General features: G+C 42.3%; 2 protein-coding genes and 1 long non-coding RNA gene across 9 annotated transcripts in view; 2 read left to right on the top strand and 1 right to left on the bottom strand.

Annotated features, from left to right (window-relative positions):
• The first annotated feature begins 636 nt into the window (after nucleotides 1-636).
• Nucleotides 637-72,149, top strand: ANO6 (anoctamin 6). 2 transcript variants are annotated; one of them, XM_060279623.2, is made up of 20 exons: nucleotides 637-1,026; nucleotides 27,122-27,201; nucleotides 31,689-31,814; nucleotides 37,369-37,434; nucleotides 39,779-40,057; nucleotides 41,299-41,412; nucleotides 44,171-44,286; nucleotides 45,528-45,662; nucleotides 47,501-47,606; nucleotides 49,066-49,126; nucleotides 51,791-51,936; nucleotides 57,454-57,531; nucleotides 59,459-59,684; nucleotides 60,503-60,672; nucleotides 62,290-62,387; nucleotides 63,115-63,245; nucleotides 63,929-64,134; nucleotides 66,375-66,577; nucleotides 68,329-68,434; nucleotides 70,294-72,149. In XM_060279623.2, exons 1-20 carry the CDS (start codon nucleotides 903-905, stop codon nucleotides 70,498-70,500), a joined length of 2,778 nt encoding a protein of 925 aa, XP_060135606.2. In that variant the 5' UTR covers nucleotides 637-902; the 3' UTR covers nucleotides 70,501-72,149. The 2 variants fall into 2 exon arrangements, with proteins under 2 accessions (XP_060135606.2, XP_034982418.3); XM_035126527.3 differs by lacking the exon at nucleotides 637-1,026 and adding an exon at nucleotides 19,502-19,630 and having other exon boundaries at nucleotides 70,294-70,952.
• A 49,597-nt stretch (nucleotides 72,150-121,746) lies between these two features.
• LOC148684569 (uncharacterized) lies at nucleotides 121,747-123,466 on the bottom strand. 2 transcript variants are annotated; one of them, XR_015951757.1, is made up of 2 exons: nucleotides 123,335-123,466; nucleotides 121,747-122,316 (listed from the first exon to the last, which is right to left on the bottom strand). It is a non-coding gene; the product is annotated as an uncharacterized LOC148684569 (long non-coding RNA). The 2 variants fall into 2 exon arrangements; XR_015951756.1 differs by lacking the exon at nucleotides 123,335-123,466 and adding an exon at nucleotides 122,886-123,313.
• A 2,713-nt stretch (nucleotides 123,467-126,179) lies between these two features.
• ARID2 (AT-rich interaction domain 2) overlaps nucleotides 126,180-144,179 on the top strand; it is a 99,186-nt gene continuing 81,186 nt past the window's right edge. Inside the window, exons 1-4 of one of the 5 annotated variants that reach the window (XM_060279624.2) lie at nucleotides 126,239-126,368; nucleotides 126,725-126,988; nucleotides 127,168-127,261; nucleotides 128,373-128,470. In XM_060279624.2, the coding sequence (XP_060135607.2) occupies nucleotides 126,897-126,988; nucleotides 127,168-127,261; nucleotides 128,373-128,470 (284 nt within the window). In that variant the 5' untranslated portion in view covers nucleotides 126,239-126,368; nucleotides 126,725-126,896. The other 4 variants (XM_088676834.1, XM_035128571.3, XM_088676832.1 and 1 more) reach the window with 4 other exon arrangements.

Raw genomic sequence — 144,179 nt, forward strand, 5'->3', positions numbered from 1 at the left:
AGGCATGTGTGCAGCCATCCTGTGCCTGTTTTTTGTAGACAACTCCCTGCACTTCTGGTATCCTCCTTATAAAGCATTTCTTCAGAAATGGCTCTTCTTTAGAAGGCAGCCGGTTGGGAGCAAAGCAGAACAGCGCATTTTGTGTACCGGTAATAGTGGGGCGGAAGTTCAAATGGTGATCCTGATGACAGTGTTGGTCTGACATAGTGGAAACAAAATTTAAAAATTCCTTCTGGTAGCACAGGCAAAAAAAATTCTAATTAGTGACCCTGAGATAAATTTTGAGGGGACGGTTGCCTTTTCCTGCACTGCAGGGGGTTGGACTAGAATCCAGGGGTTTCCCGACCTTGGGTCTCCAGCTGCTGTTGGACTACAACTCCCATCATCCCTAGCTAGCGGGGACCCGCGGTCAGGGGTGATGGGAACTGTAGTCCAAAACAAAAACAGCTGGAGACCCAAGGTTGGGAAACCCTGACTCTCATCCTATGAAAGGTCCTATTGGGAAGAGAGCGAGAGCCACCCCTTTCCAGCAGGGTTGTTGTTGGCTGCTGGTTCGAGCTCGACGAGCCCCCTGGCTGAGGTAAATTGCTGGGACCCACGCGCCCCTGAAAGAAAAAGCGGGACGTGGGGGGGGGAGAGAGAGAGAGACGCTATGGCAACGGGAGAAAACTCCCCTCTCGCTTTCCCGCCTCTTTCTCTCAGTCAGGGCAGGCTGCCAAGAGGGCGGCGCCTTCAGCGCAGCCCGCTTCTCTTGCTCGGGCCGCCCCGCCTTTCTCCTTCCCCCGCGGCGCTCGGAGAGGGGAAGGCGGGCTCTCTGGTCGCGGGAGCCCCGGGGCTGCCTTCACCTCTGTCAGCCAGACTCCTCCCGGAGATTATTCCGCATTATCTGCAGAAAAGGAGGAATGCAGCAGCAGCAGCAGCGACGGACTTCTAGGGAGATGAATGCGGAGAAGGAGGGTGTGTTGCTGGAGCTGGAGGAAGATGACGAGGAAGAAGAGGGGGAGGAAGAAGAAGATGGGGAGATGGGTGAGTAAGGAGGATCAGATTCTGGGGTGGCGTTTGTGTGTGTGTGTGTGTGTGTACACGTGTACATGCCGTACATTTAAAGCACGCACACCCCGAAAAAGAATGTTGGGAACTGTGGTTTTACCCCCACGCAGAGTTACGATTCCCAGCAAACTACAGATCCCAGGGGAGGGGCGTGCTTGAAATATGCTTGAGATGAGACGGTGGAGGAAGCGCATCTAAACTACTTTTGAGCTAAGGCGACAGAGCTTGCTTTGCAACAGGGAGAACTGAATCATGTCTTAAAAGTCTCTTCCCAGAGAGAGGGGGGAGGGGGGTTGTCCCCCCCCCGGCCGGTTTATTGGCTGCCCTTTGATTCACCCTTTTTTTTTTTTTAAAGCGGTGTGTCAACAGCTTGGACAGTCGCGCAGGCAGCACAAAGTTAACTCGGAAAGTTCGGCTTCGCTATTCTTTCCAGCTCCTTTCCGCGGAGTTATTTGGCTTTCACCATTCAGCTGGGTCTGAAAGTGTCCTGTGCCGGGGGGGGGGGGGGAGGTCCTTCTTTCTAATCCTGAGTTGAAAGACCTCGCCGTTGTCTCTCCCCAGTGCTCGCCTCGCTCCCCTCCCTGCTTCCAAAACGCTGATCTAAGATTTGAACAGAACATTCGCAAAGAAAACTGACGGCAATGGGCGTTTTGACGGGCTTGGGAAAGAATGCAGTGTTGTTGTTCCGAGATCTTTGGTTGTTGCTTTTTTATTTTCGTCTGGGAGTTTAAAGTTCAGTGATTATTTGTCACTTTTCCAGATAAATGTGAGTCAGAAAAGACGAAAGAATAAGCTGGGAGGATAAATGAGACCTAAAGGCATGGTGGTGGTTGTTGTTTGTTTGGGTTTTTTTTTGCAACAGATGATCTGGAAATACTGTACTCAATAGCGCCACCTTTCTCCCTGTGCTAAAGGAAATTCTTTAAAATACTGCTAGGATATATAAGTTGAGGGTAACAATCCAGCAAAAGTCTCGACCAAGGCTGTAGTCCTCCTAACTCCACATACTTGGGAGTAAGCCCCACTGAATCCAACGGGATTTACTTCTGAGTAGATGGGCTGCAGACCTGACTATGGCTCCATTTAAACCACACCTCCCACCCCCTAGAATCCAGGAAACTGTAGTTTACCCCTCACAGAGCTATAATTCCCAGCACCCTTAGCTACAGTTTCCAGGATTTTTGGAGGAAAACATGCTCTAAATGTATAGTGTATACACAGGCTGCAAGTCCGTTTGAAATAAAGAAGATTTAGGTTAGTCACATGGGGTCACGAAGAGTCGGAAACGACTAAACAACAACAAAGGTTAGTCACAAACCCTCTGCTGCTGTTTTAAATAACTACCGTATATCAGTAAATAAAGCAATAAAATGTGTACTTTATTAAATCTAAGCTGTCCTGGAAAAGGACATGGAAGTAAGTTTAACAAAGAAGTATAACATACAGGAACTGACAGTAGGAGAAAGATGCAGTTCGCTGTAGTGATGGAGCCAGCATTCTACCGTAGGTCCAGCAGGGAACACAATCTCTTTGGTTGCTGCGTTAAAAGCCACCCCCTGTGTCTAGCTTGGTCCTCAGTGCTGACATCAACATCAAGAAGAAGCGGTTTCTTCTTTCCCAGTTTTGCCATGCCTTTATTTGACTGCCAAAGCAGCTTTGCTTGGCAGGGAGAAAAGGCATGATGAGTAGGGGGGGGAATGTATTCTCTGTCTGTAAGCGTTAGTAGTTAACTGTCTCTCACAGATAAAACATGAGAGGACTGTTTGCTTATTTCTTAAGTTACATTTTTTAAATTCATCGACTGTCTTTTCAAACAACCTGTGAGTTGGATTGCAGCCTAAGTCATGCTTAAGAGTGAACCCATTGAAACCAAAGGGACTAACTTAGGCCCCACTGATTTCAAAGGGACTGGTTTAAGGATTACCAAGTGTGAAGTCCATTTCAATGGGCTTGTTCTAAGCATGACTTAGGCTGCAGTCCCAACCCTTATATGCCAGGCTAATGCCATTTGGGCATTGGGTCTGATCTGGGCCCTGTCACTGTGCCAGCCTAGCACTGCCTACCCTCCCCACAACCTGCATTCCCACCCCACTTTTCTTTGCTGTCAACCATGAGTGGCAAGACTGCTGGAACTAGGATTGCTCTGCCCGTGTGGATTCAATCCTTGTTGCAGCAGGTGAGGTATGATTAATGAAGAGCAAATGAACAGAACAATGGAAAAAACCAGTCTACTAAAGCTGCGTAAAACTATGACTCACCAAAGAGACCGTACCAACTGAAGGTCGCATCGGTCAACCATAACAAATTATACTCCGTGTTAAAATGCCATTTTCTTCCATCAAAAGTGATACAAAGAGGGACTCCTCCAGGTGCCACAAAAGAGAAACTAGCAGAGTACAACTCCAAAACAACCTCTGAGGCACATTCAGCATACCCTCATAAATAGGCAGAGGCCACATTCAGATGTACGGCTAAATCCTTGTTTAACATTACATAAATGAGCCTAGCCTCTTCCTGTGCTTGTAAACTACAGTATTCCTTCTCCTCTTGTGGCTTCCCTCATGCCTGAGAAGAGGAAGCTTTTGCTTTCCCTTAACTGTGGTTTGTAACTTTCCAGCCTTAGTTACAAATGTTTCTTTCCCATAAAATTGTCACAAAAGTTGCTTTTTGTAATTTAGTACGAAAAAGAAATGTTACTCCAATCTTCTCCTTTCACTTTGTAAAATGAATCTGGCATTTAGCTCTTCTAAATTATAGTGCAGGTCTGTCTATGTAATTGACACGAGTCCTCCTTGCAATCATGAAACCGTTTACTTCTGCCTAAGTTGTCAACGGAAATAAAACGAAGCAGAGACAACAAACAACTGATGTGTGTGATATTTGCCAGTGATGCATGGAATCAGAAGAGACCGGGTATTAGGAGTTGTTCAGATTTATCAAAGGGATAGTGTGTGAATTATTTATCATTTTTGTTTCAAATTCTAACAAGGCAAAAGTCAATAGACATGTGAATGTATCTATTGTCATTTGTATTATGCTTAGGTCAAGTACCGTTATTTGTTGAAAGGTAGCAAAGTTATATAGACAACTGTCATCGGTGTTCAGGAAATCTTGTAGTTTATCTGCATCAAATGTCAATGTTAAGTCTTGGAAAATGTCAACACAATTTTTTAAAAGTGAGGTTGAATGTGCAAGCAATCAAGCCAGTTTTAAAAATACTTCAGGTACTTGGAAGTTCACATGAGTTTTTCCATACCCTCTGAAATAAATTTATTGCCTTTGTATGTTCATTACAGTTCTGCTCATTCTGATCATTGACCCTAATCCAACTGAAGCTGATTAATAGGGTGGGAGTTAGGTTTTAGTGTGTGTTCAGTTCAGACTCTATAGAGAGATCAGGGAAATGTAAAAATAATCAAACAGAGCTATGTTTCAGCTGCAGCAATATACAGGAACTAAGTTGGCATGGCACCACTTCCTTCTTTGTGGGTTGAGTCAGTCTTCTGGTTTTATAATCGAATCAAGCTGTCTTCTTAAAAACTGTCCATAGAGAGAAAGTGAACTCATGGACATTTTGTTACTTGTTTATTTCTAAAATGTCTATGCTACCCTTCTGCATTGCATTCTCAGTTGCTGTTGTTGTTGAATCTATAACCTCAACCTATGCTGGAGGTTGTACTCTGGGATGTAATCCAGAAAGAAAGTGTCCCATTAAAATCAGTGTCTTTGAATGCATGGTTTGCAACCAGGCAAATTGATACTTTCTTTCCCTCAACTTGTCATGGACTGGTTGGAGACAAAGGAATGGTGGGAGGAACCAGCTGTGGAACCACCAAGGCAAGAAAGCTCAGAGCCCAGGGAATGGTGGTGGGACAATGATGAGAGGTCAGAGGGAGAAGATTGGAAGGAAGAGGTGTCAGAAGCTGAAGGGGTAAGCAGGGCTTAGTGAGCAGGGAGAGTATGTGGCAGAGAGGGCAAGAATTGGAAGCTGAAGTTAGTGAGGTCAAGAGTCAGAGATAGGTCAGGCTGGTGAAAAGTCATGGTTGTTTCCTCCTCCTACTGTGACACGCTCCCTCCCTGCTGCCTGCCAGAACCAGGAGAGACGTGAAAAGGTCAAGGAGAGTTTGGCTGTACACAGACACGCAGTCTCCAATTGCTTGGGGAAAGCCCTGGAGAGGAGGAGACATAGACAGCTGTGGGAAGGTAGGGACCTGTAGTCTTGGCAACTGATTTTCTGGAGGAAGACCCACTGGGAATAAGTTGCTGCTCGTTAGGACCGACGACACTCAGAAAAGTCTGTGAAGATCGTGTTTTTGCTCATCAAGTGTTAACTCCAACTTTGGACCATGTGATTACTGACCACCACACCCTGTGACATAACTGTAGCTGTTGTTGCTCAAGAAAAGTTTTGTGCCTTGTCATGGAAGGCTTAGTGCACATACCAGAAAGAAGAAAAACTGGGCAAGTTTTGTCTCCCTCCAAAAAGAATGGCAACAGAAAACTTCTGGCTCCATGTGTGTGTGTGTGTGTGTGTGTGTCCAGTTGCCACTGTCCACTTGCACTGCAGTAACACAAGTAGGGCCTAGATTAAGCTAGATCTCTAGCTTTCATGTGGTTTACTGTAAGGGGAACCCCCTCACTACTGCTCTTGGCACAAGGCTGCCTGGCAATAAAACTCAGAGCCACAAAACTGCATGGCAGGTACTTCATTAGGATGGAACATTGCCCCATTCTCCATGCCTCTTATTCCCTAATATAGCCATTGAGCCGTGTCTCTATGATGCTATTGTGTGCAATGCTGATCAGTACTCCTGCTTGGCAAATGCACAGGGACTGATGAAATGAGTGAAACGGTAGAATTATTCCTTTATTCCCAAGGGGAAATGTCAAATAATTGTGGCTCATGTGGAAAGGAAAATGGAAAAGTTATGGAACAACAGCAAAAAAATCAATAATGATGTGATGTCTATCATTCTGAAATTTGTGTAAAAATGTATATAAGACTTACCCCTTACCATCTTAGGACCCAACCAGATGAGATGATGGAGATCAGTGATGCTTTCTTCAAAGCAGCCATTGGTTGGAGAAGCGATTGAATTGGGCCTGTGGTACTACCATAGTTAATTGAAGTTGCTGTTAGTTCTGCAGGGCAGGAGTGGGAGACAGAGATACCTCTAATAGGGGATGTTACGAGTATTTGAGCAGTACTTAAGCGAGTACAAGTGGCTCCCCCCCCCCCGGCCCCAAGGCTCAAAATTTATCTTGCTGATCATATTTTTAAAATTCTTACTATAGTTTAACAAGTACCTGGTTGTACAGTATTTTTTTCCTAGACAAGTTCCAGTGAAATAGATAGTTCCTAGATATTTCCAGTGAAATAAAAATCTTCACTTGTTGAGGTTCTGGTTGAATGAGGAATGCCACATTTTCAACAAGTGGGAAAAGATTTACTGGTATGTCTAAAAACTTATTTTAATTTCCCAAGCTTCTAGGCCCCAGAATTCTGTGTTACTTGACAAAATACATTCTAGCTAGCTTCTCTGGGATAGAAATCTAATAATTTGCCGCCCTCCTAAATTATTTATTCAGCGACTGTACAGGTGCAATAAAAAAAATGATCCATTATCCCTTAACATAAATTTATTTTACAAGCAATTGCTAACTTCTTTAGTGTACTCCTAGGAGTTTGTGTGTGTGAAATATGACACCCATAGCATTAGGATGCAGCAGAGCATCTTCTTCAGTTACCTAGGATAGTTTAAGACGTGTTGTTTTCCTGGTTTTGCTCTCTCTCTTGGATATTTTTATGGACGCGCCTTCTTCAAGAAAACACCCATTTAGAATTCCTTTCTCCATGACTTTTCTGAAACTACTCAGTGTGTTGTTTCACATGCTAAAACTAAACCAGTCCAAACTGTATTCTCTTCCAGTTATTTGTTTTCTTCATGTTCATACTAAAGAAAGTTATTTCTTCTACTATCTAACTGTCAAGGATGTGGCTAAGCAACTAGTCAGCTAGAGAGTAAAAATAAGATATTTCTAGAATTGTTGCCTTCCTTACAAGCAGAAAGTGGGACATCAAACTTTCCACACACACAAAAGGCAAAAAGTGCCACATTTTGAAGTACTGCACATGTTATCCTATATATGATTGCACTTCCCACCTTTCTTCCAAGGAGTTCAGGGTAATGTACATGGTTCTTATCCTTTCCAATCCTGTGAGGTAAGTTAGGATGAGACAGAAATAGCCAACATATGCCTTCCAGATGTTGTCAGATTAAACTCCCTTCAACCCCAACCATTGGTTATCCTGGCTGGAGCTTGATAACACCTGGAGGAACAATACTGGCTACCTTTGGACTGAGACATAGTGGCTGGCCCAAGTTCTCCCAGCAAGCAGCAGTCTCAGGACCAATTCATGAACTGTTTTTCTGCATGGTTTGGTCCATTTTAATACCTGAATCCAAGAAGTAGTGCTATGCCAAAACCTAGCCTGCTTTTTGCCTCATCCCCAGCATACTTTAGAATCACTTTAGTACCGGGTATATAGATGAGTACAAAATCAAGCTTACTATATCATTGCAAGGTGGCCAAGGGTGTTGTGTGTGTGTCCCACCATCCCATTAAATATTTCTCCAACACTCTGTAACTTCCCTGCCTCTCCAAACTCCATGGTATGAAAAAGCCCCATGGTAGTCTTTACCTACTGATGGGCTTTAACTAAAGTGCAGGGAACTTAGTAGGCTGTCAGGGTGCATACCAGACAGGAAGCCAAGGATTCAGGAAGGCTGCAGATTGAAGGCCATCAAAGAGATGATGTATAGAATGAGAGAGAGAGGATACTCACAACCTCTGAGTCTGTGTCGATAGTAAGGTAAATGTGGATGACAAATCCACTGAGTTTTACCTCTCCTTTGATAATTTTAAAATGCAATTTCTTTTCTCAGTAATTGATGGAGAGTAGTCACAAAAAAACATTGGAAGAAATATTTGACACACACTATTGGGCTGTACCTCAACAACACCTGGAGGACCACAGGTTAGCCTTTCCTGGTCTACACCTAAACTCCCTATTCTTACTAGTGTTCAGATAATTGAGGTCCAGGTTATATTTGAATTGATGTAATCCAAATCAAGAGAGAAGGGCTGGTCAGCTTCTGTGGCCAATTCTCCATTCTGCATTTGCTCTCTGCCTTACTTCTTTTGTTTAATCAAATTCAACATTTCTCCAGAACCAGCACAGGGACATTTTGAAGATAACTACATTAGAGGCTCTGGTTACTATAGTGATTGCGGGGGGCAATAAGAAATAAATTGTACTAATGATCCAAATTGTCTTTATTACCCATCTCCCTCTCTAAGACCAGACCTTCCTTATATGCCCCACTGGCAAAATCTAATATGTATTTTGGCAAGCAGCCGCATCTGACTATAGTTCTCAAGCAACTTATCTCATACTAATTAAGATTCTGAATAGAAGATTCATCTTTTTCCTCTAGCCTATAGTTTTATGATAATATATTTATATCCTGCACATAGGCCTGCATGATAGCTTACAGCAATTCTAAATGCTAATAAAATAATTAATAATACAATAAAGTAAAATAAAAAATTAGTGTCACAATAAAACAGTGAAGCAGTATAGAGAAAGCAAAGTGGGAATGAAAAACAGAACCATAACTAATATTAAACTTCCTGTTCTCTCCCAAGGCATAGTGGAACAGGAAAGTTTTAATTTGTTTTTCAAAGACAAATAAAGAGTCCTGTGGCCTTTCTGATAAAAGAAACTCTGAAGTGAAAGTGCCACCAGAAAGAATATTTCACACCTAATTGCTTTCAAACTAATTTCTGATAAAGATGGCATTGGGAGTAGGCTCTAGTCTAACCAAATAACTTAATGTTCAGGGAAGAAAATCATGGGAAAAGCCAGCCTCTGGTATATCCTAGCCAGGTTGGACAGGAAGGTCTATAGCAGACTTTGAAGATTGTATCTAAACTCACCATTAATCAGTGGAACTCTTTCAGCACTGGTGTAATGTGTTCTAAGGGGCCAACACTGGTTAACAGCAGTCCTGCTACATTCTGCACTACAGCGGTACCTCGGTTTACAAACACAATTGGTTCCGGAAGTCTGTACTTAACCTGAAGCGTACTTAACCTGAAGTGAACTTTCCCATTGAAAGTAATGGAAAGTGGATTAATCCATTCCAAACGGTCCGTGGAGTACTTAAACTGAAGCGTACTTAACCTGAAGCGAACTTTCCCATTGAAAGTAAAGGAAAGTGGATTAATCTGTTCCAGACTGGTCCGTGGAGTACTCAAACCGAAGCGTACTTAACCCGAGGTATGAGTGTAATTGGTTCTGGAAGTCCGTACTTAACCTGAAGAGTACTTAACCTGAAGCGAACTTTCCCATTGAAAGTAATGGAAAGTGGATTAATCCGTTCCAGACAGGTCCGCGGAGTACTTAAACTGAAAAAACTCAAACCGAGGCATACTTAAACCAAGGTATGACTGTAGTTTCCAAAGGGTGTTTGGAGAAGTCATTTTGTAGGATTTGATTTATTTACAATGTATGTGTATGTAGGGTTATTTAATGTGGGGTCATCTGATGTCCTGTTAAAAGTGTTGTGGGAGGCGGGAATTATTGGTTTGTTGTTGTTGTTGTTGTTGTTGTTGTTGTTGTTGTTGTTGTTGTTTTACTATATATTTTGTGGTTTTATATTATGATTTTATTTTGTGAACCACCCTGAGATCTGTGGATGAAGGGCGTTATACAAATTCAATAAATAATACTAAAAATAATAATAATGCAATGGTTGATTTTGAAAATTCTAAGTACCTGTTAATGGCTGGTCATTGGCTGTTATGTAAGTACCTGAGGCTGGTCTGAAAACAAAGAGTGAGGTTACCATAACTTCCATCACAGAGTTTTGGTGTGCTGATGACAATGTAGTGTGTGCACACTCAGAGGATGACTTCCAAGCCATCCTAAATATCTTCGAAGAAGCTTATGAAAAGCTTGGCCTATCGCTCAACATCCAAAAAACCAAAGTGCTGCACCAACAAGTACAAAATAACCCCTCTGCAGTGCCACAAATCTAATTCAATTGTGTAATGTTGGAAAGTGCCGCTCACTTCTCCTACCTGGGCAGTTATATTTCCATAAGAGTCAACATTGATGGTGAAATCCAGCATTGCCTGAGCTCTGCGAGTGCAGTTTTCTTGTGATTGAAGTGCAGAGTGTTTGAGAACCAGGACATTTGCAGGGAAACCAAAATGCTTGTTTACAAAGCTATTGTACTACGAACCTTACTGTATGCTTGTGTAACATGGACCACTTATGAACGCCATCTCCAACTCCTTGAAAGATTCCATCAATGGTGTCTCCGAAAATTTTTACACATCACTTGGGAAGATAGGCGAACTAAGCAACAATTCTTCAACATCAACTTTGTTGGACTGGTTATGTTGCTCGGATCCCTGATTATCGTCTTCCAAAGCAACTACAGTACTTTATTCCGGACTTAAAAATGGAAAGTATAATGCCAGTGGTCAACAAAAGAGGTTTAAAGTCTCTCTCGAGGCAAATCTAAAAAAAGTAGTATAAACACCGACAATTGGGAAACACTGGCCTGCAAGCACTCCAACTGGAGAACAGCCTTTATCAAAGGTGTCATGGTCTTTGAAGATGTTCAAACTCAGGACAAAAAGGAGAAATGTGCTAAGAGGAAGGCACATTTGGCAAAGCGTCACCATGATCAACTCCCACTTGGAAACCTATGTGCCCACTGTGGAAGGACGTGTGGATGCAGAATCGTTAAGACCATGTTCATGGAAAACCATCTTACTCGGCTACGAGTGAGAAGAAGAAGAAGAAGAAGAAGAAGAAGAAGAAGAAGAAGAAGAAGAAGAAGAAGAAGAAGAAGAAGAAGAAGAAGAAGAAGAAGAAGACAGGCTGCTATGTAAGTACCTGAGACTGGTCTGTTGGAAAGTGGTTGGTTAGTAGGTTTATTTGTTTGTTTGTATTGCAATATTGAGAGTACAGTGGTACCTCTAGTTACAAACTTAATTCGTTCCAGAGGTCCGTTCTTAACCTGAAACTGTTCTTAACTAGAAGCATGCTTTCGCTGCACCACTGGCACACGATTTCCATTCTCATCCTGGTGCAAAGTTCTCAACTCGAGGTAAGTCTTCCAGGTTAGCGGAGTTTGTAACCTGAAGTGTTTGTAACCTAAGGCGTTTGTAACTCGAGGTACCACTGTATTGTAAATTATGCTTCTGATTGGCTTATTGGGCAGAAATTATTAATTATGCAGTGGCCTGATTGGCGGGGAGGACTCTATGCCTCTCAAATCTGATTGGTTGCTTGACAGACAGGCTGGGACATAAATAGGCCTAATTTGCTAATATTGAGAGAGACTGCTGACCAGATATGAAGAAGACTGGCTGAGAATGGCTGAGAAGAAGCAGCTGGAGGCTAAAGGTGAAGCTGAAGCAGGTGGGAAAGAGACTATCCAGGCTGGAGGAAGCTGAAAATAATACTGTAGTCTGCCTTAAAAGAGCAAAATCATTGACCTTAAGCTGAAGATGGGCAGTGAGGTCATATAACACAGTAAGAAGAATTCAGGAAGGAGCTGACCAGAACTGCCTGCAAGCCTGGCTCAAAGAATCCACAGTGGTCCACAGTAGCTAGTGGCAGGACTGACTGGGGAAGAGGGGCTAAGGGTAATGGCTATTAAGTTAAAAATGGTTAGGGAATAAAGTGTATCAGCCAGGTTCAAGGAAGCATCTGTAACACAGTCAGTTTTTAGATACAGCAGCTTTATTACAGCACTAGTGTAATTCAGCCCGTTGAGTAAACGGGCGCTAGAACATCCCGGGGTTCGGAGAAGCGCTTGCGCAGCGCTTCTCCAAACCCCGGGACCTACGCTGGGGAGGAGAGGCTCCTTTCCCGCCCTGGCCTGGCCTGGCCTGGCCTGGCCTGGCTGGAGGCGGCACCGGGGCCGGCCGCGAGCCCTGCGTTGGCAAGGTGGGAAGCCCCGTTTCTCCGCGGGACACAAATGCTTACCTCGCCACCGCTGCTTCACGGCCTTCCGCCACAGCCGCCGCTGCCGCGGCCCCGCCACTCCTCTCATGGGCCAGGGAGGGTTGTGAGGAGGAGGCGGAGGAGGACCAAGATGACGGCACCGGGCTCCGGGGCTGCGGCGGCTGCGGGAGCCGGACCGGGCTCCTCAAAGGCGCCCTTCCTCCCCCCATTCACCTCCACCGGCCTCCTCCCTCGCTTCCCCGATGTGCCCTGCAGTGAGGCAGTGTCCGGCCGGGAGCGGCGGTTGGAGGAGGCAGAGGGGGGGAGAGAGAGCGCGTGCAGTCTCTTTGTCCAGTCCCTGTGTCCGTGGGGCACATGCGCAGTAGCGCGGACACAGGGACACAGGGACTGAACACAGAGACACTTGTATATTATTATATAGGATATATGAGTAACCCTTAAAGAAGCAGCAACAAATTGAAGCATGGCATTCACCTTATCATATCAGATCTTCTATTACGCCATACTTCTATCAGAAAGGGTTAATAGAAAAGTAAGCTATATGCAGCTCAAGAAAGATATCTTAAATGCAGTTTCTTGCCCTTAGGAAATATATTGCCCCCCTCCCAAAGACATAAGTGAGGAAACCTTGTCTTATCTGTGTTCAGTTTAGTTCTTGGACATGATGAGTGCATCAGGCCTTTAAACTATGTTGGCATCTTTTTCTGTTTTATTTCCATGCCGATATATTTTCCATCTGTGTTTTATGGACATGTGCAGGACTCAAGTTCCCTGAAACTGCCAGTTTTATCTCAGTAATGTCACTGTTTTTCTTCATTTCTGTCCTTATGTTTAGTAACCAGCTACATATTAATTAAGGAACATTTCAGTCAACCCTTGTCTTCAGCAGCGAATGCAAAATGAATGTCTGTTGAAGAGTAATTGCAGATGGGCAAGAGGGCGATTCAATTGCAGTTCAAGCAAAACATATTAAGCCACAGCATATGCACAGGAGAAGGGTTAATATGCAACTTCCTCTGCCACACTATTAAAGTACCAAGCTCATCCTAGAATACTAATTGAAGTGACTTGCTGGCACAAAAAGCAAAGGCAAGAGCCAAAAAAGCAAACAAAAAGAAATCCTTCTGTACTACACTTGTTCCTTTTTTATTATTCAGTGCAGCTCTGATTTATATTGAACATTATCTGGTGCATTTCACACCCGCAGATGCCGCTAATATTCTGCATGTGATATGAAAGACCATAGGAAGGAGTGCTTGTGTGAATCAGGAAGAGCACAGAATAACTTTTTGCAGCACCATTTCCGTCTAGTTTAGGTGATAAAAATAGCTATGCACTGCTCCTTGTGATCAAGCTCTTAATACCCAGCGTTTATAATTCAGCTTTTAGGAGTGTAAAAATTGCCTTGCATGGTCAGACTAAAGGTCCATTCATTAAGTCTCCTGTAGTATGAGATGCCCATAGCAAGCCTCCATGCCATAATGGTGGTAGCCTTCCTTTGTTGTTTGTTCTCAGCATCTTATGCTACTTCAATTATTGTAATTGACACCTATTCATAAGGGACGCGGGTGGCTCTGTTGTCTAAACCACTGAGCCTCTTGGGCTTGCCGATCAGAAGCTCAGCAATTTGAATCTTAGTGGTGGAGTGAGCTGCCATTCCTCTGTCCCAGCTCCTACCAACCTAGCAGTTTGAAAGCATGTCAGTGCAAGTAGATACATAAGTACCACTGCAGCGGGATGGTAAATGGCATTTCCATGCACTCTGGCACTCGTCATGGTCCTCCATGTGCCAGTAGCAGTTTAGTCATGCTGGCCACATGACCTGGAAATCTGTCTGTGGACAAACAACGGCCCTCTCAGCCTGAAAGCGAGATGAGCACCGCAAGCCCATAGTCACTTTTGACTGGACTTAACCTTCCAGGGGTCCTTTACCTATTCCTCCATGAATTTGTCTTAATCCCTTTAAAGCCACCTGAGTCCCATTTCAGATGTTGCAGTACCACAGCAATCCTTATTTCCAGTGTGGCTAAAATCGCCACCTTCAGGTGATAATTTTTAAGGGGCCATATGGATGTCATTCCACAGCACTCCCATAGAAGAGCATCTTCATGCAGTGCTGGCTTCAGGATTTGTGGGGTCCAACATTGACAGTAAGGAGTACTTAGGGGTGCTGTAAGGAAACCTGAGTTACTTCTTAGCATAGCAAATGCTCGTCGGGTTTCTATAACACATTAACAAAACTCTTTCAGCAGAGTGATAACATATACCAAGGAAGGACAGGAGAAGGAGATCTATACACATAGCCTTTCCCTTGACATACAATAACTGTGAGATAATTTTTAGAAACCTTAATTCTAGCATTATTATGTTTGGTCCGGGAACTTGCCCTTTCATGAGAACTGATGGTATGGAATTGTTTAGCCAACCTGCCTTGCGAACAGATATTTTGCAAGAAAAAACACGGGAAAGGAATAAGATGAAATGAAGTTTCCACTGCCGTATAATCATAGATTGTATATAGAGTTGGAAGGGACCCTGATGATCATCTAGTTCAACCCCCTGCAATGCAAGAATATTTGCTGTCTCATATAGGGTTATGACGGGACCCAGGTGGCACTGTGGGTTAAACCACAGAGTCTAGGGCTTGCTGATCAGAAGGTCGGTGGTTCGAATCCCTGCAACGGGGTGAGCTCCCGTTGCTCGGTCCCAGCTCCTGCCCACCTAGCAGTTTGAAAGCACATCAAAGTGCATGTAGATAAATAGGTACTGCTACAGCAGGAAGGTAAACGGCATTTCCGTGCACTGCTCTGGTTCACCAGAAGTGGCTTTGTCATGCTGGCCACATGACCCGGAAGCTATCTGCGGACAAATGCCGGCTCCCTCGGCCTATAGAGAGAGATGAGCACCGCAATCCCAGAGTCGGACACGACTGGTCCTGATAGTCAGGGGCCCCTTTACCTTTACCTTTATGGGGTTATTGGCACCACACTTTAACCAACTGAGCTATCCACATCATGAGCATGTTTAAAACACAGAAAGTGGAAGCTCAGCTGTTTGTAGCCACCGGCATTAAACTTGTCTCATACAAAAATTGAACGCGATCAATCCACTGTTCATAATTTTACTAGCTGCCCTCACCACTTTTTAAAACAAAAATCAAAATCAGGACCTTCAGGTGAATGTCTGAGACACACTCCCATAAAGACCAAGTGTGCAGTTTTTCAGTGCTGCTGGATTCAAACCAAGTGGTGTTTCAGTGGCTGGCAGTGCTTTCTACCATCTTTAGCTGGTACACAAACTGCAGCCCTATCTGGGGAGAACTGATCTTGCCGCAGTGTGGTGCACAACACAGGGGGCTGTCTTTAAAAACATTTCAGAAACTCAGAATGGGCCAGAATCCTTGGAGGCTAGGCAGTCATCATCATTATATTAGCTGTGCTATGTACCGGTGTGTTTCTGGGGTCAATTTAAAGTGCTGGTTTTTACTTTGAAAGCCCGAAACAGTTTGACACCGAGTTCTTTTTTGGACCACCTGCACTATCCTGCCCACACTTTAGGATCTGATTCAGAGGCTCCCTGACATATTCACCTTTTAGGTTGCTTAGGTGGAAGTCGACAGGAAAGAGAGGTTCTTCTCTACGGTGCCTGCATGACTTTGGAATTCCATTCCATCAGATCTGTGCAAGGTTACTATGCTGCAGGGTTTTTGGAAGACATTGAAAGCATCTTTTTTCATTTGTTGTTCTGGGTGATGGCTTTGGGTGTGTTTTTATGAAGAGCTTTCCCTAAGAACCTTAAGCTTTTTAAAGCTTAAACTTTTTATATTATTGTTTTCTTTTCATGCTGTTTCGTGTTTGCAAACCACTCTGGCTGGAAAATGTCTCCAAAAGTGGCCTAAAGTGTTGCTGTTTTCAAATAAACAACACAACACAACAGGGTATATCCCATTTTATTGTGAGAAAATGCCATTAAGTATAAACAAGGTAAAGGTAAAGGTACCCCTGACAGTTAGGTCCAGTTGCAGATGACTCTGGGGTTGCGTGCTCATCTCGCTTTACTGGCCGAGGGAGCCGGTGTTTGTCCACATACAGCTTCCGGGGCATGTGGAAGCAGCTTCTGGCGAAACCAGAGCAGTGCATGGAAATGCTGTTTACCTTCCCAATGGAGTGGTACCTATTTATCTCCTTGCACTTTACGTGCTTTCAAACTGTTAGGTGGGCAGGAGCTGGGATTGAACAACAGGAAAACCGCCGACCTTCTTATTGGCAAGCCCTAGGCTCTGTGGTTTAGACCACAGTGCCACCCTCTTCCCTTTTATAAACAACATACTTGATGCTATAAACCATATACCTGAAATGTAAGGTATTGCCATGGGTTTGCAGAATAGATTTAGTAACATGTGAGTCCCAAGCAGAATGTGTAAAGGGTTTGTATTGAGGGTGTTGATTATTGATTCTGTTGTATCTTATATCAGGCATACACAGGACTTGAGCAGAGGGAAGCTGTCCATCAAGATCAGCTGCTAATGCCAAGCTCTGTAGCACAGCAGAAAGAAAAGCTGTTTCATCTTATTTGTGCTGCCGTGGTTTCCTCTGTGTATATATCCATTGGCAGGTTAGCATCTAAGTGTAGATCTGCTTTACAGATACATTATTCAACAGTTTCCTGACCCATAACCATTTAAATGGATCTAAAATGTGAGATAGTTCCCATAGCAATGCCCCTGAGTTTGCTTGCAGCTGTAATCATTATTTTTGGCAGGTTTACTTTTCCAAACACAATGCTACCTATAAAAAAATGATGCATGTAGCATATGAGAAATATGATGAATTGTTCCATCTAAGCAGCCTGTCTAGTGGGACACGGAGGTGTCATTCATCAAAATATTCTCCTCAAATCATGGCAATTCCCCCCAGGTCAACTGTACAAACTCATAGTCAGCTTCAAATAGCCCCAAATGCCCCCATTCAGAGTGCAGAGCCTGTTATGTAGCTTATCTCAGAGAGTTTCATTATTTCTGGTTGCAACTGAGGAAGAAGCACATATTTACTTCTTTAACTCAGGGTGTGTTTAGACATTAGCCATGCAACTGTCTGGCCCAGGCACCCCCAACTGCAGCCCTCCAGATGTTTTGGCCTACAACTCCCATGATCCCTAGCTAACAGGACCAGTGGTCGGGGAAGATGGGAATTGTAGTCCAAAACATCTGGAGGGCCGGAGTTTGGGGATGCCTGGTCTGGCCAGTGCTCTCCTATATAGTCAAATGTATATTAGAACAGGGACCATGGTTAAAAAATTAACAGCATTGAAAGTGCACTAACTAGAACAATGGGGAGTTATCACCGTTAAATAATTCTTGCCACCATATGCAATTTTACAATCTCCATAGTTGGTTTGGAAGAGAGAAGAAGGGAAAGGGAATGGAGCCCAAAAAAACTTGGCAGAGTTTTTTGAGTGGGGGGAAAACCTGAATCTTTAATCCATATACTAAAAAACAACAACTTATTCTGTAATTCTTCATCTTACATTAGTTTTTCACAAATATGATAAATTTAGGTAAGATTCCCATTTTACAGGTAAGAAATTGTGGTTGAGAGGCAATGGCTTATACATAATAGGTCAGTGGATAAAGTGGGATTTGAATCCTGGTCTCCTGTAGGGGAAATAACAGCCTATCAAAATATTTCTGTCTGGAAATAAAAACACTACAGGACATAACCACATTGTAAGCCTCAAAAAGAAGTCTTCAGTGTTACATTGTCAGAAGAAGAAAGTAGCTTACTTGTTTGGCTATATGATATAACTGTGTTACTAATATTTGCAAGTCATGTTTGTGAAGTGGTACCAACCCAGCCATGTTTGTTACAGTTTTTTGTGCAGAAAAAGCTTGCAAGTTTTAAATTGTTTGGAGAGACGGCCTCTTCTTCATGCTACAAATATAACCTGTTGATTGTTTTATGTCCAAATTGGAAAAAAATAAAACAAAAACTATCCCAAAATGCATGAAACCTTAAATCAAAAGTGAATCAGTTGTCAGGAGTATGGGCAGGAGTCAGGCTCTGGGGCCTGTAGTGCTTTGCAGGACTGGGGCCTGCCTCAGCTTGTGCTGGAGAAGCAAGGAGTGGCCACTCAGGTGAGGCCTCAGCTTGTGCTGGAGAAGCAAGGAGTGGCCACTCAGGTGAGGTCACTTGATACCTCACTGCACCTGGTGGCAGGAGCTGGGAGGGATAAAAGCTCAGCATTTCCCTTCAGCTGAGGGCCGGCTCGTCGTAGACCCCCGGTGGCGCAGGGCACCATGGCGCCGGCCGCCAGGAGGGCGCCGCGAGCTGCGCCCGCCCGCTGGCCGGCTGGTTCGCCGGTCCGCTGCGCGCGGCGCCCACCTGCCCACCGCGCTGGGAAACGGGGCGGAAGGGCACCGGAGAGATCCGGCGCACCATGGCGACAGGGGCGCTTAAGACGGCGCTGCTTCAGCTCTTTGCCACAGCAACGCTATCCCTGCCTGGTTGCATCTGGCCTCTTGCCCCTTGCTCCTTGGACCTTCGCCTTGCTGACGCCTTGCTCCTTGACTCCCAGACCTTCGCCTCTGCCTTGCTCCTTGACCCTGCGACCGCCTGCTGCTGGACCCTCAGCCCTGCACCTGTTCCTGCTTCTACACCACCATCTTGCCTCTGGTCCTGACGTCCTCAGCCAGGGCTTCAACCGCCCGCCGACCGGACCGTGACATCAGTGTTCTTTTACACATGCTAGCAAAAACAACAACAACTGGTCTTTGATAGGGGTTGCCAGACTCAATAGAGGACAGGACTTCTGTGCCTTTAATTGCCCTGCTCTCTTTTGAGTCTGGAAACCTTAAAGAGAAACCAGCAGACCCTTTGCTTGGAAATTAAACAAAGGGTCTGCTGGTTTCTCTTTAAGGTTTCCAGACTCAAAAGAGAGCAGGGCAATTAAAGGCACAGAAGTCCTGTCCTCAATTGAGTCTGGCAACCCTAGTCTTTGTGTATGCTGTGTCCACTGTTAATTGATTTCACGTGGATTAGATGAATAAAAATCAGAGCACTGTCATTTAGAGCTTACATTATATACTTTCCAGCCTTACATCTTGTCATCATAATTCTTCTGAGGGCTGTAATTGAAAAAGAAGAGTTTGGGAACACTTCTCCCCGTCCCCAGTTTCTTGTAGAGTGGTATATTCCCATGTTAATCCGGTCAGTCAGGTTTTTCAAGATGTTGGGACACTTTGCTCACTAAGAAAGAATTTATACAAAGCTTCTTGAGACAGAATAAACACCTTGCTATTTCCATTTAGGAAATTTGCTTCATTCTCCCCTCCTGCATTCCCAGAGATGATAGGGCAAATGAACACCAGTTCTTTTAAAGGTGAAATTATTGTCATTGTTCAAGGGTAGGAAAGAGCAGTTGTAGCTTGTGTAGGACTCGGCTTCTTAATCTGCAAAAGTGAATCACATCACCAGCTACCCAGTGCTGCCAAAAGAGCTTAATTCTGGAGCCACATGGAAGAAAAGCAGCCAGGTAAGAAAAACAGCTAATGTAACTATAAGCAACAGAAGGCTCAAGAAGAAAGTGCATGCTTGATTGAAAGGCAGCAAACCTTTCTATGTTATTTGCAGGAGTTTCAAAGGGCAGATATGGGGATGGAGTGGTGGGATTTTGCCAGAGAACAATATGGAAGGAAGCGGTTTTTGAAGGGACTCAATCCACAAAACTTGCTGCACAGATGCAGAAGTAACAGAAGTAAGTTAAGCAGCAGAAAGGTCATAATGTGAGCCATAATTGACAAATTGCTCATGTGTGTTTGTTAATCATACATTTAAGCATGCAATATTTACACTGCCTACCACTGGGGCCGAACTGAGGAAAACAGCCTGGGAATGAAGGATGCAGAAGGGAAGGTCTAGTCATGTAGAGAAATGCAGAGTTCTTAATTCATATCACATAGCATTTGAATAATAAATAAATGGAAACATTCAATTAAATATCGGATTGCATTTGGAAGATTTTTCTGTAACATAAGTAGATATATTTCCCTTCCAACATGGTTTAGAGCAGACCTTCTTCCTCAATGACATGTTCAATGTTTCATAAAAAAGAAGGGAAGCCTGAAAGAGAAGCCATTTTTGTCTTTTCTACATGTATATTTTTGCTTGAAACATGTCTTAATGCTAATCTAGGGAGATTTTCACGTAGCATTTCGTTATTTTAAACCTTTGTTGAACTTCAAGGGTGGAGCTTAATAGTACATACATCCTTTCCAAGCATGTACTTGGCACGTTTGATATAATTAAAGTAGCAGTTTCTGTGATCTAATAGGAGTAGGAACTCTCAGAGTCATGTTCAGAGAGTAGCTTCTTGTATGAGGCAGGCTCAAGCAAGTATCTTTAACATTCTTGACAAGTGCAAACTTACAGCCAAACCAAACGTTATGCCATAACATAAATAACAAAATCCCAAGGGGCACTTTAATGTGGTGGGGGTGACATATTTCTGTTTTGCCCTGACTCACCTTCAATGGTCTGCTATTTTAACGCCCCCCCTTTATCTTCTCTCACCTTTTTCCTAGGGTACCTTGGTGTTACTTTAGGATACATATCTCTGCACCACTTAAGCTTTCCCCCCTGCTATTTGGCACATGGTATGATTAAATGCATGTGATCAAGTAGGTGGGTTCCCATGAGGCAAGACACTGTAATAACAGCAAGAACCTTTATTGAGCTACATAACTAGGAAACAGAGGCAAAGCAACTGCTTATACTGTATACACTTCTGAAAGCCTGGGCCACTCCCAACAGGGCTGTAGCTAGGAGGTGGTGAGGTGGGTCCCTGCCAGGGGTGCAGGCGAGCCCCCCCAAAGCAAAATAGGCTTTAAAATATGTCCATAAATATGTCTATAAATAAAAAATATTGAATATTGCTTCATAAGAAAAGGTTTTAAATAGAGGGTGAATTGAATGAGTGGAGGGGGCGGCATTGCAGGAGAGGCAGAAAGAAGAGCTACAGTAATTTGTCCATGGCTAGGGGGTGAAATCTGGACGGTTCTGCCAGGGGTGCAAGATCATAGCTCTGACTCCCAATGTGATTGGCTGTCTAAACTTCCAAACTGCGAATCACGGCTCAGAGTTCAAGGGCCAATGGCAGAGGCCCAAATCTTGAAATTTTCTGTGATTGGACAACATGTATCAAATCAGAACACAGGAGCTCACAATCCTTAGTCCAGACTCAAGCACAAGCGAACGCAGACCACTGAATATATAACACGAGCTACCAACTGTTGCTTTTGGGAGGGGTGGTGGAGTAAAATGATGTCTTTTTCAGAGCACCCAAAGTTGCTTTAGGTGTCTAAAAGTTTTCACATTTCACAGAAGCAGTTTACCTTTCTTTTTTTTTAATAAAAAAAAAACAGTACTTGATAGCAATTGTTTAACAGCGCTAGTGGAAAATATACTGTGGATATTCTGCAGTGCTGAGAGGATCCTTTTTAAGATTCATGGGTTATATTATAAACTTACTAAAAAGGTTTTTCCTTGAATTTTAGGGTCTGGGGGGGAGTCTTTTAAAATGTTATGCTTTCAAAGCTCGCACTATAATTCCCACATCTGCACCAAACTCTGTGCTTGGTTTGAGAGCCAACCAATTGAGATTATTGAACAGGACCAACATTTTAAGTTATGACTCATATTTTTGAAATTTAATGTTGGCGGAAAATTGCTTGAAATATTTTCTTGTTTCCCTCCCTGGAGCAAATACGACGCCACCCCCACAACAGGAGGCAGGAAATGGAATTATCCACATCTGGAAGAAACGTTAAGAAGCTTAAACAATATGGAGAGTAGGTTGCCACAACCTGCATCTCTAATCCTTGATATGTTTTATAAGTTATACTTGGCTATAGTTTCTGCTCAGTTCACATGGCGAGCTTTTATTATACAAATCCCTTTGTGCAAAGCAGTTTCTACACAATTTCAAGCAATTTTATCTAGGCCAGCAAAAAGCCATATCAATTAAAACATGATTTGAAATGTCTGCAAACTTTGGCAGAATCTTCCCCTCTCCATAGCTCATTTTGGTACACAGGGTGTCCACTGGAATGCTTTTAGGTTGTTATCTAGAGGACCTGAACCCCGAATCTTCTGCCCTTTCCTCCTCCTCCTTTTTAATTACCAAAAATAAAACTAAAAATACTTACAGGGAGGCTGGGCAGACTGCAAAGTGCAAGGCAATCACAACCATAATTTCTTCAAAAATCGAAATTTACACAAATATATTAGCATATGCAAATTTATGTCTTAAGTCAATGCTTTGAGCCTTTTAAGTACCTGGCGCCCCTATGTGGGATACTAAAAGTGATATCAAACCAGCTGCATTATTTCATAGAATCATGGAGTTGGAAGCGACCATGAGGTTCACCTAGTTCAACCCACTGAAATGCAGGAATATGCAGCTGTCGCATATAGGGATCAAACCTGCAACCTTGGTGTTATCAGCACCTTGTCTAACCAACTGAACTATTTATATCTCCACAACAGAGGTATTCCCTTTGGACATTTGAAACTTTTCCAGCAAGTGCATAACAACTCCCATGTATTGCATGCGGAGTTTTTCTTTTTTAAATAATTCTTATTAAATTTTCCAAATAAACAAAAAACAACAACCACAAAAAACTGATTACATTTCTTTCTTTCTTTTTAAATTAAACTTTATTAGTATCACTGCACAATAATTACAATCGAATACAAAAAATACAATCGAATAAAAAATACAGCCATAACATTGCTGTTACAGTTGTCTTATTTTTCCCTTCCCCCCCTTCCCTCCACCCTCCTTTCCCCCTGTCATCCCTCCCCTTTCCCTCCCCCGACTTCTCAACCAAATCGGAGCTTCTCCCTTATTTATTTATTATACACCCTCTACATACTTCACTCTTATTTTACTTTACTTTTCTTAATCCTTCTAAATTCTAATCATTTTTTCTTAATTTATCATGTCGTTATATACTATCAATTTCATTATTTATTCATAGAACCTTTATATATCTGATATGAGATTTGGTTTCTCCACTTTATCCTTTATACTGTATATTCTATAAATGGTTTCCAATTATTTTTTGAATCTTTGAATTTTATTCCTTTAATTTGTTCATATTTTATCGCCAAATTGTAATATATAATTTTTGTTGCCATTCTTATCTTTATCTGAGAAAAAAAAAGTGATTACATTTCATCTTAAATTCCCCCATCTCAGTCTTTTGGTCCGCCGAGCTGTGACTTCCCTCCCTCCTGTCATTCACCTTTATTTCTCACTCCTGTCTTGCAGTTCCTTTTTATAAACATGGATAAGTTCACTTTGTAGGATTTATTTCAGTCCTGCAAGTGTCTTTAAGCTTCTACAGTTCTTCTCCATATAGTCAATAAATTTACTCCATTCCCTCTGGAACTTTGTCTCTCCCTGGTTTCGGATCCCGCAGGTCAACTTTGCCAGTTCTGCATAGACCATCATTTTCGTTTGCCACTCCTCAATCGTCGGTATCCTCTGTCTGATTTGTTCATGGACAATTACATTACTTTCCTTTAAAACAATGTGTGACTTATGGCTCAGTTTTTCAAATGCTATGTCAGCAATTTCATAGTAAAATATAAAAATTCCTTCAGTAGCACCTTAAAGACCAACTAAGTTTTTATTTTGGTATGAGCTTTCGTGTGCATGCACACTTCTTCAGATACAGTGAAATAGGAGTCCCCATGCACTTATGTAGAGAAGGGGTGGGGAGGGGGTGGGGATGGGGAGGGGAGGGGGGATCACTCAGAAGGGTGGTGGAAATGGGTGATTGTATTGCATAGTGTTACACCAGTGCTGCAGGTAAATCTACACAAACACAAGTGTTTGACTATTTTCAAGTCTAATGGTGGTGGTATATTTTCAGGAGAAGATCACAGCTGTGTATGGAAAGGTTAACACTTTCATTCCCTGCCACAGTTTGAGCATCTTCCCCTACCAAAAATCGTGCTGCAAATGGATTTGAAAACAGACTTCTACAGGTGCCAGTGGTAGGCTGGTTTTTTGAAGCCTGATGGTTTCACAGATGTGATATTCCTTCCCTACCTGCAGTCTCCGTGAAGATCACACACACACACACACACACACACACACACACACACACACACACCCCTCTGGCAAAGAGGGTTGAAAAATGCTGAAATGCTTTTGTCCATCCCTAATTGCTGGGGTGAGGAAATGTGAGACTCTCATGCATGGAGGGGGTATGCGTTGTGCGTGTGTGTGCACTTTGTGTATGTGTGAGAGAAAGTGTGTTCTGATCACACGTACCACAGAGATGTGACCTCTGGAGGGTTGGCCAAGAGGGAATGCAAAATTGCTCCATATCCTTGCTACACAGGGCCGGCTCTAAGGCAAGGCTGGGTGGCGCAATGTGCCAGGCCGCCGGGCCGCCAGGGGGGCGCCACGCGGCTGTGCCTGCGGAAGCCGCACTGCGCCTGCCAGACAGCCGCGCTGCGAAACAGGGCAGGGGGGGGGCGCCGGAGGGATCTTCGTACCACAGCGCCAGGGCGCCAGATACACTTAAGACGGCCCTGTTGCTACACATGTTTTCTCAGGTGTCCAACTATGTGTAGTGGGGCTTACTCCATCATAAGGGTGTTTATAACTGTAGCTTAAGACTGACCTGTTGCAAAGGGCATGTATTTTTGAAAGCAAGTCCAATTGCTAATGGTTTGTATGAATCAAAGTGCCTCAGTGTTTTTTTGGGGGGGGGTACCCAAGATGAGGTAGGCTCTCTGAAAGTTCCCTATCCCACAAAATCTCCTAAGCCTTGTGGCACTTTGGCTCCTTGCTTGCAAAAAAACCCCAAAACGCTGCAGACTTTTTCTTTCTTTTGCAAAAAGCAAACGCATTCTAATAGGAATGCTTGGACTACTGCAATGAGCTCTACGTGATAAATTTTTTTGGAAAAAAATAAAAATAAAGCCCTAAACGGCCTCGGTCCTGTATACCTGAAGGAGTGTCTCCACCCCCATCGTTCAGCCTGGACACTGAGATCCAGTGCCGAGGGCCTTCTGGCGGTTCCCTCATTGCGAGAAGTGAGGTTACAGGAAACCAGAAAGAGGGCCTTCTTGGTAGTGGCACCCACCCTGTGGAACGCCCTTCCATCAGATGTCAAGGAAATAAGCAGCTATCCTATTTTTAAAAGACATCTGAAGGCAGCCTTGTTTAGGGAAGTTTTTAATATTTAATGCTGTATTGTTTTTAACACTTGATTGGGAGCCGCCCAGAGTGGCTGGGGAAACTCAGACAATAAATTATTATTATTATTATTATTATTATTATTATTATTATTATTCATTGGAAATGTCCTTGGTCAATTTGGGGGTGGGGGAGAGGGGTAAGGAGAAGGATAGCCCATTGTGACGGAGGGAATTATTTCACTGTGGCGGTCTAATCACAGTGGTTTGTGGGAAGGATATTGATGGTAATAAACACATTAGACTCACATGCTTCTTGCTCTTTTCTCAGTTTTGTCTCTCTTGAGTAGGATACATAGAATAGTGTTGTGGTGGACTACGAGGCACCCCCCCCCCCTTGCCAAATATGGACCCAAACCAAATATTGTTGCCAGTGCATACTCCTAATAATTGCCTGTTTAAACCCTTACCTTGCCATCTTCTGTGGGTGTTTTGTTACATAATGATCTGCATATTTTCTTGTTTATCCTTCGTTTGTCTCCATGGGATATGATGATATAAATAAATAAGTGGAAATTTAAGAGTAAATTGAAATTTTCTACAGTGCAATGCAGACCAATAGTAATTAACTACCGGTGGATACTCTGATGAGTCATATTGCCCTGTGATTTACTCAGGAAGGAAGGAGGAATTCACAAGAGAGAGAGCAGGGAAGGGGAAGAAGGAAGTGAACTGTGATCCATGAAAGCTTATGCCACAATAAGTATTTAAAGTACTGCTGGACTCTCAGTTGTTTTTGCTGCAAAAGACTAGCCGTCTGGAAATAATTACGGTTCAGAAAAAACAGCAGCATTATTTCTACTCTTGCCCAGAGTTAAGTGAATCTGTTTCTCAATCAAGATACCAAGTGTGAATTAAACTGAACACATGCTAAAAATCAGTGCTTTTTTTCTTAAAAAAATGTTTAGGGGTACTCTCATTTTCCTATTCATATTGAAATACTGCCCCTCAATGAGGCCAAACTTAGATTCAAAAAATGTTTAGGGGTATGTATACCCCTGCGTACCCCCAGAAAAAAGCACTGCTTAAAATATAGCCTTTATTTTACCACAAACATACACCATGAAGCAGTAATAATAATAATAATAATAATAATAATAATAATAATAATAATAATTTATTTATACCCCGCCCATCTGGCTGGGTTTCCCCAGCCACTCTGGGCGGCTTCCAACAGAAGTATTTAAATACAGTAATTTATTAAACATTAAAAGCTAAACAGGGCCCTAATGTGCTCACTGAACTTTGCAGCCAAACTAAAAATTCATCCTGTTGGAAACAACTATATCACTATAATAATAATAATTTATTTATCGCTGGTTTCACATCAAACTTATTGTAAGATAAATGTGCTTTATCTACCTTTATATCACTTTTTATAGTACAGTAATGTTTCCAGAAGGCACACCTATGTTCAAAAAAGTCTCCTGGGGATGACTGCCCATCTGTGTTCTTAAAACTACGTTTACAGGATAACCAACATAGTCCCTTCCATATGTTTTGAACTACAGCTCCCATAATCCCTTATCATTGGCTGGCTTAAATGTTTATATATTTATAGGGAATTTAGCTGTGAGACTGATGTGGGAACATAACCTGGGTTCATGAATAGCTACCTAATGTTGCCTATTAGGTTCTTAACTCTCAGAAGTAGGAATGAAAGGGCAAAGCTGAGAATTTCACCTCAAAATGAAGAAAATGTCACAAAATTGAAGGCTGTAACTAAACTGTCTCTTCTGTATTGTTTTAGTCTTGGAAGAAGTGGCACAAGATGTCCTTCAGAGCTATGGAACAATGCCCAGCCAGCAACCACTGCATAAGCCAGAATGGGTAAGTGCTACTTCAATGAATGTTGTTATCTTTGCTTTCTTCTCCAAAGCCTTTTCTGTGGTGGCCCCATCACCAACACTATTTGGGGAATATTGTCCCCTTTCATGGGAGAAATGTTGGAGGGTATGGAGTTATGCGACCCCCGAGCCAAGAAGATAAGTAACTATGCAACCTTCAGAAGACATCAGAAGGCAGCCCTGTGTAAGGAAGGTTTTTTATGTTTAATGTTTTATTACATTTTTATATATGTTGGAAGCCATCCAGTGTGACTGGGCCAACCCAGTCAGATGGGTGGGGTAATAATAATAATAATAATAATAATAATAATAATAATAATAATAATAGGACACCTCTATATTCATCAGAGAAATATTGGAGTGTATGTACTTGTGTTCTGGCGAGGAGAACAATAAGTAGTATTATTGTGGCAGCAATTTTGGCAGTGGTGGCAGAAGAAAGGAAAACATAGTCACACGGGGGTTTGCAAGGAATCTGGAGACACTGTGCCAAGACCCCTCAGAAGTCTGGAACCTCAAGAGAAGGAGAATTTGCAGGGCCATTCTCACATGACACTTTGCTTTGTTCTATGATCTCCCTTTACTGAAGAATATAGTGAGATTTCAGAATCTTCAATTCTGAAGGATGTGCTAGCAGGCTTAGGGAATTAGATGTGGCAGCAATGGACTGAAGATGAACCCAATTGTATGTGACCCTTGACCTCTGAGTCTTAGTTAACATCCCAGAAATACTGATAACCATGGCACTAAGAGGAATATAAATGAGAATAGAGACACTCACATGCAAGAATTACATAAAGAAAAATACAGTGGTACCTCTACTTACAAATAACTCTACTTACGAATTTTTCTACTTACAAATGGAGCTCCACCCGCAATTTGGGATGCGGTTTAGATAGGATTTTTTCTACTTACGAATTTTTAGATAGGGTTGCTTCAACTTACGATTTTTTTCTCCCAATGCATTCCTATGGGATTCGACTCACGAATTTTTTCAACTTACAAATGTGTGTTCGGAACGCATTAAATTCGTAAGTAGAGGTACCACTGTAAATTAATTGTACTGTATGATCAATTACTACCTTGCTTTCACAGGGTTTAGCTATGTTGAAGTGTCGCAATAAAACCAACAGCCTCATTGCCCAATAAAGCTTATGCCACAATAAACCACTTAGTCTTTAAAGTGCCACCACAGGCTTTGTTGTTTTATCTTGTTTTGCTTATGCCGCACAATAGCAACCCTATAAGGCCCCCATGGGCTACATAGGAAAGTACACAATAACAGTCATGCTAATTCTACGTTCTTAGGATAATTAATAGCTGGTTAATTATTCAGGAATAACTATGTCAATAACATGCAGTGCTTTAGTTTTAGAACAGATTATGTGGTCTCTTTTCATTCAGTAATATTGCTAATTAACTGTTGTAAGACTGTATTCATATAATACATGAGTAATTAGCAAGTGCTGCACAATACATTATAAGCCCAAATTGGAAATGGAAGTGAAAGGTGGAAGGAGGCCTTAGGGTTTTGGTTGAGTTTAAAGTAACTTGATATTATTATTATTATTATTATTATTATTATTATTATTATTATTATTATTATTTCTATACCACCCAAGAATCACAGGGCAGTTTACAATATAAAACCACAAAAATGCACAGCATAGTAACAAGCGAAAACAATAAGACCCCCACCCCAACTGCTTAAAAGGCCATAGATAGTTTCATTAGCCAAAGGCCTGAAAGAAGAGGAATGTTTTTGCCTGTCACCTAAAGATATGTAACGAAGGCACCAGGTAAGCCTCCCTAGGGAGAGCATTTCACAAATGGAGAGCCACCACAGAAAAGGCCCGCTCTCGTGTTGCCACCCTCCGGACCTTTCATGGAGGCAGCACATAAACAAGGGCCTCAGATGATGATTGCAGGGTCCAGGTCAGTTCCCACAAGGTGTCAGTAACATGGCTCACCCAAGTGCAGGGGAAGAGGCAGACTCAGAAACTGAGCTGAGAGAGAGAGAGAGAGAGAGAGAGAGAGAGAGAGAGAGAGAGAGAGAGAGAGAGAGAGACTATGCAGATGAGAACTGGCTGACAGAGCCGAGAAGGGGTAGTTCGACCCCCTTCCTAAAGAAGACACTGTCAGCTCTCAAAAAGTGGGAGAGTTAGGAGGCAGCCAGAGCATTGCTGGGCAATCAACAATCAGCAGATAAGCAGAGGACGGAGAGTGTGTCGAGTGGAAGTGTGGAGGGGGAAGGCCAGCTTCTCAGTCCCCGTTCTAGGAGACTGGATAAGCTCAGAGGACAACGGAAGGGTAAGAGGGGAAGGGCAGGAATTTGGTGTCCTTCCTGCTGTGAAAGCAGCGGAGATTCAGACAGTTGGTCAGTCTGAATCAATCAATGCAGGCAAGAAGCCATGCTCTGGATGTGCTTTTCGTAAATAAACGTAACACAAAACTGCCGGAGAGGCATTACTTCTTATTGGGGCTTGCTTGCCTGCCTGAGATCATTACATAAGGGAGAGATGGTCCTTAAGGTATTGCGGTCCTGAGCATCTTAAATCACTATACAGCATCCTTCACTAAATGCATTTTATGGATTTAGTCAATCCTTTCACACACCTGATTGGATTTCTAACAGTACAAAATGATTTCAGTTCTTGGTATCTTCTTAGTATCTTTTTAACCAGAAACAAGAAGTATTTTGAAGCAGGTTTTGAAACTGCTTAGAATGCATGAGATGTGCAACCATTTCTCTTTATATGGCAATAATAGGAAGGGTAAATCCTGTAAGATTGTAAGAAGAGCCCTGTTGGGCCAAAGGCCTATCCCATTCAGAGAGTTCATATTGCTTGTTAGTCACTGCATACCCATAATACCTCTTCTGTGGGAGCTAAGGACCCACAGTACTGAACAACTCACTACTAGACCAATCCCCAGCTTCAGACCATGAGGTTAGAATCATAGAATCACAGAATCTTAGAGTTGGAAGGTACCCAAGGCTCATCTAGTCCAACCCCCTGCAATGCAGGAATCTCAACTAAAGCATCCATGACAGATCCAACCCATGCTTAAAAGAAGGAGAGTCCACAACCTCCCAAGGGAGACTGTTCCACTGTCAAACAGCTCTCACTGTCAGAGTGTTTTCCCATATGTCTAGGCAGAATCTCCTTTCCTGCAACTTGAAGTCCTACCAGGAGAAAACAAGCTTGATCCATCCTCCATGTGACAGCCCTTCAGATATTTGAAGGTGGCTATCATATCTCTCCTCAGCCTCCTCTTTTCCAGGTTGCTCATTTAAGCCATGGATTGATCCCTTGGCTCCAGCTGCATATTTATTCACTTTTTAAAGCCACGGCTTCCAGTCTCATTTCTCCACCTGTAAGGGTAAAACAACAGCATGTAATGAATCGGAGCCAGCCCTACCCTTAGGAATGGGTAAAGCAGCCTCTTCAGTTGGTGGATTTCTGGGATAAAATAGCAATGATGGCATCAAGAAGCCACCATCTGAAACAAAAGGCACCTCTGCATAGGAGCCTGCATTCCCCATCTGAATGGGATTCTTGTTTAGAAATGGTAAGCAACTCACCTGCTATAGGAATATAATAGGTTGTGGAGGAGAGGAGGTATGTCCAAAAGCAGCGCTATTTTGAACATTGGATCCACGTTTGTACGTGGACAAAAGAATAAGACAACACTGCTATTTCAAAATCGAAGTATGATGTGCTTTTAGAAGTACATGCTGTAAAAGATGTGGTACATAACATTAAGTGGCAAAACCATTGTGCAGCTAAGAACCACTAGTGCACACCTCTCTCTGTGAATAGTTGCTTGCCCACTTGTTTAGGATGTGTAGCAATTCTTTCCTGCGAAATAGGGTGACTCTTGCTCAAGCCATCCAGTGGAACATTAGCAAACAGAGACACACAAACTGGTATGCATATTCAAGACAGCTAGGCAAAGCTTTTGTACATGTTTCAGATAAATATTCAGATCAATGTTTGCTCCCAAGATCTGCAGCGACAAGCTTATGCATTCCATTGGTTTTGTTTTGGTAGACTATTCATTCCATTATAAAAAAATAATTTCTTCAGCATGTATTGGATTAAAATCCAATCTTTACACCTTGTGGGGCGGCAGATAGGTCTTGTGTATGTTGCGATGTTATCCAAATGTTTTCTTACAGAGCTCTGCTGAGCCAATTGACCGTACATGTGCACTTTCTTGAACTTAGAATCATAGAATTGTAGTTGAAAGGGACCCCCGCCCCAGGGTCATCTAGTCCAACCCCCTGCAATGCAGGAATCTCAGAGTCCACAGGAAGGAGAGTCCACAGTCTCTTGAGGGAGACCGTTCCACTGATCAAAGCTGTGCTGGGTATGTTCTGTATGATAGTAGGTTGGAATTTTAACTCTGGTATGTAAAGATGGCTGGAGTATTTACTGTAATGGTAAAGGTATGATATGTTCCTTACAGGCAGAGTTTAATCTGAAGCCTGACTCCCTCTACTTTAATGATGGCCAACGAAGAATTGACTTTGTTTTAGCATATGAAGATGAGAGCAAAAAAGAACATAAGAGAAGCTTTCATAAAAAGCAAATGGTATGGTTTGCCTTCTTGTTTTATGCTGCTGTTTTTGGGGGCTCCACTTTTATGGGCAATTTGAAGCATCTGTTTTTAGTGATTGCTGCTTCTAAAGGTGTACATTCCCTTCTTTGCTTTTGTCTTTTCCCACAAAGCTGAGTCATAGAATCTCAAAAAAGAGAGGATTTGCTGTTCTTCCCCTTGGCTTTTTTTTTTGTCTTGATCTTTCCAGTTGGGTTTTATTTTTTGTAGTTGAAAGCTTTATTATCCCTCAAATTCAAATGTACTTAATGCTGGCATGCTCGGTTACTTTTCTTAGCGCTTGCCACAAAGAGAGGACTGAGGCCAAGAATGAGAAAATGAAGCTTTTAAAAGTTATGCATTCTGTATAGTTCAATTTTTAGCTTGGTGTTGCACTTTTGGGATAGTACCCTTCAGAATGAATCTTTGAATGCAATCCAGATTTTTTTTAAAACAAACAAACAAACAAACCACCCTCCCCTGCACTTAGAAAACCAGCTCATTAGAGAGACAGGTAAGCCATCTTCTGTACTTGCTAGCTTTCTATAGGAAGGCGTCTTTAGAATGGGTAGAAGGGTTGTTCAACCATCCAATTTCCTTATCCAAATTTAGGTAATAGCAGGAAGGCTATACTATATAATATAATAAGGTATAATCCTTATTAAACCAAAAAAGAGGAAATAATGAACAAAAGAAGACATAAATAGCATAAATGTGCCTTGGGGACCAGCAAATGGCACCAGTTGCATCAACATCCTATTTTTCATAGGTCTCTTGTGGTCAATCTAGTGAATCTGGTTGCCTCATTGTTTCCTAATAGGTGCCACTGCATGATAAGCAGGAATTCAATAGCGGCAGAGTTTACTATCACTCCAGGTCCACACTGGAAAGAATTTCCCCTGCGAGATGTGAATATTTCACATAGCTTTTAAAAGCACAAGAGCAGTTAAGGACCTAATGACCTCAAAATACTACCTAAAATGTGTAACTATGCTATTTACCTTTGAATAATCTATAATTTATATTTTCCTCCTAAGTGACAGGAATGCATTTTTCCCCTTCTTTTTGAATTCTTAACAACCATGTTTAACTGTTGAATATTTCGCCTGATCTCCTTCCTCAATTAAACTAAGCAATGCTAAAAGATTACACTGCCATTACACTGTGCAGTTCCCATGTTCTTGCTAGCTTTCCACACATGCCAACTTGTGGTTTTGTTTTGTTTTAATACTTATCTGTTTGGTTGCGTGTTCAGACCCAGAAACCTCCCCCCTAAATAAATTCACATATGACTCAAATTTTGGTTTGGTTTTTGGCAGAATTTAGGCCACAACTTTATTGATTACAGAAAGTGAGTGGTTGCATAGGCTCTGGTTCAGCTAGCTCCCTGCACCCTTGCAGGTAGCGCTGACCCAGGACACCAGCATAGGTCAGCCAAGGGTGAACACCTGGATAGGCAGAAAGCCGGGAACAGGCTATGTCCACCACCCAGATGTCCCCCTGGACTCAGGCACGGGCACAACCCCCTCACAGGGGTTGAGTCCCTGGATTCCTTTAACGGAATACCCTTCACATAGGGATGGTGAGAGCGTTCTCCCATCCCTATCACCTGAACTGGTGCCTATCCGCAACCTTACAAGTTGTGACGATTTGCTGCATGGCAGGTGAAACCCAAATGGCACCAGCCAATCAGCCAAGTGGGGAAAATTCCTGCCATGCCCTTGTCCCAATGACAGATGACACATGACAACATAGGAAGGTCAAGCGCAACAAGCCCTAAAAGTAGGGAGAGGTGGGTGGGTGTTCCGAATGCACGCACCAAAAGAGGAAGCTCTGGGTCACGTGCATTGGTATATATAGGTCCCTTGATCCGTTTGGACTGTGCCCCATTGGCCATATTGAACCCAACATCGAGGGACCTACCAATCGGGTGTTGTGGCTGACCAATCTTGCCCACCCACAACACAGGGTGTCGGTTTCCAGGTCTCATCGCAACATGTGCCCTCTTTGAGGGAGGACCCAATTTCCCAGCATAATCTGCTGACATGTCTTAGTCTTAGCATACTGTATTTTTTTGTGTTCAGTAAGTCCATCAATCAATCATTTTATTTGTATGCCACCTTTCCAAAGTTAAAACCATGCTCAAGGATGTTTTCAACATATAAAAATACCACATAAGTACAATAATAACAACAGTAGTCCTAAACAATTTTTAAAAATCAAAAAGTACATAACCAAATAGAACAATTAAAGGAATATTAATTCACTAGTATCTTGAAGCCCGTTAAATTAACAGGTGCTAGAACATGTGATTCCCCCCGCCCATTCCCGCTCTCTCTCTCCCCCTCCTTTTATCCACCCACACGCGCCGGGACTCTTCTGGGCTGCCACCGGCACTGCTCCTCCATCGCTGCTCCGCCTCCTCCTCCTCCGCTGCCCCGGTCCATGCCTAGACAGGGGAGGGGGGAAGGTAGGGGCGGCCAGGGCCCTCTTTCCTTCCTGCCCTCCCCCTGGGCTCGAGCCCCCTCCTTGTCCGCCGCCGCCTCAGGACCAGGCCTAGGCCCCGCTGCTCCAGCGGCTGCTCCCACCGACGCTATCCCTGTCGTTTGCCTCCCCCAGCGGCCGCCGCCACTGCAGCGCTACGTGGCCGCCGCCATAGCCAACCAAAGTCAGTCAGACACTCAGACACTCAGCCTCACGATTGCACCATGAGGGAAACGGTAGGCAGGGGGGGGGAGTGCGTGCACGCTTGCTGCTGGTCACCGGGGGGGAGCGTAGGGGGGGAAGGAAAAGAAAGCAGCCTCCTCCTCCTCGCGCTTTAGAGCAAGCGCAGTGAGGCGCTGTCCGACCGGGAGCGGCGGTGGACGGCCACAGGGAAACGGGAGGCAGAGGGGTGGGGGGTGAGGAGAGAGCGCGTGTGTGTGCATCCAGTCTCTGCGTCCAATCCCTGTGTCCGTGGGGCACATGTGCAGTAGCGCAAACCCAGGGACACAGGGACTGGATGCAGAGACACTTGGACTTTATTATATAGGATGCCTGAGTTTTCTATCTAAAAGTTCCCAGTAAGTTTTAAAAAACAGAAGTTGGTTCACTTTTTGTCTGCATTAATAAACCATCATATCCTGTCACATGCTTTTTTTTCCATGACTTGTTCTAGGTTTTGAACTTGCAAAATATATGCAACCACATGGAAATGAAGTCATTGGTCACCCATATGCAAGCAAGTAGTGTGATTTAAAACCCACATGACTACACAATCTCACACTGCCCTCCTAAGCCAGGCCAGCTATGGTGCTAGCCTCCCCAAAGTGCAATGAAAATAAAAATGGCAACAACACCAATTTTCTTTAGATTGACCTTTCTAACCTCAACCAAGCCATTTTCAGATTTCCAGTTTGTAGCGCAGGGCTTAGCTGCACCATATTTGTAGCTATGTTAATAAGAGTTTTAAATTAATGAATGAGTAACCCTTCTTAACTTCAAAGGCTCCATTCAAAAGTAACACTGAAACACAGTTTGGGACTAGAGGAACAAGTCCTGTGCATCTCCTCTTCCTCTCTCTCTCCTTCCCTCAAATACCTGGTTTTGATTAAGTGCTTTCTCTTTAGCACAAACCATAGTTACCTCTTACATTTAAACCAGCAAACGATGATCTGCATTTGTTCTCCAAAATATGCAACCCCAGTTCTTGCACAAATCCGTTAATTACTACCATTACTCACTTTTGATAGTCTGGGATAGGGAATTAAGGCACCCCTTATCTGGAGCATGTGTGTGTATTGGACAGAGAAAACTCTTTTCTGTTCTGCTGATGACTGCAGGAAGATTTACACCTCCATCTTCTGCCTAAAGAGGTCAGCTTCTGATGGCTGTAGGGAGTTCGTCTCAGCACTAAAGTCAGCAGCAGAAAAGCTACAATGATCAGCATAAAAGGAGGAGAATCTCCTCCTCACTGTTCTGTGTAAACATTGCTGCTGAATTTTAAAAGTTTCTACTGGCTGTTATTTCAGTCTCTGCCCCTAGACTGCAATAACTGTGGTCATTGCCCCATTAAGACTGGATTAAGATGCTATAATTCTGATTCATTCTAATTCTGGTAGCTAAATTGGACTTAATAGCAAATTACCAACAGGGAAGTGAGAACACTTATATAATGCTAGTGTGGAGCCCTCCCAATATGCATGAAGATAAAACCAAAGGGTTGGATCCCATGTAACACCAAGCTAAACCATGGTTTGGCATTACATGACCAAGCCTCAGGCTTGTGCACCCTCTCTCTCCCCTGTCTCTCTTTCCTCTTACTTGTCAAGCCTAGTTAGCTACTTCCTTCTTGGCATATACCATGGTTAGTTATTATCTCTGAACTGGCAACCTATGGTTTACACTTTTCCTTGTTCCAAAGCAGGATGGTTGGTTGGATATAATTGCAAATCACTTACCAGATTTGGATGGTGCTTTAAACCATGGCTTGCCTCAAACTGAGATGCAGGTAATGAAACACACTGCATGAAGGACAGAAGAACTGCATGAGACAAACCACTGTAGGAAGTGGTTCAGTATATTGTAGATTTACCATGAGATACAGACCAGAGAACATCCAGTTTACCAGGATCTGAAGAGCCTGATTTCATAAGTAAATAGTCTTTTACTGACTCATTTGTACCATGCAAATATAGTAATTCAAATTTACTTTGGCTGCTTGACAAATTGAGAAGTTGTTTGAACAGTTTTCTTTAATGCAAAGCGAAAACTTTCTTTTCCGGTCCTATAAAACAATAGCGTGAATCGGTATGACTAATTTGACCCAACAACCCCACCCCCTTGCAAACACTGCAGTCAACCAAATGCAACCAGCCATGCTACAGGCAGTCCAGTCTCTCACACTGCCAACAAAAACAAACAAACAAATAAAGAACCTATCCATGTGACACTGATGCAAAAACTCCACACATACCCTATGCAAAAGAATGAAAGATCACGACCCTCTTTCTTCCTTCCACCTCTCTCCCCACCTCTTTCTCCCCAACCTCAAAATTCCGTTGATAGCAGTGTCTCACACTGAATGTAACTGACTTGTAGAACAGACCCAAGAATTTAAAACGTGGTCTGTGTTATTTAAGGAATTATCTCTTAAAATTCAGTATTGTTATATATTTACTTTTGTTCTGTTTTATGAACAATGTCTGTAAGAAAAATGCCTGCTTTGCATGCAGTGGCAAAGCCATACTTGCCATCTTGCACATTCACAGAACTATGGCCAATGCCAGCTCCCTGTCTTGTGTGCTTGTAGAACGCACACATGTTCAAACATATACATGTGTTTGTTGTATGGATTCATTACATTGTGTGTGCAGCTTAATACAGTATTTTGATGTGCGAAACACATGCAACGAAAGCCATATTCTAAAGCTCCTTGATGATAAGTTAAACACAGTGATTTCTTCTTTTTGCACAAAGACCTTGGTGCATTTCTGTTGGGAATATGAATTGTTATGCTCTTTGTGGGGGGGGGGAATGAAATCTTGAACTATTTTTCAATCTGTTTCAACAGAGGAAGAGGCTAGCATATGAATCTAACTTGATAAACCGTGGTTTGCAGCTTGAAGCAACAAGTTCGGTGAGTGCAGCTCCCTTTGTACTTTTGGCAAAGTGTGAATTTTTACATCAAAGGGGGGGGGATGAATTTGTATGGAAGTGGCATTGATCTATCCAGGTGCTTGCATTTTTTCACACCATTCTCTCTTTAATCCGGCAATAGTGTGTGTGTGGGGGGGGGAATCTCAACTCCCTCTTTTTTATATTTATTCTATTTCTCAGGTGTGTGTGACAAATCAGTGCATTCAGAACACTTGGTTTGAAGTGGGTTTAGTTGCACAAAGGAGTGTCTCAAATGTTACAGCAAAGAGAGGTGCCTGCACTTTCATGGGAGAACCATGCCTTTTCTGTTATGTTTTAATGCTGCTGTCCCTTCCACCGAAAAGAAAAGAAAAGGCAGCTTGCACAAGAGCTCTGTCTGCACACTGCAACACAGTCAGTGCTCTAGTTCATAGTGTACCTTCTCCACTGCAAGTTAATCTGCTTTTATCTGAAATAGTGTAGATTTGTAATGCTTGCAGAGTATTTCTGTCTGGTCAACTGCTCCTTCTAGTGTTCCTGCATAACTATTAGAAGTTCATTCTGTTTCTGCACTTGCTGGGCTATTATGGGATGACTCTATGATTGCTAGAAATGAATTGATATGGTTCAGCTTCTCTAACCCCCTATGTTATTCCACCTTTTTTAAAAAAAAATAAAATCTCAGATAAAAATGGCACAGTTTCTCACTTATGCACAACAATCATGCCTTCTTCCATATTTCCATCCACCCATATTGCTGAAATATAGTAAGCTGAAGAGAGAAAAATTACCCCTCTTCAAACCGGCACAATTTACAGTGCCTCTACCAGTTCCCAGATTTTTTATATTGTGGACAATGAAGGTCAGCTGCATATATTACATGTGGCAAGTGATAAAAATCAAGAGCAAATCAAGCTTTAGAGCCAACTTAGTCATATTTATGACCGTATGTCATTTTTATGCTAGTGTCATCAACTGGCATTGTTCATCAATCAAAACATTTAGAAACAGCAACCTTGCTCTCAGAGGTAAATTTTGTAATCACAACTAGTAATAGAATTTTTTAATACAACTTTGTTTATAACATGCTCAATAGATTTATTGACTTAAAACAAGACAGTTATTTGTCCCTTTAATAGACACTTTTTTCCAGTAAAAACCTATACAGTATCTCCTTTTCCTTGGAGCTTAGTTTGTGCCAGAGCTTAGACTCACAATCTATTTTCAATGCCAGGTCTCATCCTCAAAACAATGAAACAACAGTAAAGCCAAAAGTGCCTCTGGGTGTCTTTATCATACCTTCTGGTCATCTTTTAATCATCAGAAGGAGTGATGGGTAAACTCCTCATGACTTACCTTACACTTAACACATGCACACCTGCAAACTCCTAGACCTCTTAGCATCTTTGTAATGATGCTGGTTGCTTCCTCACTGGTAAGGCGCTCCAAACTCTGTGACTGGTTTTTACAGAGTTTTATTATATCCATATGTACAAGACAGAGCATCAAAATCCATTACTATCCTAGTCCGAGTCAGAATCCGGAAGCACCGCCCATCGTGACTTCCGCCAGCAAAACACCCTTGGCGCCTTGAATCTCCTCCTCTCCTCGCGACGCTTTCCCCGCTTCAGTGTTGGGGCAATGGGGCTGGTGGAGCACCCTCTCCCCCTGAACTGCTCAGCCGTGGAGCCAGTGCTGTCTCCTCTGGAGCCTCCCCCTCCTCAGCGCTCTGGTCCGACCCTTCAAACCTTCCCTCTGGGAACCTTGCACTCTCAGCACCCCCAAGGCTCTGCACCGCTTCCTGAGCCTCAGCACCACCTTCCGAGGAATGTTGCGTGGGCTGCTTCTCCCTCATAGAGCCCTGGTCCCAACTTCCTGCTCTCCGCTGACCCCTGATGGCCCCCTGACAATCTTCTTCCTTTCCCTTCTCTCAGGCCTACTTGGAGGGATGAAGGAGGCAGAAGGAGCAGCAATGTGGGAGTCTGCATGGCTTCTTTCTCTTTCCATCCATCTCTCTGTGTGTGCATGGATGCCTAGCAGACAGCAACTCAAACTCTCCCTCGGGAAATAGCTCCTTCTTTATTGAACACCTATCTTTCCCATTCACACTTTAATCCCTGAAGCAGCAATAGTGTGCCTGGTTAGGGGAGGATGACGACTTTCACTCTTGGAAATTAAGCACCACCTTTCCAGTTGTAATCTTATGGTGCTCCTACTGTTATCGGCGTGTCAAGTGCAGGAGAACTTCTCAGCTGAGTTTGTCCAAAAATGTCCCTGGGTAGTCCTTTGCTGATCATGTCTTAAAACAGTGATGAAATTTATATATGAATATCCATTCACTGCAGGTCGTGGATGAAAAGCTTATATTTGTAAAAGTGCATGCACCTTGGGAACTGCTGTGCAGCTTTGCTGAAATTATGCACATCAAGTTGCCCCTGCAACCCAATGACCTGAAAACCCGTGACTCACCATTCAAGTGGATTAGCAGGTTCTTCAGTGTGGATGAAAATATCATCAAACCGGAGCAGGAGTTTTTCACTGCGCCATTTGAAAACGACCGTTTGTCAGACTTCTACATACAGGACAAGGACACTTTCTTTAATCCAGCCACCAGGAGCCGGATAGTAAGTTCCCAACATTTATATAAGGATGAATTTACTTTCTGTTGGTGTAGATATCTAGACCGATGTTTTTTTCCTAGCTGTTTTGAGCACCAGACCAGACAAACAATGCACGAAGAATGTTTTGCACCGCACAATCAATCTCTGGGGATGGGTTGTAGCTTGGAGAAGGGCCAAATCTCAGTGAGAGAACTCCTGCTTTGTTGTGAAAAAGGTCCTCAGTTCAGCCTTTGGTATCTCTACGTTGAGCTTGAAAATGCTCCTGTTTGAACCATTGGAAAGCCTGTTGTCAAACAATGAACAGAATACTGAGTTACATGGACCAATGGTCTGAGTCAGTATAAGGTAACTTCCCATGTCCCTCTGATTTTGGTTCAAATGAGAGCTTTTGGCTCGTTCTGCTGTGGGAATCAGGGCCGCCCCCGGCAGCCGCGCTGTGCGCTGCGCCCGCTGGCCCGGCCGCGCAGCTCCGGCTGCGCAGCTCCGCCCGCCCACCGCGCTGGGAAACGGGACGGTGGTGGGGGCGCCGGAGGGATCCGTCGCATCATGGCGCCAGGGCGCCAAATATACTTAAGACGGCGCTGGTGGGAATTTTTACTCCCACAACTTTTCCTGGTCTTTATCAAGTACATAGTTATGTGAGCCTGTGGGCCAGGCATGGGCAAACTCAGCCCTCCAGATGTTTTGGGACTACAACTCCCATCATCCCTGGATACTGGTCCTGTTAGCTAGAGATGATGGGAGTTGTAGTCCCAAAACACCTGGAGGGCTGAGTTTGCCTATGCCTGCTGTGGGCCATGACTCACACATATTGTCCCCTGCAGCTTCTGTGCCTTCAAGAAAACCACTCTCTGTCCTTCAGAATCACAAATGTTTTTGTTACAGGTAGGTAGCCATGTTGGTCTGATGTAGTCGAAACAAACAAACAAAAATAATTCCTTCCAATAGCACCTTAGAGATCAACTAAGTTTGTCGTAGGTATGAGCTTTCATGTGCATGCTCTGAAGAAGTGTGCATGCACACAAAAGCTCATACCTATGACAAACTTAGTTGGTCTCTAAGGTGCTACTGGAAGGATTTTTTTTTTTACTTTTTGTTTCGACAAATGTTTTTGTTCAGAAGTGTTCCCATCCTGAGAAAACTCCTTAATCCCGTTTTTAGACACTCCTACCACATGATAGATGTCCCCTGAGCTTATCCTGGTCTAATTCTTCATTAATAAAGAACTTTGGGGGTTTTTTCAGGTTCACTTTATTCTTTGCCGTGGGGAATATGCTATAAGAGACAACGTGAGAAAGTTTGGAATCAATAAGCTACTGGACTCTGGGATCTACAAAGCAGCTTTTCCACTCCATGATGTAAGTTCGATATTTTTAAAAAGTACCTTTCGGGAAAAACCAAAGAAACAACCCTGCAATCCTAGAAATAATCCTAGAAACAATGATACAAAAGGTTCTATAGAAGCCAATAAGAAAATACTAGCTGGCCTTTTAGCTGTTTGTTGAACATTCATCCTGATTTGCTTGCTCAAAAACTGCAGGGAGGCTAAAAAAACATTAGCCACGTATTGAGCATTCATTCTGATTTGTTTGTGGGAAGGTAATATTAGTGTTTCATCAGTGAATTATCATCATACACTTTCCAGTGCATTTTGCTTATCACCAAAAGCCTGATTTGGGGGTGGGGAGTGAATTTGTTGTACAACATCACCAAAGCAATTGTAATTGCACTACCTGAATATGTCAGAATGTGATTGACACCCAAAATCACACCCAAAAATCATAGCAATCTGGAAGCACCCTGTATGCCAAATTGTGGCCTGTCTCTTTTGCAGCTACTGCAGTGGACAAACAGTATATTTTCTGGAATATTGCAAAATGGACAAACACTAAGTGATATATACCATATTATTCCGTGTATAAGACGACCCCTATTTTTGACCCCCAAATTAAGACTATTTAATTGCAACATACTGTGTATAAGACAACCCCCAATTTTAAACTTAAAAAATTTGGGGAGAAATACACGGAAAAATACAGTATATATTTTATACAGTTTTAACAAAGTCACTGCCTGGCTTTTGCCCTCAGTGTCTTTACAAGAATTATGTATATTTAGAGTGGTTTGTGCAAAATACAATCTAGTATTGGGGTATATATTGGCCCATGGACCAAATAACAAAATTAATTATGCTTAGCGTCATATGAAGGAAGGTTCTGAACCTTTTAAAAGTACTCGGATGGAGTAAAATGGTTATTTAAAACCTCGGTGAATGAGACAAAGAAACAATAGGATTATTTCTTTATATGTTTTCTTTTTTTCAAGCTGCAACAAAAGATGAAAACCCAGGCTTTATTTTCAGCATTTTTTATATATCTCTTCCATGTTGGTTTTGAAATTGAATTCCTGAGCTCTGGGTTGGCTTTTTTCTTTAGCCGTGTACATTTTTCCTCCTTTCTTTTAACTCAGAGATGCCAATTTGCCCCATGCTTGTGGCAGGTAGCTTTTGCCCCTTAGTCTCACAGCAGAGCTTTCTCTCTTGACTAGTGCAATCACCTTTCCCAAGGCTGTCAACAATTGTTTGAGCTGAAATAAAACTGCTGTTGTGAAACCTTTATTTTCAATAACGATGGCTCTCTCAAAGGTGAAGAAAACTCTTAATTTTATATATCTTTATTATTTGGAAACAGAATCTTTTTGTGAGGTAATGCTTTATTATCCGTCTTTGTGCTTTTGTCCTTCTAGACTGCGGCGTTTTGTGATTCACTTGTTTTGTTCTTTGCTTTCCTTCTTTTTGTTTTGTTTTGTTTTGTTATGTTTGCACTTTTTGAAAATAAATAAATATAATATAAAAAATAAAATGCAACTAGTGCGACACTGATGCATCACATGGTGCTAAGCCTTAGTCACAGCATCTTTCCCTCAAGGGAGGAGGCTGGAAGTAGAAGCCAGAGAAAGTCCTTGGAGAGGCAACAAGTTGCTCCCTTGCCACCACTGCTCAGGAAGAGCACAGGCTCAATTTCCTTCCTGAGCTTGGCAGCAACAGCACTGGAGGGGGAAATAGGGACATTCCAGCATCAAATCAGAAGCCAGGGTGGCTTTCCTGGGCTGCCCCTGGAAAATCAGGACACTTGGAGGCAAGGGCGTACCCAGGATCAAAACTAGGGGGGGGGGCAAGAGAGAGAAGGAAGGAGGGAAGGAAGGAAGGAAGGAAGGAAGGAAGGAAGGAAGGAAGGAAGGAAAGAAAGAAAGAAAAAAAGAAAAAAAGAAAGAAAGAAAGAAGGGGTGAGAGAGAGAAGGGATGGAGGGAGAGAGAAAAAGGAAGGAAGAAAGAGGGGGGAAGGAAGGATGGATGGAAGGAAGGATGGAGCTCCCATCCCCCCCCAGCTCAGGCTGCTCCTTCCACGTTCCTGTCGCTGGCTGCAGCAGCGGAGGGGGCAGAAACAGCCCGATTTCCATAACCCGCAGTGACATTTCCCCTTCAGTTTTTGGAAGGAAAAAGTGTGGGTTATGGTCCGTAAAATACGGTATTTTTTATTTTATTTCTGCTTCTGGGGAGGCAGCTGCCCCCCTGCCCCTCACTGAATACGCCCATGCTTTGAGGGTATGCCATTATCCCTGACTGTTTGCCATGCTGAGTGGGACTGATGGGAGCTCAAGAGTCCAACAGCTCCTGGAGGGCACCAGGTTGAAGCAGACTATTCTACTTAATATCTCTTATTATTCAAAGGAAGCTAGAAATTGCCCCAGACATTCACATGTCTAAACAGGCAGCATTAACCGTCTCTGTGGCTTTTTCTGCATAGTGTGGGAAGCTTCTGTGTCAATTGCAGCAACTACAAGGAAATCATTTATGACTGCTGCGGCACATTACAGCAGCAGCATTACAAAAATAATGATGATGATAAAACATCAGATTGTAGTTTCCTCTAAATGAAAAATGGTGTAATTTGACCCTCAGGCATTTCCTGGTAGGCACTGCAAATGCTACAAGGGAAGCGATTCCATTTTTGGCAGAGGACTGAACAACAGCTGACATTAAAAAGGCATGGCATGAACTGTGCCTTCAAGGAGGTGGGAATTATTTAATTATCCACTCAATACTTTGTTTCACAGTCAAGATTCAACTACCAGTCACAGGATCCCAACTGTCCAAATGAACGGTACCTGCTGTACAGAGAATGGGCTCATCCTCGAAATATTTTCAAGTTACAGCCCTTAGATCTTGTCAGGTAGGTATGGACAAGCATGAGAGAGTCCTCTTCTAATGTGATCCCTCCCTGCTTCATATATCATTATTTATAGAGAAAACATGCAGAGTGCAGGTAGGTTAGTCAAGTGTGTGTCATCATCCACCAATTCCTACAGAGAAGTACTATCTGTATATAAAAAAGGGACAAAGAATATTTGAGGGACTCTAATTAGTCACCTTAATTTGTTTCTCTTGATGTTCCTTGGAGACAGTTTGATTTTGTATAATCATCTACTTGTTAAATATTTGTGAGAATGTTCAAGATGCCTAAATATATTTGTGTAATGAATAAGAAAACCAAGGTCCCACTTGGAAGTTATCTCAAAGCCACGTAATTTGCAGCACAATTCTATGCATATCTATCCAATGTATACCCCTTCTCATTCAGTGGGACTTACTCCCGAGTCATTGTCTAAGTCTGCATAGGATTGCAGTTTTCATGCAACTGAATTATTTGTTTCTTGATATTTATAATTGGCCTTATCCCTAACATTGTAGCATAAATGGAAATATTTGAAACTAGGTTTCTAAAAAATGAAATAAATATGTTAACCACAAAAATGGTACCTGAAGAAGTGTGCATGCACACGAAAGCTCATACCAATGACAAACTTAGTTGGTCTCTAAGGTGCTGCTGGAAGGAATTTTTTTATTTTGTTTCGACTACATCAGACCAACATGGCTACCTACCTGTCACAAGAAAAAGTTAAGCAAAAGCTATGAAAACTTAGCCCTAAATCAAAAATTACCAGGCTTGAGCTTTAACAAAATTCCAAATTAAGAAGGTTTCACATTAGTAGAGAATCCACTGTGAATATTGACAAATTTTAACACAAGTGAATTTGTTATTGTGGTGCTCTGATAGTTCCTTTGGGACACGGTTCCCAAGGTTTCTTAACATCTGTGTGACAAGCAGAAATTTAAAAGATAAAAAGTATTTTCTATTTCTGTACCTCTGTGGAAGTGTCTTGCTAAACTTGCTGGGGGGGAAGGATGGCATCGCTGCTTCTGAATGCTCTTGGAGATCGTTCATAAACACAGAAAATGAGGCCTCAAGGTTCAATTACTTTAAGGAATCTGGAAGCACAAAACTGATGGCAGTACACAATGATCCGTGCATGTCAGCATTAAATATAAGGAGTTTCTCGCTTCCCCAAATTATCGGATTGAGAGGAAATGTATATTCATTCGTGGTTTCTAAATATGTGTTTTTATCTGCAGGAAATATTATGGGGAGAAAATTGGAATCTATTTTGCCTGGCTAGGATTCTATACTCAGATGTTACTCCTGGCAGCAGTTGTTGGACTCGGGTGCTTTTTGTATGGCTATTTCATGAAGGACAACTGCACTTGGAGGTAACCTTCAACAGTTTATATATGATCCAGCATGCATATGATACAGCATAAAGATCCAAATATCATTAAGTGGACCATTCCCAAATAATAATTTGTTGTTCCAGAGTTCAGCAGAACTCAGTAGGATTTTCAGTGCAATCTCAAACATATTGACTCAGAATTCAATGGGGATTATTCTCAAGTCAGTGGGGTTGAGGCCGCAGCCTAAATTATGAGCATGCATGTATAGGATTGCATTGTTCGCTGTTTTATAATAACATATGAGTGGTCAAGTTATTGTTTACATGTTCAAACATATTTTGAAAGATTAGAAAAAGATGCCACCCCTTTTACTACTGAGTAACCACATTCACAGGGACGCGGGTGGCGCTGTGGGTTAAACCACAGAGCCTAGGGCTTGCCGATCAGAAGGTCAGTGGTTCAAATCCCCGTGACAGGGTGAGCTCCCGTTCTTTGGTCCCAGCTCCTACCAACCAAGCAGTTCAAAAGCACACCAAAGTGCAAGTAGATAAATACGGTACCGCTACAGCAGGAAGGTAAACGGCGTTTCCGTGTGCTGCTCTGGTTCACCAGAAGTGGCTTTGTCATGCTGGCCACATGACCTGGAACCTGTACGCCGGCTCCCTCGGCCAATAACGCAAGATGAGCGCTGCAACCCCAGAGTTGGTCACGACTGGACCTAATCACATTCACAGACTCTCCAAGTGTCCCTATTCTCCAGGGACATCCCTGATTTAGAGAAGCCATCCTGGTTTATGATCCCAGAATGTCCCATTTTCCCTTAGGGTGTCCCTATTTTCATTGGATAAATATCAGAGGGTATGGCGTTATCTGAACCCCTGAGCTGTCTGAAGGCAATCCTGTATGGGGAAGTTTTTTTAAAAAAAAAGTTTAATGTTTTATTATGTTTTTATATATGTTGAAAGCTGCCCAGTGTGGCTGGGGCAACCAAGTAAGTTGTGTGGGGTATAAATAGTAAAATTATCATTATGGAATGGGACATCTGTTATCAGAGAAATGTTGGATGGTATGCATTCAATGTGAAAAGGTTGCTAAGTATGCTAAGGCCAGCTAATCTTCAGTGTGTGGTACTGTATTGCCCCACAAATCTCCTATCATCTATGACCAATTTCCCAAACTTCTTTTTTGCCTCTGCTCTTATTACTTTGTTTCATAGTTCTCTAGAGTAATATATTTTGGACATTATGGACATACCATAGGCTTAGAGGGAAATCTCGGCAGTTCTTTTTTATACAACTCTCAGCTGAAATCAGTGGGGGGGGGGAAATCTGCTGTTGAAACTCACAAACCTGTATAAATATTAGCTTCATTTATGAATTAAAAAATTGTGATGCTAATGATAATAAAATAAAACACAAAATAGTAATGGGGAAAAATAAAGGCGGAAATCAACAGGGCTATGCTACGCAAGGGGTTTTAGGATTGTAGCCGAAGAGCAATGAAAGATAAGTTACTGCAGTGTACATATATAAGATATGTTTGGAACTCAATTGCAAGAAGTCACTTGGAGGGGTGGCATTTTGGAAAGAAAAACAGAAGATGGGAGAAGATTAAGGAGTTCCTCCACTCAATCATTTTCCTGGAGAATGGAGTTATTGAGAAGTTATTGCTTCTCCATAACTTGTTTTTTTTCTGTACAAATGGGTCACTATGGTAAAAAACACTATTGTATGTAAAGTCTACTTTGGCCTTATTGAAGTAACTGCAAAGTGGAAACTTAAGGGACTATAGCATGCAAGGAGAACTATGAAAGCAGTGAATTAAGCAATTTGTTCATTGAATTACTCAGCATCTCAGATGGATCCTTTTAATTTTAGTCAAGAAGTCTGTGACCCGAACATAGGAGGTAAAATCATCATGTGCCCCCAATGTGATCAAGAATGTACATATTGGAACCTCACAATCACCTGTGAATCGTCCAAGGTAACAACAACATTTACTCTTGCAGAATATGGAAAATCGTTGTTTTCTGGGGCATGAAATTTTATTCTGATGCGAAGTTGGAAATACATTCAAAAGAAAAAAGAAAATAAAAGAGGATGGATACTAAATAATAATACGAGACCACTAATGAAAAGGGGAGAATGCAACATACTGAAGGTTAAGTTAAAAGAAAACCTCAGGGAAAAGCTCATTAGATAAATATGTCTATTTTTATTTGATTGGGATGTGAAACTTGAAGGCAAGCTCCTATACTGTACTGTCTTTCAGCATCCCACCTGTTTGCTCAGGTAAATGAGTTTTGGCTTTATGAAGTATCCTTAGGAAAATGGGTAGTCCATTAACTTGAATTGCTCCCATCTACATGTGGTTTGTCCTGCGCATCTGTGTTTGAAGAAGGAGGAGTGACAGTCTGGTGCTTCTTATAGCAAGGCTGACCTGGCCACAAACTGTTTTCTTCTCCTTCATAAATAGAGCGAGCCAAACCTCACTTTAGAAGGGATATGATAGAGAGGAAAGTGAAAGAAATGGAATAAACCGCAAAGATATGAAATCATTTTAAATGTGTGTGTGTTTTAATAGACCTAGACTTAGCATGCTTTTCATGTGATAAGCTTATCACATTATAGCTTGCCTTCCACTGGTAGATTTTTTTGTGTATATGATGATAAGAATGCAACAGCTGGAGCTGCTAATCTGTGGTGTTAGTTTTACACAATCATATTATCATCTGATGGTTGCTGCCATCACATTGGGAATATATAATTTGTGACATTTCATTTGTTTTCAGTTTGCTCAGGTTTTTATGTATGCATTTAATATTCCCAAAAATGAAACATATTTTGCCTCTCTTTTCAGGATAAGTGGGCTTTATAAATTGGTTTGCCTTTAAAAAAAACAAAAAAAAACCCTTACATATCACATATTTTGCCATTTTCCATGATGTGGGACTAGAATTGGCATTACAGTTCTGTTTTCTAAAACTTGGCAGAACACTAAAAAAGGGGGAACTTTTTTAAACTATAAAATGCAGACTGTTATCAAAGCAACTTCTCAAACAGTAGCAAGCTGTGTGCCATCGCCATTGCTTCCAGTTGGCAAACGCTTCCTCCCCCCTAGCAAACAGATGGTCAGTGTCTTCAGCTGATTAGCTGTGGGGCAAGAAAGCAGCAAAGAGGTGTCTGAGTTCAGCCCTTCCCCATAAATGATAAGGAATGCTTTTCTTATAGCATTGTATGCATACTGCAGGAATGTCAAATGCAGAGGTCTAGATGGGGCTTCCATTTCCATGGCAGAAGAGATGGTCTGCATGTGAAAATCTGTTTCCATGCATTTCATTTCTTATGAAATTAAGTGTTGTGTAACAGCTTGTGTTCTTTAGCTGTGCCAAAAGACAATGCAAAATTGTATGCTAACCCCTATTTTTCCAAATACTTTGCAGAAGCTGTGTATCTTCGATAGCTTCGGAACACTTGTGTTTGCGGTATTTATGGGAGTATGGGGTAAGCTAATTTCAAATACATTATTTGAGGCAGGAGGTTTTGGGGGGGGGCTGGGGGGGTTTAAAATCCAAACCAAAGTCAAAATATGGCTTTGTTGCTATGGGTAGACTTCTGGAGGGTCCCATTTCAGATTGCAGGTAAGGGTTTCATATTTTTGAGTGCTCCCCCTTTAAAAAGAACCCTGCATGTTATTACATCAGAAAAGAAGCACTTGTGTGACTGAGATCATTCTTTCCTCATTTTATTAGTTCATATACTGTACTACCGCACATCTGGATAGCTAAGTCGGTAGAGCATGAGACTCTTAATCTCAGGGTCATGGGTTTGAGCCCCATGTTGGGCAAAAGAGTCCTGCAGTGTAGGGGGTTGGACGAGTTGACCCTCGTGGTCCCTTACAGCTCTACTATTCTATTCTATTCTATTCTATTCTATTCTATTCTATTCTATTCCTCTATACATACAGTTGTTAGCAACTAACATATTAAATGGTCATGGTAAAGTTTTGGGTTTGTTTGGGGTTTTTTTACCCAGAAAGCATCTTATTTCACTGAATAGATGCTATTTACAAGGTCACAATAACTAGCATTAATCCGCCCTGTTTAATCACCATGCTTGCTTGCTGGTGATTAAAATTAGTGCTATATTGAAATCTAATTGCACAGTATGTCAAGTAACATTTAGGCCACCATTAGCACTCTGTAAAGGTGAATATACAAAAAGGTGCCGTTGTAACATTTTAGACAAATATTTCAAATTGACGACAACAGGCTTTCAATGTTAAGTATGTTGCAACTTAGTCCTCCGACACTTAACATTAAAATGGACCAAAACTACCTATTTTCTACAATATTTAAATTGAATTCAAAAGACTTGCCTGTAATGCACAATTCTTAAGTATTTATTAACAATAATAATGACAGTAATAGAAGAACAACTTACTGAAGTGTACATGGGTCATGTCACCCAACAGCCAACTGCTTCACCATGCGAAATGGCTTTCTGATGCTATTATGATTTAATACAGGGATTTCCAATGATGCAACGCATTATTTTAGTGCATTATATTAACATGCACACCTCCCACAGCGGTGTCATAACAGCATGGCTTCTGCAAGATTCAAATCCTTGTTAACTGAAAACTCTACTTAAAGTAGGTGCCAATCATGGTTAAAGTGAACAGGGGCAATGTATACGAAAGACAGGTGGGGGTAAGTCCCAGGCCCTTGTTTTTGTCTTAACCATGGCTGAGTTAAAAAAAACCCACATACCTGTACACTAAGTAGAAGAATAGGAGCATTTCCCCCTCCCCCTCCCCCTCTTTTCTTCCCATGCAAAAACTGCATGCAAAACTAATGTCTCACCATAAATGAAACTGACCTGTAGAAAACACAACTTAGAAAAGGAGACAATGCACGTATTTTTGTAAACTAAGAAATCTTTAATAAAAAAAACGCACTATGGTTGAGTTAGCATTGCATCATGAAAGTGAGAGAGAGTACACATTACCCACAGCTTTCCTTAATACAGTGGTACCTCTGGTTAAGAACTTAATTCGTTCTGGAGGTCCGTTCTTAACCTGAAACTGTTCTTAACCTGAAGCACCACTTTAGCTAATGGGGCCTCCTGCTGCCGCCGCACTGCGACTGCATGATTTCTGTTCTCATCCTGAAGCAAAGTTCTTAACCCGAGATACTATTTCTGGGTTAGCCGAGTCTGTAACCTGAAGCGCCTGTAACCTGAAGCATCTGTAACCCGAGGTACCACTGTAAAACAGAGATCCTCAAGTTTCTAACAAGAAAGTATATTGAGGCAATGTGTAGCTAGAAGAAAGCACATTGTCTAGCACTGTTATTGAGTTGCATTTCTTGTTGTATGCGACATATGCTGCTGTTGCAGTCATGTCCTGCTCTGGGGCTTTCTATAGGCATCCAATTGGCCACTGTGAGGATGTAGGGCTAGACTGGCTGGGCCTTTAATCCAGTCCAGAGGAGCTCAGCTCTCCTTATGCCCTTAAGCTTCCATATGTGCACAAAAGGCACAGTTTTTGCAACATTAGTGAAGCATTCCTCTTTTCTCCATTGTATTCAATGCAGGCCCAATTCCTACACTGTGCAGAAAGGACCTCCTGGTAATATGGCTTCTGGCAAAGGCCCTCATCTGCACAGTACTTTGATCATTTGGGTATATAAGGTGAGAGACAATCCTGGTCCCAAACTGTATAGGGCTTTATACACCAAAGCCAGCACCTTGAAATTTACTAGGGGTTTCTCAATGAAAAGAATAGTAACAGCAAAGAAGGGTCCTTGAAAAACAGTGGTAACCTTCCCCTGCAATAAAGGAGAGCTGAGTATGTTTCAGGTCAGGACCTGTGACCTTCCAGATGTTATTTAAGAACAGCTCACATCATTTCTGACCATTGGCCACACTGGCTGCTGTGAATTCTTTCTGCACGAAATATGATGCATCACAAAAAGAAGACGATTTAAGGAAAAGCAACAACAAAAGATAGTTTCCACTGTTTTCCTTCTAAACACCTGATTGCCATTCCATTAACCGGCAAGATTTTACTCCATTTCTTCACAGATTGGCAAAGAAAACTAATAAACCTTGGATTCGTAATCCTCAACAGCTAAAATTATCCTTGCTTAATCCTTCTTTCATCAGTTACTTTGTTTCTGGAGTTTTGGAAAAGACGGCAGGCTGAGCTGGAATACGAATGGGACACTGTCGAGTTCTTGGAGCAAGAGGAACAAATACGTCCCGAATATGAAGCGAGATGCCATCGTGTCGTAGTGAACGAAATAACACAGGTCTGGATAGGAGCTTTTTTTTTTATGTGCTTGGAAATATTATAAGAAAAGTTCTTTGGACTCTATCAAGTCCAGTATTTTTGTCAGGAGCCAGATCTATTTGTAAGCTAAGCTGAATATAATGTAATATGGAGAAAGAATCACAACTTGGCATTACTATGCCCTTGTTTGCTGGTATTTTTAAGAATGTTGTGGTTGATTGCTGGTAGTTTTGACTTGCATTTTTTATGTTGTGCCCTGCCTTGGTATTGATACCTTAAGCAAATAATATATAAAATAAAATATTACATAGATAAAACTCCAACCTCATGAATTTTGGGTGGAAAGGCTTGGAAAAGCGTCTTCAGGAAACTTGGGGTTGTATTCACTGTTAGTCATTCTTGGCATAGCAGTACACACACACACACACACACACACACACACACACACACACACACACACACTAGAAATTCTGACAGGGTTGTTTTAGAAGTCAGATCAGACATTTAAGTGAAGTAAATTAGTGTGATGAGATCATCTTTGTCTTTGCTAACAGTTACATCGATTCTCACCACTTCAGAGGCTGCCAGCTTTTCGTAACGAAATTTGGCAAATGTGTTGCCAATTGAAATCCTACAAGAATTACTCAAAATTAAGAGGACAAAATAATCTTTGATTAACCAGGAGATTTTGCTAACAGAGAATAGAGCGACAGTAAAGAAGCATAGGAGCATAGGGAGGTTCCATATACTTATGGGGCCGTCCACACTTGTCCAACTGCTTCCCCAAGGAAAGCCACTCTTTACCACAGAATCAGAGCAAACATTAGTTGAGTTTCCCAAGGATTGAAGTTTGCTCCCATTGAGCAGTGAAGAGAGGGATTCCCCAGGGAAAGTGGTGGGGCATACCAGTGGCGTAGTGGAGGTGGGCACGGGGCAGTTGCCCTGGGTGAAAATTTTCAATACCCAATGCTGCCTTAATACAGCTGCATGTTTCTTTTGCTGCGCTCCATTGGAAACAGCTTCTCCATGTGAACCAGGAAGTGACCTCTCCAGACCAGGCATAGGCAAACTCTGACCCTCCAGATGTTTGGGACTACAATTCCCATCATCCCTGACCACTGGTCCTGTTAGCTAGGGATGATGGGAATTGTAGTTCCAAACATCTGGAGGGCCAGAGTTCGCCTATGCCTGCTCCAGACAATGGAATGGCTCTTCTTTTCTTATCTCAGTGGCTGCGATCTCCTGGGTAATGTGGACACCATTAGGCAGTTGAATGCACAAGTTTGCTCTGTCCGTTTCCTTACTTCCCTCCCACCCCTCCGCTTGGCCCGGGCTCTGGCAACCTATGCTATGCCCCTGGGGCAAACAGAAAGCTGTTCAGACCCATGCCTAAGAAAGCATGAATCAAGCAGAAAACCATTCGGACCCATGCATTGTAGTGTGAAAGGGTGGGCTTTAAAACAGACCGCTAACACATCTGTTCACACAGACTGGCAGCTGCTCTCCTGGGTTTCAGGCAGGAGTTTTCCTAGCCTGGGAATTCATCCCAAGAGCCTCACACATTTAAAGGATATGCTCCACTACTGAGCTCTTGCCCTCGTTCTGTTATATTTCAATTACGTGTTCAATTATATAATAAGTTTGTCACTGTCTGAGTACTGCACATTTTAAATTCATAGTTCGGCTCTGGGGGGAAAGACCCAAACTTATTCTAATGACATAGTAAAGTTCTCTCATTAGAACTTTATTTCATCCTGGAAAGGAGGCTGTGCTGAGGGCAAGTCTCGCCATCAATAAATAAGGCTCATGTCATCAGCCATAACTAGGACTCAAAGGATATATATCCTAGCAGATTGTAATTTACGTGGAGGATTATGGAGTAAAGGGGGATAGTTTACAATGCCTTCCCATAACCTCCATCTGAAATGAGTTGATTTATATTTTGTAAAGCAGGGGAACTATTTAATATGATGTTGGGTATGAGGCAGGTGCTTGCATAATATACTACAACACAAATCTAAAGCTATATGATGAAAAAGAAAATCACTTTATAACTGCAATGGGTGCCATGTGAACAGAAGTTTATTTATTTATTGTAATATTGATGCACCAGCTTTTATTTTTCTTTTATTTTTTTAGTGTTCACAGGTGGTTTCCAAAAACCAAACATACACATGAAAATAAATCCAATTTTTACAGTATAAAGCAATTTAAAGCTATCCATGTCTCTATAAATATATTTAAAAATAAGAAACCTCCAACTAATTTTGAATAACAATGCTTTCACCAGCAATGTTCAACTTTCACGTGGCTTTTCTGCTCAGAGATACCTGAGAGGGACCTCTTTGCTTTGAGCTATACTATGGGATAAGGACTGGCTGAGTGGTTCAGAGATCTGATAGGCTAGAGAATAGTAGATTGACAGAAATGTCTCCAGAGCCTCTCTTGAGTTCAAATGGAAGGATTAAATGTGTGTGAAACAGTATTTGGTTTTGATTTCATTTTAATTTTTTTGTAATCACTTGCCATTGTCCTTGGTAGGGCTGTGCCCCATTAGCTCTAGTGGAACGACCTCCCACTGCCTGGTTCTGAGCAGAGACTATTGCTGGAACGTCCCAGGGGACAGAATCCCTGATGCCTGGAATCTTTATCTTCTCAAGGACAAACTCCAGAGCAGAACTTATTGGCAGAACTTAAAACACAATGCATGTTATATGGCAGAAAGTAGCTCCCTGAGATACTCATGGCTTTACTGGTTAAACAGAAACAACAGCTGCAGTACTTTCAGTTGTCTGAAAGAGTCTGGAATTTGTTGCAAACAGTGGCAAATAGTTTCATTACCAAGAAATGGTGTGATGGCTTTGTCCTTACCTTACTCTGAAAGAATGGTCAGCAAAAAATTGGAAGGTGGCTAAAATGTCGAGTTTAACGATATATATTTGGCTGAGGAATGGCAAGAAACTATTTTAATTTTATGAAGACCGAATAAAGCTTACATATTAAGAGGTTTTTATGACACATGGCTGGTATTGATGTTTATACACCTATGTATTAAATTCAATTTGCAAAATTGACCTAAATAAATATCTCACCTGAGCTTAATCTCTTGCATTCTGTAGTCCAATGTAGCAAGAATATTGATACTCATGAAGGCATGCCAGCTAATTTGCACCTAATATCATCTTCCTGAAGATGGAGAATTCCAGATTAGCATTTATGAATATGTGGCATTTTTCCTACAATATTTTTATTCTAACATTATTATCCTCCAATATTGAAATCTAGCTTCAGCCCTTTGAAAAAAAAAATCTTTTGTTCTCCATTTTTGGTGCTGAAAAGCAATGAAATTGTTTTTCTCACTGTTTTGTTGCCAATTCTTTAATGTTTTTGTAATAACATCATAAAGTATATCACCTACCACTCTCACCTAGGGGAACACTGCTTTCAGGTTATGCTATGGTGATCAGATACCTATTTGTTATTGCACAGCAAGTATAATTTACTTTTACTTTTAAGTCAGTTGATTATTGACCTGAATGGATCTAAACTGCTTACATCTTGTGTTAAACAATAACTAATATTAGTGGTGAGATTTTTGAAGCTGCATTTTTTTGAGCATTATTTCCAGCAAATCTCAGTGCAGTCTCTCTGCTTTCAGAAAGGGGAATCCTATATAATAATGTCCATGTTGTCCCTGCGTCCAGATGTCCCGTGTGTCCCTGGGTCACTGCGCATGTGCCCCAGGGATACAGGGATTGGACAGCAGAGACTGCGCGCGCACACTCTCCCCCCACTCTGCCTCCTCCAACCGCCGCTCCCGCCGGGGTGGAGGCCGGCGAAGGCCTCCTCACAACCCTCCCTGGCCGTGAGGAGCGGCGGTTGGAGGAGGCGGGGGGGGAGAGTGCGCGCGTCCTTCCTGTCGGCGGCTGGGGGAGAGGAAGGAAGGAGGAGAAAGCGCCGCTTTCTCCTCCTCCGTTCCTGTCCCCCTGCCGCCGACAGCAAGGACGGGTCCCAGGGTTCGGAGAAGCGCTGCGCAAGCGCTTCTCCGAACCCTGGGATGTCTGCTTCCTGTCGGCGGCTGCGGGAGAGGAACGGAGAAGGAGAAAGCAGCGCTTTCTCCTCCTCCGTTCCTGTCCCCCTGCCGCCGACAGCAAGGACGGGTCCCAGGGTTCGGAGAAGCGCTGCGCAAGCGCTTCTCCGAACCCTGGGATGTCTGCTTCCTGTCGGCGGCTGCGGGAGAGGAACGGAGAAGGAGAAAGCAGCGCTTTCTCCTCCGTTCCTGTCCCCCTGCCGCCGACAGCAAGGACGGGTCCCAGGGTTCGGAGAAGCGCTGCGCAAGCGCTTCTCCGAACCCTGGGATATCTGCTTCCTGTCGGCGGCTGCGGGAGAGGAACGGAGAAGGAAAAAGCAGCGCTTTCTCCTCCTCCGTTCCTGTCCCCCTGCCGCCGACAGCAAGGACAGGTCCCAGGGTTCGGAGAAGCGCTGCGCAAGCGCTTCTCCGAACCCCAGGATTCTAGCGCCCGTTATTGAACGGGCTGAAAACCACTAGTTTTATATAATCCTTTCAAATTGTAAGCTTTTCCTTTGACAGAAACTTAAAAGCATGTTTTGCTTCTTTTACTTTTACTTAAAATCTGGGTAGAGCAACTTTTAAACTGATGCTTGGGAGGGAGAAGAGGCATGTCTGCCTCGGAACAAATCATTGTCCATGGATAAAGCAGAAAATATTTGTGATCATTCAAGTGCAGGAGAGGTAGAACCAGACACTGAGAGGTCACATGACAGCAATTCAAAGAAGTCAATATATTTTTCACAATATATTTTTCATACATTCGTAAATGATCCACAGAATTACTTTAGGCATGGTCAAGGGCTTCGGAACCTTTTCTCCTTTGAAGAGCAGATCTCCAACGTATAGCTGGAGCTAGCCCAAGACATTTTTGCCGCCTGAGGCAAAACAGCAAATGGCCCCACCACTGCCATCACCCACACACTGACACAAATGTCATGGTGTCTAGTACCCAGTGCTGGTTGGTTTATTTTCACCTTCAGAGAGAAGATAGAGTGATCATAAATTAGATAAGTTAAACATTTGCTGCCCTTCCATGAAACCCAAAACCTGTCGCCTGAGGAAACAACCTCTCTCTATCTAATAGCAGGGCCATTGTTGGGGGATATCGCGCACTGCTTTTGAAATTCCTTACAATTCCAAAAGCCTTTTCCTAAATGACATTGGGAGAGCCGTTGTTCTGAGAAACCCAAAACACCTTTAAATGCACGGAACTAGTTGCATAGTTTTTTGGGGGGGAGCCCATTTGAGGGGGGAGTATGTAATTTTAGCATGATAACCCACTAAACCTCTCAAAACTAGATTCAACAATGCTCTGACAGGTTGAGGGTGATATTTGAAGCAAAGTGTTTTAATCTGGAAACATAAAAAACACAAACGAACTGTTTACCTTAAACACTGAGTTACGTGAAAAAGAAATGTACATATTAACAAAGGGAATTCTTTCTCAATCCCCTTTCTTCACAGCAAGAAGAGCATATCCCCTACACAGCTTGTGGAAAGTGCATGAGGATGACCTTCTGCACAAGTGCTGTCTTATTCTGGGTAAATTTTCTACTACTGCTGCTTGTCATTTATTTAGCTTTGTCAGCATGATAGACTCTGTAAAGCTTAAATGGTTATGGCCCCTTCCTGAAGGACAGTTGCTCATGTGGTGGACTCATTTCTCATGGCTGTACTGCTTCAGAATTGCATAGGACTTTTCTTCTAATAAAAACGAAACGCAACCTGCTACATTAATACATTTCTGTATTAAAAGTTCCGGCCTGACATTTTAAAGCTTTTCATGGGTTATTTTTGTCTTAAGAACACTTTGAAAAACAGCTCTCCTTTCAAAGGAACTGCGAGAGTTGAGCCATGCAAGCAACTGTGCTTTTAAACTGGATCTCAGAATGGCAAGGATTCCTCACTTTGTTCTCCCTCACCTCCAAGAAAGCCCCGCATCTTTCTTCCTTATGCCAGGCTTGATCCCTTCCTTCCCTTGTCCCATTTTCCCTCTTTTTATGCTGTCCTGCATTTAATTTCAGGTGTTTTTGCATAGCTGGACTTCTCTCCTGACGGCTCCATTTCTGGATTTCTGTCTCCTTACTCCCATCTCGATCCCCCACCTCTTCTGAACCCCCTTCTTACCTCTTGTGGCTTGAGTTCTTGGATACTTTGGCTCATTTCCTTCACAGGTTATATTTCAAAGGTACGTTTTAAAACATCTAAAAATGATACGTTTGTGCACAGCAGAACATGATACCAGCAGCTTCTATAATACCGTAGGACTCATGTTCTAGGGAGCTGAGATAGACAATGGCTGGCCTGGCACTTGGTAGAAAACATAACATTTTCTGACATGAAGTGATGCTCAGTCCAAACCTCGTTACCCTTCCTGCCACTTTTTTCAGACGTGTTGTTCGAGGAATCTGGTTCAATAGTGTGTTACAGATGAATGGGTCTTTTTTACCCGTTTCATTTGATTAAGAGAGCAAACCTGGGTGTCCTTTCCTCTTCCCCCCCCCCACCCCCATTCCAGCCTTAATTCAAAGGAGAAACTAAAAGAAGTCTACCCAGCCATAGGGGAAAATGTGTGGCATCATGGAAGAGTTTCAAAAAGTGTTCAAATGTGCCACTAGCCAACGCCAGTGGTAGGGTTGTCATTAGTATGGCTGCCATGAAAGTGCTACTGTAATCTTCCTCTTAAGGAACATACCACAAGGCTATGAGAAGGAAGAACATTGCAACGAGCAGAGGCAATTGGCAAAAGGAGGAAGCTAAAATTATATTCAGGGCTGGAGGGGTGAGATTTATTACAGTGTGCTGCACTGCATGCTATTCTTGTGTTCCTGTCTATCTCCCTTTCTCCCCTTTTTCCTTTTACCCTCCATGTCCAGTTCCCTGTGCTCACCTTTATTTTTTCTCCCGCAGCAAATAGATATTGTGGGTGCTGTTGTGGAAATGTTTTCTGTACTTGCCTAAGATCCAGGACAATCAGATCAGAAATTCCCCCCAGACGTCATTTCTGGCTTGGAAATCCCGTTATTGTCCAAGAAAATCTGGACATATGGCAGCCCTAAGATTCAGCGAACCCATATTTACTGTTGGGGAAAATTTAATGTCTTAAAAAATGAGTTATAATTTGGGAGTTTAATTATGTTCAGAAAGTTTATTTATGAGAGGAACAAAATGCATTGTAGGTATATGCATCAGAATAATAGTATATCGATTGCTATACACAATCAGTGGCATAAAGGAAAGTGCATGTTAACGACTGATACATTTAATCACACTTTTGAATAATGTATAAATCTAATATATTTGTATTTATAGTTTCATTTACTTTTTCTGTAATTATATATGTTACTGTGTTTATAGAATAAAATCATCAATTAAATGTGTGTGTGTGCACGCTATATATGTGCATATATGTGACACATAAAATATATCATACTCATTACATAGCAGTTATGTTGTTATTTGATTTCAGATCCTGCTCATTATCGCCTCGGTTATTGGCATAATTGTTTACAGGCTGTCTGTTTTCCTGGTGTTTTCCGCAACGCTCCCAAGGCACATCAATGGCACTGAAGCCATCCAGAAATACTTGACTCCACAAGCAGCAACTTCAGTTTCTGCTTCCATCATAAGCTTCGTCATCATTATGATTCTGAACATGATCTATGAGAAAGTAGCAATCATGATTACTGACTTTGGTAAGATGATCTCGTGCCCCAGCTACAAAGCCTTTCAGAGTAAATGGAGAAAAATGTTGTGTTCTTAAGGGGTAACTCAGCAAAACAGGGTGCCTCTGCCATGTACTTGAGAACTTTTCCCACCATTGCTTGCCATGACTTCTAAAGATTTTAAAGTACAGGCTTTCTCAGTTAACAAAGAAATGACATTCAGCTCCTTGCCTAAGAAATCCTTCTATAGCCAGCATGAAAGATCAATTGTTTACAGCTGTATATTTATGAAACTGACAAAGCACGGAATATTACTGTAATAATTCCAGCCTTATGAAAATGGATCAGCACTGCATAATGCATTCAATTACATTCGGTATTGTTTATAGATAGCGTAGCCATTTTCTTGTAAATAAAAAGGGAAAGAATCACTGTTTGAAACCCTTCATGCTTTAGTAAATAGCGAAAACAGAGCAAACACTGCTGGTTTCCTTCCCATCCAGGTCATTTACATTAAAGGAGCTGTCCTATTTTGGCGCATCTAAAGTAGCTTCATTTTAATATTCTTTCATTTGCATCACATCAAAATGTTATGTTCATTATGTATTGAATCTGCTGGAGGCTTTTTGCATTGAGAATTGCTGCTTGTTCTTGTGTGGAAGAGCACATATTTCCCCCCCTTTTTATAACACGTTGTCATGAAATTAACATAATGGCTACAGTATATTAGAGAACTCCAAATAATCTAAATTATAAAGATGTAAATTGTATTCAAGTCTGCAACATACATATCTCTAAAGCTCTTCTCGAGTTAACCATTTCTCTCTCCCTCACCCCTTAAACTACAGAACTACCAAGGACGCAGACCGATTATGAAAACAGCCTCACCATGAAGATGTTCTTATTCCAATTTGTCAACTATTACTCTTCCTGTTTCTACATTGCATTCTTTAAGGGTAAATTTGTAGGTTACCCTGGCGACCCTGTTTATTGGCTGGGGAAATACAGAAATGAAGAGGTATGAATGAACTACCTGCATTGGGTTTTCCTCTCTTCATTTTTAATTTTCTTTTAGCTAGAAGAGTTGGGGTCAAACCAGATGTTACATATAGATGGAAGTAACATTAGCAGAAGGGAAAGCAGATGCTTAATCCTTTCCTAACTGCTTTTCATGAACTTCCAAGTAGGAAAACAGACAGAAGATGAACGCTGCTGCTGCTGCTGCTGCGCTTTTCCCAGTTCCCCCTTCAAAAGCTTAATTTGATTTTTGAAAAGCCCATCATGGTAATATTATATATGTATGCGTATAACATCTCGTTTGGCCCTGAATCTTGGCCACTTCATCAGTTTCAAGTGATACATGGGAAGAAGTGATGGTATTAAAGTTTGGTGGGATTGGAATCTTGCAATGGTAAACTGAAGAACTCAGCTTCATAACTACCGCCATTTTGAGCTGAGTCCAAAGTCCTCCAAGCTCATATTCCACCAAACCTCAGGTGACATAGCTTATTGCAGCCATAGTTGATCCCTCCCCCCCAAAAATAATAATAACTTAGCTGCAATGATTTAGGGAAGTTTTTTTATGTTTGAAGTTTTATTCCGTTTTTAATGTTCTGTTGAAAGCCACCCAGAGTGGCTGGGGAAACCTAGCAAGATGGGCGGAGTAGAAATAATAACTGATGATGATGATGATGATGATGAAGATGAAGAGGCCTCACAAAATGGTCAATGTTGCTTGAAATAGCAGGTGATTTGCTTACTTCTCCTAATGGCTGTGAACACTGCAAATTGCAATGCCACTGTAGACAACATGGCACTGTTACTATTCTACAACTGTATAAAGAATCTTTGGTGCTGCTTCAGCCCCTCCCACTCTCCCCACCCCAACTCCACTTATCTAAATTGTGAGAAATGTAAATGCCCTGAATCAGGCCAGAGAGAGGGCCAGCCCAAGACAGCTTGCTGCCCAAGACGAGGGCAATATGGTGCCTTTCACTCCATGATTCCTATTTCAACACTGGCAATAAGACACAAACCTGCACCATATCTGAGGACAGCAAGCTAACTTTTGGACCCAAGGCAGGCAACTGCAAGGCACTCAAAACTCTATCCTCCAACTTCTCCACCCCTGCCCTGGCAGCTGCTTTGCTCTACCTAATAGCAGGGCGAGTTCTGGAAGTAGGCTTCTGAGTGTTGACTGCAAGATTAACTATATGCTATTCCCACGCTGGTAATCAATTATTTTGGAGGGCACAGATTATGGTTAAAGGTAAATGTAGTTCTGCTGCAGACGTTACACAAGTTTAACCTCTAAACTCTGTGGGCTGGAGACCCCAGGAGCCATATGTAAGCTATTCTTTGCTTTTCGGAGAAAAAGTCTGGTATAAATGAAGCAAATTTATTAAAAATGAAGGTGTTACTTTGTTTTTTAGTAATAATCACCAATGTTAGATGGTTTGTGCATTTTTCTGGATAGTTATCTGAATAGGAATGATGCTAAACAAAACATTATGCTAGTCTTTTTGAAGTAACAGAATATATTTTAATATAATGTTTTCATTAATTGAAAATTCGTTCCCTGCAGCTGAGCTGGAAAATTTTATGTCATCCCCCCCCCCTCTTCTTCCAATCCTAGTGTGATCCAGGTGGATGTCTCCTTGAACTTACAACACAACTGACAATAATAATGGGAGGCAAAGCAATCTGGAATAATATACAAGAAGTGCTTCTTCCGTAAGTAAAAAGTGTTGATAGCTAGGAGTCAAAACCAAACCTGAATTTGAAAACAGGGTGGTTGTTTTTAATGAACCTGAATTTAAACCTCTTGGTTGCTTTGAGCTCACAGCAGAAGGCAGTCCCTAAAACACAAAAAGCTGCAACTGATTTTTTTAAAAAAGTGGTTTAATCATCAGAAATTCATGAGGACTCCATAGGAGGTAAGAAAGGGCCTCATCCAGTCCTACAGATTTGGGAAATATTAATGAACAATGAGATAGTTGTACCTTACTTTACTTTCTGAAATATGGGACTGGTTTAAACTATTACATTGAGTTACTTCTCAGAATGTTGGAAATTCTAAGAAACAAGTGGCAGTAGATTAAAGCAAGGTCCAGAAACATTAGTCTCCATCAATGGAAAACACAGCAACATATGCTTTTGACCATGAAGAGGTCACAAAGGGAATCCCTATTCTCTATTGTTTTTTCTCTTTTTTTTAAAAAAAAGGTAGAAAAATGAGGATCCAAACAGGCCAAATCCATCAGAGGCTCTACAGATGAAATAATGAATGGATCTCCCAGTGTAACATGTGGCTTGACCTTGCCTGTATCTGCCAGAAAGGGCAAAACTGAGCCCATTATTATCTCAAAGCAAAGAGGCAGACTTAGCTATTCCATGTTGGACAAAAATTGCATGATTTCTACCATAAAGAATAAATCTAGCTGGTGATCTCCATTCATAGGTGGCTTAAGAACCTGATTGGAAGATTTTGTTCGGCTGCACGATCTGAAAAAGTTGTCCCTCGCTGGGAACAGGACTACCACCTGCAACCCATTGGCAAACTTGGATTGTTTTATGAGTATCTTGAAATGGGTAAGCTGGCTGCTATAATTCTCTTTAATAATTAACCTTCTATTAAATAATTACAAACCCGTAAAAGTGGGATGGGTGGATTTTGCTAGATTGGATGGCTGTGCTATCTGAACACAGAGTATTTAACTGTGGTTATACACAAGACATTAGGGTTGCGGTTCTATATACACTTACCTGAGAGTAAACACCTCTGAATACAGTGGGGCTTTACAACCGCATGTTCTCTAACTGTCCTATTTAATGTTGCTCTCTTGCATATATATATATATATATATATATATATATATATATATATATATATATAATACTTCCACATACCCCATGTCCTGATTGGCATTATAAATTCCTTTTTACAATGCCTTTGGTTTCTTGCTGGCTACAGAGTGCAGATAATGAATGGAATCAACTAAGTATTACTCAAAGTAATTTACTTGGAGTGAATGAATGAAGATGACTAAGATGGGTCCATTAGTTTCAATGGATCTAGTCTGAGTAAATCCTAGTTGAATATCACCCATAGACTTTGGGTAACTTTCCCATACTTTTCTGATCCAAGAACTCAGCTCTCTCAAGTGATCCAGAGTAGCTCTGTTTAGCCACTGAGTTTGGCATGCCTGACTTCTGAAAGCGCACACAATGCTAATTAATATTTCACCAGTGTTTGTCACATTTCTCATTGGCAGTTATACAGTTTGGATTTGTCACCTTGTTTGTGGCCTCGTTCCCACTGGCTCCCCTTCTGGCACTTATGAACAATTTACTAGAAATACGTATAGATGCCTGGAAGATTACCACACAGTTCAGGCGCATAGTTCCTCAGAAAGCTCAGGACATAGGAGCATGGCAGCCAATCATGCAAGGAATAGCTCTTCTTGCTGTGGTGACCAATGTAAGTACAGTCTTTAAGTAGTGACAATTTGGGATCTGAAATGCCAAACAGTTATTTTCCATGGGGACGTGTTCTTCAATCAGTTGTAATGTCCATTCTCCACATTCGCACCTTCGAACAGTATGAAATTGTTGACGTGTTAGATGTTCTCCATTTCCTTGAGGAATGAGAAGTCCAGTGACAGTGGTACCAATGGATGGTTGGTTGGTTGTTGTTTTTATGAGATACCAATTAAGACTCATGATGCCTTTGTGATACCTGTTTGTATACAAGCTGACCATCCTGGGTTGTACTTTAATGTGCATTCTATTTTGTTCTTATTTTGTATTGTGCTTTAAATGGTTATGACCCATTGCAAGACAATGTGTGATGACAGCTAGTATATAAATATTATAAATTAAATAAGCATATTCCCTTTCTCCCTTTGAGGACAGGATCAACAAACCCTACTGCAATGAATTTTGCTAAGGCTCTGCGGTAGGAGTTTCCACTCAGTTAAACTGGCTGGTGCCAGGTTTAATGTCCAAATTTTACTGCTAGCTGGCACCATGCTAGAGGCATTCCCCTTTCTCTTTCATACAGGAGGAGGGAACGCATCTTCTGAGATGCCTCTGGCAACACTAGTAAGTCACTTAAAAAGAAATCCTGTGTGATTTTTCTCCTAAGTCGACCTTTTCTTCATCTAAAAATTTGTTTTCAAATGGATTCAGATGGTTTGATCATAAAGGTAAAAGGTAAAGGGAGCCCTGACCATTAGGTCCAGTCGTGACCAACTCTGGGGTTGCACGCTCATCTCGCATTATTGGCCAAGGGAGCCGGCGTATAGCTTCCAGGTCATGTGGCCAGCATGACAAAGCCGCTTCTGGCAAACCAGAGCAGCACACGGAAACGCCGTTTACCTTCCCGCTGTAGCGGTTCCTATTTATCTACTTGCATTTTGACGTGCTTTCGAACTGCTAGGTTGGCAGGAGCTGGGACCAAGCAACGGGAGCTCACCCCGTCACAGGGATTCAAACCGCCGACCTTCTGATCAGCAAGCCCTAGGCTCAGTGGTTAACCTACAGCACCACCTGGCCAAATAATTATTGCCACCTAAGTTTTACTCAGAGTTGACTTAATGAAATTAATGGATAAAAGTTTGCCATGGCTATTAATTTCAAGTGTCTACTCTTGAGTAGAACTAGCACTGAATGCAACCCTTAGTAACAATATCCTCTGAAAATGCAACAGTGGCCCAGGAAGCCTGACTGTCATAACCACAGCAGAGGCTTTATAAAATAAAAAAAAATAACAATCCCTAAAATAGTTGATGCCATGCTTCTTTTACAGCAAGTTTCATTTCTTTCCACTTTATGGATTACTCTGCAAAACTGGCAGAACTTTAAGTGGATATTGTACAAAGCTCCCTTGGCACTTAAGAGTTCGTGCAGCAGAGCTGACGTTGCTATATTCAGTTGCCAAGCATAAGCCTAGTTTTCATTTGTTCTGGGGTAATGGGAAAAGTGATCACGTCTTGGAACATTGAAATCAGAATATTTTTTTAGCGTGATCCTCTTTTTTTAAAAAAAAGCAGCGTACAAATGGTGGGGGGGGGGAGTTTATTTTTACAGAGTATCCAGAAGAATATATTCTCCTGTGTATGTCATCACTGCTGTTCCACATCTGGAAATCATTGGAAAGAGGTGGAAGTTTATGTGGGAAGAATACTGGAGGGGGAGGAAGAGAGAAAAGCAGCGTAAAGAGCAAATAAGTTACACTGAATTCCAAATAACATTTCGCAATAACTCAGTGTTCTTTTACATAGGAAAAGTGGGAAGCGGGGGCAGTATTAGAAAGGTATAATATTGTGATCACTCAGAGGGTGTTCCCTACTAGTATTCAAAAACCTGGTTCTTATAATCATTTCTGCAAAGCCACCAGGGTATTACATCCACAGTTTATTGCATGCATTGTGTGGTAGTCTGTCAGGGAAAAGCTGATTATGTTTTATCCCACCCTCCCACCAGGGACACAGACCATTGCACATAGCCTATTGTGGGTACAACCATAATGGAAACAGGAAGGGAGTTGAGATTTTTTGCCAGCCAGAAACTGGAGAGATCTGAATGTAATGCACTTCTGTTTTGTACAATAATATATTTCCCATTTCCAGACTGATACAGACACACACTCTCTCTTTGTATAAAATTCTACCTAGATGCAGTTAAATCTTGCTCATTTCCCTCTCTTTTCAAATGCAGGCAATGATAATTGCTTTTACGTCTGATATGATTCCACGCCTGGTGTATTACTGGTCATTTTCCATTCCTCCCTATGGAAGTCAGAGCACTTACACCATGAAGGGGTACATAAACAACACACTTTCCATCTTTGCTGTGTCAGACTTCAGAAACGAAAGCAAGCCAGTCACTCTTCCCATGTTTGCCAACCAGACAACATGCAGGCAAGTCTATTTTCCCATTTAAAATAGCATATATATATATATATATATATATATATATATATATATATATATGGATATATACAGTCGTACCTTGGTTCTGGAACGCCTTGCGAGTTGAACGTTTTGGCTCCCGAATGCCGCAAACCCAGAAATGAGTGTTCCAGTTTGCAAACATTATTTGGAGCCCGAACATCTGACACGGCTTCCAACTGGCAATCAGAAGTGGCACCTTGGTTTCCGAAAGTTTTAGAAGTCGAACGGACTTCTGGAACAGATTCCATTCGACTTCCAAGGTCTGACTGTATAGTCTCTCTCTCTCTCTCTCTCTTGCACACATGTCTTTCCTCATACTTTACTTCTCAGCATTGCAAAGTAATAGTAAACAATGGTCAAAAGAGAAGATAAAAAAATGAAAGATTGTTAAGTGTCTACAAAATAATGCATTTCGGTAGATGTGATTTATCTGCATTTCCTTCTCATTATGGGACAGCTGCTATTCCTGCATTGCAGGGGGTTGGACTAGATGATCCTCAGGGTCCCTTCCGGCTCTACAATCCTACGATTACCGTATTTTTCCATCTATAAGACAAGGTTTTTAACCCAATTTTTAAGGTCTAAAAATGTGGGTCTTCTTATCCACAGAATTTAGCAATTATATATATATACAGTATATAAATACTGTAAATACGGAACTTGCTCTAGCAGTCCCAGCTCCTGGCAGTGGCGAGCCACGGGGCCTCCATAGTCTGCTTGCCTCCTCCCACTCTGCCCACCCTACAGCGGGGAGGGAGGCTGTAGGCAGTCCGTTTTTTGCCATGCAGTGTCTTCGCGCCGCCCGCACACAAATGGAGCCATGCGAAGATGCCGCACAGAAAAAACAGGTCACACACGCAGCCTGCCCCATGCAGCCCCATGCCTGTAGGGTGGGCAGAGGCAAGCAGATTGAGAATGCCCCACAGGAAAGGGGCTGCCTCTCCAGTTGGCCGTGGTGATCAAAGATATCTCTTCCCTCCACGCCTTTCCCGCAGGGCATTCTCAGCCTGCTTGCCTCCTCCCACTCGCTGTGTGTGCGATCTGTTTTTTCTGCGTGGCGTCTTTGCGCGGCTCCATTTGTATGTGGGCGGTGCGATGTTACACAGGAGGAGCGCAAGGCGTGATGTTTCACTGATGTTTAAGGCGCAGGGGGGGATATTACTTCAATCGCCGCGCTCTTCCTGTGTAACGTTGTGCTGCCCATGCACAAATGGAGCCGCACGAAGACACTGCATGGCAAAAACGGACTGCCTACAGCCTCCCTCCCAGCTGTAGGGCGGGCAAAGTGGGAGGAGGCAAGCAGAATCTCCGCAGGAAAGGTGAAAAGTGCTAAAAGTACCTTAATTTGAAAAAAAGCTTCACCACTGTTCCCCCCCCCCCCAAAAAAAGAGAAAACACTCAGCAATTGCCAGTGAGGGAACAGCTGATAGGCAACCTGTTAGAAGCATGGAGCTGTTAGCCCCTGGGAAATCCTCCCCCCCCAAAAAAAAAAAATTCAACAAGTCAGGGCAATTTCCCACAATTTTCTTCATTTGGGGTCCCCCAAAATAGGGGGCGTCCTATACATGGGGGCGTCCAATACACAGAAAAATACAGTACATTCTGCTTCACTTGTGTGTGCCTTATCAGGAGACTGGGATGGATTGTGCTCCCCCTTCTGGCCTGAGTGCCATATTGCAGTCTGCTGAAATGATTGCTTCAATGTCTTTGACCGTTAGGTACCGGGATTTCCGATACCCCCCTGGGCACGAACATCAATATGAACACAATATCTATTACTGGCATGTTATTGCAGCCAAGCTCTCATTCATCATTGTCATGGAGGTCAGTATATTTCCTCCTAAAAGGAGTTTCTTGTATTAAAAACCATGTCAGCATGTGTCTTCCATTTCTTCACCCTAAAGTTGCAGTATACTTTTTATACCTTGAGTAAGCCCATCCCAGCCATGCAATGGGGTGAAAATTTCTCAGGCATGTATTTCAGAAATTTCCTGGTGTGATCCTCATGAAAATCAATAAATTTGGGTGGGGGAGTTGGGCGGGGGGGGGGGGTCTACCCTACCCTAATTGTATACATTTCGGAAGAAAAACATACGAAAATTGTGCAAAATGAAATCCTCATGAATATCCTCTATCTAAAGCAAGTCTAAACAAAAGCTACCAGTTCTTCCCTTTCTCCTCTTCGGTGGAGAGTGGAGAAATACTGAGCAAATCTTGAATACTGTTTTTTGGGTGTGTGTTTTTTAACTGCCTTTCTGAAGACTGAGATAGGGAAAAAACAAAAAGGGAAAAGGTTTGTGAATGTGTTTTAAAAATTATGTTATTAGTAGCTAGTTTTTAACTCTGCTTGTAAGGATATTAAACTCCACTAAGATCTCTGCCTGCCACCCTAGTTGGGAGTTAAAAGAGCCATTGCACAAAAAAACCGATTTTTGCTTTCACTTGGTTAACTATTTGTTTTTTTGAAAGATGTTTGTGTATTGCTTAATTATTTACACTTCTAAGCAGTGTCCTTTTACATCAAAACAATCCACAGAAAATGGGACAATGAAGGAATAAATGTTTATCATAAAGCTGGACTACCTCATAGTGCCTGCTGGAACAAGAAAGCCTGATTCAGGCACCTGAAGTTCCGCAATAAGAATTTTATAATAGTAATTTTATTATTTATACCCCCCATATCTGTCTGCAAGGAAGGGGCCTGTCTAATCTCGGTTGGGATGGAATCCCACAGCCTTGGGCTCACAACCCTTAATGCACAGGGTGGCAGCGATGGTGCAAAACATAAAATGCATTCAAACTTTCAGCTCGGGGAAACACTGTTTCTTCACAAAGGGGGTAAATGGGCAGCTAGGGAGCTGCTGTCCATCCCCCGTCCCCCGAGTCTGTACCCAGGGGAGGACTCCAATGAGGGTCCTTCTCTGTCCATATTGCACAAACAGTGCATAGCTCTGTGGTCTCCATGATAGGTAGCACATTGGGATGGCACAGAAAAACAGCTGCATGGCGGGTGCTTTCTTAGCAGGGAGCAGAGAGAGAAATAAATTGCCACCTGGGCATGCTCTCAGAAACTCTCTTAGCAACCAGCAGGAAACCTTAAAGAAACATTTCCCCTTGCCGTGCATTAGAACAGACCAAGATGTGAGGTTGTTTCTTTGCATCTCCAGATTAGATCTATCTGTTGAAATGAATGTGGATGTGCAGATCTTCATGTGTCTTGTTATCTGAGTGCACATAGGTCATATCTGCACTATGAATTTAAAGTGCTATTGTATCATTTTAAATAGTACGTGATGGCTCCCCAAACCAAAGTATCCTGGGAACTGCAGTTTGTTAAGGGTGCTGAGAATTCTTGGGAGACCTCTATTAACCTGCCACAATTGCCAGAGTGGTATAACAACCAATCTCTTTTCCCAGGGAATTCTGAGAATTGTGGTTCTGTGAAGGGAATAGGAGTCACCTAACCTGACAATTCTCAGCACCCTTAAGAAACTGCAATACCCAGAATTCTTTGGGGGAAGCCGTAACAGTTAAAGTAGTGTAGTAGCACTTTAAATGTGTTTAGCAGATGTGGCCTACAGACTTCCAGATTGCGGCAAAAGTCAATAACTCGGCAATGTTACTCTCTTTTATAATGGTTGTATGCTGACTCTGTTTGTGTCCCCTCCCCCTCCCCCACCCAGCATGTCATCTACTTTGTGAAATTTGCTATTTCACACATAATTCCGGATGTGTCAAAGAAAACCAAAAGCAAAATTAAACGGGAGAAATATCTAATACAGACACTCCTGCACGAGAACCCTCTGAAATCTATGAAGAAAAATATGGGGAGCATCGCCGACAAAATATTAAAAGGCGCAGGTGGCACTTTCCGACCTAAAACTGAATAGAGACAGGACAGCCTGACAGTGGCTAATCATTGGTGTGTGAATCTTTCTACCAAAACAAACAAACAAAGGGATTGGACCAAAGACTTGGTAGAACGTAACTGCAAAGGAAGAAGTGAATGCTCGTAAACAGAATGGATAAGCATTTCATCGTGGTTTTTGTTGGCTGTTATAAAGGGGCTGTCTTAATCGAAACTGTTGTGGTGTGCCTTCCAGCTGTATGCCATTTGAAACCAAACCTCAGAAACCAAACCACTTGTCTTAAGAGTGACACGGCTTATTCGGACCAGTTTTGAATACTTTGATTGCCTTGTCCAGCTTCATCAAACTGGGTAGAAATGGACACTGTGGCAAGGAGGGGAAACAGGGCTGCATACGCTGGCCTCAGCCTCGAGCCACCTCCGCTCAAATGTACAGTCCGCACAAAATGAATTAAAGCAAAATGGCAATCCTAAGGTAAGGGGGGGAACTACTCTTGTGTTCCATAAAGCCTTAAGAGATACTGTATGTATACTGAAGAGAACGCAGTAATGATCAACCAGGAGTGGCCAGTGCAGTGGGGTAGGGACACCCCCTGCTCCCCTGACAGCAGTGTTGTTGCTGCTGCTTAATGGGGCAGTGCAGGGCTGGGGCTGGGTGCCAGTGAAGTGAAGGCAGCAGTAGAGCAAATCCAGTATCTCCTTCCTGCACAGGCCCAACCTGACTGCCATGCTGCCCCATCCCATTAAGGTGAACAAAATAACACACCATGATGGCCAATAACCATGGCACTAAGCACTATTTATAGACTAATACAAATGATCAGAAATTGCAACCAAAATCTCTAAATCTTCTTCACCAGTCGCGGTAGAATAACTCAAAAGTTTGAAATATACATAATCTGTCACCAAATACCGCCAGAACAGAGTTTCCAGATAACCAATCTGTTTTGTTCAATGCTTCATCAGCCAATCTTGATCAATTCTTCATCAGCCAGACTTGTAAGAATTAATATGAGAAGTATGCAGTTCAATTTCTTAACAAGCCGATCTTACATGTAAGTAAATATAAACGCTGTAGAAAATATGCTCTGGATCAGTGCTCATATGATATTGTAGTCACTGATGCTGGTAACAAATTGTAAAGCTGTTTTTGGACCGTCCCATTAAGGAGCAGCAGAACCACTGCTGTACAAGCAGCCACGTGGCCTTGCTCCCCTGCACTGGCTGCTCCTGCGTTCAGCATAATATAAAGGGATTTGCATCCCAGTCAGAGCCATACTGTCACTGGCACCTCTGCAGATTAGAAGAGTCACAGAGGAGTGGACACTTTAGACCTGCCTTTGTTTTTGCTCTGTGTTCTCTAATTTTCCACCTCTCATTTCCACCTGAATGTTCCTAGAAGTCTCTGGCAAGTAGTTCGCGGTGCTAGCAGACATTACAGTTTTGCTTCATGGATCTATAGCCATTCTTCTGCTTCACTGGAATCCCAAGCTCATGTCAATTTCTGGAGAATGTCTGAGCGTCCAGCTGCCATCTAAAACTATTGAGCTCCAAAATGCGGAGCGGAAGATCTTGCACTGGTTTGTAGTTTTGACTATAGACGTGTCAGGCCTGGTCAATGTAATGCATTACAAAAGGCACCATCAAGAAATATTAAATGGGATGGAGAAAGCCTTTTCAATCATTCAGAATGTTGAACAAATATTCAAGTCCCAACTTCCAGACCATGAGAGCATTGTGCCTGTTGATCCATGGGTATTTACACACACACACACACACACACACACACACACACACACACACACACACACCTCTCTTCACTTAAGTAAACATATACATGAACAAGCAACCACATAGAGGAGGAGATATCTCCATGTGCCTGTGTATATAATACAGTGGTACCTCAACTTACGAACGACTCGACAACCGAATTTTTCGACTTACGAATGGGGGTAATGGCCGCGCGCTTATGAATGTCTCGACATCCGATAGGATAGGGATTTTTTGACTTATGAATTTTTAGATAGGGTTGCTTCAACTTACGAATTTTTCTGTTTCCAATGCATTCCTATGGGGAATCGCGTTTCCAATGGCGTTTTTCGACTTACAAATTTTTCAACCTATGAAGGTGCCTTCGGAACGGATTAAATTCGTAAGTCAAGGCACCACTGTAATTTGATTCAGGTAAGTATGGTGTGTGTGTGTGTGTGTGTGTGTGTGTACATAAGCAAGTGTGAATTCTGAGTTGGCCTAATACATTTTGCTGCTTGAGGTGAAGGACAAAATGGTGGACCCACATATTCTGTGTGCCGAAGGTTACCAGACTGGCTGTAAAAGTACATGACACACACAACTCTATCCTCCAATATCTCACCCTTGAGCCTCACCCTCATAATCTGCCACCTGAGGCAGCTGCCTCCTTGGGCCTAATGGTAGAGCTAACTCTGATTCTAAAGAGGTCAATGAAAACAATAGTCTGATGTGTAACTTGTGTCACCAGCAAAGGAATATTTAGAATGGGGTGCAGCTTATAGTGTTTTATCATCGGGTTGCCAACTTGAATAAAATGTTTGGGGGGAGTGTGTGGAGATAATCCCCGCCCCACAAAATAAATCACAAGATATGGTGCACACACTCCATTTGAATGGCAATGCCCGTCAACTGGGGAGGAGCTCAAATATTTTTTGGGGGGGGCAAAGGGACCTCAGCCCCTAGGAGTTGGCTCCTATGTTTATCACTGTTTCAGGAACAACTTGCTGGTATTGTAAGGAGTACATTGGTTCACAGAGCATTGAAGGTCTTTGTGCCAATTGATTTTGCAAAGCTTTTGATTGATCTAATAAAGATTACAAATAGAGGTGCAATCAGTTTAGAATATTTGACAGTAATGGCTGCTTTATTAAGTGTTTTTTCCCCAAGAAACAGTTACAACAGACGGATGTGTTGATGATGATGAAGTAGTGTGCTGTGAAACTCTGACCACTGACAACTTGTTCTGACATTCGAATTAAGAGACTTACTCAAAAGATCTATTGTTTTACTGTGTTAATTGTGTGTCAGCTATGAGGCAATGTGGCTAACTTTACATTTAATAGGGGAGCCATTAGGGGAGACATAAGTGTTACTTATATATGAATATATATTATGAAATACAGAGTTGCAGTTTTGAGTAATTGATTTTGTTTTAATCATGGTAACAGAAAAGAATATTGATGTAATGCTTGCATGAGATAATCTTCTGTATTGCTGCTTCATTTTATCTCCCATCAATGCAACTTGACATATTTGTTATGTTGTATAATATGCACACACACCATAATGAATATGTTCTAGAGATACCTCCAATGAGGCCTGATGCTATGGCATGCAATCTTATGCTCAAAAGTACATTGCACTGTGTTCAGTGGGTCTTTTTCCTCAGGGAGCAATTGGGTCTGCAATCACATGCACATTTACTGGGAATAAGATCCACTGAATACAACACAACTTATTTCTAGTATGCATGGATAGAACTGTGATGAGAATATATAGTTTTTTTCAGATAGGGTATCAACAAAGAAAAATTAGATATCCATCCCAGGTTCAGATCCTGAACTAAAATTACAGTTTCTGGTATCCTATTTCATGCCACGCCTTATCTGTCTCTCAGTATTTCCTATTTGCAGACTACTATACCTCCCCAAAATTATGGATCATACCAAGTGTTATGCAGACACTTACCATGAGGCATAATACTGTAATTTAAATTTCTACACTATAATGCATATATTTTGGCTGGTGTCCAGTGCTAATTATACTCACGTTACTCTTGTCCATTAATCCCAATGGGTCTACTCTGGGTATGTCATGGATCCCACCCTTTATTTGTACACCTTCTTTATATAGATTTTAAAATTTCTGTTTCATCTATTCTGAAAAGTGAAGTCATCATTTGAGTTCATGGATTTCAGGCTAAAATTTTACATTCAGCATCAAATAACTAGAGGTTCATGTCTCAAGACTTGGTTGCTCAAATTGGTGCTTGTTTGAATTGATATGAAAGACTTCCTGTGCTGTTGGCTCTGTGATAGGTATTTAGTGCATGCAGGGCATCATGTGATAATATTATCATCAGGTGATGAGCACACATATGGAGATTCACCCTTTCTTTGGGCATATTGCCTGACATGGAAATCACTCTTCCCTGAACAGCATTTTTCCCATTCAGTAATAGTTTATCCATAAGTTTCCCATAATACATACAAGTTCTGCTCCCCTTCCTAGAATTAACTCAATTAGTCTTTATCTACAATATTATATATAGTGCATGAACCGCGGGGCAGGATTCCTGAAAGATGCATGAACAAAAGGGGTGTGAGCTTTTACCAGAAATCTACAATCCTGCTTTTTGAATCTAGATTGATTGATCTGAACCATCCTGCTCTATATCTTGAACTTTTCTGCAGTCCCATACACACTTACCTGGGAGTGAATCCCATTTAACTCGATACATCCTTACTTAATCCCATATAAGACTGCTCTGTCGGACATTTTTTTTAAAAAAAACTTAGGTAGGCCCAATAATGTTAATGGGAAAAATGTTTTTTTTCTAATTACATCACTGCTGCACAATAATTTTTAAATTGGAGGTTAAAAAGAAGAGCGACCAGTAAGTGGTATTATACACTTTACAGAGCTTCTATGCAACAGATTAAAAAGCCAACAAGACTTTTGGTAATGACCTATAGAAATTAGAAAGAGTTCATGCAGGAATAAAGTTTGGAAGATTGTTTTGCAGATTATTACTTCCATTAGTTATATATTGGCTTTGGTTGTAACCGTAATGCAAGCTGTTTTGTCAACAACAGACAGTAACCGCGATAGCGATAAGTCCCAGGCATCTCACAGCAAGAAGCGCTGGGCCAGCATTTGGGGGATCAAGCTGTGAATGAATATTTCAGAGGATTCCCCTGGCTTAATAGTATTTACTAAGAACATGTCTCTGTACTTTTCTGATAATATTGACTATTATGTTCTGAACTGAATTTTTCCTCTTCTTTTTATTTATTATCATTGTAATAAAGTTGATTTTATAATGTAACATACTTAATATTGGCCTTTTTTAAAAAAAAAAACATGACTGCAACACTGAATAATCTACCGATAAGTGTTATTGAGAGGGTGTTTATGACTATTGCCAGACTGTAAATTTTCAATTATCCGAAACATTGAACACATAGTTCTACATACGAATGAATGCAATTTTCTTAAAAGAAACATAAAGTCTACAAATGATCTAAAGCCTATGGAAGTCAGGGAAAAGGCCATGGAGCAGGGCTTACGTGGGAAGTGCTAGGAGGGAACAAGGTGGTGGTGAGGGTGAGTCTATTTAGACACACTGGAAGAGGCAACGCAGCACCCCTGCCTATGTCCACAAAGCCCTGACCTCTCCTCTACCTGCCCAGGTGTCATAGACTGGCTGGATGCAGAGGAAGTTGCGCCTAAGCCATGGTTCACTGCTATTAGTGAATTGCCATTTAATTGTAGCAACTGCCTCCCCATCTACCACATTAAATTCATCCAAGCAGCAACTATTCTTCCAGGGCTGAGGTGATCAGATGCTGCAGTCCATTTTTTATTGTTTAAATGGAACAAAATGTAAAATAGATCCTGTTGAGATGTATTGAGAGACTGAGGAGGGAGGGGTTGGGACAGCACTGTCGTCCCCCGTCCCCCAGCATAGGGACGTAATAGCACAGGAGGTGGCTTTAAGCTGTTTTTAAACAAGCTGATCCCATTAAGAACCAACTTCTTCCTCCTGCCTTGATGCATAGAGTGGCTGAGTGAATCAAGGCAGGCATGCTTATTTCCACAAATGTACAACTGGTGTTTGCTCTTCCCCCACTTTACGCAATCCAGTTTTTATACACGAGTGGTCACCGTCTCCTGTTACTGCGACCTGCTACAAACATCTGGTGCAAGGATTCTGCGTTAATAAGGGGCTGTTACACTAGAAATATTTCATGTAAATGAATGCAACTGAACTTGCAGTTTAGCAGCGGAGCTTCTTTTGACAAACTTTGCTCCAGGAATTCTTTAATCAACCAGTTATTTTCTAAAATATTCTGCCTGCTTAACACCGCCCTAGCTTGAATGACTCATATTTCATCAGCTGCAAACGTGCAATATTCTCCCCACCCCCACCCCCCTCTCTCTCCCCCCACATTTTACACTTCCTGCTTGTCTGAGAACTTGAGGGACAACTAGGATTTAGAGGCTGGCACTTAATCGCCCGCATTCGTACTAATCTCGCATGGGAATTGACAAATCACACAAGAATTGTCGTCTTCTTTTTTATTCCTCGTACTGGGAAAGTTGGGGAACAGGCAAGGGAGTTTTTAGCTCAGTGGTGCCTGAAGCCATATTGTGCCAAACACCTGTTGGAAGAATTATGGATTAGTAACAACTAGTTATTATAGTAGAAAAACGCAGCATAAAGGAAGATAAATGTTCCTTTAACAGCAGAGCTTCTTTGGGAAAATTCAGCCATGTTAAATGTTAAAAATAAGTCTCTCTTTTTTTAGTATTCCCCTCTCCAAATGTAACTTAAAAATGTAGGTGTGGTTTTGGCCAGTGACTTGTTCATGAGCTAAATAAGGTGGAATCTACACACATATAAAAACTGTTCTGAAAAGGCTTTATTGAAAAAAGTTTTTTTAAAAAAAAATACACTGAATTTCCCATAAGGCTCACCATCGCTATCTAGTGTCACATTGTATATTGCACTTAAAACACACTTATCACGTTTTATTTGCAGTCATAGAATTCATTTTAGCTGAGCCTAGTGAAAGTATTACTCAGTCTGTCTGAACATTTTGTAAATATATTTAAGGACTCCTATCATTGTAATTGTTTTATGCGAATGAGTCTTCTAGACCATCCCCATTATGAATAGACGCTGAGCAAGGTGTAGAAACAAACACTTAATGCGGAAAATTAAGAAACTGTGCTATGCTCTCCTGCCATGACCTAAACACACGGCTTCACTTGACTAGAACATGTTTGATACATTTATCTTTCCCGCCCTGTCCCAAGTGCACAAGCCATAGCTGTCAACTTTCAGATTTGAAAATAAGGGATCAGCAGCAGCATCACCTGTCCCGGGGACAGTCTACGGTATATCTAACAATCCAGGTTAGCAGCGGGAAACAGCGCTGGAATAAGGGAATTTCCAGCAAAAAAAAAGGGAAGGCTGACAGCTGCGGCTTGGAATAAGGGAGTTTCCCGCAAAAAAAGGGAGGGTTGACAGCTATGGCACAGGCTATGCTAGAATATAGCTCTATCTAAGCATATCTTCATAATAACTCTGTGATTCAAAACTGAACAGGCATCAGGCATAGCAGACATTAAAAGATGCCACCTTTAGCGGCTTTGGTGACACAAAACCCTGGAATCCCCTTGGTGATGGGTGGGCTAGAAATCATATAAACAAGCAGGCATGCAAGCAATTACCGGAGATGCGCAGGACCTCCCAAGTAGCAATGCCAAGTGTGCGTATGCGCATCTCATCATTCATGTTGTCATGAACTGGCAGGACAACGGGGAGGAGGAAGAGGATCCCGGCAAGGGGTGTAGCCAGGACTGGGAAGCACCAGGACAAGCTGGGGGTGGGAAAGGGGAGGATGGTGTAGGAAGTACTCATGGGGTGATGGAGGATGATGAGGGGATGAGGGTCAGGGCACAGGAACCAGAGCAGCAGGACCTATCACCAGAGCCAGAGGGGCCCAAGTCTCCACAAATATGAGGCATAGGGAGCAGCAGGTGAAATGCTCTAGGAGGCCAAGGCAGGCAAAGGCCCACAGCTGGCCAGGTGGGTCTCGCTAGCTCTGGGAGGAGCTGGGTGATTCCTCAGCTGGAGTAGGCTTTGACCAGGTGAGAGTCACCTGCCTCATCAAGCCCAAATGCAGCAATCAGCAGGAATAGTATAAAAGGGGAGCAGAGGTGAGGTGCAGTGTCTTCTCAACTGCCCATGTTGAGAGCTCTTGACTTGGATTTTCCTGGACCTCCATGGAACTGCTTTGGGTTTGACTCTGGACTGTATCCTGACTGCTGGGCTTCAGACTTGGCTACTTGCATTGACCCTGTGCCTCGTTTCTTGACCTTCAGACTTTGAACTTGGCCTACTGACTTGTTGCCAGGTAGGCCCAGGGGTTCAGAACACATGTGATGCTACAGTTGTACAGTGTAGTAGTTATGGCTGTGCACACACAAATACTGATCTGGGACCAGAACTTTGGATTGGCACAAATGTGATATGGGGCATTCCAGGCCCGGCTTGACCTAGACCGAGGCCCTGTCAGGGTTGAGACAGATGACGAGGAAGAGTGGTGGCTAGCCCCCCCCCCTGACGAGCCCCCACAGAGGCAAGCCCCCACAGAGGAATCTGAGGAATTCACACCTGGGGAAGACTGGTGGAGGCACTCCTCGGAAGAAGAGCAATCTGACAGGGAGGAGGGAAGATCAGAACTGCAGCAACAAGTCGATCCAGAACCAGGCCCCAGTCAGGCAGGTTATCAGATGGCCCCTTCCCCCCTCCCTTCTCTGCAAGGGAACGCAGAGCTGAAAAACGCCGGCTGCAATTGGAAACAGCTGCAGCTCATAAAAAGAGGGGGGGAACCTGCTACTTAAGAGAGAGGTGGGCTGGCCACTCCTCAGCGTCTGCAACGTCGTACTGAAGTGCCTAGTTCATCTTGTCTTTGGTTCCTGTGATCTTGATCTGGCTTCCTTGACCTCGGCTTTTGGACTTCTGGCTTCCCTGACCTCGGCTTTTGGACTTCTGGCTTGACTGACTTTGGCTACTCTTGACTCCAAGTAAGACTTCTGGCTTGAACTGACCTTCCCTACTCTTGACTCCTATGTAACTGCCTGACTTCAACTGACTCTGACCAGTCTATTGACCTTGGCTTGTCCGACCCCGTCTGCTGCTCTTCAGTGTGCCTACTTGCTGGCACCTTAACAGGCCCTGAATTGATTTGGGAGCCAGCCCTAATGTTTTATTAGGATTTTAAATCCTAATTAAATGTGGTTGGAACAGGGGCAAAATGAGACACACACACCCTCACAGCCACATGCTTACTCAGGGTTTTAAAATTTGCCTGACTGTCTCTACCCGATCTAACCAAAGTCCAATTCAGTTTGGGATGTGGGCCTTGGTTAACTCATGTGCATAGTCCCAGGAGTGGTACCCACTTGCCACAAAGGTGTTGTCCCCGCATTCACCACATCTGTGGCAGTGAATAGACTAAGATACAATCCATTGTGGTTATTACTTGCTTTTAACTGTATTTGCAGTGACTGTAAAGAAATTGGGGTGGAGCAGCAACTGCTTTGGAGGCTATCTTATTTCACTTTGCACATCACACTTTTCTTACGAACTTGGGATTATTTCCATACTGGCAAAAGCATGGAACCTATGTGCTGCATGTGGCTATCATGCATGTGTGTATCTAAAACTGAGTATTGCAAAGCCCATAGTGTAAGATGCCATTCGTAGCAGTTTACCAAACTGTACACATGACAAAACACTTCCCTAGGCATATGCTACATGCAATGACCGCCATATACAAATGTTGCACTTTTTTCTTTTTTACACAGAAGTCCTTTACGGGGAGAAAAAGGCACAATCGTTTCCTGGAAGAGCTGCAATTTTTATTTTTTGCCCTAGAATTTTCAGCACTCTCCTTTCCAATCATGTTATTTGTCAGTTCATTTAACCAGTTGTAAACTAAGTACAGGGATGCAGGGGGCGCTGTGGTCTAAACCAGAGCTTAAGGCTTGCCAATCAGAAGGTCGGCGGTTCGAATCCCTGCAACGGGGTGAGCTCCTGTTGTTCAGTCCCTGCTCCTACCAACCTAGCAGTTCGAAAGCACATCAAAGTGCAAGTAGATAAATAGGTACCGCTCCGGCGGGAAGGTAAACACTGTTTCTGTGTGCTGTTCTGGTTTGCCAGAAGTGGCTTAGTCATGCTGGCCACATGATCCGGAAGCTTTGCGCCAGCTCCCTCGGCCAGTAAAGCAAGATGAGTGCCGCAACCCCAGAGTCGTCCGCGACTGGACTTAAGGGTCAGGGGTCCCTTTACCTTTAAATACAAACATATATATTTTTCAGTTTGTAGGCAGAAATTCATTTCTTGGTATATAATGCATGCATACTGATGCTCGCACCATACTAACAGTATGATCCTTACCATGTCTGCCCAGACTTTTTATATAGGATCAGGTTGTTTGATGTTTTATTATTTTATGTGTTGGAAGCTACCCAGAGTGGCTGGGGCAACCCAGCCAGATGGGTGGGGTATAAATTATTATTATTATTATTTTAATAAGTCTGAATGAGTTCCATGGGGCTAACTCCCAGGTAAGTGAGTTAAGGATTGCAACTGAAGAGAATTAATTCTATGGTGAGCTGCTCTCCTCCAGATGTAAATGGCATGATCTGAAAGCCCTGGGCAATCCCTCAACCTGAACAGAGAGAGGGATGAGGATGACTATAAATCTCATAGCAAAGTCAGCAGGATAATCGCAGATATTTTGTACAGCATTGTCCTCAGCAGAGGTTGGTCTCTCCTAGATCCTTAATGGAGTAGATAACAGCTGAGAGAAGATATTTGCAGCCAGTTATTTCCCTTTACTTGGCAAGTCTCTTCGCAGCCTAAGGGCATAAAGCGGGAGACTGCAGAGGGGATTAGCAGACTTTCTTTTCAGCATTACTGATGTGCCAGACTGATGACTCTATTAGCATTGTGTCTGGTGAAAGATTTATTTCATGCATTGTCTTCAGAAGCCCATCACAAATGCAACAGCCCCATGAGTTTCCAGGGTCCATTTTGTTCACTCCCCCCCCCAAATAATGGATTGTAGTGGCAACTTGGTCTGCTGATGGCCATGGAAGAAGATTTCAGCATTTCCTAGGCACCATGACAACATGGTATTCTATAAGTCTTAATTGTTGTTGTATATGTTTATATACCACTTTCCAGCCTGAAGGGGTGTGTTTGCAAGGAAGTAAACAACCTAGTCATATACAACCAATAAAGCCAAGAAAGAAATGATTCAGATCTCCCAGTTGCAAAATAAAAGGAACAAAACATTAGAATCAGGGAATAAAAACAGTTGCTTAATAGAAAAAGTGCACAAAAGAATATTTACCAACTCCTGGAAAGAAGAGACAAAAAGAGCCAAACACACCTCCTAAGGAAGGGAATTCAAGTATCTGAGTGTCATTCTGGAGAAGGCTGTGTCCCATTGACTTAGAAATCTGACCCCAGAGACAGGTAGAACTCAAGAGGAGAGCCCTCTTTCAGATACCCTGGACTAGAGATGCAAAAGGAAGGTGATTCTTGTGGATTCCAATATGAGCTGAGCTGATCCACAACTCCCAGACTAACTCCAGGTCAAAACATCACTCTCCCTCACATTTGGCCCTTCTCCAAATACTGTATTGCAAATCAGTTGTATTCCTGGTTTTCAATACCTGGAATAGACTTCAAATCTGTTGGCAGTACTAAGTGCAACCCTTTCAACTGCAGAAACAATTGCTAAAGCTGTAAACAGGGCAAGCTTCAAAAAACAAATTAATTTCCATCTTAGCCTCAAGCAGAAGATTTTCCCCCCTCTAAGATTATGTGTGAATGGTGAACCATTCATACAATTCAATGTATAGGTGCTGCCATGAGTAATTGAATATATTAATAAAGCCTATTATTCCTGCCATAAGCTATTATTTCAGGATAAGTCTTTTAGTGTAACTTGAGGCAAGCAATTCTCCCAGCTTTCCTTTGTTTGATTTCACATAGTTTGCCTGGAATTGAGCTAGATTGAAACTCATGCCCCTTTCATATTAGGTACAGCCAGTTCATTTAAACAGACTCTGGGGATATTAGTGCCGAAGTATTCATGAGACAAACCAAGCCGTAACGTGTATCTGAAATACGTGTAAGAACACTTAGGCCTTCTTGTTTTGCAGATTTAGTTTTATTTTAATTGGGCTTTATGTGTATCCACTGGGTATGTGTTTTCTTTTTAATGAAAAAATTAAGGCCAGTCTGGTGAATTATTTTATTATTGACAATGGTGCACAAATTGAGGAAGGGATGGAACTGCAAAAGCGTCTCGAGTTTTGAATCCCAAATGAAGGCTAATTCAAAGATGCAGACTTTTGACTTGACAGTGTTTGCTGAGTCTGAAGAGTCTGATACTTTGCCGCTTTGCCTTGTACATGATTGCTTTAGGATCTATTTGGACTGGGTTCAGAACTCAATGGTAGACTACATGTTTCATATATAAAGTCCAGGGTGCCTCCAGATATGAGTGATTTAGCAGCAATATACCAGTTGTGATTTTTCTGCTTCAGGATATGTGTGTGTGGAATATAAAGTCTCCATCCAGACCTGTTGATTGTGAATAGGTTGGAGGGTGATTTTGTGTGTGTGTCAGGTTTGTAGCATGACCCCTTCATTGTGGTCGCAATCCTGGCTCCCGCTGAAACCGTAATTTAAGCAAAGTAAAGGAAAGGGAAGGCTGCTGTTGAAATTATTTTACTTTTTTAAAAAACAACAACCTGAGCTGTTAAGGCTTTATCTGCTGTTAGTCTGTTGTATTTTAAACAATTGCTTTTGCTTATTTTTATGGTTGCTTTTACTTGTATCATATGTATTGGAAACTGCATTTTGATATTACATGCTGGCATCCTTTAAAAAAATGAAAATCTTGATGTCTGCCTGAAAAAAAATAATGAAATGGATCTTACAAATTAAAGGAGAGTAAAGGGAGAGAAGCATTCACTCAAGAAAAGAGAACAGTGTCGAGTTCCTTGAGCTTGATCTGAAGATAGACATAAGAGATCACAAATGTTGGCATATGTGGGAGGAAAATATCCACAATGTATCTCTAGTCTTTTCCCCCCTGAGACCAAAGATGGTCTTCCAGTTGTTAAGACTCCAACTCTCATTAGACCCAGTCAGCATGACCAATGCTCAGGGAGCTGCAGTCGGGATATATCTTAAAGAGGTACACATTCCCCACCTCTGCCCTAGACCAGATTTGGTGGGGGACGGTTGCTCTAATATTTGCTCCGAGTTGCACCTAAAGTCTCCAGCCTTTCAGTCCAACTGTACCCTTTGAAGCACACAAATACAGCATGTACCCTTAAGCTAATAAGCACAGCACCAAAAGCATATGAAGAGGGATCCAAGGTCAAAGCTCTAAATCCAAACTTGGGGAGTGGCAGAGCAAACATTAAATCTTTGTCTTAAAAGAAGAAGAAGAAGAAGCAAGAGACAGATGTGGAATCTCCCCAAGTTAATAAAGAGCTATAGCTCTCTCCTGTCCTTTAAAGTGTAAACAGAAAGTCTGCTGAACCTAATCTGTTATGCCAGTTTTTTCTTTTTGTTTTTTATTACTGCTAGAATACAATGCCTGTGAAACTGACCAAAGGCTCTGTCAGGAGTTGGTTTTTACTCTGCCAAGTCTTTATAGGTGCTTGTTTACATACAGCTGCCTAAGGCCAATACATTTGGTTCCCCCATGTGAACAGTAAAAAATGAAGAATGAAAAATTGGGGTTTAAGGTGATTAGAGGCATGATTCAGCCAAAGATAAATATTTGTAGATAACTGAGGCCTAGTCCCATTGATCCTTGTTGAGTTCCTTCCCATTGAAATCGGTAGGATGGGCAAGTCTGTCAGTTGTTCAGTCCCCCCACCCCAAATCTTAAAAACAGTTCTCCACATTTCCACATCGTTTTGTGATTTTCCTGAAAATTCTCATGAAAATTCATAAGCATGTTAATGCATTTTTTCCTATTATACCCATGTTTATATGCAATTTTGCCTAATATGTGTGTTTCTATGCACAATTTACCCTAAGATACACATTTCTGTATGCATTACACAGCTTGAGAACTGCAAAATTTAGGGAAATGTGAATTTCGAAGGATGGGTGAATTTCAGCTGTGTTGTTTCAGAAATTGTGAATTAGGTCAGTACGCCTTTAAATGTGTACTGAATGTGATAGTTTATTTACACATTAGAGAAGATATTTTCTACCCAGTTTGGACGAAACGGGACAGAATTGATTACTTCAATATACTTTGTACAGGCTTTAATGTACAGTACGCTGAATCCAGAGTTCAGTCTGGTTTGGAGAGTGGCTTCCAACCCATCCTATATTCTAAAGATTGAAAGATTAAGATGACTCAGGACCTCCATTTTCCCCATCTCTCACTACATAGTTGAAATTGGTAAGCCAAATACAGTAGTTAGCCAGTCATCTGAAGCATCCTGCCAAATAGAGGGAAAAACCCTTTACCACCTTTTTGCATATGATCAGAAGAAAGGGGTAAGAAAATTATCCTCATTTGGCAGTACATCACAGGCAGTGGTAAATAGTCATCTTTATTGAACTTTTATCAAGTGGTGTATAATTTTTTTTGAAATAAGTCAATAAAATATAAATAAGTGTTGTAGCTATTCACTTTTATTTATTTCCTATTTCTATTCCAGTGGAATAGAAATTTATTTATTTATTAATAAATAATTTATTTATTAATGAATTTATTTATTTATTTCCTATTTCTATTCCAGTGGAATAGAAATCGCATACCCACTTCATCCCTAAAATAAGTTGATTATTACTCTCAGAAGTGCCCTGTAGAGGGAGCAACTCTTTCATTTAGCAGCCAAAGGCAAGCAGAAAAACCAGAATGGGAAACTATTTACCTTGAGAAAAGTGAAGTGTGTGTGTGTGTGTGTGTCCATAACATTTCAGATATAAACATATACCACTTTTATGCAAAATAAATGTCTTTTAAAATGTGTTGTGGGGAAAATAGTTAGGTTGTACTTGCTTTCATTTTTATTATGTATTTTGTGTTTTTATTTTGTGGTTTTTATGTTGTGAACCGCCCTGAGATTTCCGGGTCATAGGGTGGTATAAAAATAAGGAAGATAATAATTGATATGAATGCACTTTTTATTACTACATTTATATCCCATCTTTAACCCAAGGGGCTCAGCATGGTGTAAATGGTTACACACCCACACCCACAAACACAAACATATTTTATCCTCACAGCAACCCTGTGCAATAGGCTAGGTTGAGAGGCAGCGACTGACCCATAGTACATAACCCAGTGAGTGTCATAGATTGAGTGTGGATTTGAACCTGGGACTAGAAATCCATTTTACCATTGCGGGGACGACTGCGGTCAGGTGACCTGTGTCCCGGCTCAGTCGACTTTCCAGATGCCAACTGTTGATGGAGAACTGCGAGGCCTTTGGCTCATTGCATTTACTGTAACCCAGATTTGAACCAGACAAACACTTCAGGCTGAAGACACTTTCTGTTCTGGATTGTTCTCTATGTGGCAACCGTTTGTATCAATACACAACACTTTCAGGCATCTGCCCTGGGCCCTGCTTTAAAACAGCAAGAGAGGGACCGCTGCCATTTTGATTTCCTATGGCGACCCTGTCGTACTGTTGCCAGGAGCACTGTGGGAAATTTAAATGGTGGTTTTCACCCACCTAAAAGCAACTGAAGCCCTTCAAGCTGCAAAGTGGCCCCAATTTTTACCTTTTCAGGATGCAGGTGGGGTGGTAACTACCAGCAAACGAGCCCATCAAAGAGAAGTTTCTCCCTTCTGAGTTTGTTTTTCTACATGCTCCCCAGGTGAGCTTTCAAAAACATGACTCAATTCCAGAGCCAACTTCTGAGGTGATGCAGCCAGCTGTACTTCCTCAGCGTTCAGTCACCTCATTCTATGGCAGGCAACCCCAATCTTCGGCCCTCCAGATGTTTTGGACTACAATTCCCATCATCCCTGACCACTGGTCCTGTTAGCTAGGGATCATGGGAGTTGTAGGCCAAAACATCTGGAGGGCCGCAGGTTGGGGATGCCTGTTCTATGGCATGTGAAGAGTGAAGAGTTCACAACCAGTTGTTCCTTCCTGAGATTGAGAAGCAGAGAAGCCCCACTCCCATGGCTTATTTCTCTAAATATTCAACTTTTCCCTTTTTGGGTTTCTGTATATTGAGCTCTAGAAGGCCATCATGCTGCAGTTTTTTAGCAGTTTATTAGCATTCTAATATTTACTGTTAGCGGACATTCTGTATCTGAGAGTTTGGGACCAAAATTGGACACTGTCAACTATATCATGTACTCTCTACCAGTGTTTCAAACGCCTTTGGCAGTTTCCCCTGCATCGTTTTGGTTTTCCTTAGTGACCTATCCATTTCAAGGGATGTCACCCCATTAAGGTCTCCTAGCATCACTATCTTATAATCTATATACGGTAGCCAGTCATTTCATTTAATTTTTTTATAAAACTCAACTTTTCTTTCATTGGGAGCATACACTCCCACAAAGATTACTTTTTCTCCAGCTATTTGTATTTGCACACCTAATATTCTGCCCTCCAGGCCCATCCTAGCCATAGAGGCTAGTGGCGCGGAGAACCACAGCGCCGGGCGCTGGAAGGGCGCCAAGTGAGTGCAGGGTTCCAGCGATCTGACCAGGACTGCGCTCCACGAGCTGAGAGGCTGCGCCACGTCTCTCTCCTTCTCCGAGGTCTCCGCGCTGCGCCTCCTTCCCGTTTCCCCAGTGCTGGGATCTGCTCAGTCGAACTTCGCCACCAGCGCACCCACAGCGCCCAAGCAGCTCTTGCTCGTCCCGCGGTGTGCGCGCTGGTGGCGAAGCTTGACTGAGCGGAACCCAGTGCTGGGGAAACGAGAAGGAGGCGCAGCGCGGAGTCCTCGGAGGTGGCCTCCCGCTGCTGCCGCGGTCCGCTTGGCACTCCCGGGCCCTTGGAGAGGCTCTGGAGGGGGGGCGCTGGAGGGACCTTAGCGCCAGGGCACTGGATGGGCTTAAGACGGCCCTGCTGCCCTCATTGTCTTTAAAGGCTTGTTTGGCCTCATATTTGCTTTTTACATAAATAACCACTCCCCTCTTCCCCCCCCCCCCCAATTTGGGTTTCTGTATATTGAGCTCTGGAAGGCCATCATGTTGCAGTTTATTAGCATTCTAATCTTTACTGTTAACGGACATTCTGTATCTGAGAGTTTGGGACCAAAATTGGACACTTCAGCTAGTCAAATAAGTCTCTAGCCAGGCCGGGCATCGATTTGTTTCATGCTTTCTGCGAATGCTCAAAGAGAGCTGCTTTCAAGGAGGAAGAGAATGTTCTCACTTCTAACGCCCAGGAGACTTAAGCACAAAATTCCCATTAGCAGCTGGTAACGGGAGTTCTCTCTGCCGATACCTTGTGCACCGAGAGAATAAAGCATCCAAAATAACAGATTTCAGAAATGTGTGAAGATGGAAAAAGTCAAGTTCAGAACACAATGAGATTAAATTGCAGAAAAGAATAAAGCTATGCGTTCAATGAGCAGTGCAACCAAATGCATGTCCACTCCGAGATAAGTTCAATGAGACCTGCTCTCAGGTAAGTGAATATAGGAGCACAGCCTAAAATTGAAGGATAATGTTCAGAGATATTGTAACAGTGGTTGGAAGGCCAACAGTGTGTGAGCAGATACTTGCATACAACTGGTGAATTGATTTTATAGTTTAAACATTATGGCAGGCCCGGCTCTAGGTATAGTCCCGGTGGCGCAGGGCTGGCGGGGGGGGCGCTGCGAGGGTGGGGGCGCCAGAGCGATCTCCGCGCCTCAGCGCCAGGGCGCCCGACCTGCTTGAGACGGCCCTGCATTATGGGCAGCAAAAACCCATAAAGTTTGATACCCTCAGTTGCCACCGGGATGTATCTTCCAACACAATTCAGGACAAAGTGATGGACTGGGTGGGGCTGTACTCTTCTATGTCCTTGGCATCTATCTGGCTTATGTCCTAGCTATCTGATGACTGTATTCCCTCATATTAACCTGCCTGTGTTTTGAGATATTTGGGGTGACTCTTTTTTTGGTCCTGCCACCCTTACCAGCACCATTGGTAGGGACATGGGAGAGGCCCTTCTCAGTAGTTCCTCCCAGACTTTGAAAGTCCCTCTCTTGAGAAGCTAGACTTGCTCCCTGCTTGCTGTCCTTCCACTGGCAGGTGAAGAATTTCTTGTTCCAACAGGCTTTTGGGAACTGACTGCTTTTAATGAAAGGGCTGGTGCAGTGCTGTTTTTATTGTAATTATCTGTATATCTCTCTCTCTGTGTGTGTGTGTGTGCGTGCATGAGAGAGAGAGAGAGAGAGAGAGAGAGAGAGACTCACACAAACATACACACACGTTTTAATTCTATCAATGTCAAATTGTTTTTTAATTATTGCTTTCTATGATTGCTTTCTATCGACGTTATTACTGGTTCTTACTTATAAGCCACCTTGAGTCCCTGTCAGGGAAAGAGGTGGATTATAAATAAATATATGATGATGATGATGATGATGATGATGTCAGTAAGCTTGAAGTCCCAGGATTGCCTTGCTAGACATGAACGATATGCAGATCAAAATTGTCAGAATGATAATTTCATAGACTGAATCCTTGGAATTACCTGAGAAACTTTTAGTAGGAATCAAGATGGGAAATTTCCATTCAGAAGCAACAAATTTATATGAGCAGGGTGGGAAAATCAGTGAGATAAGTAGGCCAAGTGCAGGATGTATAGTTTCTATTTTTAAAATGTAGGTTGTGTTACATACAGTGCAATTGAATCCTGATGTTACTCAGCCTGTACCTGTGATTAAGGAAGTCCTCAGGCGAGTGATACACGCCCATTAAATGCAGCTGAAGCAGCCATGCTGATCTCCTGACTCAGATCTAAAGCTTCATTCTTCTGTGAAGCTATATTTTGTAGGAAAAGAAGAGGAGTAGTGCAGGATCTGAAAGGAATGGACACTTCTAATAGCAAGAAATGGAAAAGAAATGGACAACCTTTGGCTTTTTAAAAAAATGATCCGTCCTCTCCCCCATGCTTTTTAACATATACATGAAGCCGCTGGAAGATTTGGGGGTTTGGGTTCAGTGTTCATCAATATGCGGATGATACCCAGCTCTAACTCTTAAATCAGAGCCAGTTAAGGCAGTGATGGTCCTGTGTGAGGGTCTGGAGGCAGTTGGAGGATGGATGGTGGCTAACCAATTGAGATTGAATCCTGACAAGACAGAGGGACTGTTTGTGAGGGACAGGGGGTTGGCTGGTGTGGAGGACTCCCTGGTCCTGAATGGGTAACTGTGCCCCTGAAGGACCAGGGGTGCAGCCTGGGAGTCATTTTGGAAACTAGAGGGGCTTAGTACTAATAGTAATAGAGAAAGTAGGGTCACCCAACTCTATATGGTAAAGCACTTTTTTTTTTAGAAGTATGTGCTAGCCCCTCTTTTAAGGGGGGGGGGGTTGAAGTAACCACTTGGGGTCCATCATCTGCCTTTGAACTGTGGGGTTCTCAATGGAGGGTCTTGTTCATTCTTCTCCATTTTGTTTTCTCCCTGAAAATTGCCCCCTTTGTGCTATTCCCCCCTCCTAAAGTGCTGTTTGCTCCTCCTGTTGAAATTCTTTCCATGTCCTCAGACTTCTGTCCACAAAAAACCTTTCCCGCGTGCACAGTACAAGCAATATAAATTATTTGGCTCCATTCCACTGCCACTGAAAATTAAATTCTAGTACTCCTCAATGGTCTTCCTTTTTTGTATAGTATTAGTAGCATAAAGCACTTGTAATGTAAGAGGAATGTATTCAGGGTGAGGGTGTCGTTTCTGCAAGGCTGACACAGCAACCATTTTTAAAGTAACACACACACACACACCCTGCCCCAAACCAGACAATAAACATTAATCTATGCTATTAATGTAATGTGTAGTTTCACCCTGAGAGACATGATCTGAGGCAAGTCAGTCCTAAATCAGCTGGATTTTACTAAAGAAATAATAACAATAAATTAACAATCCATTAGTATTAGCCCTGTGTGTGTGAAATATAAGTCTCCAGTCCTTTGTGACATGGAGAAGGCTGTCTGCCTATTGGTCATAGGGCCTGTACTCTCATCTAAATCCTCCCTCTTACTAGGTGAGCCAGAATAAATTTTGCAAAGTGGATATACATCTTTGCAGACTTACTATCTTCACATAATGGATTCGATTCAGGTCAAGATGGAGCCTTAGATTAATCTAGTTTCTGATCATAATTTTTTTTTATCTTATGTAACAAGATTTATATACTAAAATTTTAAAAAAATAAGTTTAGGTTAAATATAATGAAATATTGAAATTGCCAATAGAAACAGGCATTAAAAAGCTAAGCATAGTTATCCAAATACATACACTCTGTTGGCTATGGATAACTTTGCTCTTCTCCAATTAAGCTCTTCAGCTGGAATAAATTTTCTCTTGCATTGTTGACACCATACAAATTACCTGTTGCTGACAAGCAGGTGTCAGCAACAGGTGCAGCTATGTTGAAGCTGAACACAGTTGGACAACAAGATGAGAGATTGGCAAACGGCATTATGTATGGTTTCTGAAAACCACATTTTAACTCATGCATGTCGGAAAGATTAAACTGCATCGCAGAAGTTCGGTATCAAAATAGTTCTGGGGTTAGTGAGGCAGGGAATGAGGTCAGAGGAAACTTCCAACTTTTTTTTCAGCTTTTATTTTAAGAAATAATCTGGTGATGGTGATAATCTCTGTAACAAGAACCAAAAGTAAGACAAAACAGCAATGCATAGGAGTCGAAAGCAGCCTAAAACTGTTGTCAAGTAAAAGGGATGAGAAAATACACCCACACCCATTTCTAGAAAAAGCATTCTAGAAATGAAATACGATGTGCTTTCAGGAGAATTTCATGTGTGGAGAAAACCCACTCATTAAGTAAGGTGATTTATATGGAGATTGCTGAGAAGGCAATCACTGATAGAAAAAGAGCATTGCATGAAACAACCTTTAAAAAGTGTATTTAAGGAGATTTTAAGGGGAGAGGGAAGAGCCTCGGGATAATGGGGTGATCTGAAAGCCATGAATGAATAGAACAAAAGGAGCTGAAAGGGACATGAAAATCCAAAGTGAAAGAAAAGAAAGGGAGAAGAATACATGAGCATATACGGTAAAAGTCACCAGGGTCACCAACGTATAAACGAAAAATCTACACGTGTATTTTTTTTAGAAAAACAATTGTGAATGTGAATCATTTTTCCAACTGTAGAAAAATTAAAATAGACTCATAGTAACAGGAAGCATCTTCATAGGAATTTTTCACATGGAGAAAATTATTTAAAACAGAAAACGTTTTGGCATTCAAAAATGTGAGAATAAACAAGCCATGGGTTAATGAGCATGTTTGCCGATTCACTCTCACTCCAGTCAATGGCCCATCAGTTGGCAGGACTTGTTTGATGCTGACAGTTGAGCAATCAATTATCTCTTGGAATATATATAGAGATATACATACATACATAGCACAAAAAATGACTACAGAACACATTCTCTGGGCAGAATAACCACTGGTGTTTGAGATCAAAGCGAAGATTGCAATACTATATGCATTTACCTAGGAATAAGTGTCACTGGCCTCAGGCCGCTTCCATTTATTGGGTATACGGCGTTGTATACCTGAAGGAGCTCCCATCGTTAAGCCCAGACACTGAGATCCAGTGCTGAGGGCCTTTTGGCAGTTCCCTCATTGCGAGAAGTGAAGCTACAGGGAATCAGGCAGAGGGCCTTCTTGGTATTGGTGCCCACCCTGTAGAATGCCCTCCCAGCAGATGTTGAGTAATTATATAAGGCAGTCCTGTATGGGGAAGCTTTTTAATAATAATCATATAATAATAATAATAAAATAATTTATTATTTATACCCAGCCACTCTGGGCGGCTTTCAACAGAAAAATAAAAGAAACGAATCTATTAAACATTAAAAGCCTCCCGAAACAGGGCTGCCTTCAGATGTCTTCTAAAAATCTGGTAACTGTTTTTCTCTTTGACATCTGATGGGAGGGCGTTCCACAGGGCGGGCGCCACCACCAAGAAGGCCCTCTGCTTGGTTCCCCGCAACTTAGCTTCTCGCAATGAGGGAACCGCCAGAAGGCCCTTGGTACTGGACCTCAGTGTCCGGGCAGAACATTTTTAAGGTTTAAGGTTATTATATTTTTATATGTGCTGAAAGCAGCCCAGAGTGGCTAGGGTACAAATAATAGTAATTTATTATTAATTCTGATCTGTTGGCAGGGTGTTGGCTATTCATTCTGATTTGTTCTCCCATACTGTCACTGTCCCTTTCCATACTGCAAAAAGTCCAGTGTGTGAGGAAAGCAAATTTCTTCAATTATGTATTAGTTTCCATACCTGCTCTTTACCATACGTTTATCAGGGTGTTTTGCAATAATAAAACACACAATTATAAAAAGCAAATCAAACAGTTACAACCAGGAAGCAAGAAAAATGCAAAAACTAAACCAGTTCCATATATAAGACAACTAAAATTAATTCCATATACAAAAACAATTATAAACAGTTCTTGAACAGATGGAGACTGGGATTACTTTGCCAGGATGCTTCGTTAAACCTAAAGACCAGGCACTTAAGCATCTGATGCATAGTTAATTGACAGCACTATGGTATGCAAGTCTGCTACCTGAAGGAGCATCTCCACCCCCATCGTTCAACCCAGACACTGAGGTCCAGCTCCGACGGCCTTCTGGTGGTTATCTCACTCCAGAACGCCCTCCCATCAGATGTCAAGGAAATGAGCAACTATCTGACTTTTAGAAGACATCTGAAGGCAGCCCTGTTTAGGGAAGTTTTTAAGGTTTGATGTTTTATTCTGTTTTTAATATTTTGTTGGGAGCCAGCTGGGTGGGGTATAAATTATTATTATTATTATTATTATTATTATTATTAATTATATTACTCAGAAATAAGTCTGTTTTTAATGGAGCTTACTCCCATTACAGGATTGAAGTCTAAGTCTTGCATTAGAGCTGGCAACGGGGGAAAGCAGCTTCCTTAGTACCTTTAACACAGGCACCCCCAACCTGCGGCCCTCCAGATGTTTTGGCCTACAACTCCCATGATCCCTAGCTAGCAGGACCAGTGGTCAGGGAAGATGGAAATTGTAGTCCAAAACATCTGGAGGGCCGAAGTTTGGGGATGCCTGCTTTAACAGATAGATGTACAACAGGTAGGTAGCTGTGTTGGTCCAGTGTAGTCGAAACAAAATAAATAAAAAAATTCTCTTCCAGTAGCACCTTAGAGACCAACTAAGATTGTCATTGGTATGAGCTTTCGTGTGCATGCACACTTCTTCAGATACACTGAAACAGAAGTCACCAGGTCCCCACATATAGTGAGATGTACAACAGTTTGCTCATTTGGAAGCACCAGTTATGGGACAAACGTCATCTCTTCACATTCTGCCTGCGCAGACATTTTATCACGTGTCCATGGATTTATTTTGGGGTCCTCCACTCCACTAGGAAAAGAGGACGCAAATTCACAATAGAAACAAAAAATACAAACAATTTATGCGAATTGTGTCCTCTTTTCCTAGTGGGTTCGAGGAGCCATTTCACAGTGTCCTGGGCCAGAAAATCCTTAGGATGAGTGTCTCTTTAGCTAATGTGGAAACAGGAGACATTGAAAGTGACACTGAGTGTTCTTTCTCCTACAGTTGCTTGGCCTTGTTTGTTAATTGAGGTATATTCATATTGAATTCCGCATGTGTGACTGTATCCTCATTTCAAGCCTATTCTTCTAGAAAACAACTTGCCACGTGCGTTAGGCAGCAGCGGGCAAGGTGTACCCAAGGGGGGTAATTATCACTTATTATATTGAAAAGAAAAGGGGAATGTAGCACCACACAAATGTTCTGTGATAAACAAGGATGCCAGAAAAAGCAGTCACTCTTTATACCTCTTGCAGGAAATAAATAAGGAAAATCAGGAATACTTGTTTTATTTACATGAGAGTTTATTAAGAGGCACATGAGGAAAGTTGCCATCTGTACAGTACTTAGTCCTGAGGACACCAATCGCCACCAAAGGAAATAATAATAATAATATATAATTCTTATTATTTATCTTCACCAGCTACTGCCAGTATTAGTGGAAAGGAATGCATGTGTGCTTGGTATTCTGCAGCTCAGAGATAGGCCCTCTTTTATTGGCCTTACCTTTTTGAATCCCTTTCCTGCTGTGAGCATTGCTTGGCTACACTACAAAAATAGCATAGATAAGCCGGAATGCCCCAGGGGAGCAAACAGACCTATTGCCTTAGAGATTGCTCTCAAAGGTCTGCTTTAGCAGATACTGGTTTTCCTCCAAGATTCTAACACATTTCAGACCAACATAAAAATTGTGCCAGGCTGACAGAGACAGCATGCACTCAAATACTTCATTCTCAGCCACCAGTCATCGTCCCCGACATCTCTCTCTTGTTTCTCAGTTGTCTGTGTTGTCAGAGTGAACTCGATTCCTCTCCTTTGAAAAATATTTGACATAAGCCAAGCCATCTTTGTCTTATGCTTTTGAAGGTCTTTGTACAAGGAAGTCAGGACCTCTCTGCCCTTCTGTGTTGCAAATAATAGTGAGCAGAGCTTTATGCCATACGGTCCCTCTCATCACATCTGAATTTGTAAAGAAAGAGCCAAAGTAGCTGAGCAGACCATTTCTGAAGGATAGCAAAAGCTTTTAACTTGCAACTTCCATGCTTTTTGGATCGATGGTGCATTCATAAAAGCCTCAATTCCTCCAGTCTTTTTGATTCTCCACTACATCTGCGATTCAGTGCCATCAATATATATATCCAGTAGCAGCTTAGAGACCAACTAAGTTTGTTCTTGGCCTAAGCTTTCATTTGCATGCACACTTCTTCAGATATGTGCCACACATGTCCTTCTGGACTGCCTTTGTGACACACAAATGAGACACCACCTTGTCCTGGTTTCTTTCCTCCTTCCAGGGAAATTTCTGAAGGCGGTAGGGAGGGTTGTTCTGTGGGGTTCCCTTCTGATACTCTCCAAACAGGCAAAGCACTTCCAGCCTTCATTGCTTAGGCTTGCAATCCTATCCCTACTTACCTGGGAGCAAGCCCCAGTGAATTCAATGAGACTTAGTAGAGATTGCCCTACTTTTCAGCACAAAAAGTATTACCAAAGTGGTTCACATGCTAATATTGTCTCACAATACTTTTAACTCTGTTTTGTGCCGTGCTGTTCTTAAGCCCTTTGAAACCATCAGTGAAAAGTGTTATAAATAATAAATACACTCACTTAAACAGAACTGTTGCGTTTTTAAATCCTAGAATTCATGTTAACTGGAGAGTATGCCTAACCTAAACCATGCTTACTAGCAGGTAAACCCCGCTGACTTTTCTCTCTGTGTGTATGATAGATAGGGATGAGTAGGAATCAATTGCTATTTTAGTCATGTGAGCAACACAACTAAAAACTGATAAAAACTTATCTTTTTAATCTAGTGAAGCCCCCCTCCCGATGTTAGACTTTACGGCCAATGTTTATCCTTTTCTATGCAGGCACACACATACGCCCAGGAAAACTAATGTGAGATATTAATAGTAGATGAGCTGCTACCAGTGGAAGTGATTGTATTTTCTCAAAATTTGGTAGATGCCTTGGCAGTTCTTGAAAAGCAACCAGTTTCTTTGGCCAACTTATTTGTAGGCGAGCCATTATATACAATGTAGTGTGGAAGGAAGAAAAAGAGAAGTTAATTCTTTTTTGTAGTGAAATAGTGAAATTCAAAAGAGGGGAGTGGATGGGAATGTGAACATGTTGTAGATGCTACAGAAATTCAAACAGGAAGGTACCTTGTGCATAATGTTCCCAAAGCTGAATATAACAGCAGGAATGGCCAGTGAGGACCCGCAATCTAAATTAAATGCAGTACCCTTTAAAGACTCTGGGTGGCATCCAACTAAATCATATGCAGAATAGACCCACTGAACTGGACTCACTTCCCATTTTCAATCCTTTTGCTTTCCCTTTTCGTGGTATGTCTTTTAGATCACAGGGATGTTACCTTCATTGCTCTATGTATTGTACATGCCGGTTGCGGCTGTTCAAAAACGTTAGCTTTTACTCTCGCTAAAAAGTAAGTTTTAACCCTCACACTGGTGGCTGCCAACCTTTTCAGGCCGCTGGGTTGATACGGCATTTTGAAAAGGGGTCATAGTTGCCTTCCACAAAATGGCTGCCATAGGGGTGTGGCTTAACACCAAATGACCACCATATCGAAGAGCCGAAAAAGGAGGAGTGTAAAATGGTGCAGGTGTGCGCCCCGTAAGCCCTCCCCCATAAATGGAAAACAAAGGCACCTACACCAGGCATTGCTGTACTCACTCACAAACCATACTTGCTCTTTGCACCTCTCCTCTGTTCGGATCAGAAGGCTGTGTGAGTGTGTCTGGCCCTGGTATCCACTGAAATATGGGCATGCTTAAGCTGTTCAGTGTAGGCGAGGCTAAACCAGTACAAATAGGAACTGGACAGGAAGAGAAAGTAGGAGATACTGGGGGACACACCTTACTCTACAAACTTGCTTCTCCAGAATGTTGCTCTGGAGCACATTAGTAGACTGGAACATTATGGTACCTTTTGTTTGCTATAGAGCAGCAGCACCGCGCGCACACCATTAATTTAGCAAGCAACAATTTTGACAGTTCCAATTATGGTATTTGTGTCAAGACAAAACCTGTTTCTACCTGTGTCTGCTGGCCACTTCGAGAAAATTATTGCTGCCTGGCACATCCTTTGCTTTCTGATTGTTTGCTAGGCTCCACTTAGCAATTGCTTCATATACTTCCAGAATGAATTTGCATGGTGTTCTCTAGCTCAGCTCAGTTCTGTTGTGACATCTTCACAAACAGCAAGGGAGTTTCCCGGCGCAGACACTCTGAAAGGCGAAGTTATATTCTAATAAACACAGAGCTCAACTTCTACCTCCCTCTTCCACATGCCTGTGGCAACAGGCATGATTTAGCCCATGAGTCACTCCATTAGTTGCATCAGGAGCGGAATACTACACAAACATGGCACAGGTCAAATGATCTCACAGGTACAGATGGACTTGGCCAAGTACAATGCAGTCATTTTAAAATAAGGACAGCACAATGAGATTTTAAATGAAAATAAAACCACTAGACAACAAATGGACAAAAATCTGCACTCAAGAGTATCTCTCTCTCTCTCTCTCTCTCTCTCGTTCTCTCTCCCACCCACCCACCTACGTTTTGTACTGTAAGCAGAACTAGGACACTTTCAGATTGCAGAATGAATTCTGAAAATATTTTTTAAATGTTTGTGTTGGGAAGTTTGGTGTGTGTGTGTGTGTGTGTGTGTGTGTGTGTGTGTGTGTGTGATGATGGATAATTAAATATGGTGGCAATAAAGGCAGAGGCCCTTTTGGGTGAGTGCATCCCAGATCAGGGAATCAGGGATATTGTTTGTTCTGGACAAGGCTGAACTTTCCCCTTAGAAACGTTAAGTAGTTTAGGGTGCCGTTGGAGCCATCATTGTCACTTGCGTCCCAGAGAGTTGCACCAGCCCTTAAGTGTGGTTTGCAAGTTGCAGTTGGTACAGAATGCTGATCTAGGTCTACCTACTAGTCAGTGCATTCCAGACCATTCATGTTAACCACTCCTGAAGGTATTGCTCTGCTTTCCAATTTGCTGCAGAGCTAAGTTTAAGGTTCTGTTATCATCCAATAAAGCCTTGAACTAGAACTCAATTACCTGAGAAAATGCTTCCTCCCACGTGAACCTACCTATGCACCGAGGTCTGTAGAGGAGCTGCTCTAGGTGGCACCATGGCTGCTCTGATCCACCTTGCATTATCAGGAAAATGGCTTCCTCTGCAGTGACAGACTCCCCTCACAGATCGGTGAGCACCCTCCATAACGTGCTTTTGTCAGCACTTAAATATGTGTCTTCATTGTTGATCGCTGGCTCATTAATTCCTTTTTATCATGCTTATTCTGTGACTCTCTCTGTATATTTTGCTTGGTGCTTAATGTTTTAATTATGTTGCACAACACTTTGGTATGCCACATGAAAAGCCGTATAGAAATCCCTTTTAAAAATACTGTAGGGCAGGGGTGTCAAACTCAAATTCATCGGGGGCCGCATCAGCAGTTTGGTCACCCTCAAAGGGCCGGTTGTATCTGTAGGACTATGTGTCCATTCTTTATTATCATAAATTATTGTCACTGCATTCAATTATTACTGTTTTTTGTAATAATGTAAGTAATAACTAGCTCTGAAAGCAGAAACATAGTCAGAATAATGGCAAGTAGATATTAAAATGTACAATTATTGTACAATTTATTGAAAAATGATTTTTGGTAACTGCACTGGGTGGTGGAGGCTCGCTAGGGTTTCATGCAGGACCTTTGCAGAGCTACTAGTACCTGGAGATGCTGGGGTCCTTCTGCATGCAGGACAGATGTTCTGCCAGTGAGCCACCACCCTTCACCAAAGGGACTGGCTGAGGTTGACTCACTGGAGCTGCTCTCCTGGTTCCAGGGTTTAAGGGCCAGAAGTATAAAGCAGCATCCTATGTTTCTGAGGAGAGGGAGAGGGAGGGGAGGGAAGGGGAGGGAAGGGGAGGAAGGAAAGAAGGAAGGAAGGAAGGAAGGAAGGAAGGAAGGAAGGAAGGAAGGAAGGAAGGAAGGAAGGTGGGAGTGGGAGGGAGGGAGGAAGGAAGGAAGGAAAGAGGGGAAAGAAGAGTAGGAAATAAGGAAGAGAATAAAGAAGGAAAGAAAAAGAAAGAGGGAGAGAAGACAGAAAGGGAGAAAGATGGAAGGAAGTAGAGGGAAAGAAAGAATAAGAATGAGGGAGAGGAAGAAAGTTGGGAAGGACGGAAGGAAGAAAGGAAGGAAGGAAGGAAGGAAGGAAGGAAGAAAGGAAGAAAGAAAAAAAAGAGGGAGCAGGAGGGAGAGAGGAAGGAAAGAGGTGAGAGAAAGAAGAGTAGGAAAGAAGGAATAAAGAAGGAAAGAAAAAGAAAGAGGGAGAGAAGACAGAGATAAAGAAGGAAGGAAGGAGAGGGAAAGAAAGAATAAGAACGAGAGAGAGGAAGAAAGAAAGGGAAGGGGGGGGTCGCCGCCTTGATTCAGCGCCAGAAAAGAGCGCGAAGGGACCCAGGGGCAAAAAGCATTTCCCCGGCCCCAGCTGTTTGTCGGCACTTTGTTGGCGCGGCGCTTCAGCAGCAAGGTCCCACTGCTGGGTCCCGCTGGCTGGGGCGCTCGGCGGGCCACATGACGAGGTCTGGCGGGCCGGATTTGGCCCCCGGGCCTTGTGTTTGACACCCGTGCTGTAGGGGTATGTTCAATTCCAGGTATAACTGCAGTATAACTTTTGTATACTGCAGGGAGACCACAGTGGCAGTAATACGGTCAAAACTGTATGCCCCTTTTGGCTTGTAGATGCCCCTTTTGGCTTGTAGAACAAGCAATGAACATTCTCAGTATTAATTGCTTCTCACCCACTGCTTTCAAGATTCAGGGCTAGCCAATTCTCCTTTACTTATACAGTATATTTTCTATTTAAAAGTAGTGCTTCATATTTTAAAAATCTCTAAGTGGTGTGCACTATGTACAATATAAAAAACATCACCCATTAAAATGGCAACCTGAAACCAATAAAACATTATAAAAACAAGGAAAAACAGAAATTCAGGGAACTTGTACATTGGGGTCCTATCTGAAGAATCAGGGAAATCTTGGGCAAAATAAATATTTACAAGGCATCTGAAGCAACTGGGGACTGCTGATTCACGTATGACAGATAGAAAGGAATTCTACAACACAGGAGCAATAGCAGAAAATGCCTGTTTTGGGGTTACCACCATGTGGTATTCTGTGGGGTGCAGTGTCACAAGTAGAATTTCCCCAGGTGATCTAAGTGACCATACTGATCTATGCTGCAGACAGCCTTGCAGGCATATGGGTATGTATTTATTTAAAGCATTTATACACTACCCTTCATCATCAAGTATTTCTAGGTGTTTCACATATCAGCCCCTTAACCTTGTGAAACAGAGAGATAAACATTTACAGGTGCACCATACTTAAAACATTATTGAAAGAATACAAACATTGCCACCTACCTGGAGGATAATAATACTACCGGTAGCATGGGACCAGGTGAGTGAGTCTCCCAGGGAAAAGCATTCCATCTCTGGAGTAAGACAACCCTGCCCCACAAAGTTCTTTCTGTAGATCATATCTACTTCATCTCTGAAGGTTAAGGCACCCATAAAAGAGGACCAGCAGAATATCTTCCAAGTGTGGAAGAAACTGATATGTGGAAAACTTTTTCAGATGCCTGGATCCCATGTGGTTTGAAGTTAAGTACTGGCGCTTCAAATTGGGCTTGGCAATAAACAGGCAGCCAGCACTATTCTTTTAGAACTCGAGATGTGATCCAAATGAGCTGCACCATCAAAAGCCTGGCTACTGTAATCTGCACTTAGCTGAAATTTACAAACATCTTCAACAGAAGTCAATGCATCACAGTAATTGGGAAGCTTCAAAATAGTTTTTTAATAAATGGAAGCTTTAAATTAAAAGAGCACTTCTATGCATGCCTACTTAGAATTCCCACTGAACTCAATGGGGTTTACTCCCAGCTAACTGAATTTAGGACTGTAGTCCAAATTTGATTATACCAAGCTTTTGCTGGCATAACATTTCACTAGCATAGTGTGACTCTGTGACAAATGTGTTGGCAAACATATGCATCATGCAAGCATACTTATTAGGGAATTCTGGTTGGCAAGCAGCTTCTTTTTTAGAGCAAACCTGAGTAATAGGTGGAATGACCCTCAGAGGTGACAGAAGAGGATGCTTGGCACCAGCAATTATCTTGTCACCATATATTGCCTACATAAAGTGGTGCCAGTGAAGTTATTAGGTGCTGGTTCTGACCTTTAAAGCCCTATGCGGCCTAGGACCCTCGTACTTACCGTACGGGAACGCCTCTCCTGGTATGTCTCGCAGGTCCATGAATAATAATAGCTTAAGGGTCTGGGGGCCTAAAAAAGCCAGATTATCCTCCACCAGGGCCAGGGCTTTTTCAATGATGGCTCTGACCTGGTGGAATGCTCCCACGAGACTAGGGCCCTGCAGGACTTGATCCCCTTCCCCAGAGCCTGTAAGACAGAGCTATTCCGCCTGGCCTTCAATTTGAATTAGCCTGATCCTCCATTCCTTTTCCCCTTTCCCTTTTCTGTGAAGAAACCCATTTGGGACCCCACATTTAAACTCTTCCCTGGTCTCCTTGCTGGCCCTAGCAGGACCAAACTTGGCCTGTTAGCCCGGGCGATCACTTGACATTTACTAAACTGGGTCCCCCCCCAAAAAAAATGACCCCAAATTTTTTGAACTATATTGACATGGATGACATGGTATGTTGTATTTTATGCTGTTTTTAAAGTCACTTTTAATTAATGTTTCATATTTGCTGTTAGCCGCCCTGAGCCCGGTTTTCAAATCAGGAAGGGCAGAGCGGACGGAGTGAAGAACAGTAACACAGATCAGATAGAGAGATGTTAATTTAATTTACTTATGTTTTTTTTACAGCTAAGCATCTTGTAAGATATCATATTCACCAATTCATATTATCAGCTAGTCACTGATGACCCAACTACATACAGTACAACTTAATGTGATTTTTCCTTTCTGTCTTCTTCTTCAAAACAACAAAAACAGCCAGGGGGTGGTGTGCTTAGGACAGGGTCCCCAAACTACGGCCCCCGGGCCGGATGCGGCCCAATTGGCCTCCCAATCCGGCCTGCGACGACCCCCGCCGCCCGCTGCCGCCACCCGCTCTTACGGCGCGCGTCGATCTTCAAAATCGGCAAAAAATCGCCGAAAATCCTTTGTGCGCATGCGTATGGGCCTCTCCCGACCCAGAAGAGGTCATTTCCGATGCACTTCCGGGTCGGGGGAGGCCCATACGCATGCGCACAAGCGATTTTCGGCGATTTCTTTCCGACCGTGTGAATGTGCGCATGCGCACGGGCGCGCACTCCCCCGCCCTCCGGCCCGCTGCGCGCACACTCTCCTGCCCTCCGCGCGGTCGGCGGGCACCGGCCCGAAGCCCGGTAAGTCTGGGGACCCCTGGCTTAGGACCTCAGCAAACGGGGGGGGGGGGGAATTAAACTTTACTGTGTTGCAGATTTTGGGAATTCCAGCTTGCAAAAGCAGCAAAACAAAGTGCCAGGCAACTACGGACCCCCGTTTCTGTATTTGTCACTTAGGGACCACAATCATTCACCTAGAGGAGGAACAAGGTCACCAGCTATGGGCCAAGGTGTCACAGGGGTAAGATTGTCCCACCTTCACTTCTGTTCCCTAAGTGTGATTGTCATACTTAGGGTGTCTATCAGGGTGGCATGGTTGGAAGTCACTGCTGTCAAACAGCGATATTGACAAAGTGTGGCGATATTCTTGGGACACAACACAGTGGGGAAAGTGGTAACCCTCTGCCTCTGGAAAGAGGCACATTCCATTTAACAACACATGCTCCTTCTGAAAAAGATAAACTCTGCTGTTTGTCAAAGCACACAATTTCCTTGGCCATCAGCCTAAGCCATCACCATTACAAGGCTTCAGGTTCATGAGGGCATCACCAAAGAATTAAATGAAAAACTGGACTGTATGGAGGCTGGTTTGGCTTTAAGTTACCCATCTGGAGGCTGGGTTAAAGAAATAAAAACAAAGGTGGAAGTGCTTCTTAGCTGCAGAAGTGCCTCCTACCTCTCCCGGGTTTGAAGTTCTCATCAGAGAGAACTTCTGATGCTAAGAAAAGCCCAAAACCACAACTATGTTCTGCATAGACACAGGTCTTCTCAGAAGATGCAACTTCTACTAAGCTCTGTGAACCTTCTGCATTAGCAAGTTGGTTAGAACCCAATCCATTTGGCCACTTCTCTGTTGTTCAAGGAAAATTTGAGCAGTCTTTTGAGATCCCTGGTATAGGATGAAAATTATGAATGGCCTGAGTGTCCTCTATTTCTCCTGCAAATCGTATTGGAGAGTGAACCTGCTACCAGGGCCCACTTCATCATCAACTTTCAAACTGCTCCCATTATTTTAGATTTCATTCAGGCACACTTTTACCAGAGTGATTTGCATCACAGTTGTTCTTTGTGGAGTGCTGTACTGTGAAAGATGACACCTACCCCGAGGAGCTGCCAAATTCATGTCTAATTCTTCCAATAAAAAAGTCAGAAGTAATACTAGCTTAGAAGAAAGTGAAGCTCTATTGTAAAAGAAAATGTCCTCCCCCACCAAAAATGTGAAGCAGTGTTCCCTCAAGGATGCATAGTCATGATCATATATGGTCATTATAGATCTCTTGCCCATTTCAGGTTCATTTGCAAGCTGTTAGTTAGAATTAACTTTGAGTAATTATGTCTTTATTAACTAACATGATCAGTGAAAATTATCTAGGTCGATAGTGAAGGTAACGTCGTTCTCTGGATTCTACATTTACTATTAAAAAGGAATAGCAAATTCTTATCTCTTACTGGAAAATCCCTCACTGATGACACTAGTTCATAGCCTTCTCTACCTTTTCACATATGAATTTTTCAAGCGCTTCTTCTCAGGTAGAATGTTGCTCCTCCCTCTTCACATCTGAAGAGCACCAGCAGGCTTCCTTTTTATTTTCAAGGTAACCTTTACCAACCTTGTCTAGCGACGGAACGAAAGAGCAAGATTGCACAGGGCAAAATATTGTTGTGAGTGGAAGCTTCAGTTTCTCTAAGCTGATGCTTTTACATTTATGACAGCTTTGTACTACTCTAACCCTATAAGCCAGGCATCCCCAAATTGCAGCCCTCCAGATGGGATCAACTCCCATGATCCCTAGCAAACAGGACCAGTGGTCGGGGAAGATGGGAATTGTAGTCCAAAACATCTGGAGGGCCAAAGTTTGGGGATGCCTGCTATAAGCTATTCTAACAATGGAAATTTTCAAACACAATATTAAAAAACAACTGTGTATTCCCTTTGTACCACTTGCAAACGTTCTTGGTGGCAGGAAAGAATATAAATAGGAACCAACAGGGTGCGGTTTGAAGGCACAAGAGGCCACTGCTTTGTTGAAGCTAAGCAAGTCTGGGTCTAGTCAACATCTGGATAGCCACATATGTACCACCTTGAATTCCATGATGGACGAATGTAAGAAAACAAAACGTACATTCTGGTCTGTGTAGCTTTTTGTCATGGTACAAACCAATTAAACCACACTGTTAGAACAAGGGAACTTCCAGCAAGAAGAAAGGAGGAAGAGGCAGCTGCATGAGGCAGGCTGCAGCTTAAGGGCTACGTCTGATGTGAGAGAAAAGCACCTGCACTTTTGGGATGGTTGCCAGTTGACTGTATTATCCATATAAGGTTTCTAGCTGGTACCAAATCTTTGTGGAACAAATGCTAAACCTGACCTCTGATGCAACCATATGTAGTACTCTATTTGCTACAATTACAACATTGCTAGGTACTTGTTTTCCTGTGACTGGCTTTTCTAGGCTAGTGGAACTCATTCCACTTTAGAAAAACACCAGCTCCAAATTATATGAGCAGGGAGCACAGCGGCTAATCCTCCCTGCCCACTAGCCTATTTCAGCAGATTCACTCCACACATTCTGATTGAAGCAGCATCTCACTCTTCAGTCTTACTGCTTTCCATCTGCCCCTTAATTATAGGATGTCAATGCAACATAGTTACGCAATACGTCTCTGGAACTTTATTAAACGGTTTGGTGCACAAGAGATAACAGCATTTTTTCATCTGGATAATTAAAACACCATTCTGATAATGTCCTTTTGATGGGGCATGATTGCACAAACACATACACCCTCTACTTCTATTATTGCAGGAATAGTGAGAGACAAGTGTCTTTCTTCCATACCCTGCTTGTCTAAAAACAACATAAAATAAAACCAGAGTTTTTAACATGGTTAAGAACCGGCTACACGTATAACTCAAAAGGAACAGATGTTCTTTCTGCGACAAATGTTATGCATTACACATCAGTGAGACACACCAAAAAATGCTAGAACGTATTCACACTTCTTGACAGCAACACACCACACAGAGTTCCTGCTAACTTCTAGCGATGTTCACCTTTAAGCGGCTGTATCATCCCTCCCCCCCCATTTCCCTGTCCCAAGTTAACATTCTGTTGCTAAGGAGCATTAAAATCTTCCTAGGTCTAATTTGGGTTTTGTTTTGTCTGCTTGCTTTTTAGGGTATTTCTATTCACTTGCACATGTGTGAAAGGTGCATGAAGAGCTGGAAAAAAGCCCTGGTGGTAATAATAATTTTAAAAAACATTGCAACATCACATACAAGCTGGCTTTGGACTGGATTCAGACCTGATTTTGTTGTCCCAAGCATAGTGTTATTGAAGCCCAAACTAGAATTGTTGACTCTGCCCATCACTGGCTCGGGTTCCATCTACTGTTGGGTCTTCCCATCTTCCACCCTAGCGGTCTCAGTGGGCACCAGAAGCTGAGAGCTGCTTAGCCACCGTACAGACAAAGCACCCATAATGCCCGAGTGTGCAAAACCAATGGCCAGATGAGCACATCTGCACCAGGCTTTCCAGTTCTGAATTAGTGAGGGCCGGGGATATGTTACTACAATGGTACCTTGGTTTAAGAACAGCTTAATTTATCAACAACTTGGATTAAGAACGCTGCAAACCTGGAAGTAGGTGTTTTGGTTTGTGAACTTTACCTTGGAAGAACATGTCCCACTTCCTGTTGAGTGTGTTACATTTGCAAATTGAGTCCCCCCACTGCTATGGGAAAGCACGCCTTGGTTTAAGAACGCCTTGGTTTAAGAACGGACTTCCGGAACGGATTAAGTTCGTAAACCAAGGTACCACTGTATTGTAATGCTGTTCTTCCATAAATGTCAGTATAACTTAAATGAACTCAAAGTGGTCTCACTAAATCTGGGTCACTTACAGGGTCCAAAGACTGGATGAGCTTCAGCAAGAACTGTCTCATGTGACCTTGGACCATTTCCTGTGTCATCACCCACAAAAGTTAAACATTTTAAAGTTAGTTGATCATGTAAGCTTATTTGACTTCTGCCTTGTCTAGTCCTTAGTCAAGGGTTAGCCTGGTAGCATTTCCCATTGAAAGAACTTTCCAGACTCCTTTGCCTGTGCTTCACCATGCTCCTGTGTGATAGGAAAGCCTAAAAATCAATGGTGTATACAGAAGCCCATTCACCTTTTGGATTCTGCCCTAATTTTGGTGCTTGTTTTTCTGGTTTAGACTTTCATTGTTCCTCTTTCCAGTGAACACTTGCAGGAAGGGGAGGGGAGAAATCATGCAGGATTTTTTAATTCCTTAGAAGCTCTGTTCAAATTCATTTTTTGGCAGTTGCAAGGGACAGAACAAGAGCCTTTTGCTTCCTGGCAGAATAAGGTCTAATGTGCCATTATTTTAACTCCCTCCTCCACCTTGAGATGTTCATATTTTTAACTCTGCGTGAGTCTAAACAAAATTTTAAAAAAACCAAGCATTATTAAAATTATGTAATTACTGGGTCCATTTATTCAGTCAACAAATCCTAAATTATGTTGGCTTTGATTTTGCTGTTTCACAAGGATTCTACCTTACATGCACCATAGCAATGCTCAGGGCAATCAAGCATTTTAAATCTCTCTCTTACAACAGCTGTGACTGAGGAGTCTAATACGTTGAATCAGGACCAGAGTATTAACCAGTGTTGGGTCTTGCACTACACTCCCAACATGCACTCCCATCATAAGTTAATATTAGTACCAATATCAGCTTGCCTTTTAATGGTAATAGGAGCTTCAGGAACTCTATTTTTGCAGGGGCAAAAAAAAAAAAAGTAACCCCACTTCAGAGTTGCTAAATGTGACCACTAATTTAAGCTTGGCCTTAATAAGGGCAGCAATTGGTGCAATTTTGGGCAACATAAAATATCTGAAAAGAAAGAAACAATCATTGTAGCCTGCTTAAATTGTGACCATTTCCAAAGGGGTAGGGTTGACATACATCCAGGAAATCCCAGACATGTCTTCTTTTTGGGGGGCCAACATGCCCATCTTGGGGGGGGGGGGGGATTTTCACATTTTAAAGGAAATGTCTGGGTTTCAAGATTTTGTCCTCTTTTTTGCTCTTCAAGATATGGCAACCCCACCAAGGGGTAACCATGCTAATCTGCTGCAACAAGGACAACCTAGAGTCTTGTAGCACCTTAAAGACTAAGAAAAATAATTATGGCATATGCCACTTCATCAAAAGCATGCAATTCAGGCAGGGGGGAACCATTTCAATCGCCTGGTGAACTCTCATCTGTGCAAGCTTAATGCCGAAATAAAATGTCTTTAAGGCACAAACATGTGGCTTGCAAGATGAAGATGGAGTCCAATTCCTATCAGCTTTAGCCAGCATGACCAATGGTCCAGGATGATAGCCGCTGCAATCCCACACCATCCCCACTCTTGCTCTAAAGAGCCACAAGACTCTTCCTTTCCAGTGCAATTTTTCTAGAAAAAGAGGTGCTGGAATTCACAATGAACGCGCCTTGCTCTCTTATAATAGCAATCGTGTTCCCCTGAGAGGAACTGGAACTGAGTTCCAGGTGAAAAAAAAGCCCTGCTTTTAACCATTGTTGACAAACTGACAGTGGACTAAGCACTGTCAAAATTAATTTGTGTGCAACACAGCTATTACACTTCAAATATGCGCGGCCCAAGATCATTAGATATACATACAAATGCAATGAGGCTGAAGAATTTATGGAAAGTGAAACAGAAGCAGTCTCCATACTGTGAATTTCAAAAATAATTTCACCGAACTGCACTGACTGGTATACTCTCTCTCTCCCCCACTAGCTTTCCTTAATCGGGGGGGGGGGGCTTTAGAAATCATAAAAGGTAAAGGGACCCCTGACCATTAGGTCCAGCGTGACCGACTCGGGGGTTACGGCGCTCATCTCGCGTTATTGGCCGAGGAAGCCGGGGTACAGCTTCCAGGTCATGTGGCCAGCATGACAAAGCTGCTTCTGGTGAACCAGAGCAGCACACGGAAACACTGTTTACCTTCCTGCTGTAGCAGTACCTATTTATCTACTTGCACTTGACGTGCTTTCAAACTGCTAGGTTGGCAGGAGCTGGGACCAAGCAACGGGAGCTCACCCCATTGCGGGGATTCGAACTGCCAACCTTCTGATCAGCAAACCCTGGGCTCTGTGGTTTAACCCACAGCGCCACTCCATGCTAAAAAGGTTACTCAACTGAAATATTTACTGAATGGAGGAGAGAAAAAATCCTGAGATAACAAGATTAAAAATAAAAACAAACTACCCATAACCCCAAGCATTGATTGATGGGGGATTTTGTGGTGGTTATAACAGAAAAAGAGGTGCAGTCTTTTCAGGTAGTGATATTTAGTAGGCCTGGTTCAGAAACTAACCAAACTACTTCTGCAACTCTCATGGTGGTGATGAAGGTGCACAGTCCGTCAAACACAAAGTAGTATTAGATGCAGACTCCATGCACATTGGCCCAAACACACTGTATGGGTGATCATCCCACTTTTTCTTTTTTAAGGATAAAGATGTGTGTCAATTAGTCCATACAGACTATGTGGTGAATGGAGCAGACAGACATTTGCTCCACCTCAGTAGGTGTCTGAATCTGGCCACAGATTTAGATCTAAATATTACTGGCTACTACACAATGGGCTTGTTAACGGTACCTGCATACATTAAACAGATTCTCAGATTCTGTTAACAAGCATTCTGAAATAGCACAGTTATGCCAGGTGGATACACTACATTTAAATATTCAAAGAACCCTCAGTGCTGAGAGGGATATAAGGAGATTGTGGCTTTAAATAACTGGCTGTGTTGCAAAGTTAAGATCGATCTGCCTAGATTAAAAATGAAACCTGTTTGCTAACTGTATATAGAACTGGTTTGCAAAATATCATCTGGAAAGCCAATTTGTGATACATTATGAAAGCAGCAAAAAGCAAACCGATACTTAACTAGGCTCATGGCAATCATGAGACATTTTGTTGCTGTGATTTTGTGCCAGCCTGCCTCTTAGAGATCAGTATTTTTCAGGTATTCAACACTCGGGTTTTTACAAAAGATGCTTTCTTTGAATGCTAGCCCATTCCTTTCTGGACCTGCTGTTTCCTCGTGTACTAGATACTATTGGTGAAAGATGACAAACAAGGAACTGGGTTACATTATGCACACACCCCAATACATTACAAGATCCCTTGTTTTTCATATTTGTCCACTTCAGTATCTCTAGAAAATTCACACAGTGGTCTTCGACAAGCACAAATTATGTAAAATGAAAATGTGCCATTCTGTATAGCTGGCTGTCAAAAGTTTACTTTCCTGGTCATTTCAACCATCACTACAAAGAAGTGGTACGTCCTACAGTGGTACCTCGGTTTATGAACTTAATCCGTTCCCGAAGTCCATTCTTAAACCAAAACCGTTCTTAATGCACGTTCCCTAATGAGGTGTCCCGCCGCCGGTGCCCTTCCACCGCTCGGCTTCCGTTCTTAGATCGAGGTTCGCAAACCAGGATACTATTTTTGGTTTTGTGGAGTTTGTAAACCAAATCCTTCTTAAACTGGACTGTTCTTAAACTGAGTTACCACTGTATTCAGAATGTGCCTAGATACACCATTAAAAGACAGTATTAGCCAACTTATACATACATCTATACCTTGAAATGCAAACCAAAGCACATGAGTTTCTGTATTTCATTGACAATCGGATCTTAACAGTCTACCATATTATCCTTGATGGGTGCTCCATAATTCTATATTTTAATGGAAAAAATATTAATGAAATAATTATGCTGTCATGATAGAAGAAAATTATAGAAAAGTCATAGAATTGTAGGTAAATTTATAACAACACTTTATTGTTTATATGCTGCCCACTGACTGGGTTACCCCAGCCACTCTGGGCAGCTTCCAACAAATTAAAACACAATACAATTAAAACACAATGTTCAGTGTTACCCTAATGGGGGCTCCTATATTCACCCCAACAGGTTATTCCACATTAACAATATCATATCAGAAATAATGGAAGAAATCTAAAAGTAATATTAGAAAACCTGCCACAAAACATGAAAGGCAATACAGTACAGAACAATCAGTCCTCAATAACAAGAGCAGCAGTTGTTAACTATGTAAAAAATAATAAAACTCTACAAAAATTATTCATGTGGTTAGAGAATATAAAAGGGGAATTTCCAAGAAAGATTGCAGTAAGGACAGTATCATAAGAATGCCCTGATGTCACACATTTAAATTAGCACACTGCATTAACAAAACTACGCTAGTTGGTTTAAAAACAGTATTATAGGTTTAAATTTAAAATATGTTGCAAATTTGTATTTGTGGCTTCCCCTCCCCCCAAGTATTTTTTTTTTGGGGGGGGGAGTTCATATACTGTATAGGCTCAACCTAAAATAGCAACCCCTTCCTTATTTGCATAGCTGCAGCATTTCAACCAATGTGAAACCTCGATTATTTAGAATCCAGGCATAGGCAAGCTCGGCCTGCCAGATGTTTTGGAACTACAATTCCCATCATCCCAGACCACTGGTCCTGTTAGCTAGGGATGATGGGTGTTGTAGTCCCAAAACATCTGGAGGGCTGAGTTTGCCTATGCCTGATTTAGGATATTGTACCATTTCTCAAATCATAATGACTGTATTGCTTGAATCTCTGGACTGCATTGACAATGATCAGCAATGCCAACTTCACAATGCAGTCTTTCCTCCTGCAAACAAGGGGAATTCCTGACTTAAAAGATCACTTATTTAATGGCTGTTTTTCATTCCAAGATTTCTCCCTTCAGAACCTTTCCATAAAAGCCAATCCCATTAATGTCTTTTTTTTTTACTTTTACTTTCCCCAAAAGATTTTCAATTGGTGGATTAAAAAGCAGCAAGATCTGTACATGAGCTTCCTTCGAATGATCTGATAAAGCTCTAGAAAATACCCGAATGAGACTTTGTGGCACAGATCATAGCACATACCTAAACTTCCTAATGTAGTAATAAAAGGGATGTGGGTGGCGCTGTGGGTTAAACCACAGAGCCTAGGGCTTGCCGATCAGAAGGTCGGTGGTTCGAATCCCCGCAATGGGGTGAGCTCCTGTTGCTCAGTCCATGCTCCTGCCAACCTAGCAGTTCGAAAGCACGCCAAAAAGTGCAAGTAGATAAATAGGTACCGCTCCAGCGGGGAAGGTAAACGCCGTTTCCGTGTGCTGCTTTGGTTCGCCAGAAGCGGCTTTGTCATGCTGGCCACATGAACTGGAAGCTGTACACCGGCTCCCTCAGCCAATAACGCGAGATGAGTGCCGTAATCCCAGAATCGGTCATGACTGGACCTAATGGTCAGAGGTCCCTTTACCTTTACCTAATGTAGTAATAGTAGTAGTAATTATTATTAAAGTTCTGTTTTAAACCCTTGAATTAAAGGGGTGGCTCCTTTCCACAGAATATGCCCTCAATGTAAATTATGGGTGTTTCAATATTACATGTGACAAAATGTTCACCAAATCAAAAGTGTTGTGCCAACGGTTGACTAGTTATTGTGGCATGAACCTTCGTATGCAAGAGACCACTGCATTTGTTTCTACATGGGCTTTATAGATTCAACTTAACTTTACCATGTTTAATAAACCTCATGGCCTGTCATAAGTAAGCAAATCATTTACATCTACTTAAAACATTTTTATCACCAAATACTGCAAAGCGAAAAAAGTTTCTCCCCCCCTCCCCGTTTTATCATTAATTCAGCACTTCCAAGTATGAGGACTAGCCCGTTTCCTCCCACAGACCATCCTTTTCCACTGGAGTCCACTAACCTCTCTTTAGAGAGCTAGAGTCAGTATAAATTAAGAGTCGCTTTCAAGATGGAATCCTGTGACCACAAGTACAGTTCTCTATGCTCTGGCCAGACATCATCTGATTTAGCATCACTGCACCATCTCTGCCTGAAATACTTTTTCCTAGAGACGCATGAATATTCTGATTTTTTGCAAGCGATATTAGAAAAGCTTGACAGGATGTTTTAAAGCACGATGTATGACATTTGGGGCCAAGGCTGACAGGTGCCCATAAACAGTGCCTGAACGAGACCAAGGGGGACAGATCACACCTAATATCCACTAGCCTATTCTTATTCCGCAAATTCATTGATGCTGCAGTTCTACACACACATTTACCTGGGAGTTAGTCCCGCTGAAGTTTATAGGGCTTATTTCTGAGTAAACATATGTACCAGTAGGATTGCATGCTTATGTTACATTTCTAATCCCACCTTTCTTCCACGGAGCTGGAGCTGGCATACATACTTCTCCCTCTCTTCTGCTCATAACAACCTTGTGAGGTAGGCAGTGTTAGAAACTTAGATGTTTAAGCTAGGTGCTGAACAGCTTCTTAAATCAAGGTTACAGTCTCCAAAATGAAATGTCTAGTTGTCATTTTGGGGTAAGACAGCTCTAAAGTCTTGTTTTTCTAATGATGGACCGACTGTGATTGATTATAGAGTTCAACATCCGGCTAGTTTAGATGACTACCTTGAGCTAGGTTTGAGAACTTAAGGAAGAAATGTCACTTAATCCAGGGACAGTCCACATATATATTGGCCTATCCTACCCCATTTTCTTAAAGGTAACATGGCCCATTCATAACGCAAGAATATCCTTCACAACTGTGAGCAGGGCGGTGGGGTAGGGTAAGTGAAGACAAGCTACAACAATTAAGTATTTGAAGCCCGGACTCCCAGGTCCAACACTCTAACCACTACACAACACTGCCTCTTTGTGAAATGTTTCATTGTCACAAACCAGTGGAATCTGTTTGCTAAAATCAGTTAAGTTATTCAGGTTACAGTTAACTCTAGATTAAGAATACCAAACCAATATTATTCCAGACGATAAATGCAGTGCATGTTCCGTACTTCAAGGATGTGACTTCCAATTATCACATAACCTTTAAATAATTAAGTTACTTCAAACAGAAATGCTCTTGTACGCCACTTTGCACTAACCTCACATAAATCTGCTTAACAGTATTGAAAGGGGAAAATATATATCACGAGGATACGTAATCTGCTGTATATTAATAAACTGCAGACCAAATTATTAATACTAATTAGGGGATAGGAAGATGAGCCCCTGGATTTTCTGTAGATTAAGTATACAACCAGCCACGTAACTTGAGGCAATCCCGACAGTTGACAAAGAACCTACATTCTTCTGTCAGCTCACGTCCAATTATTCAGAACTGCCTTTGATCCGACTTGAAATATGGTGTTGTGAACTGCTGCACAAGCTGCAGCTCAATTCCTTAAGATGACAACACTAAAAATACTATCTTATTATTTAGCACGCTTTAGTTCCTTTTAAAGTAAACAGCTGGTCAGGCATGCCTTGAGACAGATCTCTGTCCTTTTGTCGTCATTCCCTAGCGTTTAAGGATACAGAGGTTTCAATTAGAACCTGTAGACCAGGCACCCCCAAACTCTGCCCTCCAGATGTTTTGGGACTACAACACCCATCATCCCTAGCTAACAGGAACAGAGGTCAGGGATGATGGGAATTGTAGTCCAAAAACATCTGGAGGGCAGAGTTTGGGGATGTCTGCTGTAGACCTCTGGGTGTTTTGGGACTCCCAACTCCCATCAATCCTAACCAGAATGGCGCAGGGAGAAACCTGTTGTTCAACATCTGGAGGGTCTAGAACACAAGTAGAACCCTCCTAGTGTGCTACATTGCCCACTTTCCAGTTTTCAACTATGGAGACAACTTACAGATTTGTCAGGAAATCTGCAGTAACATTGGAGTTCTTCAAGAACTCTCAGGTGGCTACCATCCCAACCCCATGATTTGCGAGTTTCTAAACTTGTCAGTAAGTCAGAGAACTTTGTCGCTTGCCAACACAACTTGCTTCCATTTCTGATGCCCTGCCTGCCTGAGAAATAAAGTTCTAGAAAATGGATCTCGCTGCGCCTTCAACAACAGATGAGAAGAACTGAGCTTGTCTGCAATCTCATTTAGCATTCCATTGACTCCTTTGTTGTTGGTCTTAATGTTCTGAGTGATACTCGACACTCTTTTTTGGCATCCTCGTGGCCTTAGCAGTACTTTTCCCAATTTGCAAAATATATTCTAGCTAAGCTAAGCTTCTATTGTTGTACTTGAGAAACCTCCAAGGATCCTAGAGAGATCTGGTCCTTGTTACTTTTCTTTTTACCATTCCTCAGCCCCCCTTTTTTTTCTTTTTTAAAGTTTCCACCTTGGAAGTTAAATACAACTATGTTAAGACTTCCTTGTCAAATGTTCACTTACATTTATGTTGAATAACTCTTCATCTCACACCAGGTCCTGGACACCACTTAACATTAAGTCCAGGGTTCCCTCATCTTTAAATGGTTACAACATGATCAGCTAGAGGACTGCTTACTGGTAGGAAGAGAGATGGCAGAGGCCAACAAATCCATCTGAACATCACTACCTGGCAGCCTTGCTGACTCTCGAGGTCCATATTTCATTAAATTGGGAATATTAATTTAGGTTGCTGTAGTTTTGCTTGTTTATGTTACAAATGCTATTTGTTGGTCCTGTTTATATAATTTTGTAATTTTTGTATAATCTTTCTCTATTTTTATTACTTTGTTCCCCATTCTGAAAACATTTGATGAAGAGTGGACTATACTGCAAACAACAACAACAGCATTAACAACAGCAATAACAATAGCAGCAGCAGCTGTTCTAGGGGATTGTCGTTTGGGATTTCTTTTAGGAGCAGGAGCCAATAATAAAATAGACTTTTATTCTGAACACTTGTACAGGATATGCATTTCTTAAGGTCACAAACTGAAAAACCAACTCTAAACATATTATCCCATGAAATTAAATGGAACTTTGTTACAAGAACTGCCTTTGAATCCTGAATAAACTGCCCGTAGATTCAAAGACTCGAAACCCTTACAAAGACATAAATCTACTTGTAAATGAAATTTTTTAAAAGGATGAAGACAAGTTTTCCCAATACACAGGTCTTTATGAAAGTACTGGCAAGTAAAGCAAGCATTTCTCATCTTCACCCCTTCCAGGATCACAGGATTGATGAAACATGTTACATAAAAAGGGGCATATAAAACCACAACTTCCTTGAAATCTCATTAGTTCTAAAGAAGCTTATTTCCAAAGAGACTTTCAGCCAACTATTGTCTGTCCCAAAAGGACAAGGTACACTTTAATTCATTTTGCATAAAGAGATTAATCCATTAACTATCTTTCTTCAGACAACTCATGCCCCATACTAACTATTTTAGGTCTTCCTCTATGGTAAGAGATCTAGGCAGATTGCCAGTTGTGCCTTTTCTGAAGTACTGTTTGGCTCTGTGGAGGCTAACTTCATTCCTCGTAGCGACGGTAGATAAACCAACCATCTTTACCCTCCTTTCAGTGGTCAAAGTCAGCATTTTGTAGTTCATGATGAATTTGCATGAAATACTGTACGTAAGGGAACTAAGCTTAACTCCTTTCATAATGGCAAACAGCCTTTTGAGGGAGGGGGAAAGGAGAATGGAATTTTGGACTTAAATTGTTCCATGGCAGTTGGGACAAACCGTTAGAAGGAAAGGCAAGCCATCCACCCCCAACTGTTTGGACAGTAGCAACATAATTCCTTGTGGGGTGATTAAGTCTCTCTACAGCGGCGAGTTAAAATGAAACCTTGGTGGAAAGTCACCTGCAAAGCCTACGACAATGTGAGTACTATGCATTTTAACTTAACGTTGCCAGCAATTCGTTCTAATGGCTAGTGCTTGAACACGAGGATGGAGAACCTGCACACTTCCCATTAGCATGGCCAACCAAGTTCAGCATTTGGGGGGGGGGGACACAGGAGCTTCCCCATCCTTCCTTCAGCCTCATGGCTCCTTAACAGTAGTTTTGGCATCTCTGTTAGCTAGCTGTTTCTGTAAGCTTCTGGCCCTCTGCTAGAACCTCATAGCAACTATTCTCAACCTGGTGCCCTTCAGATATTTTGCTCCCAGGCAGCATGGATTACCAGTAAGTGTTGCAGTCCAAAACATCTGGAGGGCACAAAGTTGAGGAAGGCTGAGTCAGGTTATTATAAAAGTAATGGCAAGTGGGTGTGCATGAGTGGGATAATGATTATTCTCCACCACAGTTTAATCCAATAAGCAAGCTCACAAGTGTAAAGTAAGAGAGTGTTGGAGATGGCAAGGTTTTCTTTGTGTGTGCAAAGGTCGGGCTAACCCTGATGGTTAGAGAATTCTCCTCTAGCTCTAAGTGCAGTGGATGTGTTGATTAGACACATATTTCAACCCATCCCGAAGGGCAGTAGAGAAATGGTTCAGAGGGTGAAGTAGGCCACAAAAGGGATCAAAAGCTCAAAACAAGATTATGGGCATGGCTGACGTCTCTACTGTCACTGCAAACCACTTCAGGGTCTGGATAACTGGAGCTGACAATTCCAAAAAGGAATCTAGCAGGATCCATTATGATACAAATGTAGTCAAACCACCACTGGAACGTCCCTTGGATGATTTCCTCACTGCTGGGAGGATCCATTATATGCATCCAAGGAACATTTTTTTAAAAAAAAACCAACCCCCTCATACTTTCATAAACAAGCTGTGAATGTTGATTGTTGCGTGTCTCTGTAAAGCAGGGGTCCCCAAACTACGGCCCGGGGGCTGGATGCGGCCCAATTGGGCTCCCAATCAGGCCCGCAACGACCCCCGCCGCTCGCCCGCTCTTACGGCGCGCAGCGCGGCGGCGCTCTTCCAGGTCAGAAAAAAGCGCCGAAAATCCTTTGTGCGCATGCGTATGGGCCTCTCCCGACCCAGAAGAGGTCATTTCTGGTGCACTTCCAGGTCGGGGGAGGCCCATACGCATGCGCACAAACGATTTCCGGCACTTTTTCCGACCTGGAAGCACGCCGCCGCGCCACTCCCCCGCCCTCCGGCCCGCCGTGCGATCGGCGCGGTGGGAACCGGCCCAAAGCCCGGTAAGTCTGGGGACCCCTGCTGTAAAGCAGATCCCTCCCAATGTTACTGCAATTCAGAAGCCTGAAGCAGAAAACACAGCATATGTTTGCTAATTCTGGAGGAGCTGCTGCCGTTTCCAGTGCAAACCAACCAGTGCTTTTCACCCAGAAATGAGGTGTACTGTTGGCACCAATAAAGGATGGAGCAGTGTGCACGACAGCATTTTTTTCATTTCATCATAGGATAAGATAGCTAAATTAACCGGTACCTCAGAGATCCCGCTTCTCTGCTTGTTCCTACCGGCAGTTCTCAATACTCACTTCCAATGGATTCCAAAATAAGCAAAGAGAGATTCAGATTCACTGATTAACTGTAACAAGTGAAACTGCTCTTCAAAGGCTGCATAATATTGAAGCATGCATATTTTAGGGTTCTACCATCCCACTGCACTTGATTGCATTAGGGGGAGTGTTGAGACTTGCTCCATTACTGCAACTGTTTCCTGCAATTAGCACCTAGATTTGCTCATTTCCCCCTCTTCCTTCACCCTACCTGTTTTGGATTAAACTGTCAGCCATTATGATAGGGGACCTATAAATTCTGCATCGCCTAGAATACTGTTAAGCACTTTATTAGCAACAGTGGCAATAACTAGAAATTTTGAAATCCATGTGAATATACCGTATGTGCAGGACAATCTCTGCACAGAATTAAATCCTATCATGTTCAATGGGACTTACTTCTAGAGGTGCATGCTTAGAACTGCAGACTTCCCCATAAGAACTATATTTAACTTAACTTGTTACCTTGCACATAAATACAGTTGCATGCAACACTATAGATCAGTGATTCCCAATTAGCTAAGTACTGGGGCCCTCCCGTTTTAAAAAAGCCAAGCCATGGACCCCCTACTTTTGAAAACTTTTATCTCTACAGTAGTTTTTGTTATGTGAATGGTGCCACGGAACCCCTGGGTGGGTTACACAGACCACCAATTAGGAACCACTGCTATAGATTATGATGAACTCCAGCAGCTCTGTGGTTCTTGTACTGCTCCTTTTGTTTCTTCCTCTGGTGTTACCTTGAAGGGTTCAGAAGCTTTTGCTTCCATTTTGACCTAACCATAGCTTGTCATGGAATCTGAAACCAGACAAATTGTTGTTAGTCTTAATTATGATTAGTAGAAACAAGCTTCCTCCAAAACAGTTTTCAACAATGCTTTGTTTCCACAAACCAGTAAAGATTAACTATAGCAGGCACCCCCAAACTCGGCCCTCTAGCTGTTTTGGGACTACAACTCTCATCATTCCTAGCTAACGGGGACAGTGGTCAGGGATGATGAGAATTGTAGTCCTAAAAGAGCTGGAGGGTCAAGTTTGGGGGGGTGCCTGAACTATAGTTAAGTGTTGCATCAAAACCTTCAACTGTAGTGAAAGCTTCTGAACGCCTCCTTGCAGCTGGTTGGGAGTCTTGTCCTTAAAACACTAAAATATAGTTTACTGTTCTGCGCAAAATGGTCCAAAGTTTTTACACTTTTAACATATGAGCACTGGTTTTTATTTAGTGCAACCTGACAAAAACTTCAGTCCACAAACTAGGCAAATTTGAGTATTTGATTTAATAGTACTGTAATGTATAGAAGAAACCTGAACTTCTGTTCTTCCATCATTTCCTGTATGACTTAAGAGAGGCATGACAATATGGAAGGTTGACTCAATACCAGGATGCAATACAGGGAGTTAGTGTTGATGCAGATAGGTACCTTGTTCTTCAATTCATAAAGAACAAATAGAGATTGCTGCCTTTGCTATCAACCCATAGCTGCCAAGTTTTCCCTTTTCTCGCGAGGAAGCCTATTCAGCATAAGGGAAAATCCCTTAAAATAAGGGATAACTTGGCAGCTATGTATCAACCTAGGACCTCAGTTTAGCTGGTGTGGTACAAACCAATGTTGTTAAGGATTAAACTGATGAGAAAATAACCAAATTTAACTATGATCAGTAAACTTTTGGAGGGGGGACGGCACACAGTCAATTTTAAGCTGGCTTGCAAAGTTTCTGGTCCACAGAATGGATTTCTATATAACCTAAGACAGAAAACCAAACTCTCTAGAGGAGATGTCAAAAGGATTCTCCACCATGTGCCCCCCATACTTAAATTTCTCTGGGAGTAAAAGGAAACAACCTCCCCTCCACCTGCATTTAACAGCTGCATAGTAGGCAATTGGAAAGTACTAGATGTCAGACTGGACTTCAACACCTCCTTTAGGCGCACTCTCCCCTTTACAATCACTACAGGAACCAATAGCCCTTCTAATTAAGGAATACATAGCTCTGCTTATTCAGAATATCAGTTAGCTATCCTTTAAGAGTAATTTCACTATAAAGGCTTGCAGGTCAGCACAAGTTCATCTGCATGATTTTGCATCATTTGCTGGAAAACTTACACCAATTGTCTTAAATCCACCAGATTCTTAAGAATCAAGAACCATTTTTTCCCTATTTTTGAGGAAACTCAAACCTTCATTTTTTGCACAATAGAATATGGGTTGTAGCTTGAAATGCAACCTAATGTCATATATCAACCTAGTTATGTTTCATAAGAAAGGACAAATATTGACACGACATTTAAGCGTGCCATGTTTATAGCTACTGATAAAAACTAGGGACACAAATGCTGTAAATGCTCAAAGAAATTTATCCAAGACCACAGTGTTAAAGAAACAGTGAAATATCTTATTGTCCTTTAAGAATGTATACCAGCCTGCCATCATATAAACAAATGTATCCCAGGTGTTCCACAACAGATAACTTAGGATTCCTTGAATATAAATCATGAACCATGTGAATACAGCTTGCTACATAGCTTAGTTTAGATAAGTACTTTGATTAATGCAAGTCTCATGTGGATTATAAGGATGAGTATTTGTGAAGTTGAGGCTCCAATCTAGCCACTCTTAAGAGGCAGTCCCACTGAGTACAGTGAGATTTACCATTGAGTAAGGATGCTTCAAATCATACTGCAGAGCTAGCTTAATGGATGTGACCATTAAGTGACAAGGTTCAATTTTAGGTGACTCTCCTTATAGTTAAGAGTCACAACTTAATCACTTGGGGGGGGGTGATAAAAAGAGAAATTACTGATAATATTTTAGTTATGCTAAACAGAAACACTATTTGCATTGGCATTATCACCTTAAATCACATCTCAATTTAAAATGGATATAACAAAGACTTACGAGAGAAAGCATCTTTTCTTCTTAGAGGAACAGTCTTTTACAGAGTATGTTTTGTAAAAGTGCTTAACAAGCAAGTCTTTTTATATTAAGAATGTGATAGGCTCTGGGAAATAGAATTTTTAAGGTGTTAAAGAAATAAGATATGCTTGCCTAGTGTATACCCTGTTTCTCATATTTTAAGACATACCCATAAAATAAGCCATAGCAGGATTTTTAAGCATTCAAGGAATATAAGCCATACCCCGAAAATAAGACATAGTGATAGGCGCAGCAGCAATGCTGGCCGCGGCAGGAGGAGGAGGAAAAAAATCAGACATCCCTTGAAAATAAGCCATAGTGTGTTTTTTTGAGGAAAAAATAAATATAAGACGTGTCTTATAATATGAGAAACACGGTATATATACCTGACTTGATTATTTAGCTAATAAAATGCACACTGTGGGACTACAATCTTCAACAACTAGTGCAAGTACTTGTTATTTAAAATATAAAACACATATGTAATGACCCAAATTCTAAGAGAAACCCATACTGCTGAAGCATATAGTTCCTATGTAAACTTACCTGGGAGTAAACCCCATGGAACCCACTGGAGTTTCCTTCTGAGTAAAGATACATGGCTTACGCTAGGAAGCTTGAAGTTCTTTATTAACAAAAACTAATGATGTCTATACTTAAAAGTAACAAGACCAAAATGCCAGAAAGCAAGCTGCAACAGTCTACTCCTGAGAAGTAAGCCAAAACCACATAGGAAAACAACAACCACTGCATAAAAGGATAGTAAGCAGAAGGGAGAAGTAGATGCGTTAGTAAAACAGTTAATTGTGGGTACGAATTAGCACTGGGGAAATGACCACAGTGGCTTTGTTTCATAACTACCTTTTAAATTCTACTAAGTCTGTGGCAAAATCACAGTATCTGCATTCTAACAATGTTAATCTTAACATTGGTACAAATTAAGAGTATACCATTAGGCAGTGTTCCAGTTGAGTTTTTATTTTTCATAAATATTACCAAATCAAGTACGTAGTTTAATTTGTGCTGCTCACTAAGGCACTTTGATCGCACAAAGCGAACTGAAAAAGCCTTACGATAAGGTTGGTGTTTTTTTCCCAGAATTAGGACAATGCATTGCAAACCACAGCAGCCTCAACGCATCACTTTTAAGCCTTTTCAAAATAATTTCCGCAGGCTAGAGGTGCTAAATAATCTAACCATTAAAATAAACGATTCAAGTTTAGGTTTTTTTCAATCCCTTTTTTTTTTTAAAAAAAAGCTTGTTTAAAAACGAAACATCTTCGTAGTAAAGAAAAAGCCATTGATAACAAAACCAAACACGAGATCCCTTACATAAACGAAGATGTACCTTGCAGGGTTGCCAGCACTGCAACTCGGAAGAGAGCATCAGTTTTAACAAGACGAGATACATTCAGAAAGGCACAATTAAAAAAAGGAAGCACGAGAGTTATGCATTCCCAAACGTGACGCGTGTTAAAAGTCTTACAACTCTGCCCATCCATCGCTTGGGGAAGAAGTGCTGGTTTGCTAGAACAAAAAGAGAGAGGGGTGAACTAAGGGGGGAAAAGTTACAGGGCCCTGTTGTAGTTTAAAAAGAATAATCTGTAGAGGAAAGCCGCGGAAGGGGACGGGGCTGAGGGCGAGGAGGTAGGGCGGCGTCGGCGGCGAGAGGATCCCCTCCTCCTCCGGCTCCTCCATCGCGCTGTGGCGACCGGCGCTCCAGTCCCACCCCGGGGTGGAGACCAGCGTCGCGGCGGCGGAAGGGGAGGAGGCGAACGCTCGCGAGGTCTGAGAGAAATCCGAACTGCGGAGAAAATGGCCCCAATTCAAAAAAAAAAAAATAACAGAAAGAGAGGGAGAGGGAGAGAAAGAAAAGAGCAGCCAATCCAGAAAGGCCAAAAAGCAGCGAGGAGCCGCAGCAAAGACCGGCGGAGCAGCAGCTCCCCGCCCCGCGCCCTCAAGCCCTGCGGGCGGCAGCAACAGCTGCTGCTTTTTGCTGCCTCGCCGACTCCGCCTCTCGCGTCAACAAGGCTCGTCTGGGGGGGGGGAGAGCGAGGGAGCTGCTCCTTCCCTCACTTTCTCTCTCCTTCCCTCACTTTCTCTCTCTCTTTCTCTCATTCGACGCGTTGACCCGGCCGCCGCCTTCTGCTCCGTGCCGAGCCCGTCTCTCTCTCCGCTGCTGTGACAGCTCCACAGGCACAAAATGGGGCTGCTCTTTTCCGTGGGCGCCGCCATTTTGTGAAGAGCCGAGCGGCCCCGTTGGTGCTGTGGTGGCGACGCCGCCGCCGCCGCCGCCGCCTCGGTCCGAAGGCCGCACTGTCCACGGCTCCTGGGGCCTTTAGCACGGTGGCGGGATGATATCGACCCCCTCCAGGGAATCCCCCAGCGGCCGGCTGCGTAAGGGACCGTGCGCAAATTGCGGCGCTCTGGCAGCGGAGAGCCGCCTAGCCCGGCTACGCAGTTTGAGTATCCTTGCCGCCGCCGCTGCTCCCACCACCGCAGTATACAGTACGCGCAAGGAACTGAAGCGAGGGAACTGACTCACCTCTGCCAAGTTACCCGGCGCTTGTGGGAGGGAGACCCCTAGTTTTTGAGTCATTCGAGGACTGTTTACAACTCTCCCTCCTGAGTGGAGGACGAGAAAAAAGCCTTATGTTCCCACAAGGCGCTTGAACGCACGCTCGCCTGGTGCTGCCTTTTTTTTTTTGGAGCAACAGCTATTTCTGCGGATGCTGTTAACTTGGAAAGAGCAAAATAAGGAACGGCGATCGAAGTTTGCATGCATCCCTTCGGATTAGGGTGGTTTTTTAGGGGGGGGGGAGATTTGCAGAACTTCTCCTCCCCCCTCAAAGAAACTGCTGTAAAAGGGCAGGAGGTTTAAAATGTTGAGAAATAATCCCAAACCAGGGGATTTTGCCCTCTTCTCAATAATGAATATGACCTGGAGGGCAGGTTTTACCAATCGTCTTAATACATCTCTATCTCTCTCTGTATTCAAGATGAAACTGCAATCCAGCTGAAAGAAAAACATAATCTTAGATTTTAATTTCCTGAAGCAATTTAGTACATGGCATAAAGGGAATATAGATTTCCTTGACCGGCTCACTGGAGACCATAATGTGTAATCGATTTTTAAACAGAACTCTCTCCTAACTTTAGTTACCAGATCTCAGATTTGATAACATGATGATACAGGGCTGGGGGTTCAGTTCATTGCACAGAGGGAATAGTGCCCTTTGCCCCATAAGTCTCAAATAGTCATCTAGAATCTTGCTTATTCTAAGGGGGAAAGACAGTGTTCACCTACATTACAATTTTTAAATGTCAGTGACATTTTTTTTAAATGAAGCACTCATCTAGAGTATAATTTATTTTATGGGCCTAACAGCCATTCTACTTTCAACTGAAAAAGAGCTATGATTGAGAAATATTCCCAAGTATTGCAAAGAGTTTACCATCTCAAGTTCCATTTACTCTAAGGCTGATATATATATTCTGTTGAAGATTGGTGAAATCATGTTACCCTGTGGGAACAAAAAACAATCCATTTGAATTCCACACATAATTCCAACTCTGAGTTGGGTTGCGATTACAAAATTCTTCATTGGGTATTATTGCGACTAAATTTTTAACAAGGACTATCACATACTACATTTTGTGGCATGTCTAGTAAGTAAGCCCTACTGAACTCACTGGAATTTACTCCAATATATGGATGGCAAACTAAGGAAAGCAAACTTTGGATGTGGGGATCACATAAGCTTATTCTGGAAATAAGAAGGGCTTGTTTTCTTAATAGTGTGATTTTTACTTCAGTGGTGTGCTTAAATCAAGTTACCAGAAATGATCAGAAGCTTTTCTTTGGACGTGCATTTTAATACATAGTATGGAGCACCAGCATACAATGCCCCACTTCAAGCTGCAACTCTATACATACATATCTGGGAGTAAACGGGGTTTTACTTCTGAGTAGATACATATTGGATTGTACTGCAGCAAGTATTATGAAGTATATGGATACATAATATGATTCAAATGTTCTACCCTCTTACTTGGCTTGTCCAGGTCTCACACACCTTGAGCTCACCCCCCCCCCCCCACATTCCTACCTATTGTATGCATAAGATCACATCCTTCTCCCTTCCCCCTAACAACTATAATCTCTCATAGCACTTACCTTTTGTGTTTCTTACACATTCATTCTTGTGCTACTTGATTTGCAGTCTGGGCTTGCAATAGTCAAGGAACACAAAACCACAGTTCACTTTTACAGACCTCTAGGTTTCACAGTCTATATTTTGGATCAGGGGCCTTTAATAAGTTTAACTGTTATTACCCATAAGATTTGCAAAATGAGTGGGCTGGTATGTCATACCCCACTGGTATGTCATATTCTTGGTTTTAAAAACACCAAATGAGTAATATATATGGTGTAAATATATAAAAATATGTGCTGTATACACAATGTGGCCAGGTATAACTTATAACCCAAGTTTCCTCAGTAAGTACATTTTCCCTGCATATGTGATATTCCCTGATAATTATAGCTGCAGTTGCTTATTGTACAATAAAAAAACTTCATGTAGTGCATTTCAGGATTTCAAAGTGTGTTACAGTTTATCCCATTGAGCCTTGCAACACCCCTGCAGGGTAGGCCAATATTATTACCCCCTGTTGCACATGGCCTTAGGCTGAGAGAATAAAGACTTGCCTGATAGTTCAAATTCCATCTCAGCCAGGAATTCACTAAGAAGATCACCCAGCTTTGCCATGGTTAGAAAAGTTTCATATATTTTGAAGCCCATTATAATTATTTTTAATATAAAACCTTTGTATTATTAGTGAATCTTCAGAAGTCATGTGCTACAGAAAACTTTCTAGATTTTTTTTTTAGATCACCCTGAACTACAGAGGTTAGGAACTCTCATAAAATTACTTTAGGCCATGCGTAATGTGATACTAGGAAATATGTGTTCACATGTAAAAACATGGTATCCAAAAATATGCGGGATCTCCCCGTTTTGATGTAGAAAGGTTTTCAAAGTTAAAAAATACACTGATGATTATTTCCTTTTCCTTTTGAAAGGCACAGTTGGTGTGTTTATATACAAGGCATACAAGTCCCTCCCTCCCCCGATTCTTTTATCTCCTCCGGTTAACCTGGAAAGTACTTCCATCTTTCTAAAGTTTGGGAAGAATGGAACATTTTCCCTTGCCCCTAACCTTGGAACAACCGGTAGTAGCCGCTTCCAACCCCTTCCTTGCCCCCCCCCCGGTCCTCCAGCCTTTTCTCTTTCCGCCCGGCTTTGTGTGTGTGAAGTTTGCGGCACATTGCAGATGAGCCCTTAGCCGCGAGAGAAGCCTATTGTTCCCCGCCAGGAACTGCTCGCTGGCAGTGCTGCCGTTTGCCATTTCGGAGCTGCCTTTTGCAGTGCCTCAGCCGGCCTGCGGGGTGCGCTGTGTCGCGATCTCGCCCAGGCAAGCAGCACGGCGGCCTCAGATCTTTTTGTCTGAGAGAGGAGAGAAGTGAATCCCGCTGCCGCCGCCGCCGCCACCACCGCCGCCGCTGTACAGTGTGTGTATGTATGTGTGTGCGAGAGAGGGAGAGGGGAGATCTCATGGAGCCGCGTCTGTAATACACACACACACTGTCAGTCCCTCACTCCAGCCTCCCCAACCCCCACCCTACCACAACACTAACCCAATTCATTGTGTGATCCAGCAGCACCATGTTGAGTCTCATGTGCAGGCTGGATCGGCTGGGTTCGTGGTGCTGAGAGAGGCAGGCAAGGCAGCGGCGGCGGCAAGAATTGCCGAGCGGTGGCCCCTCTCCCTCGCTGCGCGTTGTGTGGAGACAGGACTCGTAATTGCCACTCTCTCCGGGCTCCCTTATTCCTTTTAAACTTTTTCTCCCTTTCTCTCTTCTCGAAACAAGTCCCTCTCCATGGCTGATCCCCGGCCGAGCACAGGAGGAACCCGGGTCTCTTGAAAAAAGGCGAGGAGGAGCCGCGGATTGTTGTTGTTTTTCTGTTGGATTTTTCCCTCCCTCCACTTAAGGAGACAAAACCCCCCGACCTCCTTTTTTTTTTTTAATCCGGGGGGCCGACATGGCAAATTCGACCGGGAAAAACCAACCCGACCATCGGAGAAAAGGACTGGCTTTCCTGGACGAGCTGCGGCAGTTTCACCACAGCAGAGGGTGAGCGAGAGGAAAATGGGGAGATGGAAGGGGATGGTGGCGGCGGGGGGAGGCTGTGCGAAGCGGCCGATTTTAACTTCCAGCCCCTTCCCTGAAGGACGAGGCGGCCCCCCGCGAGGGCAGGGAAGGGGGGCCGACTTGACAAGTTGTTTTTGTGGCGCTCTCTCCTCTCTCGGCAGGTCTCCTTTCAAGAAGATCCCCGTGGTGGGTGGGAAGGAGCTGGACCTGCACGCTCTCTACACCCGAGTCACCACTTTAGGCGGATTCGGGAAGGTGAGTGGAAGTTTTAATTCGCTTTCCCCGCCCGCCCACCTCCTCCCCCAACTCTCTCGCCGCCCTCGGGGGCCCCGGCGGCGGGCTGGGGGGGTCGGCGCCCGTCTTTTCCTCAAGCCGGGCTGGGAAGGGGGGGAAGGGGAAGGAGGAAGCAGGCAAGGCAGGTTGGTGCCTCGGCCTTGTTGGCGGAGAGCTGGGTGTGGGGGGGGTGCCGCTTTTCCCAGGGTCTCCCCCTAGATATTTATATTTTTGGGGGGCTGCTATAACCCCACGTCTCCTGGAGGGCAGGAGAGAGTGGGCAAGGCGGCGTGTGCGAGGCAGTTTCTTCCGCTTGCGGGTTGTGTGTGTGTGTGTTTCTCCCTCGCGCGCAGAGAGGGAGAGACAGACTCTGAGTGCAGTTTTAGTGCAACTCAAAATTAGCGGGCATGTTTAACATCGATAATCGGCACGGAGCTCGGGCTCGGAGATGATCCCGGCGGCCGTGGGGGGGACCAGGCGCTGCCCCGCCAGCCCTTCCCGGAGAGGAATAACAAAAGGGGCAGCCAAGACGGTGTGTAATCAAATAGCCATCTTTAGGCTTCAAGGCTAGGGACAGAAAATGTAGGCCTCAAAAGAAAGGCCTCTCTGTGTCGCGGGAGCTGGCGGGCGGGCTCGGCGGGACGGGGCCCCGGCACCCCTGGGCCGGCGGGGGCGGCCCCCCATCCCGACTCGGCCTGGCTCCTTTTCAACTTCTTTGGGTTTTTTTTTAACGGGGCCGCGGGAGGATTTAAAAGCAAGGCGGCCGGAGAGACTCCCGATTGGTTATTGTCCAGGCAGCGAGGACAAAAACAAACCTCTCCACACCGAAATACAAAAAAAGAAAAACCCACAGAAGCCTTTTCTCGCTCCCCAATAAAATAAATGTTGTAAAATGCGAGGGGAGGAGCGAGATGGGATCGCCACGGTTGCCTGTCAGGGCGAAATAGGGATCCCAGATCCGATGGAAACAAATCCAGAGATCTTTCTCACATTTGTTGGGTTTTTCATGGCAGCCCTTTTTCTGAGGGTGGCGAGCGACGACGTTGTGGATGTGTGTGGTTTTTGTGCATCTCAGTGTGTTGTTTTTTGACAGGTATCTGAGAAGAATCAGTGGGGAGAAATTGTAGAAGAGTTTAACTTTCCCAGAAGTTGTTCTAACGCTGCCTTCGCTTTAAAACAGTATTACTTGCGGTAAGTGTTGATAAGGACTTCTGCAGCAGTGGTGTGCTCTTTTTAGGGTGTGAAAAATAAGCAATATCTTCTTCATTAAGACATTTCTTTTTAAAAATTGCTGTGGTGTCTCTTGCCAGTTGAAAGTGCCCTTTTCTTTTGTTAAAGGCTATGATGTTTCTGGATTTGTATTATTTTTTATTTACTTCTGCCTGATGTCCAGTGTGTACACATAGTAGTTGTAGGAAGCATTTTATTGGTTATTTAACACTGATATCACAGTAAGGCTGGCTATGTGAAGCAAATTAATTTTAGTTTTAGCAACTCAGTGTTTAATTGCAAAATAAGTGACAATGATTGTTTTTGAAGATGGAATGTTGATTTACAATTGTGTATTTTTAAATGGTAGATGTATACATTCTTTGTTATCAAAAGACTGCTATTGCTGAAGATATGCTTTAGATTACATATAAATATGGGAGGGGGCTGCATTTTTGAAATGTTGGTTGTATTAAGGGATTTCTGAAGTTGCTGTTGCTGTTACTTGATTTCCCCTCCCCCCAATCTTTAGCATTTTTAATTCATAAATGGTTTCATGTTATATTTACTTGAAGTCCTATATTTTATAATGGAAATGTAGCAATTGTAATATGATGTTGTTTTTCAAATAATACAAATATATATAGCTCATGTTTGTAGATGTGTTTCCATGTTTGTGTCAAGGAATCTATGTGATTTATTGATATTTTAAACAAGTTTAATATTTTTAGTTTATAATTTAAACTTAAGATGCAAATATTTTCATTTTTCTGACAGTGTAGGTACAATCTGCTTGTGACAGGCAAGTTTTAATAATTTTTAAATCTAACTGTAGGGGATTTAGCACTCTGAATTAAGAAATGTATTTTTTGCAGGTGCACTTTCCATTGGCTGTCCTAGATTGACTTCCAGTTTAAAGCTGTAGAGTCACAGCAACAGTGTAGAAGTGGTTATTGAGTTACAAGGAAGTCTGGAAATCCTTAGGCAGAATCAGTTGGAATATAAAGTTGCTGTATGTTTGTGATGGTATATGCTTTTGTTAAAATTTGACTATAACAAGAAATTTCTTGTTTACAAGTGTGTATGTGCACCTTTAATTTGTATATTCACTTTTAAAGGGTTTGGACAAGGAGATATTGATATTTTTAAGGATGTTTTGGGGTGTGTTACAGATATTAAGTACTGGAAAAAGCTAATAGAGATACACTTAATCAAAAGACATAGTACATGCTTCTCTTGAGATTTCACTGTAATTCTCCCATATTACTCAAGTTTCAAATGAAACTGCAGCCAAAGTGTGGCACAGAGTTAATTCCTATTAGGAATACAGTCCTATACCCAGATCCCCACTGGGACTTATTTTTGAGCAGACATGTATAAGATTCCATTGTAACTCATGTGTTAGATCATGTCATCTCTTTATTCCTGATATTCATTTCAGCAGACACACCTGGACATACTTAAAAATCTAGTTTTGTATTGTTTTTGCTTTTAGGGGTCCTTGTTAAAATACATGTGTGCTATTGCTGCACTAGTGATTTCTTTGTGGTGTTTTTTTTTGCTAACATATTGGCAAAAATGAACTTTATCTGCTAATGACTGTATAATAAACTCATAATCATCAATAATTATTGTTTTTGAATTTATGCAGTCATTTTCATAATACTTCAGAACTTTTTTTAAAGAAAGAGAATTTGAATTTTTATTTTCTCAATGAGTATTGTATGAGCATCCTATGATTGATACAATTATTCTTTATAATTGATCTTTGTAAGGGTGATTGATCTGGCTTTTAAAGTCTCCAGACCTACCTATAAAGAATTACCTTCCCAACTTTGGCCCCAGATCACTTATGTTGTGATTTTTTTCCTGTTATGGCTCTGCCTTGTAGGGATGTATAAATCTTTAAAATCATGATATGTGGACATACATTGGTTTGTACAGTGGTACCTTGGTTTATGAACACAATTGGTTCCGGAAGTCTGTTCATAAACTGAAGCGTTCATAAACTGAAGTGAACTTTCCCATTGAAAGTAATGGAAAGTGAATTAATCCGTTCCAGACGGTCCGCGGAGTAAGCGTTCATAAACTGAAGCAAACTTTCCCATTGAAAGTAATGGAAAGTGGATTAATCCGTTCCAGACGGGTCCACGGAGTACTTAAACTGAAGCGTTCATAAACTGAAGCATGGGTGTAATTGGTTCCGGAAGTCTGTTCATAAACTGAAGCGTTCATAAACTGAAGCAAACTTTCCCATTGAAAGTAATGGAAAATGAATTAATCCGTTCCAGATGGGTCCGCGGTGTTCATAAACCGAAAATTCATAAACCGAGGTGTTCATAAACCGAGGTTCCACTGTAACTGCAGATTTTCATCTAGAGCACTAGTCTTTGTTTTATTAACATATTCATGAGGGGGCAGATATTAGCCCATTCTTGAACCAATGTCAACATCATCAAACCCTTCCCCCGCACCAGCCCAGCTGTTTCCTTGTTTTTTTATTGTTTATGATTTGAGCATGTTTGAAGTATCCTTCCAGACAGAATGGTTTTGTAAGTTTCAGGTATACTGAATTGATGTGCTTCACACCTGTAAGCCACAAGGGGACTAGTCCTCAGGGTGGGTGTTGCTAGTCCAGACAGACTAGTATGATTAGTGCAGGAGAGTGAGTTGAAGTACATGACTGCAATAGTGGCTATGCTGCTAATAGGTCTGTGTTTTGCTGAGGAACCTTTCCACATCTGATGGTTGAATAGCCACCTGCCATGGATGATTTAGCTAAGATGCATTGCAGGGGGGTGGGCTAGATAACCATTGGGGTACCTTCCAGCTCTACAATTCTATGATCATATTTGTGTTTCATGTTGCAGTCACTGAAGAATGTAGTATCTGCAACAACAAAAATGCTGTGAGCCCTCAAGTGGGTCTTAAAGCAGATATTAATGTGGTCACTGACAATCTACCGGTATGTGAAGGCATTCACAAACACATGGCCTTATGGACATTGTGGTAATAGAAGCATAGATTTTGGCATTTCTAGTTGTTTAGGGTGAAATGGGAATAGAGAGCTTTGGTTTACATGTGTTGCAGTTGTCCAGGGAGTGTGATGGAGGCAGAAAATGAAGACATTAAAAGAAAAATAGAGAAGTTTGAAGAAAATAATAATTGGAAGAGATAAATCTCCATTCTCAGATACTGTATAGGAATATTTCTTTAAAATTGTTGCTAGTATCCATCAAACACTGATCTAATAATTTAAGTAAGGTGGATTGAATCCTATGTGCAATAATTTTGTTTACTTGCTTTTAAACGCTTCACTGTTTTTTTTAAAAAATGCCAAATTAATGTTATTTATGTAAGATTGGTAATACAGCCAGTGTATAAATAAACCCAACAGGTATCAGTCAGTGATACCTGTTGGGTTTCTATATGGGAAGCCCATGTTCAAATTTTTGCTCACCTATGGAGAAAATTGGTTGGCTCTAAGCAAGGTGTTTCACATTACCCAAACCTAGCCTAACCTTTGTATTTATTTTACGTGGTGTATATGGTTCTTCGCCTTCTTATTTCATCCTCACAACAACCCTGAGAAATGATGACGAGCCCAAGGTCACCCAGTGAGCACCATGGCTGACTGGATATTCAAACCCTAGTCTCCTAGTACTCTAACCATTGTACCACACTCACCCTCTAACAGACATTCTCTCAAAACAGTACTTTGAGGTAGATTCTGCTCTGAGCTTTTTGGAGAAGGGACAGAACATAGCAAACAGATAGTAGAATAAATGTTGGCTTGTATTACTAATCACCCATTAAAAAGTAGCTACCAGTGTCTTCCCCTGTATTCTCTGGCATGCAAAGGGGCTTGAGAGACTGGTACAGTGTTTCATGTGTGCAGGGTATGGTGAAAGTAGAATCATAGAATTGTAGAGCTGTCCAGAGTGGCTGGGACAACCTAGTAAGATGGGCGGGGTACAAATAAAGTATTATTATTATTATTTATTATTACTGGAGGTGAAGGGACCACAAGGGTCAACTAAGACACCACGAGTCTCTCCCTCTGCTTGGAAGGAAGTCCTGCTGTTCTTACCTGCTCAAAACCTACAGTGGAACTGAGGATTCTGGAGCAGGGATCTGTTTGGTACTGGATTTCCACTTTGTCAGAGGGCTGACAGAGGGCTTGGGGATCTTCCTGCATCCTGAAATTATCCCTGTGAGGGTTTGTAAACCTGTGTAAATGACTTCCTGGGAATCGCTGTTCACAACTTAAGAAGGCGTTTACTTGTCACTTTTCTATTCGTCTTTTACATTTATGTGGGCATCCAGTCACAGTCAGCTGGTGCTAAAGCAATACACAAAGTTAATAGATGCCCAGATAGATGTTTAGATGACTTGACCACTGTATTCTATGCTCTAGTAGCTTCCAGATTGGATTACTAGAATGCACTTTATGTGGGACTACCCTTGAAGGCAATTCAGAACCTTCAACTGTTCCAAAATGCAAGAGCCAGATTACTGGCTCGGCTACTATTTACAACTCCCATAACTCCCGTTTAAAAAAGCTGCACTGGTTGCTGGTTTGTTTCTGGACCTGACTCAAGGTACTCATTGTTTAAAGCAAGAACTTAGGCCCCAAATATTTGGAAGGCTGTCTACTTCCTTACAGACCCTCTCAGATGTTAAGATGAGGGAGTCCTCTTGGTAGTTGTGTGATCCTCAGAAGTTCAGGGAGAGGTAATCTTAGTGAGGCATTATCTGTGGCAGTCCCTAAGCTGTGGATCTTATGAGCAGAAAAGTCTTACAGCACAGTTTTTAAAGGTGGTATAAAAACCCAGCATTTCAAAAGCATTAACTTTCATGACCTAAAGTCCTCTTCATCATATACATAAAGGGACTGAATAATAGCATAGATGTAAGGGTAGTTGTTTGTGTTTTAAAAGGAAACATCTCAGTGGAATTTTTATTTTTAAGTGATGCCCCTTAGTGTTTTCCATGATACTATACAGGGAAGAAGAAATCCATGGTAGCTGTTGAAACACTGGTTTACACAATTACTATTTCCTTTGTCCATCCATATTAATGAGTTTTAGGACAGCCACTTTGTGATTTGTAGAGTGGCATGCATAGGAATCCTAGATGCTGTAGATTGCATTGTTAGCAGTGTTCTCATTTTAATAAAAAGTTTTATCTGGTTTGTTGCATTGGTGCCTATGGCCTGGTTTGTACATGACAGTGATCCATGGTTTGTTTAGGAAACCACATATTAACCACACATGGTCCCACAGAGAGTGAAACAAACCCAGCTTTGTTTGATTTCCAACTATTCTTGCTTTGTTCCTTTGTAACGGCACCCGCTCCCAGTGGTCTAAACCACTGAGCCTCTTGGACTTACTGATCCGGCAGGTTGGCAATTTGAATCTGCACAACGGGGTAATCTCCCGTTGCTCTGTCCCAGTTCCTGCCAACCTAGCAGTTCAAAAGCATACTAGTGTGAGTACTGCTGCAGCGGGAAGGTAAGCAGCATTTCTGTGTGCTCTGGTACTCGTCACGGTGTCCCGTTGCACTAGAAGTGGTTTAGTCATACTGGCTACATGACCCAGAAAGCTGTTTGCGGACAAATGCCGGCTCCCTCGGACTGAAGCAAGATGCACCCCATAGTCACCCCATAGTCACCTTTGTAGCTTGGTGGGTATCTGGGTAGGATGTCCAAAACATAGTTAAGGAAGGGCGTCAGATTCACATGTAATGCCAAGCCGTAGTTAAAACAGACTAAAAGTTCCTTAAAGGTAAAGGTCCAGAGTCGTGGACGACTCTGGGGTTGCGGCACTCATCTCGCTTTACTGGCTGAGGCAGGTCATGTGACCAGGATGACTAAGCCACTTCTGGCAAACCAGAGCAGCGCACGGAAACGCCGTTTACCTTCCCGCCGGAGCGGTACCTATTTATCTACTTGCACTTCATGCTTTCGAACTGCTAGGTTGGCAGGAGCAGGGACCGAGCAACAGGAGCTCACCCGTAGCCAACAACAAAGGATGACTTCAGATTCTTGTTTGTTGGCAGTAATTAAACCATAGTTTGTGCATGGTTTGAATGATCTACCAAACCATGGATAGGGTTATGTGTGAAGCAGGCATTTCCAGTCGTTGAACAGATCCTTATAGACAGTCAACTGAATGTAGATAATGCACTGTCGGTATAACTGGTGCCATGGAAGTAGGTGTTAGTGATCTGTTCGTTTCTGTATGAGATCGTATTCAGATGTCTTTTGTACTACCGTGTTTCTCATATTATAAGACATGTCTTATATTTATTTTTTCCTCAAAAAAACACACTATGGCTTATTTTCAAGGGATGTCTTATTTTTTTCCTCCTCTTCCTGCCGCGTCCGGCATTGCTGCTGCGCCTATCACTATGTCTTATTTTCGGGGTATGGCTTATATTCCTTGAATGCTTAAAAATCCTGCTATGGCTTATTTTATGGGTATGTCTTAAAATATGAGAAACAGGGTATATCCAGAGTGTGTTGCATGGAATAGATGGTAAAGGTAAGGAAAAGGTAAAGGCACAGTGATCTAAACCGCCAAGCCTCTCGGGCTTGCTGTGGAATTGATGAAGCAGAACTTGACTGTAGGGTGGCAGTAGGTGATGTTTTGGTGATATCTCTGAAACAGTTCCTCACTACAGTATTTGTCCAAATGATTAAAACATAATTAGTGTATCTGAGGTATGCCACTGGGTTAAATGCTAATTAAAACACATACTACGCAATCTGCTATGAAGATGTTAGTATGCGGTGTTGTACATGTGCCCATTGTGGTACTGTGGGTTTGTAGGGATGGGTATTTCAACTTGAAACAATAGTATGTAAAGAGGATGATATGTGAATGTTCTGGGATGATGTTGACTGTATTTCTCTGCCAGGGAAGGTAGTCATGATGTCCCAAAGCCCATCGTCATTTCGATGTTTGTATCTAATAATTCTATTTCCACAGTTGCCAAGAGGGTTTCCTGTGGAAGTTGTCTAATAGAGTTAAGTTTGTTAAGGAAGTCTGTAGTGTCTTTAAAAAGCTTGTTTTGGCACCAGTTATGAAAACCAGACTTTCACTGGGGTCTATGGGTTTTTCCCCTTATTACAAAACCTGTTGAAGGAAATTAAGGGGTAACTTTTTAAAATGATGCTGTTGAGGCATTTACTAGCAGCATTTACTAATAACACAGAAAGAACTGCTCTTAAATACTTGTTACAGGTAGGTAGCCGTGTTGGTCTGGATCGAAGTAAAATAAAAAAATTCCTTCAGTAGCACCTTAAAGACCAACTAAGTTTTTATTTTGGTATGAGCTTTCGTGTGCATGCACACTTCTTAAATACTTGTCATCCTTCAGTCCATCTCAGCATCTGACAAAGCTGGCTTTACCAGGCAATCAAGCTGGCTGCCAGGTTACCCCATATAAAGTCAGTGTAATGTGTAGTGTAGCCAGAATCCTATACAGTACAAAGTTAAAAACAACCCACAGGAAGACAAACTCCAGTAGTAACAAGCTCTCAGTAACTAACAAACAACAGCTATGAGAAAGTGAATGCTTTCACTAAAGAACATTGGCAATGGAATCAGTTGTGGAAGCAGGTAAATTGCTATGGTTGCCAACCTTCTTACTCCAGTAGGGCTACTATGCCTATGATGATAGGCAGAAGAGGAACAAGTAGCATTTACCCATTCCTGCCTCCCTTTGCTGCGTATGGTTTCAACTGTTACATAAACATCTGTCAAACATCTTGCAAAGTTGTCCAGCTAGATTAGAACATGAAGGCTGGCAATTGTTGGTCTTTCAGATGGCTTCACTACTTGTCTTTATGACACTGGAAATTGGGAACACCCTTTCCTCCTCACCTGTTGGAGGGCTGCTTGTGGGGAGGTAAGGCTAGTGATCCCTGGACGGGAATTGGCAATAGTCGGCATCTGCAACACACAGCCTTGCCTTAGATTCTCAGTAGATGCTAATGAGTGATTAATACTGGGTGCTGCTATCTAGTCTCCTCCGGTTCCTTTGCCTCAACTTCACTCTGCCTGATGGAGAGTGTAATGACTGAAAATATAATCACATCTCCCATGAAAGTAGTTGCAGGGGAACTCTGTGCATGTGCATTTGTTCTACTGTGATCCTGCAGGACAAAAGCCATCAAGAGTGTTTGGGCAGTAGTAGCAATGGTTGGATCAGAGACCCTGGCATTAACCCTACCTCTTTCTACACAGTGCAGAAAGGCACTGCGACCAGCAGTTAAACAGTCAGTATAACCGGGGCACTGTTTTCATGGGGAGCAGGGAGAAGCACATAAAAGACTGGAACATTTTTAGTAGTCATGGATTGAACCATGGGCTCTTCTTTCCCTTCTTTTCCCATGTAGGGTGCTTTGTCCCTTCATCTCTAGTTGAAGGAGTCAAACTCAGAATCTTGTCTGTGTGTCCTGAGGCAAAATATATTTAAAGATTCTTAGAAGAAAAGTGTTAGAACAACAAGTAGAGGAATAACATATTGCTGAGTTAAAGCTCTTTGTGCAAAGTGCCCTTTCTCCATAGTTCCCATAATCAGAATCCCCTTGTATGCTTTACAGGAGGCCAGAGAAATATAGCCTCCTGGTGTACATCATATAGTGTTATGGGCTCTGTGGAAGAGATTTTATATACAGGTCTGGGTGTGCTATGACTTGAGTGCAGAGTTATTCAGAATCCTATGCTTTGTCACAATAGTGTGCACAGAGTGAGGACAGTGTGAGTTCATTGGGGCTGTTTTAAATTAGATCAATACTTTTGCTGGCATAACCTTTTACCAGTGTAATAACCAGGAGTGGGGCCTGAAGGTGTTTAGGACTCAGAGTAAGCCTATTCCTTCCCTCACTTGCTCCTAATGCCACCCATATTTGGACCCTCTGTTGGTGGAGCAAGCAGTGAGAATTTGTCAATATATCCCTGACATCATGTATGCATCAAGACCCACACTGACATACTTTCAGCCAGTGCAGTTTGAGCATAGGAGTGTGCTGTTGGTATACATATAGTGAGCTCGTGGGTTGGTCTTTAGGTAGACAAACCTAAAGTTAAACAAATGACCACATATTAACGTGCTCCGGACTTCAGTACAGTATTTTAATTGCATCATATTAGTGTTAAACTAAACAATTCCTCCTAAAATTGCTTTCATTAGCAGGTGCTTAGAATGAGAAGGACTGACCGAGGTGTCTTTTAATATCCAAACATTTCAGGCTGATAACCGTGTGTGTATGAAAATTGTTTCAGTAGCCTCACCAGATTTCCAACATGTTACAAAATGATCAAACACCTCACTGAATTTTCAACACATTCCCCTTTATATATGATTTCGCTTTCTTCGTGTGTGTGTGTGTGTGTGTGTGTGTGTGTGTGTGAGAGAGAGAGAGAGAGAGAGAGAGAGAGATTGAGATTTATTAATATGAAAAAGCTTTTTACTTTGACAGTTGCATTATCACAATGAGGTAGTGGGTTTCAGCTTTATTTAAAATTGTATGTAGAAGATTGGATGCTCTCAGCATTTTTTAAATTCAGTTTTACATTCTGTTTCCCACCTAAAAAGTTAAACAAGAGGTTCTAGTTTAACTATATTGCATTGCACTTCCTGGCAGATGTGGTAATTTTATGATTTGTGGAAGTATAGTGAGCAGTCAGAAGCCAAAGTGTCAGGAACCATTCATGGACTTTACCTGTTCTTGTGATGTGAGCAACAGCAGTTAATATAATTCCTCTGAACTGGACTTCAGGTTTGATGTTTAAGCTTTGCTCAGTTATATTAGCAAAGTGAATTACAAATAGTTGTGTATGGATATTTTACAGTGTTAATGAAGGATTTTAAAGAAACAGTGCTGCTGGGAAGCATGCTTTTACATGTTTTGTTATTTGGTAAAAGAAAGATAGCATGGGAATGTGAAGGTTGGGAGAAGGTTTCCAGATTAAACGTGTTCTGTGTTTGTTTTTAATGTGGTGATTATTGAGGTCCAGCCCTATAAAGAGTTGTTAACTAATTCATGCATAAAGCTCCATTTGTGGGCCTTCAGGTAAGAATCAGAATCTACAAAAGAGTGTTTATGATCATGTTCTGATTCATTAGCCATACATTTTTAAACTCCAATTTTTTGCATTTGTTTTTAATGTCATGATTATTGAGGTCCAGTCCTATAAAGAGTTGTTAACTAATTCATGCATAAAGCTCCATTTGTGGGCCTGCAGGTGAGAATCAGAGACTACAGAAGAATGTTTATTATCAGGTTTTGATTCATTAGCCATACATTTTTAAACTTCAATTTTTTGTGGCTCGGTGGCTGGTCCTAGGAATGTTTTGAATTGGCACAATTGTACTAGCAATTGTCTGTGGACTGGGGTGCTCAACACGTCATTAAGTTAATACTTGGTGGTTTGGTGTTAACATTAGTTTAATACGGATAGGATTGTTTTCCTTTGCCACTCTTCAGTCTTGTTTTGAAAAGCCAAGTTTGGCACAGTTGCACTGTTGGTGTTACTTTCTTGAGTTGTTGCAGCAATAGTGTCCCAGGCATTTGCTGTGCTAGCGCAAAATTGCAGCTAGTACTGTGATTTGGTGGGAAAGGGAGCTGTTCATTCTTGAAAGTATCCATCTTGGATTGGACTCTTAGCCTTCAGCCAGAATTTATCTTCTGAATTTGCAGAAGTTCTGCATTGCAACAGCCACTACAGCAGAACAGAATGAAGATAAAGCTAAGATTTGCTTTCAAAAACCCAGTGCTTCAGCTACCAGCTTGAGCATTCTACAACCCTTAGGTTGGAAGCCAACTTTGCTTCTCCCCAAAAGCAACAACTCAAGAAAGCTTAGAGACAACTGCTTAAGTGGTATACTAAATAATTGTTAAAATAATAATACTGATAGCATTGATGCAACAACTCAAAACAGTATAACAAAAGTGGTCTTCTACCAACAGATACACCAAAGCAACAGTAAACAGTGACTTTTTGATTGTAGGCATGCCCAGTTTCCCACAACAGAGGAAGCAGGCATACATCTGCTTGTACTGGGTTCCCTGAGCCTAATCATATGTTCTGCAAAAGAACTGAGTTGATTGGTGGATGTTTGATCAAAATAAATATAAGTGAACAGTTCAGGGTTTGGAAGGGACTGTATGAAATCGGCTATGTGATTTGCAACAGGAGTGGCTAACTTGTGGCTGTCCAGATATTGCTGGACTGCAGCTCTCATCATCACTGACCATTGGCTGTGCTGACTAAGACTGATGGGAGTTGGGAGGCTGAACAACATCTACAGGGTTACTAGTTAGCCACCCCTACCTTATTGAGTATAGAAATAACTTGCTTTCATTTTAAAAAGTATTTCTTTTGTACCTGCAGCAATAAGTGCGGATTTATTTTTTAGGCTTTTAGGGAAATCTAAAATATAAATATTGAATTATTATAGTTGAACTTGGTTTAACCATTTCCAGTGGCAGTTTACTATTTAAAACTTAGGAAAAACAAGATTATAGTAAGAAAGTTGAGGGAGATATAATAATAGTAAAAATGATAGAACTAAACTGAGGACATAGTGATAAAATTCTTTAGTATGGAAAATTGAATTTGGTTAGCTAGGAATTGAGCAATACATTGTCAAATGAAGTTTATGTTTAAATGTGTAAAGTTAAATCCTGATCCTACAGTGAATTCCTGCATCATGCAAATGCCCTTATAAAGCAGGTGGTTTTATAATGTGTCTGTGGTATATGAACAGAAAATAGCAAATATATATGCATTTTAATAAAAGCAGCCCCACATTTACCCAGGATAGAGATGTTGGGACTCAAGCATGAAATTGAATATGTTGTTGTTGTTGTTGTTGTTGTTGTTAAATTTCTATACTGTTCTTCATCAGAGGATCACAGGGCGGCTTACAAATATAAAACACAAAAATGCATAACAGAGTAAGAAACAAAAACAATACCCCCCCTTTCAGTAGTAGGTCTCCAGATTTCAGACTGCTTCTCTCCCCTCTGCCTATTACAAATCTAGTGCGTGAATACCACTATATTGACCTGTATGTGCCCTGTGCCCCAGACTGTGTTCTGGTGTTCAGGTAGAATGTGTATGTGTCATTATGGTATGTGGCTTATTTCTATGAATTGCTCCTTCTTGCTTGTGCTACAATTTTCTCTGCCCCTGCCACCTCACTGCTTCCTGTCTCTTTGCTTCATCTCTTCTTGCCTGCTGCCACTTCTGCTTCCATGCTTCGGTGGCTGAAGCAAACATCCCCAGTAAATGTATTTGAGGAATCCATGGTGTAGTTGAATATGGCTCATCTGAACTTGTTGTCTGCTACAGTACTCGTAATGCACTGTTTCAAGAGGAAAAATGTTCCTAGTCAGTGCATCTAGGTAGCATTGGTGGCACTGGTGACTAACATAGTAATCTCACTACTTTGTGTCAATTGGCGTTTAAAAGTTAATTTACATGGGAGGAAGTAAATGAACAGTGGGTGAAGGGAATATGCTAGTTCTGTAGTACCTGTTTTCTTACTAACCATGGTGTTTGGTTATATACGTAGACGAGCCCTTAAGGGTGCAATCCTATATCCATTTATCTGGTCAGTGATCCCCATTGAACTTGCTGCAGCTTAAATCTATATAGACATGAATAGGATTGAATATAAAGGATTCTGCATCACAGGGGGGATACTTCTAAATGGTACTGTGCCATGTTGCACATGAAAAGTTTCTTATACAGTTCAGTAGTTATAACTACTGGTAGTAACTATGGTGGAGTTTTATCTTGCAAGTGTATCTGGCAGAATGTAGCTGGCATACTGCTGGAATTGTCAAAAATAGTAAAAATTTTGAAAAAAAGTTTGACAACCCACCTTGATTTTCTTCATCCTTACTTTATTCCCTCCTTTCCCTTTCACTCAATATTGAACATTTCATTTAGATTGCAAGCCTGTTGACAGTGCCTTCTCTTGACCTAGCATCTTTAGGCATTTATGGTAATAATAGTAAGTAAAGTGCCGCACTTTCTCCAAGCATGAAATGGAGACAGTTTGTAAATCATAGGTAATAGGTAGTGTGAGGTAGAAGGACAAATACTTTAATCCCCACACTCTGCCTTCCATGGAGTACATATACAGTACAGTCATACCTTGGTTTAAGTATGCTTCAGTTTGGGTACTTTCAGTTTAAGTACTCCCCGGACCCGTCTGGAATGGATTAAACACTTTCCATTACTTTCAGTGGGAAAGTTCACTTCAGGTTAAGTACAGACTTCGGATCCAATTGTGTACTTAAACAGAGGTACCACTGTACTACATAGAGTAGACAGAAGCAATGTAAGCTTTGAGAACGTAACTGTAGTTTGAAGTGATGTACACGAATCCATTGTAATATGAAATAAGGGATGTAACACTTTTTCTTGTGACTTTATACATGTCTGCACTACAGATTAAATTGATTAGACTCAGTTTTAAGGTGTTGATGTAAACATAAAGCCCCAAATGACTTGAGACCTAGATATCTGATGGAGTGCCCACCCCCTTGTATTATACAGTATGGGCACCTAAATTGTTGGGATGGGGGACTTACCATAGTCCACTGGTGAGTATTGTTCATTTTCTTTGAACTTAAGATAGGGCCTTCTCAGCAATTGCACCCTGATTCTAGAATTCTCTCCTTGAGGGCACAGTTGACCTAATTGCTGATGAGTGTAAATCAGGAATGTACCTATCCCCCCTCCCCCCAGGCTCTTTGGAGGTTTGGGCTAAGTCTGTTCCGGAGGGTAGGATGGTCTGTGGTGTTGTTTTCTGATTTTGACTATTTGGTTGTGCTGTTTTAGAGATTTTGTTGCATTGCAAACTGCTTTGGGTCACTTCTAATGAAAAGTAGTCTATACATTTTATAAAGAAAGGAATTATTTTTATTCCGATTGTACCAAGTTAGAAGGTATCAGATAACTTGAAAATAATATATTTGAAAGTAGAGTAGAATTAGTATAGTGGTATTATTGATCATATTTAAATTTGTGGTATCCATGATGTGACTTTCATTATGAATAACAAATACCAATTGGTTTACAGCATATAGCATGGTTATTTGTGTGATAATTGCAGTCCGGGTCAGTGTAGTGTTTACCATTAGTTAAAAGCCTTAGTTCAGTGGTGAGGAACCTTATAAGCCCAAGGGCTGCATTCCCTTCTGTGGGCCCTATACCAGCAGTGGGTAGTCAAGAGGCAAAAGTGAGTGGCGCAATTAATGCAGGGGACCCCAAACTAAGGCCTGGGGGCCGGATGCGGCCCAATCGCCTTCTAAATCCGGCTCGCGGACGGTCCAGGAATCAGCATGTTCTTACATGAGTAGAATCTGTTCTTTTATTTAAAATGCATCTCTGGGTTATTTGTGGGGCATAGGAATTCATTCATATTTTTTTTCAAAATATAGTCCGGCCCCCCCACAAGGTCTGAGGGACAGTGGACCAGCCCCCTACTGAAAAAGTTTGCTGACCCCTGAATTAATGGTTTTTTTTCCTTAGGCACATCAAAAGAGACTGCTGGATCAGACCAAAGGCCAATCTAGTCCAACATTCTGTTCTCACAATGCCCCTGGGAAATGCCCCTGGGAAACCCACAACCAAAACCTAAGTGAAAACAGCACTGTCCCTACCTGTGATTCCCGTCAACTGGTATTGAGAGGCATATCACTTCTAACAATCAAGTGTTCAAAATTTGCCAGGTGCATTTTGCACTGGACTATCTTCCACTTGGGACTAAGTGAAGATGCCTGGGTGCCAGGATGGCGCCTACCATTTGGAGGTGCATGCCTGGGGATCATTGGATGTTGACTGTTTTCACACACTAATACCACATCCTGTAAAATTGTATTGGTTATATTTTATCTGCACAATCAGAATGAATCTCAGGAACCAAAATTCTTATTCTGTGCAGCCTGAGCAGGAGCAATGGACAACATTATAGTTAATTGTTGTAGCTTGTCTTCGCTCACCCTACCCCATTGTCCTGCTCACAGTTGTGAAGAATATTTTTACGTTATGAGTGGTCCATGTCACCATTAAGAAAAAGAGGTAGAAATAGGGCGGGGCAGTATATATGTTGACTGTCCCTGGATAAAGTGACCTTTCTTCCTCAGGTAATCGAAGTTTTTAACCTAGCTCAAGGTGGTCATCTAAACTTGCCAGATGTTGAACTCATAATCAGCTAGTCAGTTCATCATTTGAAAAAATAAGACACTAGAGCCGTCTTGCCCAAAAATGGCAGCTAGACATTCCATTTTGTCAACCGTAACCCTAGTTTATGATCCCCTTGGCACCTAGCTTATATATCTGAGATTCTAACACTGCTAATGAAGGAGGTAGGGCATTGTACAGTAGCCTAGTTTCTACACACACTCTTCTCTATGCTCCATCCAGGCAAGCAAGGACCCACTCCAGGCAGGTGAAAATACTTGCGGGTGCAAAGCAGAGCCATTGAGACATGTGGCATGGGGAGAGGGGTGTGGCAGTGTAGGGATTGTGAGCTGAGGAGAGTCCTGTGGGCCAGATGGTGAGAATCGGAGGACTGAATTTGGTCCTTGGGCTTAAGGTTCCTCACTGCCTTACGTCTCTGTTCCTGGGATCTAAATCCAAACTAAAGGTGCTTGTATGAG

This window comes from Zootoca vivipara, chromosome 9 (assembly GCF_965207765.1).
Source record: "Zootoca vivipara chromosome 9, rZooViv2.hap1.1, whole genome shotgun sequence".
Taxonomy (NCBI): domain Eukaryota; kingdom Metazoa; phylum Chordata; class Lepidosauria; order Squamata; family Lacertidae; genus Zootoca; species Zootoca vivipara.

Bases quoted from the DNA above. Each gene is read 5' to 3' on its own strand.
- ANO6 (XM_060279623.2), top strand. From the start codon at position 903: ATGCAGCAGCAGCAGCAGCGACGGACTTCTAGGGAGATGAATGCGGAG. The intron at 49,127-51,790 runs GTAAGCTAATTT...TTCTTTCATCAG, and splicing joins GGTATTTATGGGAGTATGGG to TTACTTTGTTTCTGGAGTTT. The intron at 51,937-57,453 runs GTCTGGATAGGA...CTTTCTTCACAG, and splicing joins TAGTGAACGAAATAACACAG to CAAGAAGAGCATATCCCCTA.